We start from the raw sequence: 144,179 nt of genomic DNA, 5'->3' as shown, positions 1-144,179 counted from the left end.
GTAAATTCAGTTAACAGAGATAAATCATATTTTTGATTGAGCAGTTATGAAACACTCTTTTTGTAGAAAATGCAAGTGGAGACTCGGAGCGCTAACAGGGTACTAGTGGAAAAAGGAATGTCTTCAAATATAAACTACACAGAATCATTCGGTGAAACTTCTTTCTGATCTGTGCATTCAGCTAACAGAGTTAAACCATACTTTTGATTGAGCAGATCTGAACACTCTTTCTGTAGAAAATGCAACTGGACATTTGGAGCGCTAAGAGCGTAGTAGTGGAAAAAGGAATATATTCAAATATAAACTACACAGAAGCATTCTGTGAAACTTCTTTCTGATCTGAGCATTCAGCTAACAGAGTTAAACCATACTTTTGATTGAGCAGTTTTGAAACACTCTGTCTGTAGAAAATGCAACTGGACATTCGTAGCGCTAAGTGGGTAATAGTGGAAAAAAGAATATGTTCAAATATAAACTACACAGAAGCATTGTATGAAACTTCTTTCTGTTCTGCGCATTCAACTAACAGAGTTGAACCTTACTTTTGATTGAGCCGTTCTGAAACACTCTTTCTGTAGAAACTGCAATTGGACATTCTGAGCGCTAGGAGGCCTAGATTGGGAAAAAAAATGTCTACAAATAAAAACTACACAGAAGAATTGTGTGAAACTGCTTTCTGTTCTGTTTGTTCAACTAAAAGAGTTGACCCTTAGTTTTGATTGAGCCGTTCTGAAACACTCTTTCTATAGAAAATGCAAGTGGAGATTCGGAGCGCTAAGAGGGTAATAGTGGAAAAACGAGTGTCTCCAAATATAAACTACACAGAATCATTCTGTGAAACTTCTTTCTGATCTGTGCATTCAGCTAACAGAGTTAAACCATACTTTTGATAGAGCAGATCTGAACACTCTTTCTGTAGAAAATGCACCTGGACATTTGGAGCGCTAAGAGAGTATTAGTGGAAAAAGGAATATATTCAAATATAAACTACACAGAAGCATTCTGTGAAACTTCTTTCTGATCTGAGCATTCAGCTAACAGAGTTAAACCATACTTTTGATTGAGCAGTTTTGAAACACTCTGTCTGTAGAAAATGCAACTGGACATTCGTAGCGCTAAGTGGGTAATAGTGGAAAAAAGAATATGTTCAAATATAAACTACACAGAAGCATTGTATGAAACTTCTTTCTGTTCTGTGCATTCAACTAACAGAGTTGAACCTTACTTTTGATTGAGCCGTTCTGAAACACTCTTTCTGTAGAAACTGCAATTGGACATTCTGAGCGCTAAGAGGCCTATATTGGGAAAAAGAATGTCTACAAATAAAAACTACACAGAAGAATTGTGTGAAACTTCTTTCTGTTCTGTTTGTTCAACTAAAGGAGTTGAACCTTAGTTTTGATTGAGCCGTTCTGAAACCCTCTTTCTGTAGAAAATGCAAGTGGAGATTCGGAGCGCTAAGAGGGTAATAGTGGAAAAAGGAATATCTCCAAATATAAACTACACAGAATCATTCTGTGAAACTTCTTTCTTATCTGTGTATTCAGCTAACAGAGTTAAACCATACTTTTGATTGAGCAGATATGAACACTCTTTCTGTAGAAAATGCAACTGGACATTTGGAGCGCTAAGAGAGTAGTAGTGGAAAAAGGAATATATTCAAAGATAAACTACACAGAAGCATTCTGTGAAACTTCTTTCTGATCTGAGCATTCAGCTAACAGAGTTAAACCATACTTTTGATTGAGCAGTTTTGAAACACTCTGTCGGTAGAAAATGCAACTGGACATTCGTAGCGCTAAGTGGGTAATAGTGGAAAAAAGAATATGTTCAAATATAAACTACACAGAAGCATTGTATGACACTTCTTTATGTTCTGTGCATTCAACTAACAGAGTTGAACCTTACTTTTGATTGAGCCTTTCTGAAACACTCTTTCTGTAGAAACTGCAATTGGACATTCTGAGCGCTAAGAAGCCTCTATTGGGAAAAATAATATCTTCAAATAAAAACTACACAGAAGCATTGTGTGAAACTTATTTCTGATATGTTCATTAAGCTAACAGAGTTAAACCATACTTTTGATTGCGCAGTTCTGAACACTCTTTCTGTAGAAAATGCAAGTGGACATTCGGAGCGCTAAGAGAGTAATAGTGGAAAAAGGAATATATTCAAATATAAACTACACAGTAGCATTCTGTGAAAATTCTTTCTGTTCTGTGCATTCAACTAACAGAGTTGAACCTTACTTTTGATTGAGCCGTTCTGAAACACTCTTTCTGTAGAAACTGCAAATGGACTTGCTAAGCACTAAGAGGCCTACATTGGGAAAAAGAATATCTTCAAATAAAAACTACACAGATGCATTCTGTGAAACTTATTTCTGATCTGTAAATTCAGTTAACAGAGATAAAACATATTTTTGATTGAGCAGTTATGAAACACTCTTTTTGTAGAAAATGCAAGTGGAGTCTCGGAGCGCTAACAGGGTACTAGTGGAAAAAGGAATGTCTTCAAATATAAACTACACAGAATCATTCGGTGAAACTTCTTTCTGATCTGTGCATTCAGCTAACAGATTTAAACCATACTTTTGATTGAGCAGATCTGAACACTCTTTCTGTAGAAAATGCAACTGGACATTTGGAGCGCTAAGAGCGTAGTAGTGGAAAAAGGAATATATTCAAATATAAACTACACAGAAGCATTCTGTGAAACTTCTTTCTGATCTGAGCATTCAGCTAACAGAGTTAAACCATACTTTTGATTGAGCAGTTTTGAAACACTCTGTCTGTAGAAAATGCAACTGGACATTCGTAGCGCTAAGTGGGTAATAGTGGAAAAAAGAATATGTTCAAATATAAACTACACAGAAGCATTGTATGAAACTTCTTTCTGTTCTGCGCATTCAACTAACAGAGTTGAACCTTACTTTTGATTGAGCCGTTCTGAAACACTCTTTCTGTAGAAACTGCAATTGGACATTCTGAGCGCTAGGAGGCCTAGATTGGGAAAAAGAATGTCTACAAATAAAAACTACACAGAAGAATTGTGTGAAACTGCTTTCTGTTCTGTTTGTTCAACTAAAAGAGTTGACCCTTAGTTTTGATTGAGCCGTTCTGAAACACTCTTTCTATAGAAAATGCAAGTGGAGATTCGGAGCGCTAAGAGGGTAATAGTGGAAAAACGAGTGTCTCCAAATATAAACTACACAGAATCATTCTGTGAAACTTCTTTCTGATCTGTGCATTCAGCTAACAGAGTTAAACCATACTTTTGATAGAGCAGATCTGAACACTCTTTCTGTAGAAAATGCACCTGGACATTTGGAGCGCTAAGAGAGTATTAGTGGAAAAAGGAATATATTCAAATATAAACTACACAGAAGCATTCTGTGAAACTTCTTTCTGATCTGAGCATTCAGCTAACAGAGTTAAACCATACTTTTGATTGAGCAGTTTTGAAACACTCTGTCTGTAGAAAATGCAACTGGACATTCGTAGCGCTAAGTGGGTAATAGTGGAAAAAAGAATATGTTCAAATATAAACTACACAGAAGCATTGTATGAAACTTCTTTCTGTTCTGTGCATTCAACTAACAGAGTTGAACCTTACTTTTGATTGAGCCGTTCTGAAACACTCTTTCTGTAGAAACTGCAATTGGACATTCTGAGCGCTAAGAGGCCTATATTGGGAAAAAGAATGTCTACAAATAAAAACTACACAGAAGAATTGTGTGAAACTTCTTTCTGTTCTGTTTGTTCAACTAAAGGAGTTGAACCTTAGTTTTGATTGAGCCGTTCTGAAACCCTCTTTCTGTAGAAAATGCAAGTGGAGATTCGGAGCGCTAAGAGGGTAATAGTGGAAAAAGGAATATCTCCAAATATAAACTACACAGAATCATTCTGTGAAACTTCTTTCTTATCTGTGTATTCAGCTAACAGAGTTAAACCATACTTTTGATTGAGCAGATATGAACACTCTTTCTGTAGAAAATGCAACTGGACATTTGGAGCGCTAAGAGAGTAGTAGTGGAAAAAGGAATATATTCAAAGATAAACTACACAGAAGCATTCTGTGAAACTTCTTTCTGATCTGAGCATTCAGCTAACAGAGTTAAACCATACTTTTGATTGAGCAGTTTTGAAACACTCTGTCTGTAGAAAATGCAACTGGACATTCGTAGCGCTAAGTGGGTAATAGTGGAAAAAAGAATATGTTCAAATATAAACTACACAGAAGCATTGTATGAAACTTCTTTCTGTTCTGTGCATTCAACTAACAGAGTTGAACCTTACTTTTGATTGAGCCGTTCTGAAACACTCTTTCTGTAGAAACTGCAATTGGACATTCTGAGCGCTAAGAGGCCTATATTGGGAAAAAGAATGTCTACAAATAAAAACTACACAGAAGAATTGTGTGAAACTTCTTTCTGTTCTGTTTGTTCAACTAAAGGAGTTGAACCTTAGTTTTGATTGAGCCGTTCTGAAACCCTCTTTCTGTAGAAAATGCAAGTGGAGATTCGGAGCGCTAAGAGGGTAATAGTGGAAAAAGGAATATCTCCAAATATAAACTACACAGAATCATTCTGTGAAACTTCTTTCTTATCTGTGTATTCAGCTAACAGAGTTAAACCATACTTTTGATTGAGCAGATATGAACACTCTTTCTGTAGAAAATGCAACTGGACATTTGGAGCGCTAAGAGAGTAGTAGTGGAAAAAGGAATATATTCAAAGATAAACTACACAGAAGCATTCTGTGAAACTTCTTTCTGATCTGAGCATTCAGCTAACAGAGTTAAACCATACTTTTGATTGAGCAGTTTTGAAACACTCTGTCGGTAGAAAATGCAACTGGACATTCGTAGCGCTAAGTGGGTAATAGTGGAAAAAAGAATATGTTCAAATATAAACTACACAGAAGCATTGTATGACACTTCTTTATGTTCTGTGCATTCAACTAACAGAGTTGAACCTTACTTTTGATTGAGCCTTTCTGAAACACTCTTTCTGTAGAAACTGCAATTGGACATTCTGAGCGCTAAGAAGCCTCTATTGGGAAAAATAATATCTTCAAATAAAAACTACACAGAAGCATTGTGTGAAACTTATTTCTGATATGTTCATTAAGCTAACAGAGTTAAACCATACTTTTGATTGCGCAGTTCTGAACACTCTTTCTGTAGAAAATGCAAGTGGACATTCGGAGCGCTAAGAGAGTAATAGTGGAAAAAGGAATATATTCAAATATAAACTACACAGTAGCATTCTGTGAAAATTCTTTCTGTTCTGTGCATTCAACTAACAGAGTTGAACCTTACTTTTGATTGAGCCGTTCTGAAACACTCTTTCTGTAGAAACTGCAAATGGACTTGCTAAGCACTAAGAGGCCTACATTGGGAAAAAGAATATCTTCAAATAAAAACTACACAGATGCATTCTGTGAAACTTATTTCTGATCTGTAAATTCAGTTAACAGAGATAAAACATATTTTTGATTGAGCAGTTATGAAACACTCTTTTTGTAGAAAATGCAAGTGGAGACTCGGAGCGCTAACAGGGTACTAGTGGAAAAAGGAATGTCTTCAAATATAAACTACACAGAATCATTCGGTGAAACTTCTTTCTGATCTGTGCATTCAGCTAACAGATTTAAACCATACTTTTGATTGAGCAGATCTGAACACTCTTTCTGTAGAAAATGCAACTGGACATTTGGAGCGCTAAGAGCGTAGTAGTGGAAAAAGGAATATATTCAAATATAAACTACACAGAAGCATTCTGTGAAACTTCTTTCTGATCTGAGCATTCAGCTAACAGAGTTAAACCATACTTTTGATTGAGCAGTTTTGAAACACTCTGTCTGTAGAAAATGCAACTGGACATTCGTAGCGCTAAGTGGGTAATAGTGGAAAAAAGAATATGTTCAAATATAAACTACACAGAAGCATTGTATGAAACTTCTTTCTGTTCTGCGCATTCAACTAACAGAGTTGAACCTTACTTTTGATTGAGCCGTTCTGAAACACTCTTTCTGTAGAAACTGCAATTGGACATTCTGAGCGCTAGGAGGCCTAGATTGGGAAAAAGAATGTCTACAAATAAAAACTACACAGAAGAATTGTGTGAAACTGCTTTCTGTTCTGTTTGTTCAACTAAAAGAGTTGACCCTTAGTTTTGATTGAGCCGTTCTGAAACACTCTTTCTATAGAAAATGCAAGTGGAGATTCGGAGCGCTAAGAGGGTAATAGTGGAAAAACGAGTGTCTCCAAATATAAACTACACAGAATCATTCTGTGAAACTTCTTTCTGATCTGTGCATTCAGCTAACAGAGTTAAACCATACTTTTGATAGAGCAGATCTGAACACTCTTTCTGTAGAAAATGCACCTGGACATTTGGAGCGCTAAGAGAGTATTAGTGGAAAAAGGAATATATTCAAATATAAACTACACAGAAGCATTCTGTGAAACTTCTTTCTGATCTGAGCATTCAGCTAACAGAGTTAAACCATACTTTTGATTGAGCAGTTTTGAAACACTCTGTCTGTAGAAAATGCAACTGGACATTCGTAGCGCTAAGTGGGTAATAGTGGAAAAAAGAATATGTTCAAATATAAACTACACAGAAGCATTGTATGAAACTTCTTTCTGTTCTGTGCATTCAACTAACAGAGTTGAACCTTACTTTTGATTGAGCCGTTCTGAAACACTCTTTCTGTAGAAACTGCAATTGGACATTCTGAGCGCTAAGAGGCCTATATTGGGAAAAAGAATGTCTACAAATAAAAACTACACAGAAGAATTGTGTGAAACTTCTTTCTGTTCTGTTTGTTCAACTAAAGGAGTTGAACCTTAGTTTTGATTGAGCCGTTCTGAAACCCTCTTTCTGTAGAAAATGCAAGTGGAGATTCGGAGCGCTAAGAGGGTAATAGTGGAAAAAGGAATATCTCCAAATATAAACTACACAGAATCATTCTGTGAAACTTCTTTCTTATCTGTGTATTCAGCTAACAGAGTTAAACCATACTTTTGATTGAGCAGATATGAACACTCTTTCTGTAGAAAATGCAACTGGACATTTGGAGCGCTAAGAGAGTAGTAGTGGAAAAAGGAATATATTCAAAGATAAACTACACAGAAGCATTCTGTGAAACTTCTTTCTGATCTGAGCATTCAGCTAACAGAGTTAAACCATACTTTTGATTGAGCAGTTTTGAAACACTCTGTCGGTAGAAAATGCAACTGGACATTCGTAGCGCTAAGTGGGTAATAGTGGAAAAAAGAATATGTTCAAATAGAAACTACACAGAAGCATTGTATGAAACTTCTTTCTGTTCTGTGCATTCAACTAACAGAGTTGAACCTTACTTTTGATTGAGCCGTTCTGAAACACTCTTTCTGTAGAAACTGCAATTGGACATTCTGAGCGCTAAGAGGCCTATATTGGGAAAAAGAATGTCTACAAATAAAAACTACACAGAAGAATTCTGTGAAACTTCTTTCTGTTCTGTTTGTTCAACTAAATGAGTTGAACCTTAGTTTTGATTGAGCCGTTCTGAAACACTCTTTCTGTAGAAAATGCAAGTGGAGATTCGGAGCGCTAAGAGGGTAATAGTGGAAAAAGGAATGTCTCCAAATATAAACTACACAGAATCATTCTGTGAAACTTCTTTCTGATCTGTGCATTCAGCCAACAGATTTAAACCATACTTTTGATTGAGAAGATCTGAACACTCTTTCTGTAGAAAATGCAACTGGACATTTTGAGCGCCAAGAGTGTAGTAGTGGAAAAAGGAATATATTCAAATATAAACTACACAGAAGTATTCTGTGAAACTTCTTTCTGATCTGAGCATTCAGCTAACAGAGTTAAACCATACTTTTGATTTAGCCGTTTTGAAACACTCTGTCTGTAGAAAATGCAACTGGACATTCGTAGCGCTAAGTGGGTAATAGTGGAAAAAATAATATGTTCAAATATAAACTACACAGAAGCATTGTATGAAACTTCTTTCTGTTCTGTGCATTCAACTAACAGAGTTGAACCTTACTTTTGATTGAGCCTTTCTGAAACACTCTTTCTGTAGAAACTGTAATTGGACATTCTGAGCGCTAAGAGGCCTATATTGGGAAAATTAATATCTTCGAATAAAAACTACACAGAAGCATTGTGTGAAACTTATTTCTGATATGTTCATTAAGCTAACAGAGTTAAACCATACTTTTGATTGCGCAGTTCTGAACACTCTTTATGTAGAAAATGCAAGTGGACATTCGGAGCGCTAAGAGGGTAAGAGTGGAAAAAGGAATATATTCAAATATAAACTACACAGTAGCATTCTGTGAAAATTCTTTCTGTTCTGTGCATTCAAATAACAGAGTAGAACCTTACTTTTGATTGAGCCGTTCTGAAACACTCTTTCTGTAGAAACTGCAATTGGACTTGCTAAGCGCTAAGAGGCCTACATTGGGAAAAAGAATATCTTCAAATAAAAACTACACAGATGCATTCTGTGAAACATATTTCTGATCTGTAAATTCAGTTAACAGAGATAAATCATATTTTTGATTGAGCAGTTATGAAACACTCTTTTTGTAGAAAATGCAAGTGGAGACTCGGAGCGCTAACAGGGTACTAGTGGAAAAAGGAATGTCTTCAAATATAAACTACACAGAATCATTCGGTGAAACTTCTTTCTGATCTGTGCATTCAGCTAACAGAGTTAAACCATACTTTTGATTGAGCAGATCTGAACACTCTTTCTGTAGAAAATGCAACTGGACATTTGGAGCGCTAAGAGCGTAGTAGTGGAAAAAGGAATATATTCAAATATAAACTACACAGAAGCATTCTGTGAAACTTCTTTCTGATCTGAGCATTCAGCTAACAGAGTTAAACCATACTTTTGATTGAGCAGTTTTGAAACACTCTGTCTGTAGAAAATGCAACTGGACATTCGTAGCGCTAAGTGGGTAATAGTGGAAAAAAGAATATGTTCAAATATAAACTACACAGAAGCATTGTATGAAACTTCTTTCTGTTCTGCGCATTCAACTAACAGAGTTGAACCTTACTTTTGATTGAGCCGTTCTGAAACACTCTTTCTGTAGAAACTGCAATTGGACATTCTGAGCGCTAGGAGGCCTAGATTGGGAAAAAAAATGTCTACAAATAAAAACTACACAGAAGAATTGTGTGAAACTGCTTTCTGTTCTGTTTGTTCAACTAAAAGAGTTGACCCTTAGTTTTGATTGAGCCGTTCTGAAACACTCTTTCTATAGAAAATGCAAGTGGAGATTCGGAGCGCTAAGAGGGTAATAGTGGAAAAACGAGTGTCTCCAAATATAAACTACACAGAATCATTCTGTGAAACTTCTTTCTGATCTGTGCATTCAGCTAACAGAGTTAAACCATACTTTTGATAGAGCAGATCTGAACACTCTTTCTGTAGAAAATGCACCTGGACATTTGGAGCGCTAAGAGAGTATTAGTGGAAAAAGGAATATATTCAAATATAAACTACACAGAAGCATTCTGTGAAACTTCTTTCTGATCTGAGCATTCAGCTAACAGAGTTAAACCATACTTTTGATTGAGCAGTTTTGAAACACTCTGTCTGTAGAAAATGCAACTGGACATTCGTAGCGCTAAGTGGGTAATAGTGGAAAAAAGAATATGTTCAAATATAAACTACACAGAAGCATTGTATGAAACTTCTTTCTGTTCTGTGCATTCAACTAACAGAGTTGAACCTTACTTTTGATTGAGCCGTTCTGAAACACTCTTTCTGTAGAAACTGCAATTGGACATTCTGAGCGCTAAGAGGCCTATATTGGGAAAAAGAATGTCTACAAATAAAAACTACACAGAAGAATTGTGTGAAACTTCTTTCTGTTCTGTTTGTTCAACTAAAGGAGTTGAACCTTAGTTTTGATTGAGCCGTTCTGAAACCCTCTTTCTGTAGAAAATGCAAGTGGAGATTCGGAGCGCTAAGAGGGTAATAGTGGAAAAAGGAATATCTCCAAATATAAACTACACAGAATCATTCTGTGAAACTTCTTTCTTATCTGTGTATTCAGCTAACAGAGTTAAACCATACTTTTGATTGAGCAGATATGAACACTCTTTCTGTAGAAAATGCAACTGGACATTTGGAGCGCTAAGAGAGTAGTAGTGGAAAAAGGAATATATTCAAAGATAAACTACACAGAAGCATTCTGTGAAACTTCTTTCTGATCTGAGCATTCAGCTAACAGAGTTAAACCATACTTTTGATTGAGCAGTTTTGAAACACTCTGTCGGTAGAAAATGCAACTGGACATTCGTAGCGCTAAGTGGGTAATAGTGGAAAAAAGAATATGTTCAAATAGAAACTACACAGAAGCATTGTATGAAACTTCTTTCTGTTCTGTGCATTCAACTAACAGAGTTGAACCTTACTTTTGATTGAGCCGTTCTGAAACACTCTTTCTGTAGAAACTGCAATTGGACATTCTGAGCGCTAAGAGGCCTATATTGGGAAAAAGAATGTCTACAAATAAAAACTACACAGAAGAATTCTGTGAAACTTCTTTCTGTTCTGTTTGTTCAACTAAATGAGTTGAACCTTAGTTTTGATTGAGCCGTTCTGAAACACTCTTTCTGTAGAAAATGCAAGTGGATATTCGGAGCGCTAAGAGGGTAATAGTGGAAAAAGGAATGTCTCCAAATATAAACTACACAGAATCATTCTGTGAAACTTCTTTCTGATCTGTGCATTCAGCCAACAGATTTAAACCATACTTTTGATTGAGAAGATCTGAACACTCTTTCTGTAGAAAATGCAACTGGACATTTTGAGCGCCAAGAGTGTAGTAGTGGAAAAAGGAATATATTCAAATATAAACTACACAGAAGTATTCTGTGAAACTTCTTTCTGATCTGAGCATTCAGCTAACAGAGTTAAAACATACTTTTGATTTAGCCGTTTTGAAACACTCTGTCTGTAGAAAATGCAACTGGACATTCGTAGCGCTAAGTGGGTAATAGTGGAAAAAAGAATATGTTCAAATATAAACTACACAGAAGCATTGTATGAAACTTCTTTCTGTTCTGTGCATTCAACTAACAGAGTTGAACCTTACTTTTGATTGAGCCGTTCTGAAACACTCTTTCTGTAGAAACTGCAATTGGACATTCTGAGCGCTAAGAGGCCTCTAATGGGAAAAATAATATCTTCAAATAAAAACTACACAGAAGCATTGTGTGAAACTTATTTCTGATATGTTCATTAAGCTAACAGAGTTAAACCATACTTTTGATTGCGCAGTTCTGAACACTCTTTCTGTAGAAAATGCAAGTGGACATTCGGAGCGCTAAGAGGGTAATAGTGGAAAAAGGAATATATTCAAATATAAACTACACAGTAGCATTCTGTGAAAATTCTTTCTGTTCTGTGCATTCAACTAACAGAGTTGAACCTTACTTTTGATTGAGCCATTCTGAAACACTCTTTCTGTAGAAACTGCAATTTTACATGCTAAGCGCTAAGAGGCCTACATTGGGAAAAAGAATATCTTCAAATAAAAACTACACAGATGCATTCTGTGAAACTTATTTCTGATCTGTAAATTCAGTTAACAGAGATAAAACATATTTTTGATTGAGCAGTTATGAAACACTCTTTTTGTAGAAAATGCAAGTGGAGATTCGGAGCGCTAAGAGGGTAATAGTGGAAAAAGGAATGTCTTCAAATATAAACTACACAGAATCATTCGGTGAAACTTCTTTCTGATCTGTGCATTAAGCTAACAGAGTTAAACCATACTTTTGATTGAGCAGATCTGAATACTCTTTCTGTAGAAAATGCAACTGGACATTTGGAGCGCTAGGAGCGTAGTAGTGGAAAAAGGAATATATTCAAATATAAACTACACAGAAGCATTCTGTGAAACTTCTTTCTGATCTGAGCATTCAGCTAACAGATTTAAACCATACTTTTGATTGAGCAGTTTTGAAACACTCTGTCTGTAGAAAATGCAACTGGACATTCGTAGCGCTAAGTGGATAATAGTAGAAAAAAGAATATGTTCAAATATAAACTACACAGAAGCATTGTATGAAACATCTTCCTGTTCTGTGCATTCAACTAACAGAGTTGAACCTTACTTTTGATTGAGCCGTTCTGAAACACTCTTTCTGTAGAAACTGCAATTGGACATTCTGAGCGCTAAGAGGCCTATATTGGGAAAAAGAATGTCTACAAATAAAAACTACACGGAAGAATTGTGTGAAACTTCTTTCTGTTCTGTTTGTTCAACTAAAAGAGTTGAACCTTAGTTTTGATTGAGCCGTTCTGAAACACACTTTCTGTAGGAAATGCAAGTGGAGATTCGGAGCGCTAAGAGGGTAATAGTGGAAAAAGGAATGTCTCCAAATATAAACTACACAGAATCATTCTGTGAAACTTCTTTCTGATCTGTGCATTCAGCTAAGAGTGTTAAACCATACTTTTGATTGAGCAGATCTGAACACTCTTTCTGTAGAAAATGCAACTGGACATTTGGAGCGCTAAGAGAGTAGTAGTGGAAAAAGGAATATATACAAATATAAACTACACAGAAGCATTCTGTGAAACTTCTTTCTGATCTGAGCATTCAGCTAACAGAATTAAACCATACTTTTGATTGAGCAGATTTGAAACACTCTGTCTGTAGAAAATGCAACTGGACATTCGTAGCGCTAAGTGGGTAATAGTGGAAAAAAGAATATGTTCAAATATAAACTACACAGAAGCATTGTATGAAACTTCTTTCTGTTCTGTGCATTCAACTAACAGAGTTGAACCTTACTTTTGATTGAGCCGTTCTGAAACACTCTTTCTGTAGAAACTGCAATTGGACATTCTGAGCGCTAAGAGGCCTCTATTGGGAAAAATAATATCTTCAAATAAAAACTACACAGAAGCATTGTGTGAAACTTATTTCTGATATGTTCATTAAGCTAACAGAGTTAAACCATACTTTTGATTGCGCAGTTCTGAACACTCTTTCTGTAGAAAATGCAAGTGGACATTCGGAGCGCTAAGAGGGTAATAGTGGAAAAAGGAATATATTCAAATATAAACTACACAGTAGCATTCTGTGAAAATTCATTCTGTTCTGTGCATTCAACTAACAGAGTTGAACCTTACTTTTGATTGAGCCGTTCTGAAACACTCTTTCTGTAGAAACTGCAATTGGACATGCTAAGCGCTAAGAGGCCTACATTGGGAAAAAGAATATCTTCAAATAAAAACTACACAGATGCATTCTGTGAAACTTATTTCTGATCTGTAAATTCAGTTAACAGAGATAAAACGTATTTTTGATTGAGCAGTTATGAAACACTCTTTTTGTAGAAAATGCAAGTGGAGATTCGGAGCGCTAAGAGGGTAATAGTGGAAAAAGGAATGTCTTCAAATATAAACTACACAGAATCATTCGGTGAAACTTCTTTCTGATCTGTGCATTCAGCTAACAGAGTTAAACCATACTTTTGATTGAGCAGATCTGAACACTCTTTCTGTAGAAAATGCAACTGGACATTTGGAGCGCTAAGAGCGTAGTAGTGGAAAAAGGAATATATTCAAATATAAACTACACAGAAGCATTCTGTGAAACTTCTTTCTGATCTGAGCATTCAGCTAACAGAGTTAAACCATACTTTTGATTGAGCAGTTTTGAAACACTCTGTCTGTAGAAAATGCAACTGGACATTCGTAGCGCTAAGTGGGTAATAGTGGAAAAAAGAATATGTTCAAATATAAACTACACAGAAGCATTGTATGAAACTTCTTTCTGTTCTTTGCATTCAACTAACAGAGTTGAACCTTACTTTTGATTGAGCCGTTCTGAAACACTCTTTCTGTAGGAACTGCAATTGGACATTCTGAGCGCTAAGAGGCCTATATTGGGAAAAAGAATGTCTACAAATAAAAACTACACAGAAGAATTGTGTGAAACTTCTTTCTGTTCTGTTTGTTCAACTAAAAGAGTTGAACCTTAGTTTTGACTGAGCCGTTCTGAAACACTCTTTCTGTAGAAAATGCAAGTGGAGATTCGGAGCGCTAAGAGGGTAATAGTGGAAAAAGGAATGTCTCCAAATATAAACTACACAGAATCATTATGTGAAACTTCTTTCTGATCTGTGCATTCAGCTAACAGAGTTAAACCATACTTTTGATTGTGCAGATCTGAACACTCTTTCTGTAGAAAATGCAACTGGACATTTGGAGCGCTAAGAGAGTAGTAGTGGAAAAAGGAATATATTCAAATATAAACTACACAGAAGCATTCTGTGAAAATTCTTTCTGATCTGAGCATTCAGCTAACAGAGTTAAACCATACTTTTGATTGAGCAGTTTTGAAACACTCTGTCTGTAGAAAATGCAACTGGACATTCGTAGCGCTAAGTGGGTAATAGTGGAAAAAAGAATATGTTCAAATATAAACTACACAGAAGCATTGTATGAAACTTCTTTCTGTTCTGTGCATTCAACTAACAGAGTTGAACCTTACATTTGATTGAGCCGTTCTGAAACACTCTTTCTGTAGAAACTGCAATTGGACATTCTGAGCGCTAAGAGGCCTCTATTGGGAAAAATAATATCTTCAAATAAAAACTACACAGAAGCATTGTGTGAAACTTATTTCTGATATGTTCATTAAGCTAACAGAGTTAAACCATACTTTTGATTGCGCAGTTCTGAACACTCTTTCTGTAGAAAATGCAAGTGGACATTCGGAGCGCTAAGAGGGTAATAGTGGAAAAAGGAATATATTCAAATATAAACTACACAGTAGCATTCTGTGAAAATTCTTTCTGTTCTGTGCATTCAACTAACAGAGTTGAACCTTACTTTTGATTGAGCCGTTCTGAAACACTCTTTCTGTAGAAAATGTAATTGGACATGCTAAGCGCTAAGAGGCCTACATTGGGAAAAAGAATATCTTCAAATAAAAACTACACAGATGCATTCTGTGAAACTTATTTCTGATCTGTAAATTCAGTTAACAGAGATAAAACATATTTTTGATTGAGCAGTTATGAAACACTCTTTTTGTAGAAAATGCAAGTGGAGATTCGGAGCGCTAAGAGGGTAATAGTGGAAAAAGGAATGTCTTCAAATATAAACTACACAGAATCATTCGGTGAAACTTCTTTCTGATCTGTGCATTCAGCTAACAGAGTTAAACCATACTTTTGATTGAGCAGATCTGAACACTCTTTCTGTAGAAAATGCAACTGGACATTTGGAGCGCTAAGAGCGTAGTAGTGGAAAAAGGAATATATTCAAATATAAACTACACAGAAGCATTCTGTGAAACTTCTTTCTGATCTGAGCATTCAGCTAACAGAGTTAAACCATACTTTTGATTGAGCAGTTTTGAAACACTCTGTCTGTAGAAAATGCAACTGGACATTCGTAGCGCTAAGTGGGTAATAGTGGAAAAAATAATATGTTCAAATATAAACTACACAGAAGCATTGTATGAAACTTCTTTCTGTTCTGTGCATTCAACTAACAGAGTTGAACCTTACTTTTGATTGAGCCGTTCTGAAACACTCTTTCTGTAGAAACTGCAATTGGACATTCTGAGCGCTAGGAGGCCTATATTGGGAAAAAGAATGTCTACAAATAAAAACTACACAGAAGAATTGTGTGAAACTTCTTTCTGTTCTGTTTGTTCAACTAAAAGAGTTGAACCTTAGTTTTGATTGAGCCGTTCTGAAACACTCTTTCTGTAGAAAATGCAACTGGAGATTCGGAGCGCTAAGAGGGTAATAGTGGAAAAAGGAATGTCTCCAAATATAAACTACACAGAATCATTCTGTGAAACTTCTTTCTGATCTGTGCATTCAGCTAAGAGTGTTAAACCATACTTTTGATTGAGCAGATCTGAACACTCTTTCTGTAGAAAATGCAACTGGACATTTGGAGCGCTAAGAGAGTAGTAGTGGAAAAAGGAATATATACAAATATAAACTACACAGAAGCATTCTGTGAAACTTGTTTCTGATCTGAGCATTCAGCTAACAGAATTAAACCATACTTTTGATTGAGCAGATTTGAAACACTCTGTCTGTAGAAAATGCAACTGGACATTCGTAGCGCTAAGTGGGTAATAGTGGAAAAAAGAATATGTTCAAATATAAACTACACAGAAGCATTGTATGAAACTTCTTTCTGTTCTGTGCATTCAACTAACAGAGTTAAACCATACTTTTGATTGAGCAGATCTGAACACTCTTTCTGTAGAAAATGCAACTGGACATTTGGAGCGCTAAGAGCGTAGTAGTGGAAAAAGGAACATATTCAAATATAAACTACACAGAAGCATTCTGTGAAACTTCTTTCTGATCTGAGCATTCAGCTAACAGAGTTAAACCATACTTTTGATTGAGCAGTTTTGAAACTGTCTGTAGAAAATGCAACTGGACATTCGTAGCGCTAAGTGGGTAATAGTGGACAAAAGAATATGTTCAAATATAAACTACACAGAAGCATTGTATGAAACTTCTTTCTGTTCTGTGAATTCAACTAACAGAGTTGAACCTTACTTTTGATTGAGCCGTTCTGAAACACTCTTTCTGTAGAAACTGCAATTGGACATTCTGAGCGCTAAGAGGCCTACATTGGGAAAAAGAATGTCTACAAATAAAAACTACACAGAAGAATTGTGTGAAACTTCTTTCTGTTCTGTTTGTTCAACTAAAAGAGTTGAACCTTAGTTTTGATTGAGCCGTTCTGAAACACTCTTTCTGTAGAAAATGCAAGTGGAGATTCGGAGCGCTAAGAGGGTAATAGTGGAAAAAGGAATGTCTCCAAATATAAACTACACAGAATCATTCTGTGAAACTTCTTTCTGATCTGTGCATTCAGCTAACAGAGTTAAACCATACTTTTGATTGAGCAGATCTGAACACTCTTTCTGTAGAAAATGCAACTGGACATTTGGAGCGCTAAGAGAGTAGTAGTGGAAAAAGTTATATATTCAAATATAAACTACACAGAAGCATTCTCTGAAACTTCTTTCTGATCTGAGCATTCAGCTAACAGAGTTAAACCATACTTTTGATTGAGCAGTATTGAAACACTCTGTCTGTAGAAAATGCAACTGGACATTCGTAGCGCTAAGTGGGTAATAGTGGAAAAAAGAATATGTTCAAATATAAACTACACAGAAGCATTGTATGAAACTTCTTTCTGTTCTGTGCATTCAACTAACAGAGTTGAACCTTACTTTTGATTGAGCCTTTCTGAAACACTCTTTCTGTAGAAACTGCAATTGGACATTCTGAGCGCTAAGAGGCCTCTATTGGGAAAAATAATAACTTCAAATAAAAACTACACAGAAGCATTGTTTGAAACTTATTTCTGATATGTTCATTAAGCTAACAGAGTTAAACCATACTTTTGATTGCGCAGTTCTGAACACTCTTTCTGTAGAAAATGCAAGTGGACATTCGGAGCGCTAAGAGGGTAATAGTGGAAAAAGGAATATATTCAAATATAAACTACACAGTAGCATTCTGTGAAAATCCTTTCTCTTCTGTGCATTCAACTAACAGATTTGAACCTTACTTTTGATTGAGCCGTTCTGAAACACTCTTTCTGTAGATACTGCAATTGGACATGCTAAGCGCTAAGAGGCCTACATTGGGAAAAAGAATATCTTCAAATAAAAACTACACAGATGCATTCTGTGAAACTTATTTCTGATCTGTAAATTCAGTTAACAGAGATAAAACATATTTTTGATTGAGCCGTTATGAAACACACTTTTTGTAGAAAATGCAAGTAGAGATTCGGAGCGCTAAGAGGGTAATAGTGGAAAAAGGAATGTCTTCAAACATAAACTACACAGAATCATTCAGTGAAACTTCTTTCTGATCTGTGCATTCAGGTAACAGAGTTAAACCATACTTTTAATTGAGCAGATCTGAACACTCTTTCTGTACAAAATGCAACTGGACATTTGGAGCGCTAAGAGCGTAGTAGTGGAAAAAGGAATATATTCAAATATAAACTACACAGAAGCATTCTGTGAAACTTCTTTCTGATCTGAGCATTCAGCTAACAGAGTTAAACCATACTTTTGATTGAGCAGTTTTGAAACACTCTGTCTGTAGAAAATGCAACTGGACATTCGTAGCGCTAAGTGGGTAATAGTGGAAAAAAAAATATGTTCAAATATAAACTACACAGAAGCATTGTATGAAACTTCTTTCTGTTCTGTGCATTCAACTAACAGAGTTGAACCTTACTTTTGATTGAGCCGTTCTGAAACCCTCTTTCTGTAGAAACTGCAATTGGACATTCTGAGCGCTAAGAGGCCTATATTGGGAAAAAGAATGTCTACAAATAAAAACTACACAGAAGAATTGTGTGAAACTTCTTTCGGTTCTGTTTGTTCAACTAAAAGAGTTGAACCTTAGTTTTGATTGAGCCGTTCTGAAACACTCTTTCTGTAGAAAATGCAAGTGGAGATTCGGAGCGCTAAGAGGGTAATAGTGGAAAAAGGAATGTCTCCAAATATAAACTACAGAGAATCATTCTGTGAAACTTCTTTCTGATCTGTGCATTCAGCTAACAGAGTTAAACCATACTTTTGATTGAGCAGATCTGAACACTCTTTCTGTAGAAAATGCAACTGGACATTTGGAGCGCTAAGAGAGTAGTAGTGGAAAAAGGAATATATTCAAATATAAACTACACAGAAGCATTCTGTGAAACTTCTTTCTGATCTGAGCATTCAGCTAACAGAGTTAAACCATACTTTTGATTGAGCAGTTTTGAAACACTCTGTCTGTAGAAAATGCAACTGGACATTCGTAGCGCTAAGTGGGTAATAGTGGAAAAAAGAATATGTTCAAATATAAACTACACAGAAGCATTGTATGAAACTTCTTTCTGTTCTGTGCATTCAACTAACAGAGTTGAACCTTACTTTTGATTGAGCCTTTCTGAAACACTCTTTCTGTAGAAAATGCAATTGGACATTCTGAGCGCTAAGAGGCCTCTATTGGGAAAAATAATATCTTCAAATAAAAACTACACAGAAGCATTGTGTGAAACTTATTTCTGATATGTTCATTAAGCTAACAGAGTTAAACCATACTTTTGATTGCGCAGTTCTGAACACTCTTTCTGTAGAAAATGCAAGTGGACATTCGGAGCGCTAAGATGGTAATATTGGAAAAAGGAATATATTCAAATATAAACTACACAGTAGCATTCTGTGAAAATTCTTTCTGTTCTGTGCATTCAACCAACAGAGTTGAACCTTACTTTTGATTGAGCTGTTGTGAAACACTCTTTCTGTAGAAACTGCAATTGGACATGCTAAGCGCTAAGAGGCCTATATTGGGAAAAAGAATATCTTCAAATAAAAACTACACAGATGCATTCTGTGAAACTTATTTCTGATCTGTAAATTCAGTTAACAGAGATAAAACATATTTTTGATTGAGCAGTTATGAAACACTCTTTTGGTAGAAAATGCAAGTGGAGATTCGGAGCGCTCAGAGGGTAATAGTGGAAAAAGGAATGTCTTCAAATATAAACTACACAGAATCATTCGGTGAAACTTCTTTCTGATCTGTGCATTCAGCTAACAGAGTTAAACCATACATTTGATTGAGCAGATCTGAACACTCTTTCTGTAGAAAATGCAACTGGACATTTGGAGCGCTAAGAGCGTAGTAGTGGAAAAAGGAATATATTCAAATATAAACTACACAGAAGCATTCTGTGAAACATCTTTCTGATCTGAGCATTCAGCTAACAGAGTTAAACCATACCTTTGATTGAGCAGTTTTGAAACACACTGTCTGTAGAAAATGCAACTGTACATTCGTAGCGCTAAGTGTGTAATAGTGGAAAAAAGAATATGTTCAAATATAAACTACACAGAAGCATTGTATGAAACTACTTTCTGTTCTGTGCATTCAACTAACAGAGTTGAACCTTACTTTTGATTGAGCCGTTCTGAAACACTCTTTCTGTAGAAACTGCAATTGGACATTCTGAGCGCTAAGAGGCCTATATTGGGAAAAAGAATGTCTACAAATAAAAACTACACGGAAGAATTGTGTGAAACTTCTTTCTGTTCTGTTTGTTCAACTAAAAGAGTTGAACCTTAGTTTTGATTGAGCCGTTCTGAAACACTCTTTCTGTAGAAAATGCAAGTGGAGATTCGGAGCGCTAAGAGGGTAATAGTGGAAAAAGGAATATCTCCAAATATAAACTACACAGAATCATTCTGTGAAACTTCTTTCTGATCTGTGCATTCAGCCAAGAGAGTTAAACCATACTTTTGATTGAGCAGATCTGAACACTCTTTCTGTAGAAAATGCAACTGGACATTTGGAGCGCTAAGAGAGTAGTAGTGGAAAAATGAATATATACAAATATAAACTACACAGAAGCATTCTGTGAAACTTCTTTCTGATCTGAGCATTCAGCTAACAGAATTAAACCATACTTTTGATTGAGCAGATTTGAAACACTCTGTCTGTAGAAAATGCAACTGGACATTCGTAGCGCTAAGTGGGTAATAGTGGAAAAAAGAATATGTTCAAATATAAACTACACAGAAGCATTGTATGAAACTTCTTTCTGTTCTGTGCATTCAACTAACAGAGTTGAACCTTACTTTTGATTGAGCCGTTCTGAAACACTCTTTCTGTAGAAACTGCAATTGGACATTCTGAGCGCTAAGAGGCCTCTATTGGGAAAAATAATATCTTCAAATAAAAAATACACAGAAGCATTGTGTGAAACTTATTTCTGATATGTTCATTAAGCTAACAGAGTTAAACCATATTTTTGATTGCGCAGTTCTGAACACTCTTTCTGTAGAAAATGCAAGTGGACATTCCGAGCGCTAAGAGGGTAATAGTGGAAAAAGGAATATATTCAAATATAAACTACACAGTAGCATTCTGTGAAAATCCTTTCTGTTCTGTGCATTCAACTAACAGAGTTGAATCTTACTTTTGATTGAGCCGTTCTGAAACACTCTTTCTGTAGAAACTGCAATTGGACATGCTAAGCGCTAAGTGGCCTACATTGGGAAAAAGAATATCTTCAAATAAAAACTACACAGATGCATTCTGTGAAACTTATTTCTGATCTGTAAATTCAGTTAACAGAGATAAAACATATTTTTGATTGAGCCGTTATGAAACACTCTTTTTGTAGAAAATGCAAGTGGAGATTCGGAGCGCTAAGAGGGTAATAGTGGAAAAAGGAATGTCTTCAAATATAAACTACACAGAATCATTCGGTGAAACTTCTTTCTGATCTGTGCATTCAGCTAACAGAGTTAAACCATACTTTTAATTGAGCAGATCTGAACACTCTTTCTGTACAAAATGCAACTGGACATTTGGAGCGCTAAGAGCGTAGTAGTGGAAAAAGGAATATATTCAAATATAAACTACACAGAAGCATTCTGTGAAACTTCTTTCTGATCTGAGCATTCAGCTAACAGAGTTAAACCATACTTTTGATTGAGCAGTTTTGAAACACTCTGTCTGTAGAAAATGCAACTGGACATTCGTAGCGCTAAGTGGGTAATAGTGGAAAAAAGAATATGTTCAAATATAAACTACACAGAAGCATTGTATGAAACTTCTTTCTGTTCTGTGCATTCAACTAACAGAGTTGAACCTTACTTTTGATTGAGCCGTTCTGAAACCCTCTTTCTGTAGAAACTGAAATTGGACATTCTGAGCGCTAAGAGGCCTATATTGGGAAAAAGAATGTCTACAAATAAAAACTACACAGAAGAATTGTGTGAAACTTCTTTCGGTTCTGTTTGTTCAACTAAAAGAGTTGAACCTTAGTTTTGATTGAACCGTTCTGAAACACACTTTCTGTAGAAAATGCAAGTGGAGATTCGGAGCGCTAAGAGGGTAATAGTGGAAAAAGGAATGTCTCCAAATATAAACTACAGAGCATCATTCTGTGAAACTTCTTTCTGATCTGTGCATTCAGCTAACAGAGTTAAAACATACTTTTGATTGAGCAGATCTGAACACTCTTTCTGTAGAAAATGCAACTGGACATTTGGAGTGCTAAGAGAGTAGTAGTGGAAAAAGGAATATATTCAAATATAAACTACACAGAAGCATTCTGTGAAACTTCTTTCTGATCTGAGCATTCAGCTAACAGAGTTAAACCATACTTTTGATTGAGCAGTTTTGAGACACTCTGTCTGTAGAAAATGCAACTGGACATTCGTAGCGCTAAGTGGGTAATAGTGGAAAAAAGAATATGTTCAAATATAAACTACACAGAAGCATTGTATGAAACTTCTTTCTGTTCTGTGCATTCAACTAACAGAGTTGAACCTTACTTTTGATTGAGCCTTTCTGAAACACTCTTTCTGTAGAAACTGCAATTGGACATTCTGAGCGCTAAGAGGCCTCTATTGGGAAAAATAATATCTTCAAATAAAAACTACACAGAAGCATTGTGTGAAACTTATTTCTGATATGTTCATTAAGCTAACAGAGTTAAACCATACTTTTGATGGCGCAGTTCTGAACACTCTTTCTGTAGAAAATGCAAGTGGACATTCGGAGCGCTAAGAGGGTAATAGTGGAAAAAGGAATATATTCAAATATAAACTACACAGTAGCATTCTGTGAAAATTCTTTCTGTTCTGTGCATTCAACCAACAGAGTTGCACCTTACTTTTGATTGAGCCGTTCTGAAACACTCTTTCTGTAGAAACTGCAATTGGACATGCTAAGCGCTAAGAGGCCAACATTGGGAAAAAGAATATCTTCAAATAAAAACTACACAGATGCATTCTGTGAAACTTATTTCTGATCTCTAAATTCAGTTAACAGAGATAAAACATATTTTTGATTGAGCAGTTATGAAACACTCTTTTTGTAGAAAATGCAAGTGGAGATTCGGAGCGCTAAGAGGGTAATAGTGGAAAAAGGAATGTCTTCAAATATAAACTACACAGAATCATTCGGTGAAACTTCTTTCTGATCTGTGCATTCAGCTAACAGAGTTAAACCATACTTTTGATTGAGCAGATCTGAACACTCTTTCTGTAGAAAATGCAACTGGACATTTGGAGCGCTAAGAGGGTAGTAGTGGAAAAAAGAATATATTCAAATATAAACTACACAGAAGCATTCTGTGAAACTTCTTTCTGATCTGAGCATTCAGCTAACAGAGTTAAACCATACTTTTTATTGAGCAGTTTTGAAACACACTGTCTGTAGAAAATGCAACTGGACATTCGTAGCGCTAAGTGGGTAATAGTGGAAAAAAATACGTTCAAATATAAACTACACAGAAGCATTGTATGAAACTTCTTTCTGTTCTGTGCATTCAACTAACAGAGTTGAACCTCACTTTTGATTGAGCCGTTCTGAAACACTCTTTCTGTAGAAACTGCAATTGGACATTCTGAGCGCTAAGAGGCCTATATTGGGAAAAAGAATGTCTACAAATAAAAACTACACAGAAGAATTGTGTGAAACTTCTTTCTGTTCTGTTTGTTCAACTAAAAGAGTTGAACCTTAGTTTTGATTGAGCCGTTCTGAAACACTCTTTCTGTAGAAAATGCAAGTGGAGATTCGGAGCGCTAAGAGGGTAATAGTGGAAAAAGGAATGTCTCCAAATATAAACTACACAGAATCATTCTGTGAAACTTCTTTCTGATCTGTGCATTCAGCTAACAGGGTTAAAGCATACTTTTGATTGTGCAGATCTGAACACTCTTTCTGTTGAAAATGCAACTGGACATTTGGAGCGCAAAGAGAGTAGTAGTGGAAAAAGGAATATATTCAAATATAAACTACACAGAAGCATTCTGTGAAACTTCTTTCTGATCTGAGCATTCAGCTAACAGAGTTAAACCATACTTTTGATTGAGCAGTTTTGAAACACTCTGTCTGTAGAAAATGCAACTGGACATTCGTAGCGCTAAGTGGGTAATAGTGGAAAAAAGAATATGTTCAAATATAAACTACACAGAAGCATTGTATGAAACTTCTTTCTGTTCTGTGCATTCAACTAACAGAGTTGAACCTTACTTTTGATTGAGCCTTTCTGAAACACTCTTTCTGTAGAAACTGCAATTGGACATTCTGAGCGCTAAGAGGCCTCTATTGGGAAAAATAATATCTTCAAATAAAAACTACACAGAAGCATTGTGTGAAACTTATTTCTGATATGTTCATTAAGCTAACAGAGTTAAACCATACTTTTGATTGTGCAGTTCTGTACACTCTTTCTGTAGAAAATGCAAGTGGACATTCGGAGCGCTAAGAGGGTAATAGTGGAAAAAGGAATATATTCAAATATAAACTACACAGTAGCATTCTGTGAAAATTCTTTCTGTTCTGTGCATTCAACCAACAGAGTTGAACCTTACTTTTGATTGAGCCGTTCTGAAACACTCTTTCTGTAGAAACTGCAATTGGACATGCTAAGCGCTAAGAGGCCAACATTGGGAAAAAGAATATCTTCAAATAAAAACTACACAGATGCATTCTGTGAAACTTATTTCTGATCTGTAAATTCAGTTAACAGAGATAAAACATATTTTTGATTGAGCAGTTATGAAACACTCTTTTTGTAGAAAATGCAAGTGGAGATTCGGAGCGCTAAGAGGGTAATAGTGGAAAAAGGAATGTCTTCAAATATAAACTACACAGAATCATTCGGTGAAACTTCTTTCTGATCTGTGCATTCAGCTAACAGATTTAAACCACACTTTTGATTGAGCAGATCTGAACACTCTTTCTGTAGAAAATGCAACTGGACATTTGGAGCGCTAAGAGCGTAGTAGTGGAAAAAGGAATATATTCAAATATAAACTACACAGAATCATTCTGTGAAACTTCTTTCTGATCTGAGCATTCAGCTAACAGAGTTAAACCATACTTTTGATTGAGCAGTTTTGAAACACACTGTCTGTAGAAAATGCAACTGGACATTCGTAGCGCTAAGTGGGTAATAGTGGAAAAAAGAATATGTTCAAATATAAACTACACAGAAGCATTGTATGAAACTTCTTTCTGTTCTGTGCATTCAACTAACAGAGTTGAACCTTACTTTTGATTGAGCCTTTCTGAAACACTCTTTCTGTAGAAACTGCAATTGGACATTCTGAGCGCTAAGAGGCCTCTATTGTGAAAAATAATATCTTCAAATAAAAACTACACAGAAGCATTGTGTGAAACTTATTTCTGATATGTTCATTAAGCTAACAGAGTTAAACCATACTTTTGATTGCGCATTTCTGAACACTCTTTCTGTAGAAAATGCAAGTGGACCTTCGGAGCGCTAAGAGGGTAATAGTCAAAAAAGGAATATATTCAAATATAAACTACACAGTAGCATTCTGTGAAAATTTTTTCTGTTCTGTGCATTCAACCAACAGAGTTGAACCTTACTTTTGATTGAGCCGTTCTGAAACACTCTTTCTGTAGAAACTGCAATTGGACATGCTAAGCGCTATGAGGCCTATATTGGGAAAAAGAATATCTTCAAATAAAAACTACACAGATGCATTCTGTGAAACTTATTTCTGATCTGTAAATTCAGTTAACAGAGATAAAACATATTTTTGATTGAGCAGTTATGAAACACTCTTTTTGTAGAAAATGCAAGTGGAGATTCGGAGCGCTAAGAGGGTAATAGTGGAAAAAGGAATGTCTTCAAATATAAACTACACAGAATCATTCGGTGAAACTTCTTTCTGATCTGTGCATTCAGCTAATAGAGTTAAACCATACTTTTGATTGAGCAGATCTGAACACTCTTTCTGTAGAAAATGCAACTGGACATTTGGAGCGCTAAGAGCGTAGTAGTGGAAAAAGGAATATATTCAAATATAAACTACACAGAAGCATTCTGTGAAACATCTTTCTGATCTGAGCATTCAGCTAACAGAGTTAAACCATACTTTTGATTGAGCAGTTTTGAAACACTCTGTCTGTAGAAAATGCAACTGGACATTCGTAGCGCTAAGTGGGTAATAGTGGAAAAAAGAATATGTTCAAATATAAACTACACAGAAGCATTGTATGAAACTACTTTCTGTTCTGTGCATTCAACTAACAGAGTTGAACCTCACTTTTGATTGAGCCGTTCTGAAACACTCTTTCTGTAGAAACTGCAGTTGGACATTCTGAGCGCTAGGAGGCCTATATTGGGAAAAAGAATGTCTACAAATAAAAACTACACAGAAGAATTGTGTGAAACTTCTTTCTGTTCTGTTTGTTCAACTAAAAGAGTTGAACCTTAGTTTTGATTGAGCCGTTCTGAAACACTCTTTCTGTAGAAAATGCAAGTGGAGATTCAGAGCGCTAAGAGGGTAATAGTGGAAAAAGGAATGTCTCCAAATATAAACTACACAGAATCATTCTGTGAAACTTCTTTCTGATCTGTGCATTCAGCTAACAGAGTTAAACCATACTTTTGATTGAGCAGATCTGAACACTCTTTCTGTTGAAAATGCAACTGGACATTTGGAGCGCTAAGAGAGTAGTAGCGGAAAAAGGAATATATTCAAATATAAACTACACAGAAGCATTCTGTGAAACTTCTTTCTGATCTGAGCATTCAGCTAACAGAGTTAAACCATACTTTTGATTGAGCAGTTTTGAAACACACTGTCTGTAGAAAATGCAACTGGACATTCGTAGCGCTAAGTGGGTAATAGTGGAAAAAAGAATATGTTCAAATATAAACTACACAGAAGCATTGTATGAAACTTCTTTCTGTTCTGTGCATTCAACTAACAGAGTTGAACCTTACTTTTGATTGAGCCGTTCTGAAACACTCTTTCTGTAGAAACTGCAATTGGACATTCTGAGCGCTAAGAGGCCTATATTGGGAAAAAGAATGTCTACAAATAAAAACTACACAGAAGAATTGTGTGAAACTTCTTTCTGTTCTGTTTGTTCAACTAAAAGAGTTGAACCTTAGTTTTGATTGAGCCGTTCTGAAACACTCTTTCTGTAGAAAATGCAAGTGGAGATTCGGAGCGCTAAGAGGGTAATAGTGGAAAAAGGAGTGTCTCCAAATATCAACTACACAGAATCATTCTGTGAAACTTCTTTCTGATCTGTGCATTCAGCTAACAGAGTTAAACCATACTTTTGATTGAGCAGATCTGAACACTCTTTCTGTAGAAAATGCAACTGGACATTTGGAGCGCTAAGAGCGTAGTAGTGGAAAAAGGAATATATTCAAATATAAACTACACAGAATCATTCTGTGAAACTTCTTTCTGATCTGAGCATTCAGCTAACAGAGTTAAACCATACTTTTGATTGAGCAGTTTTGAAACACACTGTCTGTAGAAAATGCAACTGGACATTCGTAGCGCTAAGTGGGTAATAGTGGAAAAAAGAATATGTTCAAATATAAACTACACAGAAGCATTGTATGAAACTTCTTTCTGTTCTGTGCATTCAACTAACAGAGTTGAACCTTACTTTTGATTGAGCCTTTCTGAAACACTCTTTCTGTAGAAACTGCAATTGGACATTCTGAGCGCTAAGAGGCCTCTATTGTGAAAAATAATATCTTCAAATAAAAACTACACAGAAGCATTGTGTGAAACTTATTTCTGATATGTTCATTAAGCTAACAGAGTTAAACCATACTTTTGATTGCGCATTTCTGAACACTCTTTCTGTAGAAAATGCAAGTGGACCTTCGGAGCGCTAAGAGGGTAATAGTGGAAAAAGGAATATATTCAAATATAAACTACACAGTAGCATTCTGTGAAAATTTTTTCTGTTCTGTGCATTCAACCAACAGAGTTGAACCTTACTTTTGATTGAGCCGTTCTGAAACACTCTTTCTGTAGAAACTGCAATTGGACATGCTAAGCGCTATGAGGCCTATATTGGGAAAAAGAATATCTTCAAATAAAAACTACACAGATGCATTCTGTGAAACTTATTTCTGATCTGTAAATTCAGTTAACAGAGATAAAACATATTTTTGATTGAGCAGTTATGAAACACTCTTTTTGTAGAAAATGCAAGTGGAGATTCGGAGCGCTAAGAGGGTAATAGTGGAAAAAGGAATGTCTTCAAATATAAACTACACAGAATCATTCGGTGAAACTTCTTTCTGATCTGTGCATTCAGCTAACAGAGTTAAACCATACTTTTGATTGAGCAGATCTGAACACTCTTTCTGTAGAAAATGCAACTGGACATTTGGAGCGCTAAGAGCGTAGTAGTGGAAAAAGGAATATATTCAAATATAAACTACACAGAAGCATTCTGTGAAACATCTTTCTGATCTGAGCATTCAGCTAACAGAGTTAAACCATACTTTTGATTGAGCAGTTTTGAAACACTCTGTCTGTAGAAAATGCAACTGGACATTCGTAGCGCTAAGTGGGTAATAGTGGAAAAAAGAATATGTTCAAATATAAACTACACAGAAGCATTGTATGAAACTACTTTCTGTTCTGTGCATTCAACTAACAGAGTTGAACCTTACTTTTGATTGAGCCGTTCTGAAACACTCTTTCTGTAGAAACTGCAGTTGGACATTCTGAGCGCTAGGAGGCCTATATTGGGAAAAAGAATGTCTACAAATAAAAACTACACAGAAGAATTGTGTGAAACTTCTTTCTGTTCTGTTTGTTCAACTAAAAGAGTTGAACCTTAGTTTTGATTGAGCCGTTCTGAAACACTCTTTCTGTAGAAAATGCAAGTGGAGATTCAGAGCGCTAAGAGGGTAATAGTGGAAAAAGGAATGTCTCCAAATATAAACTACACAGAATCATTCTGTGAAACTTCTTTCTGATCTGTGCATTCAGCTAACAGAGTTAAACCATACTTTTGATTGAGCAGATCTGAACACTCTTTCTGTTGAAAATGCAACTGGACATTTGGAGCGCTAAGAGAGTAGTAGCGGAAAAAGGAATATATTCAAATATAAACTACACAGAAGCATTCTGTGAAACTTCTTTCTGATCTGAGCATTCAGCTAACAGAGTTAAACCATACTTTTGATTGAGCAGTTTTGAAACACACTGTCTGTAGAAAATGCAACTGGACATTCGTAGCGCTAAGTGGGTAATAGTGGAAAAAAGAATATGTTCAAATATAAACTACACAGAAGCATTGTATGAAACTTCTTTCTGTTCTGTGCATTCAACTAACAGAGTTGAACCTTACTTTTGATTGAGCCGTTCTGAAACACTCTTTCTGTAGAAACTGCAATTGGACATTCTGAGCGCTAAGAGGCCTATATTGGGAAAAAGAATGTCTACAAATAAAAACTACACAGAAGAATTGTGTGAAACTTCTTTCTGTTCTGTTTGTTCAACTAAAAGAGTTGAACCTTAGTTTTGATTGAGCCGTTCTGAAACACTCTTTCTGTAGAAAATGCAAGTGGAGATTCGGAGCGCTAAGAGGGTAATAGTGGAAAAAGGAGTGTCTCCAAATATCAACTACACAGAATCATTCTGTGAAACTTCTTTCTGATCTGTGCATTCAGCTAACAGAGTTAAACCATACTTTTGATTGAGCAGATCTGAACACTCTTTCTGTAGAAAATGCAACTGGACATTTGGAGCGCTAAGAGCGTAGTAGTGGAAAAAGGAATATATTCAAATATAAACTACACAGAAGCATTCTGTGAAACTTCTTTCTGATCTGAGCATTCAGCTAACAGAGTTAAACCATACTTTTGATTGAGCAGTTTTGAAACACTCTGTCTGTAGAAAATGCAACTTGACATTCGTAGCGCTAAGTGGGTAATAGTGGAAAAAAGAATATGTTCAAATATAAACTACACAGAAGCATTGTATGAAACTTCTTTCTGTTCTGTGCATTCAACTAACAGAGTTGAACCTTACTTTTGATTGAGCCTTTCTGAAACACTCTTTCTGTAGAAACTGCAATTGGACATTCTGAGCGCTAAGAGGCCTCTATTGGGAAAAATAATATCTTCAAATAAAAACTACACAGAAGCATTGTGTGAAACTTATTTCTGATATGTTCATTAAGCTAACAGAGTTAAACCATACTTTTGATTGCGCAGTTCTGAACACTCTTTCTGTAGGAAATGCAAGTGGACATTCGGAGCGCTAAGAGGGTAATAGTGGAAAAAGGAATATATTCAAATATAAACTACACAGTAGCATTCTGTGAAAATACTTTCTGTTCTGTGCATTCAACCAACAGAGTTGAACCTTACTTTTGATTGAGCCGTTCTGAAACACTCTTTCTGTAGAAACTGCAATTGGACATGCTAAGCGCTAAGAGGCCAACATTGGGAAAAAGAATATATTCAAATAAAAACTACACAGATGCATTCTGTGAAACTTATTTCTGATCTGTAAATTCAGTTAACAGAGATAAAACATATTTTTGATTGAGCAGTTATGAAACACTCTTTTTGTAGAAAATGCAAGTGGAGATTCGGAGCGCTAAGAGGGTAATAGTGGAAAAAGGAATGTCTTCAAATATAAACTACACAGAATCATTCGGTGAAACTTCTTTTTGATCTGTGCATTCAGCTAACAGAGTTAAACCATACTTTTGATTGAGCAGATCTGAACACTCTTTCTGTAGAAAATGCAACTGGACATTTGGAGCGCTAAGAGCATAGTAGTGGAAAAAGGAATATATTCAAATATAAACTACACAGAAGCATTCTGTGAAACTTCTTTCTGATCTGAGCATTCAGCTAACAGAGTTAAACCATACTTTTCAGTGAGCAGTTTTGAAACACACTGACTGTAGAAAATGCAACTGGACATTCGTAGCGCTAAGTGGGTAATAGTGGAAAAAAGAATATGTTCAAATATAAACTACACAGAAGCATTCTATGAAACTTATTTCTGTTCTGTGCATTCAACTAACAGAGTTGAACCTTACTTTTGATTGAGCCGTTCTGAAACACTCTTTCTGTAGAAACTGCAATTGGACATGCTAAGCGCTAAGAGGCCAACATTGGGAAAAAGAATATCTTCAAATAAAAACTACACAGATGCATTCTGTGAAACTTATTTCTGATCTGTAAATTCAGTTAACAGAGATAAAACATATTTTTGATTGAGCAGTTATGAAACACTCTTTTTGTAGAAAATGCAAGTGGAGATTCGGAGCGCTAAGAGGGTAATAGTGGAAAAAGGAATGTCTTCAAATATAAACTACACAGAATCATTCGGTGAAACTTCTTTCTGATCTGTGCATTCAGCTAACAGAGTTAAACCATACTTTTGATTGAGCAGATCTGAACACTCTTTCTGTAGAAAATGCAACTGGACATTTGGAGCGCTAAGAGGGTAGTAGTGGAAAAAAGAATATATTCAAATATAAACTACACAGAAGCATTCTGTGAAACTTCTTTCTGATCTGAGCATTCAGCTAACAGAGTTAAACCATACTTTTTATTGAGCAGTTTTGAAACACACTGTCTGTAGAAAATGCAACTGGACATTCGTAGCGCTAAGTGGGTAATAGTGGAAAAAAATACGTTCAAATATAAACTACACAGAAGCATTGTATGAAACTTCTTTCTGTTCTGTGCATTCAACTAACAGAGTTGAACCTCACTTTTGATTGAGCCGTTCTGAAACACTCTTTCTGTAGAAACTGCAATTGGACATTCTGAGCGCTAAGAGGCCTATATTGGGAAAAAGAATGTCTACAAATAAAAACTACACAGAAGAATTGTGTGAAACTTCTTTCTGTTCTGTTTGTTCAACTAAAAGAGTTGAACCTTAGTTTTGATTGAGCCGTTCTGAAACACTCTTTCTGTAGAAAATGCAAGTGGAGATTCGGAGCGCTAAGAGGGTAATAGTGGAAAAAGGAATGTCTCCAAATATAAACTACACAGAATCATTCTGTGAAACTTCTTTCTGATCTGTGCATTCAGCTAACAGAGTTAAAGCATACTTTTGATTGAGCAGATCTGAACACTCTTTCTGTTGAAAATGCAACTGGACATTTGGAGCGCAAATAGAGTAGTAGTGGAAAAAGGAATATATTCAAATATAAACTACACAGAAGCATTCTGTGAAACTTCTTTCTGATCTGAGCATTCAGCTAACAGAGTTAAACCATACTTTTGATTGAGCAGTTTTGAAACACTCTGTCTGTAGAAAATGCAACTGGACATTCGTAGCGCTAAGTGGGTAATAGTGGAAAAAAGAATATGTTCAAATATAAACTACACAGAAGCATTGTATGAAACTTCTTTCTGTTCTGTGCATTCAACTAACAGAGTTGAACCTTACTTTTGATTGAGCCTTTCTGAAACACTCTTTCTGTAGAAACTGCAATTGGACATTCTGAGCGCTAAGAGGCCTCTATTGGGAAAAATAATATCTTCAAATAAAAACTACACAGAAGCATTGTGTGAAACTTATTTCTGATATGTTCATTAAGCTAACAGAGTTAAACCATACTTTTGATTGTGCAGTTCTGTACACTCTTTCAGTAGAAAATGCAAGTGGACATTCGGAGCGCTAAGAGGGTAATAGTGGAAAAAGGAATATATTCAAATATAAACTACACAGTAGCATTCTGTGAAAATTCTTTCTGTTCTGTGCATTCAACCAACAGAGTTGAACCTTACTTTTGATTGAGCCGTTCTGAAACACTCTTTCTGTAGAAACTGCAATTGGACATGCTAAGCGCTAAGAGGCCAACATTGGGAAAAAGAATATCTTCAAATAAAAACTACACAGATGCATTCTGTGAAACTTATTTCTGATCTGTAAATTCAGTTAACAGAGATAAAACATATTTTTGATTGAGCAGCTATGAAACACTCTTTTTGTAGAAAATGCAAGTGGAGATTCGGAGCGCTAAGAGGGTAATAGTGGAAAAAGGAATGTCTTCAAATATAAACTACACAGAATCATTCGGTGAAACTTCTTTCTGATCTGTGCATTCAGCTAACAGAGTTAAACCATACTTTTGATTGAGCAGATCTGAACACTCTTTCTGTAGAAAATGCAACTGGACATTTGGAGCGCTAAGAGCGTAGTAGTGGAAAAAGGAATATATTCAAATATAAACTACACAGAATCATTCTGTGAAAATTCTTTCTGATCTGAGCATTCAGCTAACAGAGTTAAACCATACTTTTGATTGAGCAGTTTTGAAACACACTGTCTGTAGAAAATGCAACTGGACATTCGTAGCGCTAAGTGGGTAATAGTGGAAAAAAGAATATGTTCAAATATAAACTACACAGAAGCATTGTATGAAACTTCTTTCTGTTCTGTGCATTCAACTAACAGAGTTGAACCTTACTTTTGATTGAGCCTTTCTGAAACACTCTTTCTGTAGAAACTGCAATTGGACATTCTGAGCGCTAAGAGGCCTCTATTGTGAAAAATAATATCTTCAAATAAAAACTACACAGAAGCATTGTGTGAAACTTATTTCTGATATGTTCATTAAGCTAACAGAGTTAAACCATACTTTTGATTGCGCAGATCTGAACACTCTTTCTGTAGAAAATGCAAGTGGACCTTCGGAGCGCTAAGAGGGTAATAGTGGAAAAAGGAATATATTCAAATATAAACTACACAGTAGCATTCTGTGAAAATTCTTTCTGTTCTGTGCATTCAACCAACAGAGTTGAACCTTACTTTTGATTGAGCCGTTCTGAAACACTCTTTCTGTAGAAACTGCAATTGGACATGCTAAGCGCTAAGAGGCCAACATTGGGAAAAAGAATATCTTCAAATAAAAACTACACAGATGCATTCTGTGAAACTTATTTCTGATCTGTAAATTCAGTTAACAGAGATAAAACATATTTTTGATTGAGCAGCTATGAAACACTCTTTTTGTAGAAAATGCAAGTGGAGATTCGGAGCGCTAAGAGGGTAATAGTGGAAAAAGGAATGTCTTCAAATATAAACTACACAGAATCATTCGGTGAAACTTCTTTCTGATCTGTGCATTCAGCTAACAGAGTTAAACCATACTTTTGATTGAGCAGATCTGAACACTCTTTCTGTAGAAAATGCAACTGGACATTTGGAGCGCTAAGAGCGTAGTAGTGGAAAAAGGAATATATTCAAATATAAACTACACAGAAGCATTCTGTGAAACATCTTTCTGATCTGAGCATTCAGCTAACAGAGTTAAACCATACTTTTGATTGAGCAGTTTTGAAACACTCTGTCTGTAGAAAATGCAACTGGACATTCGTAGCGCTAAGTGGGTAATAGTGGAAAAAAGAATATGTTCAAATATAAACTACACAGAAGCATTGTATGAAACTTCTTTCTGTTCTGTGCATTCAACTAACAGAGTTGAACCTTACTTTTGATTGAGCCGTTCTGAAACACTCTTTCTGTAGAAACTGCAGTTGGACATTCTGAGCGCTAGGAGGCCTATATTGGGAAAAAGAATGTCTACAAATAAAAACTACACAGAAGAATTGTGTGAAACTTCTTTCTGTTCTGTTTGTTCAACTAAAAGAGTTGAACCTTAGTTTTGATTGAGCCGTTCTGAAACACTCTTTCTGTAGAAAATGCAAGTGGAGATTCAGAGCGCTAAGAGGGTAATAGTGGAAAAAGGAATGTCTCCAAATATAAACTACACAGAATCATTCTGTGAAACTTCTTTCTGATCTGTGCATTCAGCTAACAGAGTTAAACCATACTTTTGATTGAGCAGATCTGAACACTCTTTCTGTTGAAAATGCAACTGGACATTTGGAGCGCTAAGAGAGTAGTAGCGGAAAAAGGAATATATTCAAATATAAACTACACAGAAGCATTCTGTGAAACTTCTTTCTGATCTGAGCATTCAGCTAACAGAGTTAAACCATACTTTTGATTGAGCAGTTTTGAAACACACTGTCTGTAGAAAATGCAACTGGACATTCGTAGCGCTAAGTGGGTAATAGTGGAAAAAAGAATATGTTCAAATATAAACTACACAGAAGCATTGTATGAAACTTCTTTCTGTTCTGTGCATTCAACTAACAGAGTTGAACCTTACTTTTGATTGAGCCGTTCTGAAACACTCTTTCTGTAGAAACTGCAATTGGACATTCTGAGCGCTAAGAGGCCTATATTGGGAAAAAGAATGTCTACAAATAAAAACTACACAGAAGAATTGTGTGAAACTTTTTCTGTTCTGTTTGTTCAACTAAAAGAGTTGAACCTTAGTTTTGATTGAGCCGTTCTGAAACACTCTTTCTGTAGAAAATGCAAGTGGAGATTCGGAGCGCTAAGAGGGTAATAGTGGAAAAAGGAATGTCTCCAAATATAAACTACACAGAATCATTCTGTGAAACTTCTTTCTGATCTGTGCATTCAGCTAACAGAGTTAAACCATACTTTTGATTGAGCAGATCTGAACCCTCTTTCTGTAGAAAATGCAACTGGACATTTGGAGCGCTAAGAGCGTAGTAGTGGAAAAAGGAATATATTCAAATATAAACTACACAGAAGCATTCTGTGAAACTTCTTTCTGATCTGAGCATTCAGCTAACAGAGTTAAACCATACTTTTGATTGAGCAGTTTTGAAACACTCTGTCTGTAGAAAATGCAACTTGACATTCGTAGCGCTAAGTGGGTAATAGTGGAAAAAAGAATATGTTCAAATATAAACTACACAGAAGCATTGTATGAAACTTCTTTCTGTTCTGTGCATTCAACTAACAGAGTTGAAACTTACTTTTGATTGAGCCTTTCTGAAACACTCTTTCTGTAGAAACTGCAATTGGACATTCTGAGCGCTAAGAGGCCTCTATTGGGAAAAATAATATCTTCAAATAAAAACTACACAGAAGCATTGTGTGAAACTTATTTCTGATATGTTCATTAAGCTAACAGAGTTAAACCATACTTTTGATTGCGCAGTTCTGAACACTCTTTCTGTAGAAAATGCAAGTGGACATTCGGAGCGCTAAGAGGGTAATAGTGGAAAAAGGAATATATTCAAATATAAACTACACAGTAGCATTCTGTGAAAATTCTTTCTGTTCTGTGCATTCAACCAACAGAGTTGAACCTTACTTTTGATTGAGCCGTTCTGAAACACTCTTTCTGTAGAAACTGCAATTGGACATGCTAAGCGCTAAGAGGCCAACATTGGGAAAAAGAATATATTCAAATAAAAACCACACAGATGCATTCTGTGAAACTTATTTCTGATCTGTAAATTCAGTTAACAGAGATAAAACATATTTTTGATTGAGCAGTTATGAAACACTCTTTTTGTAGAAAATGCAAGTGGAGATTCGGAGCGCCAAGAGGGTAATAGTGGAAAAAGGAATGTCTTCAAATATAAACTACACAGAATCATTCGGTGAAACTTCTTTTTGATCTGTGCATTCAGCTAACAGAGTTAAACCATACTTTTGATTGAGCAGATCTGAACACTCTTTCTGTAGAAAATGCAACTGGACATTTGGAGCGCTAAGAGCCTAGTAGTGGAAAAAGGAATATATTCAAATATAAACTACACAGAAGCATTCTGTGAAACTTCTTTCTGATCTGAGCATTCAGCTAACAGAGTTAAACCATACTTTTCAGTGAGCAGTTTTGAAACACACTGACTGTAGAAAATGCAACTGGACATTCGTAGCGCTAAGTGGGTAATAGTGGAAAAAAGAATATGTTCAAATATAAACTACACAGAAGCATTGTATGAAACTTCTTTCTGTTCTGTGCATTCAACTAACAGAGTTGAACCTTACTTTTGATTGAGCCGTTCTGAAACACTCTTTCTGTAGAAACTGCAATTGGACATTCTGAGCGCTAAGAGGCCTATATTGGGAAAAAGAATATCTACAAATAAAAACTACACAGAAGAATTGTGTGAAACTTCTTTCTGTTCTGTTTGTTCAACTAAAAGAGTTGAACCTTAGTTTTGATTGAGCCGTTCTGAAACACTCTTTCTGTAGAAAATGCAAGTGGAGATTCGGAGCGCTAAGAGGGTAATAGTGGAAAAAGGAATGTCTCCAAATATAAACTACACAGAATCATTCTGTGAAACTTCTTTCTGATCTGTGCATTCAGCTAACAGAGTTAAAGCATACTTTTGATTGAGCAGATCTGAACACTCTTTCTGTTGAAAATGCAACTGGACATTTGGAGCGCTAAGAGAGTAGTAGTGGAAAAAGGAATATATTCAAATATAAACTACACAGAAGCATTCTGTGAAACTTCTTTCTGATCTGAGCATTCAGCTAACAGAGTTAAACCATACTTTTGATTGAGCAGTTTTGAAACACTCTGTCTGTAGAAAATGCAACTGGACATTCGTAGCGCTAAGTGGGTAATAGTGGAAAAAAGAATATGTTCAAATATAAACTACACAGAAGCATTGTATGAAACTTCTTTCTGTTCTGTGCATTCAACTAACAGAGTTGAACCTTACTTTTGATTGAGCCTTTCTGAAACACTCTTTCTGTAGAAACTGCAATTGTACATTCTGAGCGCTAAGAGGCATCTATTGGGAAAAATAATATCTTCAAATAAAAACTACACAGAAGCATTGTGTGAAACTTATTTCTGATATGTTCATTAAGCTAACAGAGTTAAACCATACTTTTGATTGCGCAGTTCTGAACACTCTTTCTGTAGAAAATGCAAGTGGACATTCGGAGCGCTAAGAGGGTAATAGTGGAAAAAGGAATATATTCAAATATAAACTACACAGTAGCATTCTGTGAAAATTCTTTCTGTTCTGTGCATTCAACCAACAGAGTTGAACCTTACTTTTGATTGAGCCGTTCTGAAACACTCTTTCTGTAGAAACTGCAATTGGACATGCTAAGCGCTAAGAGGCCAACATTGGGAAAAAGAATATCTTCAAATAAAAACTACGCAGATGCATTCTGTGAAACTTATTTCTGATCTGTAAATTCAGTTAACAGAGATAAAACATTTTTTTGATTGAGCAGTTATGAAACACTCTTTTTGTAGAAAATGCAAGTGGAGATTCGGAGCACTAAGAGGGTAATAGTGGAAAAAGGAATGTCTTCAAATATAAACTACACAGAATCATTCGGTGAAACTTCTTTCTGATCTGTGCATTCTGCTAACAGAGTTAAACCATACTTTTGATTGAGCAGATCTGAACACTCTTTCTGTAGAAAATGCAACTGGACATTTGGAGCGCTAAGAGCGTGGTAGTGGAAAAAGGAATATATTCAAATATAAACTACACAGAAGCATTCTGTGAAACTTCTTTCTGATCTGAGCATTCAGCTAACAGAGTTAAACCATACTTTTGATTGAGCAGTTTTGAAACACACTGACTGTAGAAAATGCAACTGGACATTCGTAGCGCTAAGTGGGTAATAGTGGAAAAAAGAATATGTTCAAATATAAACTACACAGAAGCATTGTATGAAACTTATTTCTGTTCTGTGCATTCAACTAACAGAGTTGAACCTTACTTTTGATTGAGCCGTTCTGAAACACTCTTTCTGTAGAAACTGCAATTGGACATTCTGAGCGCTAAGAGGCCAACATTGGGAAAAAGAATATCTTCAAATAAAAACTACACAGATGCATTCTGTGAAACTTATTTCTGATCTGTAAATTCAGTTAACAGAGGTAAAACATATTTTTGATTGAGCAGTTATGAAACACTCTTTTTGTAGAAAATGCAAGTGGAGATTCGGAGCGCTAAGAGGGTAATAGTGGAAAAAGGAATGTCTTCAAATATAAACTACACAGAATCATTCGGTGAAACTTCTTTCTGATCTGTGCATTCAGCTAACAGAGTTAAACCATACTTTTGATTGATCAGATCTGAACACTCTTTCTGTAGAAAATGCAACTGGACATTTGGAGCGCTAAGAGCGTAGTAGTGGAAAAAGGAATATATTCAAATATAAACTACACAGAAGCATTCTGTGAAACATCTTTCTGATCTGAGCATTCAGCTAAGAGAGTTAAACCATACTTTTGATTGAGCAGTTTTGAAACACACTGTCTGTAGAAAATGCTACTGGTCATTCGTAGCGCTAAGTGGGTAATAGTGGAAAAAAGAATATGTTCAAATATAAACTACACAGAAGCATTGTATGAAACTTCTTTCTGTTCTGTGCATTCAACTAACAGAGTTGAACCTTACTTTGATTGAGCCGTTCTGAAACACTCTTTCTGTAGAAACTGCAATTGGACATTCTGAGCGCTAAGAGGCCTATATTGGGAAAAAGAATGTCTACAAATAAAAACTACACAGAAGAATTGTGTGAAACTTCATTCTGTTCTGTTTGTTCAACTAAAAGAGTTGAACCTTAGTTTTGATTGAGCCGTTCTGAAACACTCTTTCTGTAGAAAATGCAAGTGGAGATTCGGAGCGCTAAGAGGGTAATAGTGGAAAAAGGAATGTCTCCAAATATAAACTACACAGAATCATTCTGTGAAACTTCTTTCTGATCTGTGCATTCAGCTAACAGAGTTAAACCATACTTTTGATTGAGCAGATCTGAACACTCTTTCTGTTGAAAATGCAACTGGACATTTGGAGCACTAAGAGAGTAGTAGTGGAAAAAGGAATATATTCAAATATAAACTACACAGAAGCATTATGTGAAACTTCTTTCTGATCTGAGCATTCAGCTAACAGAGTTAAACCATACTTTTGATTGAGCAGTTTTGAAACACTCTGTCTGTAGAAAATGCAACTGGACATTCGTAGCGCTAAGTGGGCAATAGTGGAAAAAAGAATATGTTCAAATATAAACTACACAGAAGCATTGTATGAAACTTCTTTCTGTTCTGTGCATTCAACTAACAGAGTTGAACCTTACATTTGATTGAGCCTTTCTGAAACTCTCTTTCTGTAGAAAATGCAATTGGACATTCTGAGCGCTAAGAGGCCTCTATTGGGAAAAATAATATCTTCAAATAAAAACTACACAGAAGCATTGTGTGAAACTTATTTCTGATATGTTCATTAAGCTAACAGAGTTAAACCATACTTTTGATTGCGCAGTTCTGAACACTCTTTCTGTAGAAAATGCAAGTGGACATTTGGAGCGCTAAGAGGGTAATAGTGGAAAAAGGAATATATTCAAATATAAACTACACAGTAGCATTCTGTGAAAATTCTTTCTGTTCTGTGCATTCAACCAACAGAGTTGAACCTTACTTTTGATTGAGCCGTTCTGAAACACTCTTTCTGTAGAAACTGCAATTGGACAGGCTAAGCGCTAAGAGGCCAACATTGGGAAAAAGAATATCTTCAAATAAAAACTACACAGATGCATTCTGTGAAACTTATTTCTGATCTGTAAATTCAGTTAACAGAGATAAAACATATTTTTGATTGAGCAGTTATGAAACACTCTTTTTGTAGAAAATGCATGTGGAGATTCGGAGCGCTAAGAGGGTAATAGTGGAAAAAGGAATGTCTTCAAATATAAACTACACAGAATCATTCGGTGAAACTTCTTTCTGATCTGTGCATTCAGCTAACAGAGTTAAACCATACTTTTGATTGAGCAGATCTGAACACTCTTTCTGTAGAAAATGCAACTGGACTTTTGGAGCGCTAAGAGCGTAGTAGTGGAAAAAGGAATATATTCAAATATAAACTACACAGAAGCATTCTGTGAAACTTCTTTCTGATCTGAGCATTCAGCTAACAGAGTTAAACCATACTTTTGATTGAGCAGTTTTGAAACACACTGTCTGTAGAAAATGCAACTGCACATTCGTAGCGCTAAGTGGGTAATAGTGGAAAAAAGAATATGTTCAAATATAAACTACACAGAAGCATTGTATGAAACTTCTTTCTGTTCTGTGCATTCAACTAACAGAGTTGAACCTTACTTTTGATTGAGCCGTTCTGAAACACTCTTTCTGTAGAAACTGCAATTGGACATTCTGAGCGCTAAGAGGCCTATATTGGGAAAAAGAATGTCTACAAATAAAAACTACACAGAAGAATTGTGTGAAACTTCTTTCTGTTCTGTTTGTTCAACTAAAAGAGTTGAACCTTTGTTTTGATTGAGCCGTTCTGAAACACTCTTTCTGTAGAAAATGCAAGTGGAGATTCGGAGCGCTAAGAGGGTAATAGTGGAAAAAGGAATGTCTCCAAATATAAACTACACAGAATCATTCTGTGAAACTTCTTTCTGATCTGTGCATTCAGCTAACAGAGTTAAACCATACTTTTGATTGAGCAGATCTGAACACTCTTTCTGTAGAAAATGCAACTGGACATTTGGAGCGCTAAGAGAGTAGTAGTGGAAAAAGGAATATATTCAAATATAAACTACACAGAAGCATTCTGTGAAACTTCTTTCTGATCTGAGCATTCAGCTAACAGAGTTAAACCATACTTTTGATTGAGCAGTTTTGAAACACTCTGTCTGTAGAAAATGCAACTGGACATTCGTAGCGCTAAGTGGGTAATAGTGGAAAAAAGAATATGTTCAAATATAAACTACACAGAAGCATTGTATGAAACTTCTTTCTGTTCTGTGCATTCAACTAACAGAGTTGAACCTTACTTTTGATTGAGCCTTTCTGAAACACTCCTTCTGTAGAAACTGCAATTGGACATTCTGAGCGCTAAGAGGCCTCTATTGGGAAAAATAATATCTTCAAATAAAAACTACACAGAAGCATTGTGTGAAACTTATTTCTGATATGTTCATTAAGCTAACAGAGTTAAACCATACTTTTGATTGCGCAGTTCTGAACACTCTTTCTGTAGAAAATGCAAGTGGACATTCGGAGCGCTAAGAGGGTAATAGTGGAAAAAGGAATATATTCAAATATAAACTACACAGTAGCATTCTGTGAAAATTCTTTCTGTTCTGTGCATTCAACCAACAGAGTTGAACCTTACTTTTGATTGAGCCGTTCTGAAACACTCTTTCTGTAGAAACTGCAATTGGACATGCTAAGCGCTAAGAGGCCAACATTGGGAAAAAGAATATCTTCAAATAAAAACTACACAGATGCATTCTGTGAAACTTATTTCTGATCTGTAAATTCAGTTAACAGAGATAAAATATATTTTTGATTGAGCAGTTATGAAACACTCTTTTTGTAGAAAATGCAAGTGGAGATTCGGAGCGCTAAGAGGGTAATAGTGGAAAAAGGAATGTCTTCAAATATAAACTACACAGAAACATTCGGTGAAACTTCTTTCTGATCTGTGCATTCAGCTAACAGAGTTAAACCATACTTTTGATTGAGCAGATCTGAACACTCTTTCTGTAGAAAATGTAACTGGACATTTGGAGCGCTAAGAGCGTAGTAGTGGAAAAAGGAATATATTCAAATATAAACTACACAGAAGCATTCTGTGAAACTTCTTTCTGATCTGAGCATTCAGCTAACAGAGTTAAACCATACTTTTGATTGAGCAGTTTTGAAACACACTGTCTGTAGGAAATGCAACTGCACATTCGTAGCGCTAAGTGTTTAATAGTGGAAAAAACAATATGTTCAAATATAAACTACACAGAAGCATTGTATGAAACTTCTTTCTGTTCTGTGCATTCAACTAACAGAGTTGAACCTTACTTTTGACTGAGCCGTTCTGAAACACTCTTTCTGTAGAAACTGCAATTGGACATTCTGAGCGCTAAGAGGCCTATATTGGGAAAAAGAATGTCTACAAATAAAAACTACACAGAAGAATTGTGTGAAACTTCATTCTGTTCTGTTTGTTCAACTAAAAGAGTTGAACCTTAGTTTTGATTGAGCCGTTCTGAAACACTCTTTCTGTAGAAAATGCAAGTGGAGATTCGGAGCGCTAAGAGGGTAATAGTGGAAAAAGGAATGTCTCCAAATATAAACTACACAGAATCATTCTGTGAAACTTCTTTCTGATCTGTGCATTCAGCTAACAGAGATAAACCATACTTTTGATTGAGCAGATCTGAACACTCTTTCTGTTGAAAATGCAACTGGACATTTGGAGCACTAAGAGAGTAGTAGTGGAAAAAGGAATATATTCAAATATAAACTACACAGAAGCATTCTGTGAAACTTCTTTCTGATCTGAGCATTCAGCTAACAGAGTTAAACCATACTTTTGATTGAGCAGTTTTGAAACACTCTGTCTGTAGAAAATGCAACTGGACATTCGTAGCGCTAAGTGGGTAATAGTGGAAAAAAGAATATGTTCAAATATAAACTACACAGAAGCATTGTATGAAACTTCTTTCTGTTCTGTGCATTCAACTAACAGAGTTGAACCTTACATTTGATTGAGCCTTTCTGAAACTCTCTTTCTGTAGAAACTGCAATTGGACATTCTGAGCGCTAAGAGGCCTCTAATGGGAAAAATAATATCTTCAAATAAAAACTACACAGAAGCATTGTGTGAAACTTATTTCTGATATGTTCATTAAGCTAACAGAGTTAAACCATACTTTTGATTGCGCAGTTCTGAACACTCTTTCTGTAGAAAATGCAAGTGGACATTTGGAGCGCTAAGAGGGTAATAGTGGAAAAAGGAATATATTCAAATATAAACTACACAGTAGCATTCTGTGAAAATTCTTTCTGTTCTGTGCATTCAACCAACAGAGTTGAACCTTACTTTTGATTGAGCCGTTCTGAAACACTCTTTCTGTAGAAACTGCAATTGGACATGCTAAGCGCTAAGAGGCCAACATTGGGAAAAAGAATATCTTCAAATAAAAACTACACAGATGCATTCTGTGAAACTTATTTCTGATCTGTAAATTCAGTTAACAGAGATAAAACATATTTTTGATTGAGCAGTTATGAAACACTCTTTTTGTAGAAAATGCATGTGGAGATTCGGAGCGCTAAGAGGGTAATAGTGGAAAAAGGAATGTCTTCAAATATAAACTACACAGAATCATTCGGTGAAACTTCTTTCTGATCTGTGCATTCAGCTAACAGAGTTAAACCATACTTTTGATTGAGCAGATCTGAACACTCTTTCTGTAGAAAATGCAACTGGACTTTTGGAGCGCTAAGAGCGTAGTAGTGGAAAAAGGAATATATTCAAATATAAACTACACAGAAGCATTCTGTGAAACTTCTTTCTGATCTGAGCATTCAGCTAACAGAGTTAAACCATACTTTTGATTGAGCAGTTTTGAAACACACTGTCTGTAGAAAATGCAACTGCACATTCGTAGCGCTAAGTGGGTAATAGTGGAAAAAGGAATATGTTCAAATATAAACTACACAGAAGCATTGTATGAAACTTCTTTCTGTTCTGTGCATTCAACTAACAGAGTTGAACCTTACTTTTGATTGAGCCGTTCTGAAACACTCTTTCTGTAGAAACTGCAATTGGACATTCTGAGCGCTAAGAGGCCTATATTGGGAAAAAGAATGTCTACAAATAAAAACTACACAGAAGAATTGTGTGAAACTTCTTTCTGTTCTGTTTGTTCAACTAAAAGAGTTGAACCTTAGTTTTGATTGAGCCGTACTGAAACACTCTTTCTGTAGAAAATGCAAGTGGAGATTCGGAGCGCTAAGAGGGTAATAGTGGAAAAAGGAATGTCTCCAAATATAAACTACACAGAATCATTCTGTGAAACTTCTTTCTGATCTGTGCATTCAGCTAACAGAGTTAAACCATACTTTTGATTGAGCAGATCTGAACACTCTTTCTGTAGAAAATGCAACTGGACATTTGGAGCGCTAAGAGAGTAGTAGTGGAAAAAGGAATATATTCAAATATAAACTACACAGAAGCATTCTGTGAAACTTCTTTCTGATCTGAGCATTCAGCTAACAGAGTTAAACCATACTTTTCATTGAGCAGTTTTGAAACACTCTGTCTGTAGAAAATGCAACTGGACATTCGTAGCGCTAAGTGGGTAATAGTGGAAAAAAGAATATGTTCAAATATAAACTACACAGAAGCATTGTATGAAACTTCTTTCTGTTCTGTGCATTCAACTAACAGAGTTGAACCTTACTTTTGATTGAGCCTTTCTGAAACACTCTTTCTGTAGAAAATGCAATTGGACATTCTGAGCGCTAAGAGGCCTCTATTGGGAAAAATAATATCTTCAAATAAAAACTACACAGAAGCATTGTGTGAAACTTATTTCTGATATGTTCATTAAGCTAACAGAGTTAAACCATACTTTTGATTGCGCAGTTCTGAACACTCTTTCTGTAGAAAATGCAAGTGGACATTCGGAGCGCTAAGAGGGTAATAGTGGAAAAAGGAATATATTCAAATATAAACTACACAGTAGCATTCTGTGAAAATTCTTTCTGTTCTGTGCATTCAACCAACAGAGTTGAACCTTACTTTTGATTGAGCCGTTCTGAAACACTCTTTCTGTAGAAACTGCAATTGGACATGCTAAGCGCTAAGAGGCCAACATTGGGAAAAAGAATATCTTCAAATAAAAACTACACAGATGCATTCTGTGAAACTTATTTCTGATCTGTAAATTCAGTTAACAGAGATAAAACATATTTTTGATTGAGCAGTTATGAAACACTCTTTTTGTAGAAAATGCAAGTGGAGATTCGGAGCGCTAAGACGGTAATAGTGGAAAAAGGAATGTCTTCAAATATAAACTACACAGAATCATTCGGTGAAACTTCTTTCTGATCTGTGCATTCAGCTAACAGAGTTAAACCATACTTTTGATTGAGCAGATCTGAACACTCTTTCTGTAGAAAATGTAACTGGACATTTGGAGCGCTAAGAGCGTAGTAGTGGAAAAAGGAATATATTCAAATATAAACTACACAGAAGCATTCTGTGAAACTTCTTTCTGATCTGAGCATTCAGCTAACAGAGTTAAACCATACTTTTGATTGAGCAGTTTTGAAACACACTGTCTGTAGGAAATGCAACTGCACATTCGTAGCGCTAAGTGGGTAATAGTGGAAAAAACAATATGTTCAAATATAAACTACACAGAAGCATTGTATGAAACTTCTTTCTGTTCTGTGCATTCAACTAACAGAGTTGAACCTTACTTTTGACTGAGCCGTTCTGAAACACTCTTTCTGTAGAAACTGCAATTGGACATTCTGAGCGCTAAGAGGCCTATATTGGGAAAAAGAATGTCTACAAATAAAAACTACACAGAAGAATTGTGTAAAACTTCTTTCTGTTCTGTTTGTTCAACTAAAAGAGTTGAACCTTAGTTTTGATTGAGCCGTTCTGAAACACTCTTTCTGTAGAAAATGCAAGTGGAGATTCGGAGCGCTAAGAGGGTAATAGTGGAAAAAGGAATGTCTCCAAATATAAACTACACAGAATCATTCTGTGAAACTTCTTTCTGATCTGTGCATTCAGCTAACAGAGTTAAACCATACTTTTGATTGAGCAGATCTGAACACTCTTTCTGTAGAAAATGCAACTGGACATTTGGAGCGCTAAGAGAGTAGTAGTGGAAAAAGGAATATATTCAAATATAAACTACACAGAAGCATTCTGTGAAACTTCTTTCTGATCTGAGCATTCAGCTAACAGAGTTAAACCATACTTTTCATTGAGCAGTTTTGAAACACTCTGTCTGTAGAAAATGCAACTGGACATTCGTAGCGCTAAGTGGGTAATAGTGGAAAAAAGAATATGTTCAAATATAAACTACACAGAAGCATTGTATGAAACTTCTTTCTGTTCTGTGCATTCAACTAACAGAGTTGAACCTTACTTTTGATTGAGCCTTTCTGAAACACTCTTTCTGTAGAAACTGCAATTGGACATTCTGAGCGCTAAGAGGCCTCTATTGGGAAAAATAATATCTTCAAATAAAAACTACACAGAAGCATTGTGTGAAACTTATTTCTGATATGTTCATTAAGCTAACAGAGTTAAACCATACTTTTGATTGCGCAGTTCTGAACACTCTTTCTGTAGAAAATGCAAGTGGACATTCGGAGCGCTAAGAGGGTAATAGTGGAAAAAGGAATATATTCAAATATAAACTACACAGTAGCATTCTGTGAAAATTCTTTCTGTTCTGTGCATTCAACCAACAGAGTTGAACCTTACTTTTGATTGAGCCGTTCTGAAACACTCTTTCTGTAGAAACTGCAATTGGACATGCTAAGCGCTAAGAGGCCAACATTGGGAAAAAGAATATCTTCAAATAAAAACTACACAGATGCATTCTGTGAAACTTATTTCTGATCTGTAAATTCAGTTAACAGAGATAAAACATATTTTTGATTGAGCAGTTATGAAACACTCTTTTTGTAGAAAATGCAAGTGGAGATTCGGAGCGCTAAGAGGGTAATAGTGGAAAAAGGAATGTCTTCAAATATAAACTACACAGAATCATTCGGTGAAACTTCTTTCTGATCTGTGCATTCAGCTAACAGAGTTAAACCATACTTTTGATTGAGCAGATCTGAACACTCTTTCTGTAGAAAATGCAACTGGACATTTGGAGCGCTAAGAGCGTAGTAGTGGAAAAAGGAATATATTCATATATAAACTACACAGAAGCATTCTGTGAAACTTCTTTCTGATCTGAGCATTCAGCTAACGGAGTTAAACCATACTTTTGATTGAGCAGTTTTGAAACACACTGTCTGTAGAAAATGCAACTGGACATTCGTAGCGCTAAGTGGGTAATAGTGGAAAAAAGAATATGTTCAAATAGAAACTACACAGAAGCATTGTATGAAACTTCTTTCTGTTCTGTGCATTCAACTAACAGAGTTGAACCTTACTTTTGATTGAGCCGTTCTGAAACACTCTTTCTGTAGAAACTGCAATTGGACATTCTGAGCGCTAAGAGGCCTATATTGGGAAAAAGAATGTCTACAAATAAAAACTACACAGAAGAATTGTGTGAAACTTCTTTCTGTTCTGTTTGTTCAACTAAAAGAGTTGAACCTTAGTTTTGATTGAGCCGTTCTGAAACACTCTTTCTGTAGAAAATGCAAGTGGAGATTCGGAGCGCTAAGAGGGTAATAGTGGAAAAAGGAATGTCTCCAAATATAAACTACACAAAATCATTCTGTGAAACTTCTTTCTGAACTGTGCATTCAGCTAACAGAGTTAAACCATACTTTTGATTGAGCAGATCTGAACACTCTTTCTGTTGAAAATGCAACTGGACATTTGGAGCGCTAAGAGAGTAGTAGTGGAAAAAGGAATATATTCAAATATAAACTACACAGAAGCATTCTGTGAAACTTCTTTCTGATCTGAGCATTCAGCTAACAGAGTTAAACCATACTTTTGATTGAGCAGTTTTGAAACACTCTGTCTGTAGAAAATGCAACTGGACATTCGTAGCGCTAAGTGGGTAATAGTGGAAAAAAGAATATGTTCAAATATAAACTACACAGAAGCATTGTATGAAACTTCTTTCTGTTCTGTGCATTCCACTAACAGAGTTGAACCTTACTTTTGATTGAGCCTTTCTGAAACACTCTTTCTGTAGAAACTGCAATTGGACATTCTGAGCGCTAAGAGGCCTCTATTGGGAAAAATAATATCTTCAAATAAAAACTACACAGAAGCATTGTGTGAAACTTATTTCTGATATGTTCATTAAGCTAACAGAGTTAAACCATACTTTTGATTGCGCAGTTCTGAACACTCTTTCTGTAGAAAATGCAAGTGGACATTCGGAGCGCTAAGAGGGTAATAGTGGAAAAAGGAATATATTCAAATATAAACGACACAGTAGCATTCTGTGAAAATTCTTTCTGTTCTGTGCATTCAACCAACAGAGTTGAAACTTACTTTTGATTGAGCCGTTCTGAAACACTCTTTCTGTAGAAACTGCAATTGGACATGCTAAGCGCTAAGAGGCCAACATTGCGAAAAAGAATATCTTCAAATAAAAACTACACAGATGCATTCTGTGAAACTTACTTCTGATCTGTAAATTCAGTTAACAGAGATAAAACATATTTTTGATTGAGCAGTTATGAAACACTCTTTTTGTAGAAAATGCAAGTGGAGATTCGGAGCGCTAAGAGGGTAATAGTGGAAAAAGGAATGTCTTCAAATATAAACTACACAGAATCATTCGGTGAAACTTCTTTCTGATCTGTGCATTCAGCTAACAGAGTTAAACCATACTTTTGATTGAGCAGATCTGAACACTCTTTCTGTAGAAAATGCAACTGGACATTTGTAGCGCTAAGAGCGTAGTAGTGGAAAAAGGAATATATTCAAATATAAACTACACAGAAGCATTCTGTGAAACTTCTTTCTGATCTGAGCATTCAGCTAACAGAGTTAAACCATACTTTTGATTGAGCAGTTTTGAAACACACTGTCTGTAGAAAATGCAACTGGACATTCGTAGCGCTAAGTGGGTAATAGTGGAAAAAAGAATATGTTCAAATAGAAACTACACAGAAGCATTGTATGAAACTTCTTTCTGTTCTGTGCATTCAACTAACAGAGTTGAACCTTACTTTTGATTGAGCCGTTCTGAAACACTCTTTCTGTAGAAACTGCAATTGGACATTCTGAGCGCTAAGAGGCCTATATTGGGAAAAAGAATGTCTACAAATAAAAACTACACAGAAGAATTGTGTGAAACTTCTTTCTGTTCTGTTTGTTCAACTAAAAGAGTTGAACCTTAGTTTTGATTGAGCCGTTCTGAAACACTCTTTCTGTAGAAAATGCAACTGGAGATTCGGAGCGCTAAGAGGGTAATAGTGGAAAAAGGAATGTCTCCAAATATAAACTACACAAAATCATTCTGTGAAACTTCTTTCTGATCTGTGCATTCAGCTAACAGAGTTAAACCATACTTTTGATTGAGCAGATCTGAACACTCTTTCTGTTGAAAATGCAACTGGACATTTGGAGCGCTAAGAGAGTAGTAGTGGAAAAAGGAATATATTCAAATATAAACTACACAGAAGCATTCTGTGAAACTTCTTTCTGATCTGAGCATTCAGCTAACAGAGTTAAACCATACTTTTGATTGAGCAGTTTTGAAACACTCTGTCTGTAGAAAATGCAACTGGACATTCGTAGCGCTAAGTGGGTAATAGTGGAAAAAAGAATATGTTCAAATATAAACTACACAGAAGCATTGTATGAAACTTCTTTCTGTTCTGTGCATTCCACTAACAGAGTTGAACCTTACTTTTGATTGAGCCTTTCTGAAACACTCTTTCTGTAGAAACTGCAATTGGACATTCTGAGCGCTAAGAGGCCTCTATTGGGAAAAATAATATCTTCAAATAAAAACTACACAGAAGCATTGTGTGAAACTTATTTCTGATATGTTCATTAAGCTAACAGAGTTAAACCATACTTTTGATTGCGCAGTTCTGAACACTCTTTCTGTAGAAAATGCAAGTGGACATTCGGAGCGCTAAGAGGGTAATAGTGGAAAAAGGAATATATTCAAATATAAACGACACAGTAGCATTCTGTGAAAATTCTTTCTGTTCTGTGCATTCAACCAACAGAGTTGAAACTTACTTTTGATTGAGCCGTTCTGAAACACTCTTTCTGTAGAAACTGCAATTGGACATGCTAAGCGCTAAGAGGCCAACATTGCGAAAAAGAATATCTTCAAATAAAAACTACACAGATGCATTCTGTGAAACTTATTTCTGATCTGTAAATTCAGTTAACAGAGATAAAACATATTTTTGATTGAGCAGTTATGAAACACTCTTTTTGTAGAAAATGCAAGTGGAGATTCGGAGCGCTAAGAGGGTAATAGTGGAAAAAGGAATGTCTTCAAATATAAACTACACAGAATCATTCGGTGAAACTTCTTTCTGATCTGTGCATTCAGCTAACAGAGTTAAACCATACTTTTGATTGAGCAGATCTGAACACTCTTTCTGTAGAAAATGCAACTGGACATTTGGAGCGCTAAGAGCGTAGTAGTGGAAAAAGGAATATATTCAAATATAAACTACACAGAAGCATTCTGTGAAACTTCTTTCTGATCTGAGCATTCAGCTAACAGAGTTAAACCATACTTTTGATTGAGCAGTTTTGAAACACACTGTCTGTAGAAAATGCAACTGGACATTCGTAGCGCTAAGTGGGTAATAGTGGAAAAAAGAATATGTTCAAATATAAACTACACAGAAGCATTGTATGAAACTTCTTTCTGTTCTGTGCATTCAACTATCAGAGTTGAACCTTACTTTTGATTGAGCCGTTCTGAAACACTCTTTCTGTAGAAACTGCAATTGGACATTCTGAGCGCTAAGAGGCCTATATTGGGAAAAAGAATGTCTACAAATAAAAACTACACAGAAGAATTGTGTGAAACTTCTTTCTGTTCTGTTTGTTCAACTAAAAGAGTTGAACCTTAGTTTTGATTGAGCTGTTCTGAAACACTCTTTCTGTAGAAAATGCAAGTGGAGATTCGGAGCGCTAAGAGGGTAATAGTGGAAAAAGGAATGTCTCCAAATATAAACTACACAGAATCATTCTGTGAAACTTCTTTCTGATCTGTGCATTCAGCTAACAGAGTTAAACCATACTTTTGATTGAGCAGATATGAACACTCTTTCTGTAGAAAATGCAACTGGACATTTGGAGCGCTAAGAGAGTAGTCGAGGAAAAAGGAATATATTCAAATATAAACTACACAGAAGCATTCTGTGAAACTTCTTTCTGATCTGAGCATTCAGCTAACAGAGTTAAACCGTACTTTTGATTGAGCAGTTTTGAAACACTCTGTCTGTAGAAAATGCAACTGGACATTCGTAGCGCTAAGTGGGTAATAGTGGAAAAAAGAATATGTTCAAATATAAACTACACAGAAGCATTGTATGAAACTTCTTTCTGTTCTGTGCATTCAACTAACACAGTTGAACCTTACTTTTGATTGAGCCTTTCTGAAACACTCTTTCTGTAGAAACTGCAATTGGACATTCTGAGCGCTAAGAGGCCTCTATTGGGAAAAATAATATCTTCAAATAAAAACTACACAGAAGCATTGTGTGAAACTTTTTTCTGATATGTTCATTAAGCTAACAGAGTTAAACCATACTTTTGATTGCGCAGTTCTGAACACTCTTTCTGTAGAAAATGCAAGTGCACATTCGGAGCGCTAAGAGGGTAATAGTGGAAAAAGGAATATATTCAAATATAAACTACACAGTAGCATTCTGTGAAAATTCTTTCTGTTCTGTGCATTCAACCAACAGAGTTGAACTTTACTTTTGATTGAGCCGTTCTGAAACACTCTTTCTGTAGAAACTGCAATTGGACATGCTAAGCGCTAAGAGGAATATATTGGGAAAAAGAATATCTTCAAATAAAAACTACACAGATGCATTCTGTGAAACTTATTTCTGATCTGTAAATTCAGTTAACAGAGATAAAACATATTTTTGATTGAGCAGTTATGAAACACTCTTTTTGTAGAAAATTCAAGTGGAGATTCGGAGCGCTAAGAGGGTAATACTGGAAAACGGAATGTCTTCAAATATAAACTACACAGAATCATTCGGTGAAACTTCTTTCTGATCTGTGCATTCAGCTAACAGAGTTAAACCATACTTTTGATTGAGCAGATCTGAACACTCTTTCTGTAGAAAATGCAACTGGACATTTGGAGCGCTAAGAGCGTAGTAGTGGAAAAAGGAATATATTCAAATATAAACTACACAGAAGCATTCTGTGAAACTTCTTTCTGATCTGAGCATTCAGCTAACAGAGTTAAACCATACTTTTGATTGAGCAGTTTTGAAACACTCTGTCTGTAGTAAATTCAACTGGACATTCGTAGCGCTAAGTGGGTAATAGTGGACAAAAGAATATGTTCAAATATAAACTACACAGAAGCATTGTATGAAACATCTTTCTGTTCTGTGCATTCAACTAACAGAGTTGAACCTTACTTTTGATTGAGCCGTTCTGAAACACTCTTTCTGTAGAAACTGCAATTGGACATTCTGAGCGCTAAGAGGCCTACATTGGGAAAAAGAATGTCTACAAATAAAAACTACACAGAAGAATTGTGTGAAACTTCTTTCTGTTCTGTTTGTTCAACTAAAAGAGTTGAAACTTAGTTTTGATTGAGCCGTTCTGAAACACTCTTTCTGTAGAAAATGCAAGTGGAGATTCGGAGCGCTAAGAGGGTAATACTGGAAAAAGGAATGTCTCCAAATATAAACTACACAGAATCATTCTGTTAAACTTCTTTCTGATCTGTGCATTCAGCTAACAGAGTTAAACCATACTTTTGATTGAGCAGATCTGAACACTCTTTCTGTTGAAAATGCAACTGGACATTTGGAGCGCTAAGAGAGTAGTAGTGGAAAAAGGAATATATTCAAATATAAACTACACAGAAGCATTCTGTGAAACTTCTTTCTGATCTGAGCATTCAGCTAAGAGAGTTAAACCATACTTTTGATTGAGCAGTTTTGAAACACTCTGTCTGTAGAAAATGCAACTGGACATTCGTAGCGCTAAGTGGGTAATAGTGGAAAAAAGAATATGTTCAAATATAAACTACACAGAAGCATTGTATGAAACTACTTTCTGTTCTGTGCATTCAACTAACAGAGTTGAACCTTACTTTTGATTGAGCCTTTCTGAAACACTCTTTCTGTAGAAACTGCAATTGGACATTCTGAGCGCTAAGAGGCCACTATTGGGAAAAATAATATCTTCAAATAAAAACTACACAGAAGCATTGTGTGAAACTTATTTCTGATATGTTCATTAAGCTAACAGAGTTAAACCATACTTTTGATTGCGCAGTTCTGAACACTCTTTCTGTAGAAAATGCAAGTGGACATTCGGAGCGCTAAGAGGGTAATAGTGGAAAAAGGAATATATTCAAATATAAACTACACAGTAGCATTCTGTGAAAATTCTTTCCGTTCTGTGCATTCAACCAACAGAGTTGAACCTTACTTTTGATTGAGCCGTTCTGAAACACTCTTTCTGTAGAAACTGCAATTGGACATGCTAATCGCTAAGAGGCCAACATTGGGAAAAAGAATATCTTCAAATAAAAACTACACAGATGCATTCTGTGAAACTTATTTCTGATCTGTAAATTCAGTTAACAGAGATAAAACATATTTTTGATTGAGCAGTTATGAAACACTCTTTTTGTAGAAAATGCAAGTGGAGATTCGGAGCGATAAGAGGGTAATAGTGGAAAAAGGAATGTCTTCAAATATAAACTACACAGAATCATTCGGTGAAACTTCTTTCTGATCTGTGCATTCAGCTAACAGACTTAAACCATACTTTTGATTGAGCAGATCTGAACACTCTTTCTGTAGAAAATGCAACTGGACATTTGGAGCGCTAAGAGCGTAGTAGTGGAAAAAGGAATATATTCAAATATAAACCACACAGAAGCATTCTGTGAAACATCTTTCTGATCTGAGCATTCAGCTAACAGAGTTAAACCATACTTTTGATTGAGCAGTTTTGAAACACTCTGTCTGTAGAAAATGCAACTGGACATTCGTAGCGCTAAGTGGGTAATAGTGGAAAAAAGAATATGTTCAAATATAAACTACACAGAAGCATTGTATGAAACTACTTTCTGTTCTGTGCATTCAACTAACAGAGTTGAACCTTACTTTTGATTGAGCCGTTCTGAAACACTCTTTCTGTAGAAACTGCAGTTGGACATTCTGAGCGCTAGGAGGCCTATATTGGGAAAAAGAATGTCTACAAATAAAAACTACACAGAAGAATTGTGTGAAACTTCTTTCTGTTCTGTTTGTTCAACTAAAAGAGTTGAACCTTAGTTTTGATTGAGCCGTTCTGAACCACTCTTTCTGTAGAAAATGCAAGTGGAGATTCGGAGCGCTAAGCGGGTAATAGTGGAAAAAAGAATGTCTCCAATTATAAACTACACAGAATCATTCTGTGAAACTTCTTTCAGATCTGTGCATTCAGCTAACAGAGTTAAACCATACTTTTGATTGAGCAGATCTGAACACTCTTTCTGTTGAAAATGCAACTGGACATTTGGAGCGCTAAGAGAGTAGTAGTGGAAAAAGGAATATATTCAAATATAAACTACACAGAAGCATTCTGTGAAACTTCTTTCTGATCTGAGCATTCAGCTAACAGAGTTAAACCATACTTTTGATTGAGCAGTTTTGAAACACTCTGTCTGTAGAAAATGCAACTGGACATTCGTAGCGCTAAGTGGGTAATAGTGGAAAAAAGAATATGTTCAAATATAAACTACACAGAAGCATTGTATGAAACTTCTTTCTGTTCTGTGCATTCAACTAACAGAGTTGAACCTTACTTTTGATTGAGCCTTTCTGAAACACTCTTTCTGTAGAAACTGCAATTGGACATTCTGAGCGCTAAGAGGCCTCTATTGGGAAAAATAATATCTTCAAATAAAAATTACACAGAAGCATTGTGTGAAACTTATTTCTGATATGTTCATTAAGCTAACAGAGTTAAACCATACTTTTGATTGCGCAGTTCTGAACACTCTTTCTGTAGAAAATGCAAGTGGACATTCGGAGCGCTAAGAGGGTAATAGTGGAAAAAGGAATATATGCAAATATAAACTACACAGTAGCATTCTGTGAAAATTCTTTCTGTTCTGTGCATTCAACCAACAGAGTTGAACCTTACTTTTGATTGAGCCGTTCTGAAACACTCTTTCTGTAGAAACTGCAGTTGGACATGCTAAGCGCTAAGAGGCCTATATTGGGAAAAAGAATATCTTCAAATAAAAACTACACAGATGCATTCTGTGAAACTTATTTCTGATCTGTAAATTCAGTTAACAGAGATAAAACATATTTTTGATTGAGCAGTTATGAAACACTCTTTTTGTAGAAAATGCAAGTGGAGATTCGGAGCGATAAGAGGGTAATAGTGGAAAAAGGAATGTCTTCAAATATAAACTACACAGAATCATTCGGTGAAACTTGTTTCTGATCTGTGCATTCAGCTAACAGAGTTAAACCATACTTTTGATTGAGCAGATCTGAACACTCTTTCTGTAGAAAATGCAACTGGACATTTGGAGCGCTAAGAGCGTAGTAGTGGAAAAAGGAATATATTCAAATATAAACCACACAGAAGCATTCTGTGAAACATCTTTCTGATCTGAGCATTCAGCTAACAGAGTTAAACCATACTTTTGATTGAGCAGTTTTGAAACACTCTGTCTGTAGAAAATGCAACTGGACATTCGTAGCGCTAAGTGGGTAATAGTGGAAAAAAGAATACGTTCAAATATAAACTACACAGAAGCATTGTATGAAACTACTTTCTGTTCTGTGCATTCAACTAACAGAGTTGAACCTTACTTTTGATTGAGCCGTTCTGAAACACTCTTTCTGTAGAAACTGCAGTTGGACATTCTGAGCGCTAGGAGGCCTATATTGGGAAAAAGAATATCTACAAATAAAAACTACACAGAAGAATTGTGTGAAACTTCTTTCTGTTCTGTTTGTTCAACTAAAAGAGTTGAACCTTAGTTTTGATTGAGCCGTTCTGAAACACTCTTTCTGTAGAAAATGCAAGTGGAGATTCGGAGCGCTAAGAGGGTAATAGTGGAAAAACGAATGTCTCCAAATATAAACTACACAGAATCATTCTGTGAAACTTCTTTCTGATCTGTGCATTCAGCTAACAGAATTAAACCATACTTTTGATTGAGCAGATCTGAACACTCTTTCTGTTGAAAATGCAACTGGACATTTGGAGCGCAAAGATAGTAGTAGTGGAAAAAGGAATATATTCAAATATAAACTACACAGAAGCATTCTGTGAAACTTCTTTCTGATCTGAGCATTCAGCTAACAGAGTTAAAGCATACTTTTGATTGAGCAGTTTTGAAACACTCTGTCTGTAGAAAATGCAACTGGACATTCGTAGCGCTAAGTGGGTAATAGTGGAAAAAAGAATACGTTCAAATATAAACTACACAGAAGCATTGTATGAAACTTCTTTCTGTTCTGTGCATTCAACTAACAGAGTTGAACCTTACTTTTGATTGAGCCTTTCTGAAACACTCTTTCTGTAGAAACTGCAATTGGACATTCTGAGCGCTAAGAGGCCTCTATTGGGAAAAATAATATCTTCAAATAAAAACTACACAGAAGCATTGTGTGAAACTTATTTCTGATATGTTCATTAAGCTAACAGAGTTAAACCATACTTTTGATTGCGCAGTTCTGAACACTCTTTCTGTAGGAAATGCAAGTGGACATTCGGAGCGCTAAGAGGGTAATAGTGGAAAAAGGAATATATTCAAATATAAACTACACAGTAGCATTCTGTGAAAATTCTTTCTGTTCTGTGCATTCAACCAACAGAGTTGAACCTTACTTTTGATTGAGCCGTTCTGAAACACTCTTTCTGTAGAAACTGCAATTGGACATGCTAAGCGCTAAGAGGCCAACATTGGGAAAAAGAATATCTTCAAATAAAAACTACGCAGATGCATTCTGTGAAACATATTTCTGATCTGTAAATTCAGTTAACAGAGATAAAACATTTTTTTGATTGAGCAGTTATGAAACACTCTTTTTGTAGAAAATGCAAGTGGAGATTCGGAGCGCTAAGAGGGTAATAGTGGAAAAAGGAATGTCTTCAAATATAAACTACACAGAATCATTCGGTGAAACTTCTTTCTGATCTGTGCATTCAGCTAACAGAGTTAAACCATACTTTTGATTGAGCAGATCCGAACACTCTTTCTGTAGAAAATGCAACTGGACATTTGGAGCGCTAAGAGCGTAGTAGTGGAAAAAGGAATATATTCAAATATAAACTACACAGAAGCATTCTGTGAAACTTCTTTCTGATCTGAGCATTCAGCTAACAGATTTAAACCATACTTTTGATTGAGCAGTTTTGAAACACACTGTCTGTAGAAAATGCAACTGGACATTCGTAGCGCTAAGTGGGTAATAGTGGAAAAAAGAATATGTTCAAATATAAACTACACAGAAGCATTGTATGAAACTTCTTTCTGTTCTGTGCATTCAACTAACAGAGTTGAACCTTACTTTTGATTGAGCCGTTCTGAAACACTCTTTCTGTAGAAACTGCAATTGGACATTCTGAGCGCTAAGAGGCCTATATTGGGAAAAAGAATGTCTACAAATAAAAACTACACAGAAGAATTGTGTGAAACTTCTTTCTGTTCTGTTTGTTCAACTAAAAGAGTTGAACCTTAGTTTTGATTGAGCCGTTTTGAAACACTCTTTCTGTAGAAAATGCAAGTGGAGATTCGGAGCGCTAAGAGGGTAATAGTGGAAAAAGGAATGTCTCCAAATATAAACTACACAGAATCATTCTGTGAAACTTCTTTCTGATCTGTGCATTCAACTAACAGAGTTGAACCTTACTTTTGATTGAGCCTTTCTGAAACACTCTTTCTGTAGAAACTGCAATTGGACATTCTGAGCGCTAAGAGGCCTCTATTGGGAAAAATAATATCTTCAAATAAAAACTACACAGAAGCATTGTGTGAAACTTATTTCTGATATGTTCATTAAGCTAACAGAGTTAAACCATACTTTTGATTGCGCAGTTCTGAACACTCTTTCTGTAGAAAATGCAAGTGGACATTCGGAGCGCTAAGAGGGTAATAGTGGAAAAAGGAATATATTCAAATATAAACTACACAGTAGCATTCTGTGAAAATTATTTCTGTTCTGTGCATTCAACCAACAGAGTTGAAACTTACTTTTGATTGAGCCGTTCTGAAACACTCTTTCTGTAGAAACTGCAATTGGACATGCTAAGCGCTAAGAGGCCTACATTGCGAAAAAGAATATCTTCAAATAAAAACTACACAGGTGCATTCTGTGAAACTTATTTCTGATCTGTAAATTCAGTTAACAGAGATAAAATATATTTTTGATTGAGCAGTTATGAAACACTATTTTTGTAGAAAATGCAAGTGGAGATTCGGAGCGCTAAGAGGGTAATAGTGGAAAAAGGAATGTCTTCAAATATAAACTACACAGAATCATTCGGTGAAACTTCTTTCTGATCTGTGCATTCAGCTAACAGAGTTAAACCATACTTTTGATTGAGCAGATCTGAACACTCTTTCTGTAGAAAATGCAACTGGACATTTGGAGCGCTAAGAGCGTAGTAGTGGAAAAAGGAATATATTCAAATATAAACTACACAGAAGCATTCTGTGAAACTTCTTTCTGATCTGAGCATTCAGCTAACAGAGTTAAACCATACTTTTGATTGAGCAGTTTTGAAACACACTGTCTGTAGAAAATGCAACTGGACATTCGTAGCGCTAAGTGGGTAATAGTGGAAAAAAGAATATGTTCAAATATAAACTACACAGAAGCATTGTATGAAACTTCTTTCTGTTCTGTGCATTCAACTAACAGAGTTGAACCTTACTTTTGATTGAGCCGTTCTGAAACACTCTTTCTGTAGAAACTGCAATTGGACATTCTGAGCGCTAAGAGGCCTATATTGGGAAAAAGAATGTCTACAAATAAAAACTACACAGAAGAATTGTGTGAAACTTCTTTCTGTTCTGTTTGTTCAACTAAAAGAGTTGAACCTTAGTTTTGATTGAGCCGTTCTGAAACACTCTTTCTGTAGAAAATGCAAGTGGAGATTCGGAGCGCTAAGAGGGTAATAGTGGAAAAAGGAATGTCTCCAAATATAAACTACACAGAATCATTCTGTGAAACTTCTTTCTGATCTGAGCATTCAGCTAACATAGTTAAACCATACTTTTGATTGAGCAGATCTGAACACTCTTTCTGTTGAAAATGCAACTGGACATTTGGAGCGCTAAGAGAGTAGTAGTGGAAAAAGGAATATATTCAAATATAAACTACACAGAAGCATTCTGTGAAACTTCTTTCTGATCTGAGCATTCAGCTAACAGAGTTAAAACATACTTTTGATTGAGCAGTTTTGAAACACTCTGTCTGTAGAAAATGCAACTGGACATTCGTAGCGCTAAGTGGGTAATAGTGGAAAAAAGAATATGTTCAAATATAAACTACACATAAGCATTGTATGAAACTTCTTTCTGTTCTGTGCATTCAACTCACAGAGTTGAACCTTACTTTTGATTGAGCCTTTCTGAAACACTCTTTCTGTAGAAACTGCAATTGGACATTCTGAGCGCTAAGAGGCCTCTATTGGGAAAAATAATATCTTCAAATAAAAACTACACAGAAGCATTGTGTGAAACTTATTTCTCATATGTTCATTAAGCTAACAGAGTTAAACCATACTTTTGATTGCGCAGTTCTGAACACTCTTTCTGTAGAAAATGCAAGTGGACATTTGGAGCGCTAGGAGGGTAATAGTGGAAAAAGGAATATATTCAAATATAAACTACACAGTAGCATTCTGTGAAAATTCTTTCTGTTCTGTGCATTCAACCAACAGAGTTGAACCTTACTTTTGATTGAGCCGTTCGGAAACACTCTTTCTGTAGAAACTGCAATTGGACATGCTAAGCGCTAAGAGGCCTACATTGGGAAAAAGAATATCTTCAAATAAAAACTACACAGATGCATTCTGTGAAACTTATTTCTGATCTGTAAATTCAGTTAACAGAGATAAAACATATTTTTGATTGAGCAGTTATGAAACACTCTTTTTGTAGAAAATGCAAGTGGAGATTCGGAGCGCTAAGAGGGTAATAGTGGAAAAAGGAATGTCTTCAAATATAAACTACACAGAATCATTCGGTGAAACTTCTTTCTGATCTGTGCATTCAGCTAACAGAGTTAAACCATACTTTTGATTGAGCAGATCTGAACACTCTTTCTGTAGAAAATGCAACTGGACATTTGGAGCGCTAGGAGCGTAGTAGTGGAAAAAGGAATATATTCAAATATAAACTACACAGAAGCATTCTGTGAAACTTCTTTCTGATCTGAGCATTCAGCTAACAGAGTTAAACCATAGTTTGATTGAGCAGTTTTGAAACACTCTGTCTGTAGAAAATGCAACTGGACATTCGTAGCGCTAAGTGGGTAATAGTGGAAAAAAGAATATGTTCAAATATAAACTACACAGAAGCATTGTATGAAACTTCTTTCTGTTCTGTGCATTCAACTAACAGAGTTGAACCTTACTTTTGATTGATCCGTTCTGAAACACTCTTTCTGTAGAAACTGCAATTGGACATTCTGAGCGCTAAGAGGCCTATATTGGGAAAAAGAATGTCTACAAATAAAAACTACACAGAAGAATTGTGTGAAACTTCTTTCTGTTCTGTTTGTTCAACTAAAAGAGTTGAACCTTAGTTTTGATTGAGCCGTTCTGAAACACTCTTTCTGTAGAAAATGCAAGTGGAGATTCGGAGCTCTAAGAGGGTAATAGTGGAAAAAGGAATGTCTCCAAATATAAACTACACAGAATCATTCTGTGAAACTTCTTTCTGATCGGTGCATTCAGCTAACAGGGTTAAAACATACTTTTGATTGAGCAGATCTGAACACTCTTTCTGTAGAAAATGCAACTGGACATTTGGAGCGCTAAGAGCGTAGTAGTGGAAAAAGGAATATATTCAAATATAAACTACACAGAAGCATTCTGTGAAACTTCTTTCTGATCTGAGCATTCAGCTAACAGAGTTAAACCATACTTTTGATTGAGCAGTTTTGAAACACTCTGTCTGTAGAAAATGCAACTGGACATTCGTAGCGCTAAGTGGGTAATAGTGGAAAAAAGAATATGTTCAAATATAAACTACACAGAAGCATTGTATGAAACTTCTTTCTGTTCTGTGCATTCAACTAACAGAGTTGAACCTTACTTTTGATTGAGCCTTTCTGAAACACTCTTTCTGTAGAAACTGCAATTGGACATTCTGAGCGCTAAGAGGCCTCTATTGGGAAAAATAATATCTTCAAATAAAAACTACACAGAAGCATTGTGTGAAACTTATTTCTGATATGTTCATTAAGCTAACAGAATTAAACCATACTTTTGATTGCGCAGTTCTGAACACTCTTTCTGTAGAAAATGCAAGTGGACATTCGGAGCGCTAAGAGGGTAATAGTGGAAAAAGGAATATATTCAAATATAAACTACACAGTAGCATTCTGTGAAAATACTTTCTGTTCTGTGCATTCAACCAACAGAGTTGAACCTTACTTTTGATTGAGCCGTTCTGAAACACTCTTTCTGTAGAAACTGCAATTGGACATGCTAAGCGCTAAGAGGCCAACATTGGGAAAAAGAATATCTTCAAATAAAAACTACACAGATGCATTCTGTGAAACTTATTTCTGATCTGTAAATTCAGTTAACAGAGATAAAACATATTTTTGATTGAGCAGTTATGAAACACTCTTTTTGTAGAAAATGCAAGTGGAGATTCGAAGCGCTAAGAGGGTAATAGTGGAAAAAGGAATGTCTTCAAATATAAACTACACAGAATCATTCGGTGAAACTTCTTTCTGATCTGTGCATTCAGCTAACAGAGTTAAACCATACTTTTGATAGAGCAGATCTGAACACTCTTTCTGTAGAAAATGCAACTGGACATTTGGAGCGCTAAGAGCGTAGTAGTGGAAAAAGGAATATATTCAAATATAAACTACACAGAAGCATTCTGTGAAACTTCTTTCTGATCTGAGCATTCAGCTAACAGAGTTAAACCATACTTTTGATTGAGCAGTTTTGAAACACACTGTCTGTAGAAAATGCAACTGGACATTCGTAGCGCTAAGTGGGTAATAGTGGAAAAAAGAATATGTTCAAATATAAACTACACAGAAGCATTGTATGAAACTTCTTTCTGTTCTGTGCATTCAACTAACAGAGTTGAACCTTACTTTTGATTGAGCCGTTCTGAAACACTCTTTCTGTAGAAACTGCAATTGGACATTCTGAGCGCTAAGAGGCCTATATTGGGAAAAAGAATGTCTACAAATAAAAACTACACAGAAGAATTGTGTGAAAATTCTTTCTGTTCTGTTTGTTCAACTAAAAGAGTTGAACCTTAGTTTTGATTGAGCCGTTCTGAAACACTCTTTCTGTAGAAAATGCAAGTGGAGATTCGGAGCGCTAAGAGGGTAATAGTGGAAAAAGGAATGTCTCCAAATATAAACTACACAGAATCATTCTGTGAAACTTCTTTCTGATCTGTGCATTCAGCTAACAGAGTTAAACCATACTTTTGATTGAGCAGATCTGAACACTCTTTCTGTAGAAAATGCAACTGGACATTTGGAGCGCTAAGAGAGTAGTAGTGGAAAAAGGAATATATTCAAATATAAACTACACAGAAGCATTCTGTGAAACTTCTTTCTGATCTGAGCATTCAGCTAACAGAGTTAAACCATACTTTTGATTGAGCAGTTTTGAAACACTCTGTCTGTAGAAAATGCAACTGGACATTCGTAGCGCTAAGTGGGTAATAGTGGAAAAAAGAATATGTTCAAATATAAACTACACAGAAGCATTGTATGAAACTTCTTTCTGTTCTGTGCATTCAACTAACAGAGTTGAACCTTACATTTGATTGAGCCTTTCTGAAACACTCTTTCTGTAGAAACTGAAATTGGACATTCTGAGCGCTAAGAGGCCTCTATTGGGAAAAATAATATCTTCAAATAAAAACTACACAGAAGCATTGTGTGAAACTTATTCCTGATATGTTCATTAAGCTAACAGAGTTAAACCATACTTTTGATTGCGCAGTTCTGAACACTCTTTCTGTAGAAAATGCAAGTGGACATTCGGAGCGCTAAGAGGGTAATAGTGGAAAAAGGAATATATTCAAATATAAACTACACAGTAGCATTCTGTGAAAATTCTTTCTGTTATGTGCATTCAACTATCAGAGTTGAACCTTACTTTTGATTGAGCCGTTCTGAAACACTCTTTCTGTAGAAACTGCAATTGGACATGCTATGCGCTAAGAGGCCTACATTGGGAAAAAGAATATCTTCAAATAAAAACTACACAGATGCATTCTGTGAAACTTATTTCTGATCTGTAAATTCAGTTAACAGAGATAAAACATATTTTTGATTGAGCAGTTATGAAACACTCTTTTTGTAGAAAATGCAAGTGGAGATTCGGAGCGCTAAGAGGTTAATAGTGGAAAAAGGAATGTCTTCAAATATAAACTACACAGAATCATTCGGTGAAACTTCTTTCTGATCTTTGCATTCAGCTAACAGAGTTAAACCATACTTTTGATTGAGCAGATCTGAACACTCTTTCTGTAGAAAATGCAACTGGACATTTGGAGCGCTAAGAGCGTAGTAGTGGAAAAAGGAATATATTCAAATATAAACTACACAGAAGCATTCTGTGAAACTTCTTTCTGATCTGAGCATTCAGCTAACAGAGTTAAACCATACTTTTGATTGAGCAGTTTTGAAACACACTGTCTGTAGGAAATGCAAATGGACATTCGTAGCGCTAAGTGGGTAATAGTGGAAAAAAGAATATGTTCAAATATAAACTACACAGAAACATTGTATGAAACTTCTTTCTGTTCTGTGCATTCAACTAACAGAGTTGAACCTTACTTTTGATTGAGCCGTTCTGAAACACTCTTTTTTAGAAACTGCAATTGGACATTCTGAGCGCTAGGAGGCCTATATTGGGAAAAAGAATGTCTACAAATAAAAACTACACAGAAGAATTGTGTGAAACTTCTTTCTGTTCTGTTTGTTCAACTAAAAGAGTTGAACCTTAGTTTTGATTGAGCCGTTCTGAAACACTCTTTCTGTAGAAAATGCAAGTGGAGATTCGGAGCGCTAAGAGGGTAATAGTGGAAAAAGGAATGTCTCCAAATATAAACTACACAGAATCATTCTGTGAAACTTCTTTCTGATCTGTGCATTCAGCTAACAGAGTTAAACCATACTTTTGATTGAGCAGATCTGAACACTCTTTCTGTAGAAAATGCAACTGGACATTTGGAGCGCTAAGAGAGTAGTAGTGGAAAAAGGAATATATTCAAATATAAACTACACAGAATCATTCTGTGTAACTTCTTTCTGATCTGAGCATTCAGCTAACAGAGTTAAACCATACTTTTGATTGAGCAGTTTTGAAACACTCTGTGTGTAGAAAATGCAACTGGACATTCGTAGCGCTAAGTGGGTAATAGTGGAAAAAAGAATATGTTCAAATATAAACTACACAGAAGCATTGTATGAAACTTCTTTCTGTTCTGTGCATTCAACTAAAAGAGTTGAACATTAGTTTTGATTGAGCCTTTCTGAAACACTCTTTCTGTAGAAACTGCAATTGGACATTCTGAGCGCTAAGAGGCCTCTATTGGGAAAAATAATATCTTCAAATAAAACCTACACAGAAGCACTGTGTGAAACTTATTCCTGATATGTTCATTAAGCTAACAGAGTTAAACCATACTTTTGATTGCGCAGTTCTGAACACTCTTTCTGTAGAAAATGCAAGTGGACATTCGGAGCGCTAAGAGGGTAATAGTGGAAAAAGGAATATATTCAAATATAAACTACACAGTAGCATTCTGTGAAAATACTTTCTGTTCTGTGCATTCAACTAACAGAGTTGAACCTTACTTTTGATTGAGCCGTTCTGAAACACTCTTTCTGTAGAAACTGCAATTGGACATGCTAAGCGCTAAGAGGCCTACATTGGGAAAAAGAATATCTTCAAATAAAATCTACACAGATGCATTCTGTGAAACTTATTTCTGATCTGTAAATTCAGTTAACAGAGATAAAACATATTTTTGATTGAGCAGTTATGAAACACTCTTTTTGTAGAAAATGCAAGTGGAGATTCGGAGCGCTAAGAGGGTAATAGTGGAAAAATTAATGTATTCAATTATAAACTACACAGAATCATTCGGTGAAACTTCTTTCTGATCTGTGCATTCAGCTAACAGAGTTAAACCATACTTTTGATTGAGCAGATCTGAACACTCTTTCTGTAGAAAATGCAACAGGACATTTGGAGCGCTAAGAGCATAGTAGTGGAAAGAGGAATATATTCAAATATAAACTACACAGAAGCATTCTGTGAAAATTCTTTCTGATCTGAGCATTCAGCTAACAGAGTTAAACCATACTTTTGATTGAGCAGTTTTGAAACACTCTGTCTGTAGAAAATGCAACTGGACATTCGTAGCACTAAGTGGGTAATAGTGGAAAAAAGAATATGTTCAAATATAAACTACACAGAAGCATTGTATGAAACGTCTTTCTGTTCTGTGCATTCAACTAACAGAGTTGAACCTTACTTTTGATTGAGCCGTTCTGAAACACTCTTTCTGTAGAAACTGCAATTGGACATTCTGAGCGCTAAGAGGCCTATATTGGGAAAAAGAATGTCTACAAATAAAAACTACACAGAAGAATTGTGTGAAACTTCTTTCTGTTCTGTTTGTTCAACTAAAAGAGTTGAACCTTAGTTTTGATTGAGCCGTTCTGAAACACTCTTTCTGTAGAAAATGCAAGTGGAGATTCGGAGCGCTAAGAGGGTAATAGTGGAAAAACGAATGTCTCCAAATATAAACTACACAGAATCATTCTGTGAAACTTCTTTCTGATCTGTGCATTCAGCTAACAGAATTAAACCATACTTTTGATTGAGCAGATCTGAACACTCTTTCTGTTGAAAATGCAACTGGACATTTGGAGCGCAAAGATAGTAGTAGTGGAAAAAGGAATATATTCAAATATAAACTACACAGAAGCATTCTGTGAAACTTCTTTCTGATCTGAGCATTCAGCTAACAGAGTTAAAGCATACTTTTGATTGAGCAGTTTTGAAACACTCTGTCTGTAGAAAATGCAACTGGACATTCGTAGCGCTAAGTGGGTAATAGTGGAAAAAAGAATACGTTCAAATATAAACTACACAGAAGCATTGTATGAAACTTCTTTCTGTTCTGTGCATTCAACTAACAGAGTTGAACCTTACTTTTGATTGAGCCTTTCTGAAACACTCTTTCTGTAGAAACTGCAATTGGACATTCTGAGCGCTAAGAGGCCTCTATTGGGAAAAATAATATCTTCAAATAAAAACTACACAGAAGCATTGTGTGAAACTTATTTCTGATATGTTCATTAAGCTAACAGAGTTAAACCATACTTTTGATTGCGCAGTTCTGAACACTCTTTCTGTAGGAAATGCAAGTGGACATTCGGAGCGCTAAGAGGGTAATAGTGGAAAAAGGAATATATTCAAATATAAACTACACAGTAGCATTCTGTGAAAATTCTTTCTGTTCTGTGCATTCAACCAACAGAGTTGAACCTTACTTTTGATTGAGCCGTTCTGAAACACTCTTTCTGTAGAAACTGCAATTGGACATGCTAAGCGCTAAGAGGCCAACATTGGGAAAAAGAATATCTTCAAATAAAAACTACGCAGATGCATTCTGTGAAACATATTTCTGATCTGTAAATTCAGTTAACAGAGATAAAACATTTTTTTGATTGAGCAGTTATGAAACACTCTTTTTGTAGAAAATGCAAGTGGAGATTCGGAGCGCTAAGAGGGTAATAGTGGAAAAAGGAATGTCTTCAAATATAAACTACACAGAATCATTCGGTGAAACTTCTTTCTGATCTGTGCATTCAGCTAACAGAGTTAAACCATACTTTTGATTGAGCAGATCCGAACACTCTTTCTGTAGAAAATGCAACTGGACATTTGGAGCGCTAAGAGCGTAGTAGTGGAAAAAGGAATATATTCAAATATAAACTACACAGAAGCATTCTGTGAAACTTCTTTCTGATCTGAGCATTCAGCTAACAGATTTAAACCATACTTTTGATTGAGCAGTTTTGAAACACACTGTCTGTAGAAAATGCAACTGGACATTCGTAGCGCTAAGTGGGTAATAGTGGAAAAAAGAATATGTTCAAATATAAACTACACAGAAGCATTGTATGAAACTTCTTTCTGTTCTGTGCATTCAACTAACAGAGTTGAACCTTACTTTTGATTGAGCCGTTCTGAAACACTCTTTCTGTAGAAACTGCAATTGGACATTCTGAGCGCTAAGAGGCCTATATTGGGAAAAAGAATGTCTACAAATAAAAACTACACAGAAGAATTGTGTGAAACTTCTTTCTGTTCTGTTTGTTCAACTAAAAGAGTTGAACCTTAGTTTTGATTGAGCCGTTCTGAAACACTCTTTCTGTAGAAAATGCAAGTGGAGATTCGGAGCGCTAAGAGGGTAATAGTGGAAAAAGGAATGTCTCCAAATATAAACTACACAGAATCATTCTGTGAAACTTCTTTCTGATCTGTGCATTCAACTAACAGAGTTGAACCTTACTTTTGATTGAGCCTTTCTGAAACACTCTTTCTGTAGAAACTGCAATTGGACATTCTGAGCGCTAAGAGGCCTCTATTGGGAAAAATAATATCTTCAAATAAAAACTACACAGAAGCATTGTGTGAAACTTATTTCTGATATGTTCATTAAGCTAACAGAGTTAAACCATACTTTTGATTGCGCAGTTCTGAACACTCTTTCTGTAGAAAATGCAAGTGGACATTCGGAGCGCTAAGAGGGTAATAGTGGAAAAAGGAATATATTCAAATATAAACTACACAGTAGCATTCTGTGAAAATTATTTCTGTTCTGTGCATTCAACCAACAGAGTTGAAACTTACTTTTGATTGAGCCGTTCTGAAACACTCTTTCTGTAGAAACTGCAATTGGACATGCTAAGCGCTAAGAGGCCTACATTGCGAAAAAGAATATCTTCAAATAAAAACTACACAGGTGCATTCTGTGAAACTTATTTCTGATCTGTAAATTCAGTTAACAGAGATAAAATATATTTTTGATTGAGCAGTTATGAAACACTATTTTTGTAGAAAATGCAAGTGGAGATTCGGAGCGCTAAGAGGGTAATAGTGGAAAAAGGAATGTCTTCAAATATAAACTACACAGAATCATTCGGTGAAACTTCTTTCTGATCTGTGCATTCAGCTAACAGAGTTAAACCATACTTTTGATTGAGCAGATCTGAACACTCTTTCTGTAGAAAATGCAACTGGACATTTGGAGCGCTAAGAGCGTAGTAGTGGAAAAAGGAATATATTCAAATATAAACTACACAGAAGCATTCTGTGAAACTTCTTTCTGATCTGAGCATTCAGCTAACAGAGTTAAACCATACTTTTGATTGAGCAGTTTTGAAACACACTGTCTGTAGAAAATGCAACTGGACATTCGTAGCGCTAAGTGGGTAATAGTGGAAAAAAGAATATGTTCAAATATAAACTACACAGAAGCATTGTATGAAACTTCTTTCTGTTCTGTGCATTCAACTAACAGAGTTGAACCTTACTTTTGATTGATCCGTTCTGAAACACTCTTTCTGTAGAAACTGCAATTGGACATTCTGAGCGCTAAGAGGCCTATATTGGGAAAAAGAATGTCTACAAATAAAAACTACACAGAAGAATTGTGTGAAACTTCTTTCTGTTCTGTTTGTTCAACTAAAAGAGTTGAACCTTAGTTTTGATTGAGCCGTTCTGAAACACTCTTTCTGTAGAAAATGCAAGTGGAGATTCGGAGCTCTAAGAGGGTAATAGTGGAAAAAGGAATGTCTCCAAATATAAACTACACAGAATCATTCTGTGAAACTTCTTTCTGATCGGTGCATTCAGCTAACAGGGTTAAAACATACTTTTGATTGAGCAGATCTGAACACTCTTTCTGTAGAAAATGCAACTGGACATTTGGAGCGCTAAGAGCGTAGTAGTGGAAAAAGGAATATATTCAAATATAAACTACACAGAAGCATTCTGTGAAACTTCTTTCTGATCTGAGCATTCAGCTAACAGAGTTAAACCATACTTTTGATTGAGCAGTTTTGAAACACTCTGTCTGTAGAAAATGCAACTGGACATTCGTAGCGCTAAGTGGGTAATAGTGGAAAAAAGAATATGTTCAAATATAAACTACACAGAAGCATTGTATGAAACTTCTTTCTGTTCTGTGCATTCAACTAACAGAGTTGAACCTTACTTTTGATTGAGCCTTTCTGAAACACTCTTTCTGTAGAAACTGCAATTGGACATTCTGAGCGCTAAGAGGCCTCTATTGGGAAAAATAATATCTTCAAATAAAAACTACACAGAAGCATTGTGTGAAACTTATTTCTGATATGTTCATTAAGCTAACAGAATTAAACCATACTTTTGATTGCGCAGTTCTGAACACTCTTTCTGTAGAAAATGCAAGTGGACATTCGGAGCGCTAAGAGGGTAATAGTGGAAAAAGGAATATATTCAAATATAAACTACACAGTAGCATTCTGTGAAAATACTTTCTGTTCTGTGCATTCAACCAACAGAGTTGAACCTTACTTTTGATTGAGCCGTTCTGAAACACTCTTTCTGTAGAAACTGCAATTGGACATGCTAAGCGCTAAGAGGCCAACATTGGGAAAAAGAATATCTTCAAATAAAAACTACACAGATGCATTCTGTGAAACTTATTTCTGATCTGTAAATTCAGTTAACAGAGATAAAACATATTTTTGATTGAGCAGTTATGAAACACTCTTTTTGTAGAAAATGCAAGTGGAGATTCGAAGCGCTAAGAGGGTAATAGTGGAAAAAGGAATGTCTTCAAATATAAACTACACAGAATCATTCGGTGAAACTTCTTTCTGATCTGTGCATTCAGCTAACAGAGTTAAACCATACTTTTGATAGAGCAGATCTGAACACTCTTTCTGTAGAAAATGCAACTGGACATTTGGAGCGCTAAGAGCGTAGTAGTGGAAAAAGGAATATATTCAAATATAAACTACACAGAAGCATTCTGTGAAACTTCTTTCTGATCTGAGCATTCAGCTAACAGAGTTAAACCATACTTTTGATTGAGCAGTTTTGAAACACACTGTCTGTAGAAAATGCAACTGGACATTCGTAGCGCTAAGTGGGTAATAGTGGAAAAAAGAATATGTTCAAATATAAACTACACAGAAGCATTGTATGAAACTTCTTTCTGTTCTGTGCATTCAACTAACAGAGTTGAACCTTACTTTTGATTGAGCCGTTCTGAAACACTCTTTCTGTAGAAACTGCAATTGGACATTCTGAGCGCTAAGAGGCCTATATTGGGAAAAAGAATGTCTACAAATAAAAACTACACAGAAGAATTGTGTGAAAATTCTTTCTGTTCTGTTTGTTCAACTAAAAGAGTTGAACCTTAGTTTTGATTGAGCCGTTCTGAAACACTCTTTCTGTAGAAAATGCAAGTGGAGATTCGGAGCGCTAAGAGGGTAATAGTGGAAAAAGGAATGTCTCCAAATATAAACTACACAGAATCATTCTGTGAAACTTCTTTCTGATCTGTGCATTCAGCTAACAGAGTTAAACCATACTTTTGATTGAGCAGATCTGAACACTCTTTCTGTAGAAAATGCAACTGGACATTTGGAGCGCTAAGAGAGTAGTAGTGGAAAAAGGAATATATTCAAATATAAACTACACAGAAGCATTCTGTGAAACTTCTTTCTGATCTGAGCATTCAGCTAACAGAGTTAAACCATACTTTTGATTGAGCAGTTTTGAAACACTCTGTCTGTAGAAAATGCAACTGGACATTCGTAGCGCTAAGTGGGTAATAGTGGAAAAAAGAATATGTTCAAATATAAACTACACAGAAGCATTGTATGAAACTTCTTTCTGTTCTGTGCATTCAACTAACAGAGTTGAACCTTACTTTTGATTGAGCCTTTCTGAAACACTCTTTCTGTAGAAACTGAAATTGGACATTCTGAGCGCTAAGAGGCCTCTATTGGGAAAAATAATATCTTCAAATAAAAACTACACAGAAGCATTGTGTGAAACTTATTCCTGATATGTTCATTAAGCTAACAGAGTTAAACCATACTTTTGATTGCGCAGTTCTGAACACTCTTTCTGTAGAAAATGCAAGTGGACATTCGGAGCGCTAAGAGGGTAATAGTGGAAAAAGGAATATATTCAAATATAAACTACACAGTAGCATTCTGTGAAAATTCTTTCTGTTATGTGCATTCAACTATCAGAGTTGAACCTTACTTTTGATTGAGCCGTTCTGAAACACTCTTTCTGTAGAAACTGCAATTGGACATTCTATGCGCTAAGAGGCCTACATTGGGAAAAAGAATATCTTCAAATAAAAACTACACAGATGCATTCTGTGAAACTTATTTCTGATCTGTAAATTCAGTTAACAGAGATAAAACATATTTTTGATTGAGCAGTTATGAAACACTCTTTTTGTAGAAAATGCAAGTGGAGATTCGGAGCGCTAAGAGGTTAATAGTGGAAAAAGGAATGTCTTCAAATATAAACTACACAGAATCATTCGGTGAAACTTCTTTCTGATCTTTGCATTCAGCTAACAGAGTTAAACCATACTTTTGATTGAGCAGATCTGAACACTCTTTCTGTAGAAAATGCAACTGGACATTTGGAGCGCTAAGAGCGTAGTAGTGGAAAAAGGAATATATTCAAATATAAACTACACAGAAGCATTCTGTGAAACTTCTTTCTGATCTGAGCATTCAGCTAACAGAGTTAAACCATACTTTTGATTGAGCAGTTTTGAAACACACTGTCTGTAGGAAATGCAAATGGACATTCGTAGCGCTAAGTGGGTAATAGTGGAAAAAAGAATATGTTCAAATATAAACTACACAGAAACATTGTATGAAACTTCTTTCTGTTCTGTGCATTCAACTAACAGAGTTGAACCTTACTTTTGATTGAGCCGTTCTGAAACACTCTTTTTTAGAAACTGCAATTGGACATTCTGAGCGCTAGGAGGCCTATATTGGGAAAAAGAATGTCTACAAATAAAAACTACACAGAAGAATTGTGTGAAACTTCTTTCTGTTCTGTTTGTTCAACTAAAAGAGTTGAACCTTAGTTTTGATTGAGCCGTTCTGAAACACTCTTTCTGTAGAAAATGCAAGTGGAGATTCGGAGCGCTAAGAGGGTAATAGTGGAAAAAGGAATGTCTCCAAATATAAACTACACAGAATCATTCTGTGAAACTTCTTTCTGATCTGTGCATTCAGCTAACAGAGTTAAACCATACTTTTGATTGAGCAGATCTGAACACTCTTTCTGTAGAAAATGCAACTGGACATTTGGAGCGCTAAGAGAGTAGTAGTGGAAAAAGGAATATATTCAAATATAAACTACACAGAATCATTCTGTGTAACTTCTTTCTGATCTGAGCATTCAGCTAACAGAGTTAAACCATACTTTTGATTGAGCAGTTTTGAAACACTCTGTGTGTAGAAAATGCAACTGGACATTCGTAGCGCTAAGTGGGTAATAGTGGAAAAAAGAATATGTTCAAATATAAACTACACAGAAGCATTGTATGAAACTTCTTTCTGTTCTGTGCATTCAACTAAAAGAGTTGAACATTAGTTTTGATTGAGCCTTTCTGAAACACTCTTTCTGTAGAAACTGCAATTGGACATTCTGAGCGCTAAGAGGCCTCTATTGGGAAAAATAATATCTTCAAATAAAACCTACACAGAAGCACTGTGTGAAACTTATTCCTGATATGTTCATTAAGCTAACAGAGTTAAACCATACTTTTGATTGCGCAGTTCTGAACACTCTTTCTGTAGAAAATGCAAGTGGACATTCGGAGCGCTAAGAGGGTAATAGTGGAAAAAGGAATATATTCAAATATAAACTACACAGTAGCATTCTGTGAAAATACTTTCTGTTCTGTGCATTCAACTAACAGAGTTGAACCTTACTTTTGATTGAGCCGTTCTGAAACACTCTTTCTGTAGAAACTGCAATTGGACATGCTAAGCGCTAAGAGGCCTACATTGGGAAAAAGAATATCTTCAAATAAAATCTACACAGATGCATTCTGTGAAACTTATTTCTGATCTGTAAATTCAGTTAACAGAGATAAAACATATTTTTGATTGAGCAGTTATGAAACACTCTTTTTGTAGAAAATGCAAGTGGAGATTCGGAGCGCTAAGAGGGTAATAGTGGAAAAATTAATGTATTCAATTATAAACTACACAGAATCATTCGGTGAAACTTCTTTCTGATCTGTGCATTCAGCTAACAGAGTTAAACCATACTTTTGATTGAGCAGATCTGAACACTCTTTCTGTAGAAAATGCAACAGGACATTTGGAGCGCTAAGAGCATAGTAGTGGAAAGAGGAATATATTCAAATATAAACTACACAGAAGCATTCTGTGAAAATTCTTTCTGATCTGAGCATTCAGCTAACAGAGTTAAACCATACTTTTGATTGAGCAGTTTTGAAACACTCTGTCTGTAGAAAATGCAACTGGACATTCGTAGCACTAAGTGGGTAATAGTGGAAAAAAGAATATGTTCAAATATAAACTACACAGAAGCATTGTATGAAACGTCTTTCTGTTCTGTGCATTCAACTAACAGAGTTGAACCTTACTTTTGATTGAGCCGTTCTGAAACACTCTTTCTGTAGAAACTGCAATTGGACATTCTGAGCGCTAAGAGGCCTATATTGGGAAAAAGAATGTCTACAAATAAAAACTACACAGAAGAAATGTGTGAAACTTCTTTCTGTTCTGCTTGTTCAACTAAAAGAGTTGAACCTTAGTTTTGATTGAGCCGTTCTGAAACACTCTTTCTGTAGAAAATGCAAGTGGAGATTCGGAGCGCTAAGAGGGTAATAGTGGAAAAAGGAATGTCTCCAAATATAAACTACACAGAATCATTCTGTGAAACTTCTTTCTGATCTGTGCATTCAGCTAACAGAGTTAAACCATACTTTTGATTGAGCAGATCTGAACACTCTTTCTGTAGAAAATGCAACTGGACATTTGGAGCGCTAAGAGCGTAGTAGTGGAAAAAGGAATATATTCAAATATAAACTACACAGAAGCATTCTGTGAAACTTCTTTCTGATCTGAGCATTCAGCTAACAGAGTTAAACCATACTTTTGATTGAGCAGTTTTGAAACACTCTGTCTGTAGAAAATGCAACTGGACATTCGTAGCGCTAAGTGGGTAATAGTGGAAAAAAGAATATGTTCAAATATAAACTACACAGATGCATTGTATGAAACTGCTTTCTGTTCTGTGCATTCAACTAACAGAGTTGAACCTTACTTTTGATTGAGTCTTTCTGAAACACTCTTTCTGTAGAAACTGCAATTGTACATTCTGAGCGCTAAGAGGCCTCTATTGGGAAAAATAATATCTTCAAATAAAAACTACACAGAAGCATTGTGTGAAACTTATTCCTGATATGTTCATTAAGCTAACAGAGTTAAACCATACTTTTGATTGCGCAGTTCTGAACACTCTTTCTGTAGAAAATGCAAGTGGACATTCGGAGCGCTAAGAGGGTAATAGTGGAAAAAGGAATATATTCAAATATAAACTACACAGTAGCATTCTGTGAAAATACTTTCTGTTCTGTGCATTCAACCAACAGAGTTGAACCTTACTTTTGATTGAGCCGTTCTGAAACACTCTTTCTGTAGAAACTGCAATTGGACATGCTAAGCGCTAAGAGGCCTACATTGGGAAAAAGAATATCTTCAAATAAAAACTACACAGATGCATTCTGTGAAACTTATTTCTGATCTGTAAATTCAGTTAACAGAGATAAAACATATTTTTGATTGAGCAGTTATGAAACACTCTTTTTGTAGAAAATGCAAGTGGAGATTCGGAGCGCTAAGAGGGTAATAGTGGAAAAAGGAATGTCTTCAAATATAAACTACACAGAATCATTCGGTGAAACTTCTTTCTGATCTGTGCATTCAGCTAACAGAGTTAAACCATACTTTTGATTGAGCAGATCTGAACACTCTTTCTGTAGAAAATGCAACTGGACATTTGGAGCGCTAAGAGCGTAGTAGTGGAAAAAGGAATATATTCAAATATAAACTACACAGAAGCATTCTGTGAAACTTCTTTCTGATCTGAGCATTCAGCTAACAGAGTTAAACCATACTTTTGATTGAGCAGTTTTGAAACACACTGTCTGTAGGAAATGCAAATGGACATTCGTAGCGCTAAGTGGGTAATAGTGGAAAAAAGAATATGTTCAAATATAAACTACACAGAAGCATTGTATGAAACTTCTTTCTGTTCTGTGCATTCAACTAACAGAGTTGAACCTTACTTTTGATTGAGCCGTTCTGAAACACTCTTTTTTAGAAACTGCAATTGGACATTCTGAGCGCTAGGAGGCCTATATTGGGAAAAAGAATGTCTACAAATAAAAACTACACAGAAGAATTGCGTGAAACTTCTTTCTGTTCTGTTTGTTCAACTAAAAGAGTTGAACCTTAGTTTTGATTGAGCCGTTCTGAAACACTCTTTCTGTAGAAAATGCAAGTGGAGATTCGGAGCGCTAAGAGGGTAATAGTGGAAAAAGGAATGTCTCCAAATATAAACTACACAGAATCATTCTGTGAAACTTCTTTCTGATCTGTGCATTCAGCTAACAGAGTTAAACCATACTTTTGATTGAGCAGATCTGAACACTCTTTCTGTAGAAAATGCAACTGGACATTTGGAGCGCTAAGAGCGTAGTAGTGGAAAAAGGAATATATTCAAATATAAACTACACAGAAGCATTCTGTGAAACTTCTTTCTGATCTGAGCATTCAGCTAACAGAGTTAAACCATACTTTTGATTGAGCAGTTTTGAAACACTCTGTGTGTAGAAAATGCAACTGGACATTCGTAGCGCTAAGTGGGTAATAGTGGAAAAAAGAATATGTTCAAATATAAACTACACAGAAGCATTGTATGAAACTTCTTTCTGTTCTGTGCATTCAACTAAAAGAGTTGAACATTAGTTTTGATTGAGCCTTTCTGAAACACTCTTTCTGTAGAAACTGCAATTGGACATTCTGAGCGCTAAGAGGCCTCTATTGGGAAAAATAATATCTTCAAATAAAACCTACACAGAAGCATTGTGTGAAACTTATTCCTGATATGTTCATTAAGCTAACAGAGTTAAACCATACTTTTGATTGCGCAGTTCTGAACACTCTTTCTGTAGAAAATGCAAGTGGACATTCGGAGCGCTAAGAGGGTAATAGTGGAAAAAGGAATATATTCAAATATAAACTACACAGTAGCATTCTGTGAAAATACTTTCTGTTCTGTGCATTCAACTAACAGAGTTGAACCTTACTTTTGATTGAGCCGTTCTGAAACACTCTTTCTGTAGAAACTGCAATTGGACATGCTAAGCGCTAAGAGGCCTACATTGGGAAAAAGAATATCTTCAAATAAAATCTACACAGATGCATTCTGTGAAACTTATTTCTGATCTGTAAATTCAGTTAACAGAGATAAAACATATTTTTGATTGAGCAGTTATGAAACACTCTTTTTGTAGAAAATGGAAGTGGAGATTCGGAGCGCTAAGAGGGTAATAGTGGAAAAATTAATGTATTCAATTATAAACTACACAGAATCATTCGGTGAAACTTCTTTCTGATCTGTGCATTCAGCTAACAGAGTTAAACCATACTTTTGATTGAGCAGATCTGAACACTCTTTCTGTAGAAAATGCAACTGGACATTTGGAGCGCTAAGAGCATAGTAGTGGAAAAAGGAATATATTCAAATATAAACTACACAGAAGCATTCTGTGAAACTTCTTTCTGATCTGAGCATTCAGCTAACAGAGTTAAACCATACTTTTGATTGAGCAGTTTTGAAACACTCTGTCTGTAGAAAATGCAACTGGACATTCGTAGCACTAAGTGGGTAATAGTGGAAAAAAGAATATGTTCAAATATAAACTACACAGAAGCATTGTATGAAACGTCTTTCTGTTCTGTGCATTCAACTAACAGAGTTGAACCTTACTTTTGATTGAGCCGTTCTGAAACACTCTTTCTGTAGAAACTGCAATTGGACATTCTGAGCGCTAAGAGGCCTATATTGGGAAAAAGAATGTCTACAAATAAAAACTACACAGAAGAAATGTGTGAAACTTCTTTCTGTTCTGCTTGTTCAACTAAAAGAGTTGAACCTTAGTTTTGATTGAGCCGTTCTGAAACACTCTTTCTGTAGAAAATGCAAGTGGAGATTCGGAGCGCTAAGAGGGTAATAGTGGAAAAAGGAATGTCTCCAAATATAAACTACACAGAATCATTCTGTGAAACTTCTTTCTGATCTGTGCATTCAGCTAACAGAGTTAAACCATACTTTTGATTGAGCAGATCTGAACACTCTTTCTGTAGAAAATGCAACTGGACATTTGGAGCGCTAAGAGCGTAGTAGTGGAAAAAGGAATATATTCAAATATAAACTACACAGAAGCATTCTGTGAAACTTCTTTCTGATCTGAGCATTCAGCTAACAGAGTTAAACCATACTTTTGATTGAGCAGTTTTGAAACACTCTGTCTGTAGAAAATGCAACTGGACATTCGTAGCGCTAAGTGGGTAATAGTGGAAAAAAGAATATGTTCAAATATAAACTACACAGATGCATTGTATGAAACTGCTTTCTGTTCTGTGCATTCAACTAACAGAGTTGAACCTTACTTTTGATTGAGTCTTTCTGAAACACTCTTTCTGTAGAAACTGCAATTGTACATTCTGAGCGCTAAGAGGCCTCTATTGGGAAAAATAATATCTTCAAATAAAAACTACACAGAAGCATTGTGTGAAACTTATTCCTGATATGTTCATTAAGCTAACAGAGTTAAACCATACTTTTGATTGCGCAGTTCTGAACACTCTTTCTGTAGAAAATGCAAGTGGACATTCGGAGCGCTAAGAGGGTAATAGTGGAAAAAGGAATATATTCAAATATAAACTACACAGTAGCATTCTGTGAAAATACTTTCTGTTCTGTGCATTCAACCAACAGAGTTGAACCTTACTTTTGATTGAGCCGTTCTGAAACACTCTTTCTGTAGAAACTGCAATTGGACATGCTAAGCGCTAAGAGGCCTACATTGGGAAAAAGAATATCTTCAAATAAAAACTACACAGATGCATTCTGTGAAACTTATTTCTGATCTGTAAATTCAGTTAACAGAGATAAAACATATTTTTGATTGAGCAGTTATGAAACACTCTTTTTGTAGAAAATGCAACTGGACATTCGTAGCGCTAAGTGGGTAATAGTGGAAAAAAGAATATGTTCAAATATAAACTACACAGAAGCATTGTATGAAACTTCTTTCTGTTCTGTGCATTCAACTAACAGAGTTGAACCTTACTTTTGATTGAGCCGTTCTGAAACACTCTTTCTTTAGAAACTGCAATTGGACATGCTAAGCGCTAAGAGGCCTACATTGGGAAAAAGAATATCTTCTAATAAAATCTACACAGATGCATTCTGTGAAACTTATTTCTGATCTGTAAATTCAGTTAACAGAGATAAAACATATTTTTGATTGAGCAGTTATGAAACACTCTTTTTGTAGAAAATGCAAGTGGAGATTCGGAGCGCTATGATGGTAATAGTGGAAAAATTAATGTATTCAATTATAAACTACACAGAATCATTCGGTGAAACTTCTTTCTGATCTGTGCATTCAGCTAACAGAGTTAAACCATACTTTTGATTGAGCAGATCTGAACACTCTTTCTGTAGAAAATGCAACTGGACATTTGGAGCGCTAAGAGCATAGTAGTGGAAAAAGGAATATATTCAAATATAAACTACACAGAAGCATTCTGTGAAACTTCTTTCTGATCTGAGCATTCAGCTAACAGAGTTAAACCATACTTTTGATTGAGCAGTTTTGAAACACTCTGTCTGTAGAAAATGCAACTGGACATTCGTAGCACTAAGTGGGTAATAGTGGAAAAAAGAATATGTTCAAATATAAACTACACAGAAGCATTGTATGAAACGTCTTTCTGTTCTGTGCATTCAACTAACAGAGTTGAACCTTACTTTTGATTGAGCCGTTCTGAAACACTCTTTCTGTAGAAACTGCAATTGGACATTCTGAGCGCTAAGAGGCCTATATTGGGAAAAAGAATGTCTACAAATAAAAACTACACAGAAGAAATGTGTGAAACTTCTTTCTGTTCTGCTTGTTCAACTAAAAGAGTTGAACCTTAGTTTTGATTGAGCCGTTCTGAAACACTCTTTCTGTAGAAAATGCAAGTGGAGATTCGGAGCGCTAAGAGGGTAATAGTGGAAAAAGGAATGTCTCCAAATATAAACTACACAGAATCATTCTGTGAAACTTCTTTCTGATCTGTGCATTCAGCTAACAGAGTTAAACCATACTTTTGATTGAGCAGATCTGAACACTCTTTCTGTAGAAAATGCAACTGGACATTTGGAGCGCTAAGAGCGTAGTAGTGGAAAAAGGAATATATTCAAATATAAACTACACAGAAGCATTCTGTGAAACTTCTTTCTGATCTGAGCATTCAGCTAACAGAGTTAAACCATACTTTTGATTGAGCAGTTTTGAAACACTCTGTCTGTAGAAAATGCAACTGGACATTCGTAGCGCTAAGTGGGTAATAGTGGAAAAAAGAATATGTTCAAATATAAACTACACAGATGCATTGTATGAAACTGCTTTCTGTTCTGTGCATTCAACTAACAGAGTTGAACCTTACTTTTGATTGAGTCTTTCTGAAACACTCTTTCTGTAGAAACTGCAATTGTACATTCTGAGCGCTAAGAGGCCTCTATTGGGAAAAATAATATCTTCAAATAAAAACTACACAGAAGCATTGTGTGAAACTTATTCCTGATATGTTCATTAAGCTAACAGAGTTAAACCATACTTTTGATTGCGCAGTTCTGAACACTCTTTCTGTAGAAAATGCAAGTGGACATTCGGAGCGCTAAGAGGGTAATAGTGGAAAAAGGAATATATTCAAATATAAACTACACAGTAGCATTCTGTGAAAATACTTTCTGTTCTGTGCATTCAACCAACAGAGTTGAACCTTACTTTTGATTGAGCCGTTCTGAAACACTCTTTCTGTAGAAACTGCAATTGGACATGCTAAGCGCTAAGAGGCCTACATTGGGAAAAAGAATATCTTCAAATAAAAACTACACAGATGCATTCTGTGAAACTTATTTCTGATCTGTAAATTCAGTTAACAGAGATAAAACATATTTTTGATTGAGCAGTTATGAAACACTCTTTTTGTAGAAAATGCAACTGGACATTCGTAGCGCTAAGTGGGTAATAGTGGAAAAAAGAATATGTTCAAATATAAACTACACAGAAGCATTGTATGAAACTTCTTTCTGTTCTGTGCATTCAACTAACAGAGTTGAACCTTACTTTTGATTGAGCCGTTCTGAAACACTCTTTCTTTAGAAACTGCAATTGGACATTCTGAGCGCTAGGAGGCCTATATTGGGAAAAAGAATGTCTACAAATAAAAACTACACAGAAGAATTGTGTGAAACTTCTTTCTGTTCTGTTTGTTCAACTAAAAGAGTTGAACCTTAGTTTTGATTGAGCCGTTCTGAAACACTCTTTCTGTAGAAAATGCAAGTGGAGATTCGGAGCGCTAAGAGGGTAATAGTGGAAAAAGGAATGTCTCCAAATATAAACTACACAGAATCATTCTGTGAAACTTCTTTCTGATCTGTGCATTCAGCTAACAGAGTTAAACCATACTTTTGATTGAGCAGATCTGAACACTCTTTCTGTAGAAAATGCAACTGGACATTTGGAGCGCTAAGAGAGTAGTAGTGGAAAAAGGAATATATTCAAATATAAACTACACAGAAGCATTCTGTGAAACTTCTTTCTGATCTGAGCATTCAGCTAACAGAGTTAAACCATACTTTTGATTGAGCAGTTTTGAAACACTCTGTGTGTAGAAAATGCAACTGGACATTCGTAGCGCTAAGTGGGTAATAGTGGAAAAAAGAATATGTTCAAATATAAACTACACAGAAGCATTGTATGAAACTTCTTTCTGTTCTGTGCATTCAACTAAAAGAGTTGAACATTAGTTTTGATTGAGCCTTTCTGAAACACTCTTTCTGTAGAAACTGCAATTGGACATTCTGAGCGCTAAGAGGCCTCTATTGGGAAAAATAATATGTTCAAATAAAACCTACACAGAAGCATTGTGTGAAACTTATTCCTGATATGTTCATTAAGCTAACAGAGTTAAACCATACTTTTGATTGCGCAGTTCTGAACACTCTTTCTGTAGAAAATGCAAGTGGACATTCGGAGCGCTAAGAGGGTAATAGTGGAAAAAGGAATATATTCAAATATAAACTACACAGTAGCATTCTGTGAAAATACTTTCTGTTCTGTGCATTCAACTAACAGAGTTGAACCTTACTTTTGATTGAGCCGTTCTGAAACACTCTTTCTGTAGAAACTGCAATTGGACATGCTAAGCGCTAAGAGGCCTACATTGGGAAAAAGAATATCTTCTAATAAAATCTACACAGATGCATTCTGTGAAACTTATTTCTGATCTGTAAATTCAGTTAACAGAGATAAAACATATTTTTGATTGAGCAGTTATGAAACACTCTTTTTGTAGAAAATGCATGTGGAGATTCGGAGCGCTAAGATGGTAATAGTGGAAAAATTAATGTATTCAATTATAAACTACACAGAATCATTCGGTGAAACTTCTTTCTGATCTGTGCATTCAGCTAACAGAGTTAAACCATACTTTTGATTGAGCAGATCTGAACACTCTTTCTGTAGAAAATGCAACTGGACATTTGGAGCGCTAAGAGCATAGTAGTGGAAAAAGGAATATATTCAAATATAAACTACACAGAAGCATTCTGTGAAACTTCTTTCTGATCTGAGCATTCAGCTAACAGAGTTAAACCATACTTTTGATTGAGCAGTTTTGAAACACTCTGTCTGTAGAAAATGCAACTGGACATTCGTAGCACTAAGTGGGTAATAGTGGAAAAAAGAATATGTTCAAATATAAACTACACAGAAGCATTGTATGAAACGTCTTTCTGTTCTGTGCATTCAACTAACAGAGTTGAACCTTACTTTTGATTGAGCCGTTCTGAAACACTCTTTCTGTAGAAACTGCAATTGGACATTCTGAGCGCTAAGAGGCCTATATTGGGAAAAAGAATGTCTACAAATAAAAACTACACAGAAGAAATGTGTGAAACTTCTTTCTGTTCTGCTTGTTCAACTAAAAGAGTTGAACCTTAGTTTTGATTGAGCCGTTCTGAAACACTCTTTCTGTAGAAAATGCAAGTGGAGATTCGGAGCGCTAAGAGGGTAATAGTGGAAAAAGGAATGTCTCCAAATATAAACTACACAGAATCATTCTGTGAAACTTCTTTCTGATCTGTGCATTCAGCTAACAGAGTTAAACCATACTTTTGATTGAGCAGATCTGAACACTCTTTCTGTAGAAAATGCAACTGGACATTTGGAGCGCTAAGAGCGTAGTAGTGGAAAAAGGAATATATTCAAATATAAACTACACAGAAGCATTCTGTGAAACTTCTTTCTGATCTGAGCATTCAGCTAACAGAGTTAAACCATACTTTTGATTGAGCAGTTTTGAAACACTCTGTCTGTAGAAAATGCAACTGGACATTCGTAGCGCTAAGTGGGTAATAGTGGAAAAAAGAATATGTTCAAATATAAACTACACAGATGCATTGTATGAAACTGCTTTCTGTTCTGTGCATTCAACTAACAGAGTTGAACCTTACTTTTGATTGAGCCTTTCTGAAACACTCTTTCTGTAGAAACTGCAATTGTACATTCTGAGCGCTAAGAGGCCTCTATTGGGAAATATAATATCTTCAAATAAAAACTACACAGAAGCATTGTGTGAAACTTATTCCTGATATGTTCATTAAGCTAACAGAGTTAAACCATACTTTTGATTGCGCAGTTCTGAACACTCTTTCTGTAGAAAATGCAAGTGGACAATCGGAGCGCTAAGAGGGTAATAGTGGAAAAAGGAATATATTCAAATATAAACTACACAGTAGCATTCTGTGCAAATACTTTCTGTTCTGTGCATTCAACCAACAGAGTTGAACCTTACTTTTGATTGAGCCGTTCTGAAACACTCTTTCTGTAGAAACTGCAATTGGACATGCTAAGCGCTAAGAGGCCTACATTGGGAAAAAGAATATCTTCAAATAAAAACTACACAGATGCATTCTGTGAAACTTATTTCTGATCTGTAAATTCAGTTAACAGAGATAAAACATATTTTTGATTGAGCAGTTATGAAACACTCTTTTTGTAGAAAATGCAAGTGGAGATTCGGAGCGCTAAGAGGGTAATAGTGGAAAAAGGAATGTCTTCAAATATAAACTACACAGAATCATTCGGTGAAACTTCTTTCTGATCTGTGCATTCAGCTAACAGAGTTAAACCATACTTTTGATTGAGCAGATCTGAACACTCTTTCTGTAGAAAATGCAACTGGACATTTGGAGCGCTAAGAGCGTAGTAGTGGAAAAAGGAATATATTCAAATATAAACTACACAGAAGCATTCTGTGAAACTTCTTTCTGATCTGAGCATTCAGCTAACAGAGTTAAACCATACTTTTGATTGAGCAGTTTTGAAACACTCTGTCTGTAGAAAATGCAACTGGACATTCGTAGCGCTAAGTGGGTAATAGTGGAAAAAAGAATATGTTCAAATATAAACTACACAGAAGCATTGTATGAAACTTCTTTCTGTTCTGTGCATTCAACTAACAGAGTTGAACCTTACTTTTGATTGAGCCGTTCTGAAACACTCTTTCTGTAGAAACTGCAATTGGACATTCTGAGCGCTAAGAGGCCTATATTGGGAAAAAGAATGTCTACAAATAAAAACTACACAGAAGAAATGTGTGAAACTACTTTCTGTTCTGTTTGTTCAACTAAAAGAGTTGAACCTTAGTTTTGATTGATCCGTTCTGAAACACTCTTTCTGTAGAAAATGCAAGTGGAGATTCGGAGCGCTAAGAGGGTAATAGTGGAAAAAGGAATGTCTCCAAATATAAACTACACAGAATCATTCTGTGAAACTTATTTCTGATCTGTGCATTCAGCTAACAGAGTTAAACCATACTTTTGATTGAGCAGATCTGAACACTCTTTCTGTAGAAAATGCAACTGGACATTTGGAGCGCTAAGAGAGTAGTAGTGGAAAAAGGAATATATTCAAATATAAACTACACAGAAGCATTCTGTGAAACTTCTGATCTGAGCATTCAGCTAACAGAGTTAAACCATACTTTTGATTGAGCAGTTTTGAAACACTCTGTCTGTAGAAAATGCAACTGGACATTCGTAGCGCTAAGTGGGTAATAGTGGAAAAAAGAATATGTTCAAATATAAACTACACAGAAGCATTGTATGAAACTTCTTTCTGTTCTGTGCATTCAACTAACAGAGTTGAACCTTACTTTTGATTGAACCTTTCTGAAACACTCTTTCTGTAGAAACTGCAATTGGACATTCTGAGCGCTAAGAGGCCTCTATTGGGAAAAATAATATCTTCAATTAAAAACTACACAGAAGCATTGTGTGAAACTTATTCCTGATATGTTCATTAAGCTAACAGAGTTAAACCATACTTTTGATTGCGCAGTTCTGAACACTCTTTCTGTAGAAAATGCAAGTGGACATTCAGAGCGCTAAGAGGGTAATAGTGGAAAAAGGAATATATACAAATATAAACTACACAGTAGCATTCTGTGAAAATTCTTTCTGTTCTGTGCATTCAACTAACAGAGTTGAACCTTACTTTTGATTGAGCCGTTCTGAAACACTCTTTCTGTAGAAACTGCAATTGGACATGCTAAGCGCTAAGAGGCCTACATTGGGAAAAAGAATATCTTCAAATAAAAACTACACAGATGCATTCTGTGAAACTTATTTCTGATCTGTAAATTCAGTTAACAGAGATAAAACATATTTTTGATTGAGCAGTTATGAAACAATCTTTTTGTAGAAAATGCAAGTGGAGATTCGGAGCGCTAAGAGGGTAATAGTGGAAAAAGGAATGTCTTCAAATATAAACTACACAGAATCATTCGGTGAAACTTCTTTCTGATCTGTGCATTCAGCTAACAGAGTTAAACCATACTTTTGATTGAGCAGATCTGAACACTCTTTCTGTAGAAAATGCAACTGGACATTTGGAGCGCTAAGAGCGTAGTAGTGGAAAAATGAATATATTCAAATATAAACTACACAGAAGCATTCCGTGAAACTTCTTTCTGTTCTGAGCATTCAGCTAACAGAGTTAAACCATACTTTTGATTGAGCAGTTTTGAAACACTCTGTCTGTAGAAAATGCAACTGGACATTCGTAGCGCTAAGTGGGTAATAGTGGAAAAAAGAATATGTTCAAATATAAACTACACAGAAGCATTCTATGAAACTTCTTTCTGTTCTGTGCATTCAACTAACAGAGTTGAACCTTACTTTTGATTGAGCCGTTCTGAAACACTCTTTCTGTAGAAACTGCAATTGGACATTCTGAGCGCTAGGAGGCCTACATTGGGAAAAAGAATGTCTACAAATAAAAACTACACAGAAGTATTGTGTGAAACTTCTTTCTGTTCTGTTTGTTCAACTAACAGAGTTGAACCTTAGTTTTGATTGAGCCATTCTGAAACACTCTTTCTGTAGAAAATGCAAGTGGAGATTCGGAGCGCTAAGAGGGTAATAGTGGAAAAAGGAATGTCTCCAAATATAAACTACACAGAATCATTCTGTGAAACTTCTTTCTGATCTGTGCATTCAGCTAACAGAGTTAAACAATACTTTTGATTGAGCAGATCTGAACACTCTTTCTGTAGAAAATGCAACTGGACATTTGGAGCGCTAAGAGCGTAGTAGTGGAAAAAGGAATATATTCAAATATAAACTACACAGAAGCATTCTGTGAAACTTCTTTCTGATCTGAGCATTCAGCTAACAGAGTTAAACCATACTTTTGATTGAGCAGTTTTGAAACACACTGTCTGTAGAAAATGCAACTGGACATTCGTAGCGCTAAGTGGGTAATAGTGGAAAAAAGAATATGTTCAAATATAAACTACACAGAAGCATTGTATGAAACTTCTTTCTGTTCTGTGCATTCAACTAACAGAGTTGAACCTTACTTTTGATTGAGCCGTTCTGAAACTCTCTTTCTGTAGAAACTGCAATTGGACATTCTGAGCGCTAAGAGGCCTATATTGGGAAAAAGAATGTCTACAAATAAAAACTACACAGAAGCATTGTGTGAAACTTCTTTCTGTTCTGTTTGTTCAACTAAAAGAGTTGAACCTTAGTTTTGATTGAGCCGTTCTGAAACACTCTTTCTGTAGAAAATGCAAGTGGAAATTCGGAGCGCTAAGAGGGTAATAGTGGAAAAAGGAATGTCTCCAAATATAAACTACACAGAATCATTCTGTGAAACTTCTTTCTGATCTGTGCATTCAGCTAACAGAGTTAAACCATACTTTTGATTGAGCAGATCTGAACACTCTTTCTGTAGAAAATGCAACTGGACATTTGGAGCGCTAAGAGAGTAGTAGTGGAAAAAGGAATATATTCAAATATAAACTACACAGAAGCAATCTGTGAAACTTCTTTCTGATCTGAGCATTCAGCTAACAGAGTTAAACCATACTTTTGATTGAGCAGTTTTGAAACACTCTGTCTGTAGAAAATGCAACTGGACATTCGTAGCGCTAAGTGGGTAATAGTGGAAAAAAGAATATGTTCAAATATAAACTACACAGAAGCATTGTATGAAACTTCTTTCTGTTCTGTGCATTCAACTAACAGAGTTGAACCTTACTTTTGATTGAGCCTTTCTGAAACACTCTTTCTGTAGAAACTGCAATTGGACATTCTGAGCGCTAAGAGGCCTCTATTGGGAAAAATAATATCTTCAAATAAAAACTACACAGAAGCATTGTGTGAAACTTATTCCTGATATGTTCATTAAGCTAACAGAGTTAAACCATACTTTTGATTGCGCAGTTCTGAACACTCTTTCTGTAGAAAATGCAAGTGGACATTCGGAGCGCTAAGAGGGTAATAGTGGAAAAAGGAATATATTCAAATATAAACTACACAGTAGCATTCTGTGAAAATTCTTTCTGTTCTGTGCATTCAACAAACAGAGTTGAACCTTACTTTGATTGAGCCGTTCTGAAACACTCTTTCTGTAGAAACTGCAATTGGACATGCTAAGCGCTAAGAGGCCTTCATTGGGAAAAAGGATATCTTCAAATAAAAACTACACAGATGCATTCTGTGAAACTTATTTCTGATCTGTAAATTCAGTTAACAGAGATAAAACATATTTTTGATTGAGCAGTTATGAAACACTCTTTTTGTAGAAAATGCAAGTGGAGATTCGGAGCGCTAAGAGGGTAATAGTGGAAAAAGGAATGTCTTCAATTATAAACTACACAGAATCATTCGGTGAAACTTCTTTCTGATCTGTGCATTCAGCTAACAGAGTTAAACCATACTTTTGATTGAGCAGATCTGAACACTCTTTCTGTAGAAAATGCAACTGGACATTTGGAGCGCTAAGAGCGTAGTAGTGGAAAAAGGAATATATTCAAATGTAAACTACACAGAAGCATTCTGTGAAACTTCTTTCTGATCTGAGCATTCAGCTAACAGAGTTAAACCATACTTTTGATTGAGCAGTTTTGAAACACTGTCTGTAGAAAATGCAACTGGACATTCGTAGCGCTAAGTGGGTAATAGTGGAAAAAAGAATATGTTCAAATATAAACTACACTGAAGCATTGTATGAAACTTCTTTCTGTTCTGTGCATTCAACTAACAGAGTTGAACCTTACTTTTGATTGAGCCGTTCTGAAACACTCTTTATGTAGAAACTGTAATTGGACATTCTGAGCGCTAGGAGGCCTATATTGGGAAAAAGAATGTCTACAAATAAAAACTACACAGAAGAATTGTGTGAAACTTCTTTCTGTTCTGTTTGTTCAACTAAAAGATTTGAACCTTAGTTTTGATTGAGCCGTTCTGAAACACTCTTTCTGTAGAAAATGCAAGTGGAGATTCGGAGCGCTAAGAGGGTAATAGTGGAAAAAGGAATGTCTCCAAATATAAACTACACAGAATCATTCTGTGAAACTTCTTTCTGATCTGTGCATTCAGCTAACAGAGTTAAACCATACTTTTGATTGAGCAGATCTGAACACTCTTTCTGTAGAAAATGCAACTGGACATTTGGAGAGCTAAGAGAGTAGTAGTGGAAAAAGGAATATATTCAAATATAAACTACACAGAAGCATTCTGTGAAACTTCTTTCTGATCTGAGCATTCAGCTAACAGAGTTAAACCATACTTTTGATTGAGCAGTTTTGAAACACTCTGTCTGTAGAAAATGCAACTGGACATTCGTAGCGCTAAGTGGGTAATAGTGGAAAAAAGAATATGTTCAAATATAAACTACACAGAAGCTTTGTATGAAACTTCTTTCTGTTCTGTGCATTCAACTAACAGAGTTGAACCTTACTTTTGATTGAGCCTTTCTGAAACACTCTTTCTGTAGAAACTGCAATAGGACATTCTGAGCGCTAAGAGGCCTCTATTGGGAAAAATAATATCTTCAAATAAAAACTACACAGAAGCATTGTGTGAAACTTATTCCTGATATGTTCATTAAGCTAACAGAGTTAAACCATACTTGTGATTGCGCAGTTCTGAACACTCTTTCTGTAGAAAATTCAAGTGGACATTCGGACCGCTAAGAGGGTAATAGTGGAAAAAGGAATATATTCAAATATAAACTACACAGTAGCATTCTGTGAAAATTCTTTCTGTTCTGTGCATTCAGCCAACAGAATTGAACCTTACTTTTGATTGAGCCGTTCTGAAACACTCTTTCTGTAGAAACTGCAATTGGACATGCTAAGCGCTAAGAGGCCTACATTGGGAAAAAGAATATCTTCAAATAAAAACTACACAGATGCATTCTGTGAAACTTATTTCTGATCTGTAAATTCAGTTAACAGATATAAAACATATTTTTGATTGAGCAGTTATGAAACACTCTTTTTGTAGAAAATGCAAGTGGAGATTCGGAGCGCTAAGAGGGTAATAGTGGAAAAAGGAATGTCTCCAAATATAAACTACACAGAATCATTCTGTGAAACTTCTTTCTGATCTGTGCACTCAGCTAACAGAGTTAAACAATACTTTTGATTGAGCAGATCTGAACACTCTTTCTGTAGAAAATGCAACTGGACATTTGGAGCGCTAAGAGCGTAGTAGTGGAAAAAGGAATATATTCAAATATAAACTACACAGAAGCATTCTGTGAAACTTCTTTCTGATCTGAGCATTCAGCTAACAGAGTTAAACCATACTTTTGATTGAGCAGTTTTGAAACACACTGTCTGTAGAAAATGCAACTGGACATTCGTAGCGCTAAGTGGGTAATAGTGGAAAAAAGAATATGTTCAAATATAAACTACACAGAAGCATTGTATGAAACTTCTTTCTGTTCTGTGCATTCAACTAACAGAGTTGAACCTTACTTTTGATTGAGCCGTTCTGAAACTCTCTTTCTGTAGAAACTGCAATTGGACATTCTGAGCGCTAAGAGGCCTATATTGGGAAAAAGAATGTCTACAAATAAAAACTACACAGAAGCATTGTGTGAAACTTCTTTCTGTTCTGTTTGTTCAACTAAAAGAGTTGAACCTTAGTTTTGATTGAGCCGTTCTGAAACACTCTTTCTGTAGAAAATGCAAGTGGAAATTCGGAGCGCTAAGAGGGTAATAGTGGAAAAAGGAATGTCTCCAAATATAAACTACACAGAATCATTCTGTGAAACTTCTTTCTGATCTGTGCATTCAGCTAACAGAGTTAAACCATACTTTTGATTGAGCAGATCTGAACACTCTTTCTGTAGAAAATGCAACTGGACATTTGGAGCGCTAAGAGAGTAGTAGTGGAAAAAGGAATATATTCAAATATAAACTACACAGAAGCAATCTGTGAAACTTCTTTCTGATCTGAGCATTCAGCTAACAGAGTTAAACCATACTTTTGATTGAGCAGTTTTGAAACACTCTGTCTGTAGAAAATGCAACTGGACATTCGTAGCGCTAAGTGGGTAATAGTGGAAAAAAGAATATGTTCAAATATAAACTACACAGAAGCATTGTATGAAACTTCTTTCTGTTCTGTGCATTCAACTAACAGAGTTGAACCTTACTTTTGATTGAGCCTTTCTGAAACACTCTTTCTGTAGAAACTGCAATTGGACATTCTGAGCGCTAAGAGGCCTCTATTGGGAAAAATAATATCTTCAAATAAAAACTACACAGAAGCATTGTGTGAAACTTATTCCTGATATGTTCATTAAGCTAACAGAGTTAAACCATACTTTTGATTGCGCAGTTCTGAACACTCTTTCTGTAGAAAATGCAAGTGGACATTCGGAGCGCTAAGAGGGTAATAGTGGAAAAAGGAATATATTCAAATATAAACTACACAGTAGCATTCTGTGAAAATTCTTTCTGTTCTGTGCATTCAACAAACAGAGTTGAACCTTACTTTGATTGAGCCGTTCTGAAACACTCTTTCTGTAGAAACTGCAATTGGACATGCTAAGCGCTAAGAGGCCTTCATTGGGAAAAAGAATATCTTCAAATAAAAACTACACAGATGCATTCTGTGAAACTTATTTCTGATCTGTAAATTCAGTTAACAGAGATAAAACATATTTTTGATTGAGCAGTTATGAAACACTCTTTTTGTAGAAAATGCAAGTGGAGATTCGGAGCGCTAAGAGGGTAATAGTGGAAAAAGGAATGTCTTCAATTATAAACTACACAGAATCATTCGGTGAAACTTCTTTCTGATCTGTGCATTCAGCTAACAGAGTTAAACCATACTTTTGATTGAGCAGATCTGAACACTCTTTCTGTAGAAAATGCAACTGGACATTTGGAGCGCTAAGAGCGTAGTAGTGGAAAAAGGAATATATTCAAATGTAAACTACACAGAAGCATTCTGTGAAACTTCTTTCTGATCTGAGCATTCAGCTAACAGAGTTAAACCATACTTTTGATTGAGCAGTTTTGAAACACTGTCTGTAGAAAATGCAACTGGACATTCGTAGCGCTAAGTGGGTAATAGTGGAAAAAAGAATATGTTCAAATATAAACTACACTGAAGCATTGTATGAAACTTCTTTCTGTTCTGTGCATTCAACTAACAGAGTTGAACCTTACTTTTGATTGAGCCGTTCTGAAACACTCTTTATGTAGAAACTGTAATTGGACATTCTGAGCGCTAGGAGGCCTATATTGGGAAAAAGAATGTCTACAAATAAAAACTACACAGAAGAATTGTGTGAAACTTCTTTCTGTTCTGTTTGTTCAACTAAAAGATTTGAACCTTAGTTTTGATTGAGCCGTTCTGAAACACTCTTTCTGTAGAAAATGCAAGTGGAGATTCGGAGCGCTAAGAGGGTAATAGTGGAAAAAGGAATGTCTCCAAATATAAACTACACAGAATCATTCTGTGAAACTTCTTTCTGATCTGTGCATTCAGCTAACAGAGTTAAACCATACTTTTGATTGAGCAGATCTGAACACTCTTTCTGTAGAAAATGCAACTGGACATTTGGAGAGCTAAGAGAGTAGTAGTGGAAAAAGGAATATATTCAAATATAAACTACACAGAAGCATTCTGTGAAACTTCTTTCTGATCTGAGCATTCAGCTAACAGAGTTAAACCATACTTTTGATTGAGCAGTTTTGAAACACTCTGTCTGTAGAAAATGCAACTGGACATTCGTAGCGCTAAGTGGGTAATAGTGGAAAAAAGAATATGTTCAAATATAAACTACACAGAAGCTTTGTATGAAACTTCTTTCTGTTCTGTGCATTCAACTAACAGAGTTGAACCTTACTTTTGATTGAGCCTTTCTGAAACACTCTTTCTGTAGAAACTGCAATAGGACATTCTGAGCGCTAAGAGGCCTCTATTGGGAAAAATAATATCTTCAAATAAAAACTACACAGAAGCATTGTGTGAAACTTATTCCTGATATGTTCATTAAGCTAACAGAGTTAAACCATACTTTTGATTGCGCAGTTCTGAACACTCTTTCTGTAGAAAATTCAAGTGGACATTCGGACCGCTAAGAGGGTAATAGTGGAAAAAGGAATATATTCAAATATAAACTACACAGTAGCATTCTGTGAAAATTCTTTCTGTTCTGTGCATTCAGCCAACAGAATTGAACCTTACTTTTGATTGAGCCGTTCTGAAACACTCTTTCTGTAGAAACTGCAATTGGACATGCTAAGCGCTAAGAGGCCTACATTGGGAAAAAGAATATCTTCAAATAAAAACTACACAGATGGATTCTGTGAAACTTATTTCTGATCTGTAAATTCAGTTAACAGATATAAAACATATTTTTGATTGAGCAGTTATGAAACACTCTTTTTGTAGAAAATGCAAGTGGAGATTCGGAGCGCTAAGAGGGTAATAGTGGAAAAAGGAATGTCTTCAAATATAAACTACACAGAATCATTCGGTGAAACTTCTTTCTGATCTGTGCATTCAGCTAACAGAGTTAAAACATACTTTTGATTGAGCAGATCTGAACACTCTTTCTCTAGAAAATGCAACTGGACATTCGTAGCGCTAAGTGGGTAATAGTGGAAAAAAGAATATGTTCAAATATAAACTACACAGAAGCATTGTATGAAACTTCTTTCTGTTCTGTGCATTCAACTAACAGAGTTGAACCTTACTTTTGATTGAGCCGTTCTGAAACACTCTTTCTGTAGAAACTGCAATTGGACATTCTGAGCGCTAAGAGGCCTATATTGGGAAAAAGAATGTCTACAAATAAAAACTACACAGAAGAAATGTGTGAAACTTCTTTCTGTTCTGTTAGTTCAACTAAAAGAGTTGAACCTTAGTTTTGATTGAGCCGTTCTGAAACACTCTTTCTGTAGAAAATGCAAGTGGAGATTCGGAGCGCTAAGAGGGTAATAGTGGAAAAAGGAATGTCTCCAAATATAAACAACACAGAATCATTCTGTGAAACTTCTTTCTGATCTGTGCATTCAGCTAACAGAGTTAAACCATACTTTTGATTGAGCAGATCTGAACACTCTTTCTGTAGAAAATGCAACTGGACATTTGGAGCGCTAAGAGAGTAGTAGTGGAAAAAGGATTATATTCAAATAAAAACTACACAGAAGCATTGTGTGAAACTTATTCCTGATATGTTCTTTAAGCTAACAGAGTTAAACCATACTTTTGATTGCACAGTTCTGAACACTCTTTCTGTAGAAAATGCAAGTGGACATTCGGAGCGCTAAGAGGGTAATAGTGGAAAAAGGAATATATTCAAATATAAACTACACAGTAGCATTCTGTGAAAATACTTTCTTTTCTGTGCATTCAACTAACAGAATTGAACCTTACTTTTGATTGAGCCGTTCTGAAACACTCTTTCTGTAGAAACTGCAATTGGACATGCTAAGCGCTAAGAGGCCTACATTGGGAAAAAGAATATCTTCAAATAAAAACTACACAGATGCATTCTGTGAAACTTATTTCTGATCTGTAAATTCAGTTAACAGAGATAAAACATATTTTTGATTGAGCAGTTATGAAACACTCTTTTTGTAGAAAATGCAAGTGGAGATTCGGAGCGCTAAGAGTTTAACAGTGGAAAAAGGAATGTCTTCAAATATAAACTACACAGAATCATTCGGTGAAACTTCTTTCTGATCTGTGCATTCAGCTAACAGAGTTAAACCATACTTTTGATTGAGCAGATCTGAACACTCTTTCTGTAGAATATGCAACTGGACATTTGGAGCGCTAAGAGCGTAGTAGTGGAAAAAGGAATATATTCAAATATAAACTACACAGAAGCATTCTGTGAAACTTCTTTCTGATCTGAGCATTCAGCTAACAGAGTTAAACCATACTTTTGATTGAGCAGTTTTGAAACACTCTGTCTGTAGGAAATGCAACTGCACATTCGTAGCGCTAAGTGGGTAATAGTGGAAAAAAGAATATGTTCAAATATAAACTACACAGAAGCATTGTATGAAACTTCTTTCTGTTCTGTGCATTCAACTAACAGAGTTGAACCTTACTTTTGATTGAGCCGTTCTGAAACACTCTTTCTGTAGAATCTGCAATTGGACATTCTGAGCGCTAGGAGGCCTATATTGGGAAAAAGAATGTCTACAAATAAAAACTACACAGAAGAATTGTGTGAAACTTCTTTCTGTTCTGTTTGTTCAACAAAAAGAGTTGAACCTTAGTTTTGATTGAGCCGTTCTGAAACACTCTTTCTGTAGAAAATGCAAGTGGAGATTCGGAGTGCTAAGAGGGTAATAGTGGAAAAAGGAATGTCTCCAAATATAAACTACACAGAATCATTCGGTGAAACTTTTTTCTGATCTGTGCATTCAGCTAACAGAGTTAAACCATACTTTTGATTGAGCAGATCTGAACACTCTTTCTGTAGAAAATGCAAGTGGACATTTGGAGCGCTAAGAGCGTAGTAGTGGAAAAAGGAATATATTCAAATATAAACTACACAGAAGCATTCCGTGAAACATCTTTCTGATCTGAGCATTCAGCTAACAGAGTTAAACCATACTTTTGATTGAGCAGTTTTGAAACACTCTGTCTGTAGAAAATGCAACTGGACATTCGTAGCGCTAAGTGGGTAATAGTGGAAAAAAGAATATGTTCAAATATAAACTACACAGAATCATTGTATGAAACTTCTTTCTGTTCTGTGCATTCAACTAACAGAGTTGAACCTTACTTTTGATTGAGCCGTTCTGAAACACTCTTTCTGTAGAAACTGCAATTGGACATTCTGAGCGCTAGGAGGCCTATATTGGGAAAAAGAATGTCTACAAATAAAAACTATACAGAAGAATTGTGTGAAACTTCTTTCTGTTCTGTTTGTTCAACTAAAAGAGTTGAACCTTAGTTTTGATTGAGCCGTTCTGAAACACTCTTTCTGTAGAAAATGCAAGTGGAGATTCGGAGCGCTAAGAGGGTAATAGTGGAAAAAGGAATGTCTGCAAATATAAACTACACAGAATCATTCTGTGAAACTTCTTTCTGATCTGTGCATTCAGCTAACAGAGTTAAACCATACTTTTGATTGAGCAGATCTGAACACTCTTTCTGTAGAAAATGCAACTGGACATTTGGAGCGCTAAGAGAGTAGTAGTGGAAAAAGGAATATATTCAAATATAAACTACACAGAAGCATTCTGTGAAACTTCTTTCTGATCTGAGCATTCAGCTAACAGAGTTAAACCATACTTTTGATTGAGCAGTTTTGAAACACTCTGTCTGTAGAAAATGCAACTGGACATTCGTAGCGCTAAGTGGGTAATAGTGGAAAAAAGAATATGTTCAAATATAAACTACACAGAAGCATTGTATGAAACTTCTTTCTGTTCTGTGCATTCAACTAACAGAGTTGAACCTTACTTTTGATTGAGCCTTTCTGAAACACTCTTTCTGTAGAAACTGCAATTGGACATTCTGAGCGCTAGGAGGCCTATATTGGGAAAAAGAATGTCTACAAATAAAAACTACACAGAAGAATTGTGTGAAACTTCTTTCTGTTCTGTTTGTTCAACTAAAAGAGTTGAACCTTAGTTTTGATTGAGCCGTTCTGAAACACTCTTTCTGTAGAAAATGCAAGTGGAGATTCGGAGCGCTAAGAGGGTAATAGTGGAAAAAGGAATGTCTCCAAATATAAACTACACAGAATCATTCTGTGAAACTTCTTTCTGATCTGTGCATTCAGCTAACAGAGTTAAACCATACTTTTGATTGAGCAGATCTGAACACTCTTTCTGTAGAAAATGCAACTGGACATTTGGAGCGCTAAGAGAGTAGTAGTGGAAAAAGTTATATATTCAAATATAAACTACACAGAAGCATTCTCTGAAACTTCTTTCTGATCTGAGCATTCAGCTAACAGAGTTAAACCATACTTTTGATTGAGCAGTTTTGAAACACTCTGTCTGTAGAAAATGCAACTGGACATTCGTAGCGCTAAGTGGGTAATAGTGGAAAAAAGAATATGTTCAAATATAAACTACACAGAAGCATTGTATGAAACTTCTTTCTGTTCTGTGCATTCAACTAACAGAGTTGAACCTTACTTTTGATTGAGCCTTTCTGAAACACTCTTTCTGTAGAAACTGCAATTGGACATTCTGAGCGCTAAGAGGCCTCTATTGGGAAAAATAATATCTTCAAATAAAAACTACACAGAAGCATTGTTTGAAACTTATTTCTGATATGTTCATTAAGCTAACAGAGTTAAACCATACTTTTGATTGCGCAGTTCTGAACACTCTTTCTGTAGAAAACGCAAGTGGACATTCGGAGCACTAAGAGGGTAATAGTGGAAAAAGGAATATATTCAAATATAAACTACACAGTAGAATTCTGTGAAAATTCTTTCTGTTCTGTGCATTCAACTAACAGAGTTGAACCTTACTTTTGATTGAGCCGTTCTGAAACACTCTTTCTGTAGAAACTGCAATTGGACATGCTAAGCGCTAAGAGGCCTACATTGGGAAAAAGAATATCTTCAAATAAAAACTACACAGATGCATTCTGTGAAACTTATTTCTGATCTGTAAATTCAGTTAACAGAGATAAAACATATTTTTGATTGAGCAGTTATGAAACACTCTTTTTGTAGAAAATGCAAGTGGAGATTCGGAGCGCTAAGAGGGTACTAGTGGAAAAAGGAATGTCTTCAAATATAAACTACACAGAATCATTCGGTGAAACTTCTTTCTGATCTGTGCATTCAGCTAACAGAGTTAAACCATACTTTTGATTGAGCAGATCTGAACACTCTTTCTGTAGAAAATGCAAGTGGACATTTGGAGCGCTAAGAGCGTAGTAGTGGAAAAAGGAATATATTCAAATATAAACTACACAGAAGCATTCCGTGAAACATCTTTCTGATCTGAGCATTCAGCTAACAGAGTTAAACCATACTTTTGATTGAGCATTTTTGAAACACTCTGTCTGTAGGAAATGCAACTGGACATTCGTAGCGCTAAGTGGGTAATAGTGGAAAAAAGAATATGTTCAAATATAAACTACACAGAATCATTGTATGAAACTTCTTTCTGTTCTGTGCATTCAACTAACAGAGTTGAACCTTACTTTTGATTGAGCCGTTCTGAAACACTCTTTCTGTAGAAACTGGAATTGGACATTCTGAGCGCTAGGAGGCCTATATTGGGAAAAAGAATGTCTACAAATAAAAACTACACAGAAGAATTGTGTGAAACTTCTTTCTGTTCTGTTTGTTCAACTAAAAGAGTTGAACCTTAGTTTTGATTGAGCCGTTCTGAAACACTCTTTCTGTAGAAAATGCAAGTGGAGATTCGGAGCGCTAAGAGGGTAATAGTGGAAAAAGGAATGTCTCCAAATATAAACTACACAGAATCATTCTGTGAAACTTCTTTCTGATCTGTGCATTCAGCTAACAGAGTTAAACCATACTTTTGATTGAGCAGATCTGAACACTCTTTCTGTAGAAAATGCAACTGGACATTTGGAGCGCTAAGAGAGTAGTAGTGGAAAAAGGAATATATTCAAATATAAACTACACAGAAGCATTCTGTGAAACTTCTTTCTGATCTGAGCATTCAGCTAACAGAGTTAAACCATACTTTTGATTGAGCAGTTTTGAAACACTCTGTCTGTAGAAAATGCAACTGGACATTCGTAGCGCTAAGTGGGTAATAGTGGAAAAAAGAATATGTTCAAATATAAACTACACAGAAGCATTGTATGAAACTTCTTTCTGTTCTGTGCATTCAACTAACAGAGTTGAACCTTACTTTTGATTGAGCCTTTCTGAAACACTCTTTCTGTAGAAACTGCAATTGGACATTCTGAGCGCTAAGAGGCCTCTATTGGGAAAAATAATATCTTCAAATAAAAACTACACAGAAGCATTGTGTGAAACTTATTCCTGATATGTTCATTAAGCTAACAGAGTTAAACCATACTTTTGATTGCGCATTTCTGAACACTCTTTCTGTAGAAAATGCAAGTGGACTTTCAGAGCGCTAAGAGGGTAATAGTGGAAAAAGGAATATATTCAAATATAAACTACACAGTAGCATTCTGTGAAAATTCTTTCTGTTCTGTGCATTCAACTAACAGAGTTGAACCTTACTTTTGATTGAGCCGTTCTGAAACACTCTTTCTGTAGAAACTGCAATTGGACATGCTAAGCGCTAAGAGGCCTACATTGGGAAAAAGAATATCTTCAAATAAAAACTACACAGATGCATTCTGTGAAACTTATTTCTGATCTGTAAATTCAGTTAACAGAGATAAAACATATTTTTGATTGAGCAGTTATGAAACACTCTTTTTGTAGAAAATGCAAGTGGAGATTCGGAGTGCTAAGAGGGTAATAGTGGAAAAAGGAATGTCTTCAAATATAAACTACACAGAATCATTCGGTGAAACTTCTTTCTGATCTGTGCATTCAGCTAACAGAGTTAAACCATACTTTTGATTGAGCAGATCTGAACACTCTTTCTGTAGAAAATGCAACTGGACATTTGGAGCGCTAAGAGCTTAGTAGTGGAAAAAGGAATATATTCAAATATAAACTACACAGAAGCATTCTGTGAAACTTCTTTCTGATCTGAGCATTCAGCTAACAGAGTTAAACCATACTTTTGATTGAGCAGTTATGAAACACTCTGTCTGTAGAAAATGCAACTGGACATTCGTAGCGCTAAGTGGGTAATAGTGGAAAAAAGAATATGTTCAAATATAAAGTACACAGAACCATTGTATGAAAATTCTTTCTGTTCTGTGCATTCAACTAACAGAGTTGAACCTTACTTTTGATTGAGCCGTTCTGAAACACTCTTTCTGTAGAAACTGCAATTGGACATTCTGAGCGCTAGGAGGCCTATATTGGAAAAAAGAATGTCTACAAATAAAAACTACACAGAAGAATTGTGTGAAACTTCTTTCTGTTCTGTTTGTTCAACTAAAAGAGTTGAACCTTAGTTTTGATTGAGCCGTTCTGAAACACTCTTTCTGTAGAAAATGCAAGTGGAGATTCGGAGCGCTAAGAGGGTAATAGTGGAAAAAGGAATGTCTCCAAATATAAACTACACAGAATCATTCTGTGAAACTTCTTTCTGATCTGTGCATTCAGATAACAGAGTTAATCATACTTTTGATTGAGCAGATCTGAACACTCTTTCTGTAGAAAATGCAACTGGACATTTGGAGCGCTAAGAGAGTAGTAGTGGAAAAAGGTATATATTCAAATATAAACTACACAGAAGCATTCTCTGAAACTTCTTTCTGATCTGAGCATTCAGCTAACAGAGTTAAACCATACATTTTATTGAGCAGTTTTGAAACACTCTGTCTGTAGAAAATGCAACTGGACATTCGTAGCGCTAAGTGGGTAATAGTGGAAAAAAGAATATGTTCAAATATAAACTACACAGAAGCATTGTATGAAACTTCTTTCTGTTCTGTGCATTCAACTAACAGAGTTGAACCTTACTTTTGATTGAGCCTTTCTGAAACACTCTTTCTGTAGAAACTGCAATTGGACATTCTGAGCGCTAAGAGGCCTCTATTGGGAAAAATAATATCTTCAAATAAAAACTACACAGAAGCATTGTTTGAAACTTATTTCTGATATGTTCATTAAGCTAACAGAGTTAAACCATACTTTTGATTGCGCAGTTCTGAACACTCTTTCTGTAGAAAACGCAAGTGGACATTCGGAGCACTAAGAGGGTAATAGTGGAAAAAGGAATATATTCAAATATAAACTACACAGTAGCATTCTGTGAAAATTCTTTCTGTTCTGTGCATTCAACTAACAGAGTTGAACCTTACTTTTGATTGAGCCGTTCTGAAACACTCTTTCTGTAGAAACTGCAATTGGACATGCTAAGCGCTAAGAGGCCTACATTGGGAAAAAGAATATCTTCAAATAAAAACTACACAGATGCATTCTGTGAAACTTATTTCTGATCTGTAAATTCAGTTAACAGAGATAAAACATATTTTTGATTGAGCAGTTATGAAACACTCTTTTTGTAGAAAATGCAAGTGGAGATTCGGAGCGCTAAGAGGGTAATAGTGGAAAAGGGAATGTCTCCAAATATAAACTACACAGAATCATTCTGTGAAACTTCTTTCTGATCTGTGCATTCAGCTAACAGAGTTAAACCATACTTTTGATTGAGCAGATCTGAACACTCTTTCTGTAGAAAATGCAACTGGACATTTTGAGCGCTAAGAGAGTAGTAGTGGAAAAAGGAATATATTCAAATATAAACTACACAGACGCATTCTGTGAAACTTCTTTCTGATCTGAGCATTCAGCTAACAGAGTTAAACCATACTTTTGATTGAACAGTTTTGAAACACTCTGTCTGTAGAAAATGCAACTGGACATTCGTAGCGCTAAGTGGGTAATAGTGGAAAAAAGAATATGTTCAAATATAAACTACACAGAAGCATTGTATGAAACTTCTTTCTGTTCTGTGCATTCAACTAACAGAGTTGAACCTTACTTTTGATTGAGCCTTTCTGAAACACTCTTTCTGTAGAAACTGCAATTGGACATTCTGAGTGCTAAGAGGCCTCTATTGGGAAAAATAATATCTTCAAATAAAAACTACACAGAAGCATTGTGTGAAACTTATTCCTGATATGTTCATTAAGCTAACAGAGTTAAACCATACTTTTGATTGCGCAGTTCTGAACACTCTTTCTGTAGAAAATGCAAGTGGACATTCGGAGCACTAAGAGGGTAATAGTGGAAAAAGGAATATATTCAAATATAAACTACACAGTAGCATTCTGTGAAAATTCTTTCTGTTCTGTGCATTCAACTAACAGAGTTGAACCTTACTTTTGATTGAGCTGTTCTGAAACACTCTTTCTGTAGAAACTGCAATTGGACATGCTAAGCGCTAAGAGGCCTACATTGGGAAAAAGAATATCTTCAAATAAAAACTACACAGATGCATTCTGTGAAACATATTTCTGATCTGTAAATTCAGTTAACAGAGATAAAACATATTTTTGATTGAGCAGTTATGAAACACTCTTTTTGTAGAAAATGCAAGTGGAGATTCGGAGCGCTAAGAGGGTAATAGTGGAAAAAGGAATGTCTTCAAATATAAACTACACAGAATCATTCGGTGAAACTTCTTTCTGATCTGTGCATTCAGCTAACAGAGTTAAACCATACTTTTGATTGAGCAGATCTGAACACTCTTTCTGTAGAAAATGCAAGTGGACATTTGGAGCGCTAAGAGCGTAGTAGTGGAAAAAGGAATATATTCAAATATAAACTACACAGAAGCATTCCGTGAAACATCTTTCTGATCTGAGCATTCAGCTAACAGAGTTAAACCATACTTTTGATTGAGCAGTTTTGAAACACTCTGTCTGTAGAAAATGCAACTGGACATTCGTAGCGCTAAGTGGGTAATAGTGGAAAAAAGAATATGTTCAAATATAAAGTACACAGAATCATTGTATGAAACTTCTTTCTGTTCTGTGCACTCAACTAACAGAGTTGAACCTTACTTTTGATTGAGCCGTTCTGAAACACTCTTTCTGTAGAAACTGCAATTGGACATTCTGAGCGCTAGGAGGCCTATATTGGGAAAAAGAATGTCTACAAATAAAAACTACACAGAAGAATTGTGTGAAACTTCTTTCTGTTCTGTTTGTTCAACTAAAAGAGTTGAACCTTAGTTTTGATTGAGCCGTTCTGAAACACTCTTTCTGTAGAAAATGCAAGTGGAGATTCGGAGCGCTAAGAGGGTAATAGTGGAAAAAGGAATGTCTCCAAATATAAACTACACAGAATCATTCTGTGAAACTTCTTTCTGATCTGTGCATTCAGCTAACAGAGTTAAACCATACTTTTGATTGAGCAGATCTGAACACTCTTTCTGTAGAAAATGCAACTGGACATTTGGAGCGCTAAGAGAGTAGTAGTGGAAAAAGGTATATATTCAAATATAAACTACACAGAAGCATTCTCTGAAACTTCTTTCTGATCTGAGCATTCAGCTAACAGAGTTAAACCATACTTTTGATTGAGCAGTTTTGAAACACTCTGTCTGTAGAAAATGCAACTGGACATTCGTAGCGCTAAGTGGGTAATAGTGGAAAAAACAATATGTTCAAATATAAACTACACAGAAGCATTGTATGAAACTTCTTTCTGTTCTGTGCATTCAACTAACAGAGTTGAACCTTACTTTTGATTGAGCCTTTCTGAAACACTCTTTCTGTAGAAACTGCAATTGGACATTCTGAGCGCTAAGAGGCCTCTATTGGGAAAAATAATATCTTCAAATAAAAACTACACAGAAGCATTGTTTGAAACTTATTTCTGATATGTTCATTAAGCTAACAGAGTTAAACCATACTTTTGATTGCGCAGTTCTGAACACTCTTTCTGTATAAAACGCAAGTGGACATTCGGAGCACTAAGAGGGTAATAGTGGAAAAAGGAATATATTCAAATATAAACTACACAGTAGCATTCTGTGAAAATTCTTTCTGTTCTGTGCATTCAACTAACAGAGTTGAACCTTACTTTTGATTGAGCCGTTCTGAAACACTCTTTCTGTAGAAACTGCAATTGGACATGCTAAGCGCTAAGAGGCCTACATTGGGAAAAATAATATCTTCAAATAAAAACTACACAGATGCATTCTGTGAAACATATTTCTGATCTGTAAATTCAGTTAACAGAGATAAAACATATTTTTGATTGAGCAGTTATGAAACACTCTTTTTGTAGAAAATGCAAGAGGAGATTCGGAGCGCTAAGAGGGTAATAGTGGAAAAGGGAATGTCTCCAAATATAAACTACACAGAATCATTCTGTGAAACTTCTTTCTGATCTGTGCATTCAGCTAACAGAGTTAAATCATACTTTTGATTGAGCAGATCTGAACTCTCTTTCTTTAGAAAATGCAACTGGACATTTGGAGCGCTAAGAGAGTAGTAGTGGAAAAAGGAATATATTCAAATATAAACTACACAGAAGCATTCTGTGAAACTTCTTTCTGATCTGAGCATTCAGCTAACAGAGTTAAACCATACTTTTGATTGAGCAGTTTTGAAACACTCTGTCTGTAGAAAATGCAACTGGACATTCGTAGCGCTAAGTGGGTAATAGTGGAAAAAAGAATATCTTCAAATATAAACTACACAGAAGCATTGTATGAAACTTCTTTCTGTTCTGTGCATTCAACTAACACAGTTGAACCTTACTTTTGATTGAGCCTTTCTGAAACACTCTTTCTGTAGAAACTGCAATTGGACATTCTGAGCGCTAAGAGGCCTCTATTGGGAAAAATAATATCTTCAAATAAAAACTACACAGAAGCATTGTGTGAAACTTATTCCTGATATGTTCATTAAGCTAACAGAGTTAAACCACACTTTTGATTGCGCAGTTCTGAACACTCTTTCTGTAGAAAATGCAAGTGGACATTCGGAGCACTAAGAGGGTAATAGTGGAAAAAGGAATATATTCAAATATAAACTACACAGTAGCATTCTGTGAAAATTCTTTCTGTTCTGTGCATTCAACTAACAGAGTTGAACCTTACTTTTGATTGAGCTGTTCTGAAACACTCTTTCTGTAGAAACTGCAATTGGACATGCTAAGCGCTAAGAGGCCTACATTGGGAAAAAGAATATCTTCAAATAAAAACTACACAGATGCATTCTGTGAAACTTATTTCTGATCTGTAAATTCAGTTAACAGAGATAAAATATATTTTTGATTGAGCAGTTATGAAACACTCTTTTTGTAGAAAATGCAAGTGGAGATTCGGAGCGCTAAGGGGGTAGTAGTGGAAAACGGAATGTCTTCAAATATAAACTACACAGAATCATTCGGTGTAACTTCTTTCTGATCTGTGCATTCAGCTAACAGAGTTAAACCATACTTTTGATTGAGCAGATCTGAACACTCTTTCTGTAGAAAATGCAACTGGACATTTGGAGCTCTAAGAGCGTAGTAGTGGAAAAAGGAATATATTCAAATATAAACTACACAGAAACATTCTGTGAAACTTCTTTCTGATCTGAGCATTCAGCTAACAGAGTTAAACCATACTTTTGATTGAGCAGTTTTGAAACACTCTGTCTGTAGAAAATGCAACTGGACAATCGTAGCGCTAAGTGGGTAATAGTGGAAAAAAGAATATGTTCAAATATAAACTACACAGAAGCATTGTATGAAACTTCTTTCTGTTCTGTGCATTCAACTAACAGAGTTGAACCTTACTTTTGATTGAGCCGTTCTGAAACACTCTTTCTGTAGAAACTGCAATTGGACATTCTGAACGCTAGGAGGCCTATATTGGGAAAAAGAATGTCTACAAATAAAAACTACACAGAAGAATTGTGTGAAACTTCTTTCTGTTCTGTTTGTTCAACTAAAAGAGTTGAACCTTAGTTTTGAATGAGCCGTTCTGAAACACTCTTTCTGTAGAAAATGCAAGTGGAGATTCAGAGCACTAAGAGGGTAATAGTGGAAAAAGGAATATATTCAAATATAAACTACACAGTAGCATTCTGTGAAAATTCTTTCTGTTCTGTGCATTCAACTAACAGAGTTGAACCTTACTTTTGATTGAGCCGTTCTGAAACATTCTTTCTGTAGAAACTGCAATTGGACATGCTAAGCGCTAAGAGGCCTACACTGTGAAAAAGAATATCTTCTAATAAAAACTACACAGATGCATTCTGTGAAACTTATTTCTGATCTGTAAATTCAGTTAACAGAGATAAAACATATTTTTGATTGAGCAGTTATGAAACACTCTTTTTGTAGAAAATGCAAGTGGAGATTCGGAGCGCTAAGTGGGTAATAGTGGAAAAAGGAATGTCTTCAAATATAAACTACACAGAATCATTCGGTGAAACTTCTTTCTGATCTGTGCATTCAGCTAACAGAGTTAAATCATACTTTTAATTGAGCAGATCTGAACACTCTTTCTGTAGAAAATGCAACTAGACATTTGGAGCGCTAAGAGCGTAGTAGTGGAAAAATAATATATACAGATATAAACTACACAGAAGCATTCGGTGAAACTTCTTTCTGATCTGAGCATTCAGCTAACAGAGTTAAACCATACTTTTGATTGAGCAGATCTGAACACTCTTTCTGTAGAAAATGCAACTGGACATTTGGAGCGCTAAGAGAGTAGTAGTGGAAAAAGGAATATATTCAAATATAAACTACACAGAAGCATTCCGTGAAACTTCTTTCTGTTCTGTGCATTCAACTAACAGAGTTGAACCTTACTTTTGATTGAGCCGTTCTGAAACACTCTTTCTGTAGAAACTGCAATTGGACATTCTGAGCGCTAGGAGGCCTATATTGGGAAAAAGAATGTCTACAAATAAAAACTACACAGAAGAATTGTGTGAAACTTCTTTCTGTTCTGTTTGTTCAACTAAAAGAGTTGAACCTTAGTTTTGATTGAGCCGTTCTGAAACACTCTTTCTGTAGAAAATGCAAGTGGAGATTCGGAGCGCTAAGAGGGTAATAGTGGAAAAAGGAATGTCTGCAAATATAAACTACACAGAATCATTCTGTGAAACTTCTTTCTGATCTGTGCATTCAGCTAACAGAGTTAAACCATACTTTTGATTGAGCAGATCTGAACACTCTTTCTGTAGAAAATGCAACTGGACATTTGGAACGCTAAGAGAGTAGTAGTGGAAAAAGGAATATATTCAAATATAAACTACACAGAAGCATTCTGTGAAACTTCTTTCTGATCTGAGCATTCAGCTAACAGAGTTAAACCATACTTTTGATTGAGCAGTTTTGAAACACTCTGTCTGTAGAAAATGCAACTGGACATTCGTAGCGCTAAGTGGGTAATAGTGGAAAAAAGAATATGTTCAAATATAAACTACACAGAAGCATTGTATGAAACTTCTTTCTGTTCTGTGCATTCAACTAACAGAGTTGAACGTTACTTTTGATTGAGCCGTTCTGAAACCCTCTTTCTGTAGAAACTGCAATTGGACATTCTGAGCGCTAAGAGGCCTATATTGGGAAAAAGAATGTCTACAAATAAAAACTACACAGAAGAATTGTGTGAAACTTCCTTCGGTTCTGTTTGTTCAACTAAAAGAGTTGAACCTTAGTTTTGATTGAGCCGTTCTGAAACACTCTTTCTGTAGAAAATGCAAGTGGAGATTCGGAGCGCTAAGAGGGTAATAGTGGAAAAAGGAATGTCTCCAAATATAAACTACACAGAATCATTCTGTGAAACTTCTTTCTGATCTGTGCATTCAGCTAACAGAGTTAAACCATACTTTGATTGAGCAGATCTGAACACTCTTTCTGTAGAAAATGCAACTGGACATTTGGAGTGCTAAGAGAGTAGTAGTGGAAAAAGGAATATAGTCAAATATAAACTACACAGAAGCATTCTGTGAAACTTCTTTCTGATCTGAGCATTCAGCTAACAGAGTTAAACCATACTTTTGATTGAGCAGTTTTGAAACACTCTGTCTGTAGAAAATGCAACTGGACCTTCGTAGCGCTAAGTGGGTAATAGTGGAAAAAAGAATATGTTCAAATATAAACTACACAGAAGCATTGTATGAAACTTCTTTCTGTTCTGTGCATTCAACTAACAGAGTTGAACCTTACTTTTGATTGAGCCTTTCTGAAACACTCTTTCTGTAGAAACTGCAATTTTACATTCTGAGCGCTAAGAGGCCTCTATTGGGAAAAATAATATCTTGAAATAAAAACTGCACAAATGCATTCTGTGAAACTTATTTCTGATCTGTAAATTCAGTTAACAGAGATAAAACTTATTTTTGATTGAGCAGTTATGAAACACTCTTTTTGTAGAAAATGCAAGTGGAGATTCGGAGCGCTAAGAGGGTAATAGTGGAAAAAGGAATGTCTTCAAATATAAACTACACAGAATCATTCGGTGAAACGTCTTTCTGATCTGTGCATTCAGCTAACAGAGTTAAACCATACTTTTGATTGAGCAGATCTGAACACTCTTTCTGTAGAAAATGCAACTGGACATTTGGAGCGCTAAGAGCGTAGTAGTGGAAAAAGGAATATATTCAAATATAAACTACACAGAAGCATTCTGTGAAACTTCTTTCTGATCTGAGCATTCAGCTAACAGAGTTAAACCATACTTTTGATTGAGCAGTTTTGAAACACTCTGTCTGTAGAAAATGCAACTGGACATTCGTAGCGCTAAGTGGGTAATAGTGGAAAAAAGGATATGTTCAAATATAAACTACACAGAAGCATTGTATGAAACTTCTTTCTGTTCTGTGCATTCAACTAACAGAGTTGAACCTTACTTTTGATTGAGCCGTTCTGAAACACTCTTTCTGTAGAAACTGCAATTGGACATTCTGAGCGCTAGGAGGCCTATATTGCGAAAAAGAATGTCTACAAATAAAAACTACACAGAAGAATTGTGTGAAACTTCTTTCTGTTCTGTTTGTTCAACTAAAAGAGTTGAACCTTAGTTTTGATTGAGCCGTTCTGAAACACTCTTTCTGTAGAAAATGCAAGTGGAGATTCGGAGCGCTAAGAGGGTAATAGTGGAAAAAGGAATGTCTCCAAATATAAACTACACAGAATCATTCTGTGAAACTTCTTTCTGATCTGTGCATTCAGCTAACAGAGTTAAACCATACTTTTGATTGAGCAGATCTGAACACTCTTTCTGTAGAAAATGCAACTGGACATTTGGAGCGCTAAGAGAGTAGTAGTGGAAAAAGGAATATATTCAAATATAAACTACACAGAAGCATTCTGTGAAACTTCTTTCTGATCTGAGCATTCAGCTAACAGAGTTAAACCATACTTTTGATTGAGCAGTTTTGAAACACTCTGTCTGTAGAAAATGCAACTGGACATTCGTAGCGCTAAGTGGGTAATAGTGGAAAAAAGAATATGTTCAAATATAAACTACACAGAAGCATTGTATGAAACTTCTTTCTGTTCTGTGCATTCAACTAACAGAGTTGAACCTTACTTTTGATTGAGCCTTTCTGAAACACTCTTTCTGTAGAAACTGCAATTGGACATTCTGAGCGCTAAGAGGTCTCTATTGGGAAAAATAATATCTTCAAATAAAAACTACACAGAAGCATTGTGTGAAACTTATTCCTGATATGTTCATTAAGCTAACAGAGTTAAACCATACTTTTGATTGCGCAGTTCTGAACACTCTTTCTGTAGAAAAAGCAAGTGGACATTCAGAGCACTAAGAGGGTAATAGTGGAAAAAGGAATATATTCAAATATAAACTACACAGTAGCATTCTGTGAAAATTCTTTCTGTTCTGTGCATTCAACTAACAGAGTTGAACCTTACTTTTGATTGAGCCGTTCTGAAACACTCTTTCTGTAGAAACTGCAATTGGACATGCTAAGCGCTAAGAGGCCTACACTGGGAAAAAGAATATCTTCTAATAAAAACTACACAGATGCATTCTGTGAAACTTATTTCTGATCTGTAAATTCAGTTAACAGAGATAAAACATATTTTTGATTGAGCAGTTATGAAACACTCTTTTTGTAGAAAATGCAAGTGGAGATTCGGAGCGCTAAGAGGGTAATAGTGGAAAAAGGAATGTCTTCAAATATAAACTACACAGAATCATTCGGTGAAACTTCTTTCTGATCTGTGCATTCAGCTAACAGAGTTAAACCATACTTTTAATTGAGCAGATCTGAACACTCTTTCTGTAGAAAATGCAACTAGACATTTGGAGCGCTAAGAGCGTAGTAGTGGAAAAAGGAATATATACAGATATAAACTACACAGAAGCATTCTGTGAAACTTCTTTCTGATCTGAGCATTCAGCTAACAGAGTTAAACCATACTTTTGATTGAGCAGATCTGAACACTCTTTCTGTAGAAAATGCAACTGGACATTTGGAGTGCTAAGAGAGTAGTAGTGGAAAAAGGAATATATTCAAATATAAACTACACAGAAGCATTCCGTGAAACTTCTTTCTGTTCTGTGCATTCAACTAACAGAGTTGAACATTACTTTTGATTGAGCCGTTCTGAAACACTCTTTCTGTAGAAACTGCAATTGGACATTCTGAGCGCTAGGAGGCCTATATTGGGAAAAAGAATGTCTACAAATAAAAACTACACAGAAGAATTGTGTGAAACTTCTTTCTGTTCGGTTTGTTCAACTAAAAGAGTTGAACCTTAGTTTTGATTGAGCCGTTCTGAAACACTCTTTCTGTAGAAAATGCAAGTGGAGATTCGGAGCGCTAAGAGGGTAATAGTGGAAAAAGGAATGTCTGCAAATATAAACTACACAGAATCATTCTGTGAAACTTCTTTCTGATCTGTGCATTCAGCTAACAGATTTAAACCATACTTTTGATTGAGCAGATCTGAACACTCTTTCTGTAGAAAATGCAACTGGACATTTGGAGCGCTAAGAGAGTAGTAGTGGAAAAAGGAATATATTCAAATATAAACTACACAGAATCATTCTGTGAAACTTCTTTCTGATCTGAGCATTCAGCTAACAGAGTTAAACCATACTTTTGATTGAGCAGTTTTGAAACACTCTGTCTGTAGAAAATGCAACTGGACATTCGTAGCGCTAAGTGGGTAATAGTGGAAAAAAGAATATGTTCAAATATAAACTACACAGAAGCATTGTATGAAACTTCTTTCTGTTCTGTGCATTCAACTAACAGAGTTGAACGTTACTTTTGATTGAGCCGTTCTGAAACCCTCTTTCTGTAGAAACTGCAATTGGACATTCTGAGCGCTAAGAGGCCTATATTGGGAAAAAGAATGTCTACAAATAAAAACTACACAGACGAATTGTGTGAAACTTCCTTCGGTTCTGTTTGTTCAACTAAAAGAGTTGAACCTTAGTTTTGATTGAGCCGTTCTGAAACACTCTTTCTGTAGAAAATGCAAGTGGAGATTCGGAGCGCTAAGAGGGTAATAGTGGAAAAAGGAATGTCTCCAAATATAAACTACACAGAATCATTCTGTGAAACTTCTTTCTGATCTGTGCATTCAGCTAACAGAGTTAAACCATACTTTTGATTGAGCAGATCTGAACACTCTTTCTGTAGAAAATGCAACTGGACATTTGGAGTGCTAAGAGAGTAGTAGTGGAAAAAGGAATATATTCAAATATAAACTACACAGAAGCATTCTGTGAAACTTCTTTCTGATCTGAGCATTCAGCTAACAGAGTTAAACCATATTTTTGATTGAGCAGTTTTGAAACACTCTGTCTGTAGAAAATGCAACTGGACATTCGTAGCGCTAAGTGGGTAATAGTGGAAAAAAGAATATGTTCAAATATAAACTACACAGAAGCATTGTATGAAACTTCTTTCTGTTCTGTGCATTCAACTAACAGAGTTGAACCTTACTTTTGATTGAGCCTTTCTGAAACACTCTTTCTGTAGAAACTGCAATTGGACATTCTGAGCGCTAAGAGGCCTCTATTGGGAAAAATAATATCTTGAAATAAAAACTACACAAATGCATTCTGTGAAACTTATTTCTGATCTGTAAATTCAGTTAACAGAGATAAAACTTATTTTTGATTGAGCAGTTATGAAACACTCTTTTTGTAGAAAATGCAAGTGGAGATTCGGAGCGCTAAGAGGGTAATAGTGGAAAAAGGAATGTCTTCAAATATAAACTACACAGAATCATTCGGTGAAACGTCTTTCTGATCTGTGCATTCAGCTAACAGAGTTAAACCATACTTTTGATTGAGCAGATCTGAACACTCTTTCTGTAGAAAATGCAACTGGACATTTGGAGCGCTAAGAGCGTAGTAGTGGAAAAAGGAATATATTCAAATATAAACTACACAGAAGCATTCTGTGAAACTTCTTTCTGATCTGAGCATTCAGCTAACAGAGTTAAACCATACTTTTGATTGAGCAGTTTTGAAACACTCTGTCTGTAGAAAATGCAACTGGACATTCGTAGCGCTAAGTGGGTAATAGTGGAAAAAAGGATATGTTCAAATATAAACTACACAGAAGCATTGTATGAAACTTCTTTCTGTTCTGTGCATTCAACTAACAGAGTTGAACCTTACTTTTGATTGAGCCGTTCTGAAACACTCTTTCTGTAGAAACTGCAATTGGACATTCTGAGCGCTAGGAGGCCTATATTGCGAAAAAGAATGTCTACAAATAAAAACTACACAGAAGAATTGTGTGAAACTTCTTTCTGTTCTGTTTGTTCAACTAAAAGAGTTGAACCTTAGTTTTGATTGAGCCGTTCTGAAACACTCTTTCTGTAGAAAATGCAAGTGGAGATTCGGAGCGCTAAGAGGGTAATAGTGGAAAAAGGAATGTCTCCAAATATAAACTACACAGAATCATTCTGTGAAACTTCTTTCTGATCTGTGCATTCAGCTAACAGAGTTAAACCATACTTTTGATTGAGCAGATCTGAACACTCTTTCTGTAGAAAATGCAACTGGACATTTGGAGCGCTAAGAGAGTAGTAGTGGAAAAAGGAATATATTCAAATATAAACTACACAGAAGCATTCTGTGAAACTTCTTTCTGATCTGAGCATTCAGCTAACAGAGTTAAACCATACTTTTGATTGAGCAGTTTTGAAACACTCTGTCTGTAGAAAATGCAACTGGACATTCGTAGCGCTAAGTGGGTAATAGTGGAAAAAAGAATATGTTCAAATATAAACTACACAGAAGCATTGTATGAAACTTCTTTCTGTTCTGTGCATTCAACTAACAGAGTTGAACCTTACTTTTGATTGAGCCTTTCTGAAACACTCTTTCTGTAGAAACTGCAATTGGACATTCTGAGCGCTAAGAGGTCTCTATTGGGAAAAATAATATCTTCAAATAAAAACTACACAAAAGCATTGTGTGAAACTTATTCCTGATATGTTCATTAAGCTAACAGAGTTAAACCATACTTTTGATTGCGCAGTTCTGAACACTCTTTCTGTAGAAAAAGCAAGTGGACATTCAGAGCACTAAGAGGGTAATAGTGGAAAAAGGAATATATTCAAATATAAACTACACAGTAGCATTCTGTGAAAATTCTTTCTGTTCTGTGCATTCAACTAACAGAGTTGAACCTTACTTTTGATTGAGCCGTTCTGAAACACTCTTTCTGTAGAAACTGCAATTGGACATGCTAAGCGCTAAGAGGCCTACACTGGGAAAAAGAATATCTTCTAATAAAAACTACACAGATGCATTCTGTGAAACTTATTTCTGATCTGTAAATTCAGTTAACAGAGATAAAACATATTTTTGATTGAGCAGTTATGAAACACTCTTTTTGTAGAAAATGCAAGTGGAGATTCGGAGCGCTAAGAGGGTAATAGTGGAAAAAGGAATGTCTTCAAATATAAACTACACAGAATCATTCGGTGAAACTTCTTTCTGATCTGTGCATTCAGCTAACAGAGTTAAACCATACTTTTAATTGAGCAGATCTGAACACTCTTTCTGTAGAAAATGCAACTAGACATTTGGAGCGCTAAGAGCGTAGTAGTGGAAAAAGGAATATATACAGATATAAACTACACAGAAGCATTCTGTGAAACTTCTTTCTGATCTGAGCATTCAGCTAACAGAGTTAAACCATACTTTTGATTGAGCAGATCTGAACACTCTTTCTGTAGAAAATGCAACTGGACATTTGGAGTGCTAAGAGAGTAGTAGTGGAAAAAGGAATATATTCAAATATAAACTACACAGAAGCATTCCGTGAAACTTCTTTCTGTTCTGTGCATTCAACTAACAGAGTTGAACATTACTTTTGATTGAGCCGTTCTGAAACACTCTTTCTGTAGAAACTGCAATTGGACATTCTGAGCGCTAGGAGGCCTATATTGGGAAAAAGAATGTCTACAAATAAAAACTACACAGAAGAATTGTGTGAAACTTCTTTCTGTTCGGTTTGTTCAACTAAAAGAGTTGAACCTTAGTTTTGATTGAGCCGTTCTGAAACACTCTTTCTGTAGAAAATGCAAGTGGAGATTCGGAGCGCTAAGAGGGTAATAGTGGAAAAAGGAATGTCTGCAAATATAAACTACACAGAATCATTCTGTGAAACTTCTTTCTGATCTGTGCATTCAGCTAACAGATTTAAACCATACTTTTGATTGAGCAGATCTGAACACTCTTTCTGTAGAAAATGCAACTGGACATTTGGAGCGCTAAGAGAGTAGTAGTGGAAAAAGGAATATATTCAAATATAAACTACACAGAATCATTCTGTGAAACTTCTTTCTGATCTGAGCATTCAGCTAACAGAGTTAAACCATACTTTTGATTGAGCAGTTTTGAAACACTCTGTCTGTAGAAAATGCAACTGGACATTCGTAGCGCTAAGTGGGTAATAGTGGAAAAAAGAATATGTTCAAATATAAACTACACAGAAGCATTGTATGAAACTTCTTTCTGTTCTGTGCATTCAACTAACAGAGTTGAACGTTACTTTTGATTGAGCCGTTCTGAAACCCTCTTTCTGTAGAAACTGCAATTGGACATTCTGAGCGCTAAGAGGCCTATATTGGGAAAAAGAATGTCTACAAATAAAAACTACACAGACGAATTGTGTGAAACTTCCTTCGGTTCTGTTTGTTCAACTAAAAGAGTTGAACCTTAGTTTTGATTGAGCCGTTCTGAAACACTCTTTCTGTAGAAAATGCAAGTGGAGATTCGGAGCGCTAAGAGGGTAATAGTGGAAAAAGGAATGTCTCCAAATATAAACTACACAGAATCATTCTGTGAAACTTCTTTCTGATCTGTGCATTCAGCTAACAGAGTTAAACCATACTTTTGATTGAGCAGATCTGAACACTCTTTCTGTAGAAAATGCAACTGGACATTTGGAGTGCTAAGAGAGTAGTAGTGGAAAAAGGAATATATTCAAATATAAACTACACAGAAGCATTCTGTGAAACTTCTTTCTGATCTGAGCATTCAGCTAACAGAGTTAAACCATATTTTTGATTGAGCAGTTTTGAAACACTCTGTCTGTAGAAAATGCAACTGGACATTCGTAGCGCTAAGTGGGTAATAGTGGAAAAAAGAATATGTTCAAATATAAACTACACAGAAGCATTGTATGAAACTTCTTTCTGTTCTGTGCATTCAACTAACAGAGTTGAACCTTACTTTTGATTGAGCCTTTCTGAAACACTCTTTCTGTAGAAACTGCAATTGGACATTCTGAGCGCTAAGAGGCCTCTATTGGGAAAAATAATATCTTCAAATAAAAACTACACAAATGCATTCTGTGAAACTTATTTCTGATCTGTAAATTCAGTTAACAGAGATAAAACTTATTTTTGATTGAGCAGTTATGAAACACTCTTTTTGTAGAAAATGCAAGTGGAGATTCGGAGCGCTAAGAGGGTAATAGTGGAAAAAGGAATGTCTTCAAATATAAACTACACAGAATCATTCGGTGAAACGTCTTTCTGATCTGTGCATTCAGCTAACAGAGTTAAACCATACTTTTGATTGAGCAGATCTGAACACTCTTTCTGTAGAAAATGCAACTAGACATTTGGAGCGCTAAGAGCGTAGTAGTGGAAAAAGGAATATATTCAAATATAAACTACACAGAAGCATTCTGTGAAACTTCTTTCTGATCTGAGCATTCAGCTAACAGAGTTAAACCATACTTTTGATTGAGCAGTTTTGAAACACTCTGTCTGTAGAAAATGCAACTGGACATTCGTAGCGCTAAGTGGGTAATAGTGGAAAAAAGGATATGTTCAAATATAAACTACACAGAAGCATTGTATGAAACTTCTTTCTGTTCTGTGCATTCAACTAACAGAGTTGAACCTTACTTTTGATTGAGCCGTTCTGAAACACTCTTTCTGTAGAAACTGCAATTGGACATTCTGAGCGCTAGGAGGCCTATATTGCGAAAAAGAATGTCTACAAATAAAAACTACACAGAAGAATTGTGTGAAACTTCTTTCTGTTCTGTTTGTTCAACTAAAAGAGTTGAACCTTAGTTTTGATTGAGCCGTTCTGAAACACTCTTTCTGTAGAAAATGCAAGTGGAGATTCGGAGCGCTAAGAGGGTAATAGTGGAAAAAGGAATGTCTCCAAATATAAACTACACAGAATCATTCTGTGAAACTTCTTTCTGATCTGTGCATTCAGCTAACAGAGTTAAACCATACTTTTGATTGAGCAGATCTGAACACTCTTTCTGTAGAAAATGCAACTGGACATTTGGAGCGCTAACAGAGTAGTAGTGGAAAAAGGAATATATTCAAATATAAACTACACAGAAGCATTCTGTGAAACTTCTTTCTGATCTGAGCATTCAGCTAACAGAGTTAAACCATACTTTTGATTGAGCAGTTTTGAAACACTCTGTCTGTAGAAAATGCAACTGGACATTCGTAGCGCTAAGTGGGTAATAGTGGAAAAAAGAATATGTTCAAATATAAACTACACAGAAGCATTGTATGAAACTTCTTTCTGTTCTGTGCATTCAACTAACAGAGTTGAACCTTACTTTTGATTGAGCCTTTCTGAAACACTCTTTCTGTAGAAACTGCAATTGGACATTCTGAGCGCTAAGAGGCCTCTATTGGGAAAAATAATATCTTCAAATAAAAACTACACAGAAGCATTTTGTGAAACTTATTCCTGATATGTTCATTAAGCTAACAGATTTAAACCATACTTTTGATTGCGCAGTTCTGAACACTCTTTCTGTAGAAAATGCAAGTGGACATTCGGAGCGCTAAGAGGGTAATAGTGGAAAAAGGAATATATTCAAATATAAACTACACAGTAGCATTCTGTGAAAATTCTTTCTGTTCTGTGCATTCAACTAACAGAGTTGAACCTTACTTTTGATTGAGCCGTTCTGAAACACTCTTTCTGTAGAAACTGCAATTGGACATGCTAAGCGCTAAGAGGCCTACATTGGGAAAAAGAATATCTTCAAATAAAAACTACACAGATGCATTCTGTGAAACTTATTTCTGATCTGTAAATTCAGTTAACAGAGATAAAACATATTTTTGATTGAGCAGTTATGAAACACTCTTTTTGTAGAAAATGCAAGTGGAGATTCGGAGCGCTAAGAGGGTAATAGTGGAAAAAGGAATGTCTCCAAATATAAACTACACAGAATCATTCTGTGAAACTTCTTTCTGATCTGTGCATTCAGCTAACAGAGTTAAACCATACTTTTGATTGAGCAGATCTGAACACTCTTTCTGTAGAAAATGCAACTGGACATTTGGAGCGCTAAGAGAGTAGTAGTGGAAAAAGGAATATATTCAACTATAAACTACACAGAAGCATTCTGTGAAACTACTTTCTGATCTGAGCATTCAGCTAACAGAGTTAAACCATACTTTTGATTGAGCAGTTTTGAAACACTCTGTCTGTAGAAAATGCAACTGGACATTCGTAGCGCTAAGTGGGTAATAGTGGAAAAAAGAATATGTTCAAATATAAACTACACAGAAGCATTGTATGAAACTACTTTCTGTTCTGTGCATTCAACTAACAGAGTTGAACCTTACTTTTGATTGAGCCTTTCTGAAACACTCTTTCTGTAGAAACTGCAATTGGACATTCTGAGCGCTAAGAGGTCTCTATTGGGAAAAATAATATCTTCAAATAAAAACTACACAGAAGCATTGTGTGAAACTTATTCCTGATATGTTCATTAAGCTAACAGAGTTAAACCATACTTTTGATTGCGCAGTTCTGAACACTCTTTCTGTAGAAAAAGCAAGTGGACATTCAGAGCACTAAGAGGGTAATAGTGGAAAAAGGAATATATTCAAATATAAACTACACAGTAGCATTCTGTGAAAATTCTTTCTGTTCTGTGCATTCAACTAACAGAGTTGAACCTTACTTTTGATTGAGCCGTTCTGAAACACTCTTTCTGTAGAAACTGCAATTGGACATGCTAAGCGCTAAGAGGCCTACACTGGGAAAAAGAATATCTTCTAATAAAAACTACACAGATGCATTCTGTGAAACTTATTTCTGATCTGTAAATTCAGTTAACAGAGATAAAACATATTTTTGATTGAGCAGTTATGAAACACTCTTTTTGTAGAAAATGCAAGTGGAGATTCGGAGCGCTAAGAGGGTAATAGTGGAAAAAGGAATGTCTTCAAATATAAACTACACAGAATCATTCGGTGAAACTTCTTTCTGATCTGTGCATTCAGCTAACAGAGTTAAACCATACTTTTAATTGAGCAGATCTGAACACTCTTTCTGTAGAAAATGCAACTAGACATTTGGAGCGCTAAGAGCGTAGTAGTGGAAAAAGGAATATATACAGATATAAACTACACAGAAGCATTCTGTGAAACTTCTTTCTGATCTGAGCATTCAGCTAACAGAGTTAAACCATACTTTTGATTGAGCAGATCTGAACACTCTTTCTGTAGAAAATGCAACTGGACATTTGGAGCGCTAAGAGAGTAGTAGTGGAAAAAGGAATATATTCAAATATAAACTACACAGAAGCATTCCGTGAAACTTCTTTCTGTTCTGTGCATTCAACTAACAGATTTGAACCTTACTTTTGATTGAGCCGTTCTGAAACACTCTTTCTGTAGAAACTGCAATTGGACATTCTGAGCGCTAGGAGGCCTATATTGGGAAAAAGAATGTCTACAAATAAAAACTACACAGAAGAATTGTGTGAAACTTCTTTCTGTTCTGTTTGTTCAACTAAAAGAGTTGAACCTTAGTTTTGATTGAGCCGTTCTGAAACACTCTTTCTGTAGAAAATGCAAGTGGAGATTCGGAGCGCTAAGAGGGTAATAGTGGAAAAAGGTATGTCTGCAAATATAAACTACACAGAATCATTCTGTGAAACTTCTTTCTGATCTGTGCATTCAGCTAACAGAGTTAAACCATACTTTTGATTGAGCAGATCTGAACACTCTTTCTGTAGAAAATGCAACTGGACATTTGGAGCGCTAAGAGAGTAGTAGTGGAAAAAGGAATATATTCAAATATAAACTACACAGAAGCATTCTGTGAAACTTCTTTCTGATCTGAGCATTCAGCTAACAGAGTTAAACCATACTTTTGATTGAGCAGTTTTGAAACACTCTGTCTGTAGAAAATGCAACTGGACATTCGTAGCGCTAAGTGGGTAATAGTGGAAAAAAGAATATGTTCAAATATAAACTACACAGAAGCATTGTATGAAACTTCTTTCTGTTCTGTGCATTCAACTAACAGAGTTGAACGTTACTTTTGATTGAGCCGTTCTGAAACCCTCTTTCTGTAGAAACTGCAATTGGACATTCTGAGCGCTAAGAGGCCTATATTGGGAAAAAGAATGTCTACAAATAAAAACTACACAGAAGAATTGTGTGAAACTTCTTTCTGTTCTGTTTGTTCAACTAAAAGAGTTGAACCTTAGTTTCCATTGAGCCGTTCTGAAACACTCTTTCTGTAGAAAATGCAAGTGGAGATTCGGAGCGCTAAGAGGGTAATAGTGGAAAAAGGAATGTCTCCAAATATAAACTACACAGAATCATTCTGTGAAACTTCTTTCTGATCTGTGCATTCAGCTAACAGAGTTAAACCATACTTTTGATTGAGCAGATCTGAACACTCTTTCTGTAGAAAATGCAACTGGACATTTGGAGCGCTAAGAGAGTAGTAGTGGAAAAAGGAATATATTCAAATGTAAACTACACAGAAGCATTCTGTGAAACTTCTTTCTGATCTGAGCATTCAGCTAACAGAGTTAAACCATACTTTTGATTGAGCAGTTTTGAAACACTCTGTCTGTAGAAAATGCAACTGGACATTCGTAGCGCTAAGTGGGTAATAGTGGAAAAAAGAATATGTTCAAATATAAACTACACAGAAGCATTGTATGAAACTTCTTTCTGTTCTGTGCATTCAACTAACAGAGTTGAACCTTACTTTTGATTGAGCCGTTCTGAAACACTCTTTCTGTAGAAACTGCAATTGGACATTCTGAGCGCTAAGTGGCCTATATTGGGAAAATGAATGTCTACAAATAAAAACTACAAAGAAGAATTGTGTGAAACTTATTTCTGATATGTTCATTAAGCTAACAGAGTTAAACCATACTTTTGATTGAGCAGTTTTGAAACACTCTGTCTGTAGAAAATGCAACTGGACATTCGTAGCGCTAAGTGGGTAATAGTGGAAAAAAGAATATGTTCAAATATAAACTACACAGAATCATTGTATGAAACTTCTTTCTGTTCTGTGCATTCAACTAACAGAGTTGAACCTTACATTTGATTGAGCCGTTCTGAAACACTCTTTCTGTAGAAACTGCAATTGGACATTCTGAGCGCTAAGAGGCCTATATTGGGAAAAAGAATGTCTACAAATAAAAACTACACAGAAGTATTGTGTGAAACTTCTTTCTGTTCTGTTTGTTCAACTAAAAGAGTTGAACCTTCGTTTTGATTGAGCCGTTCTGAAACACTCTTTCTGTAGAAAATGCAAGTGGAGATTCGGAGCGCTAAGAGGGTAATAGTGGAAAAAGGAATGTCTCCAAATATAAACTACACAGAATCATTCGGTGAAACTTCTTTCTGATCTGTGCATTCAGCTAACAGAGTTAAACCATACTTTTGATTGAGCAGATCTGAACTCTCTTTCTGTAGAAAATGCAACTGGACATTTGGAGCGCTAAGAGAGTAGTAGTGGAAAAAGAATATATTAAAATATAAACTACACAGAAGCATTCTGTGAAACTTCTTTCTGATCTGAGCATTCAGCTAAAAGAGTTAAACCATACATTTGATTGAGCAGTTTTGAAACACTCTGTCTGTAGAAAATGCAACTGGACATTCGTAGCGCTAAGTGGGTAATAGTGGAAAAAAGAATATGTTCAAATATAAACTACACAGAAGCATTGTATGAAACTTCTTTCTGTTCTGTGCATTCAACTAACAGAGTTGAACCTTACATTTGATTGAGCCTTTCCGAAAAACTCTTTCTGTAGAAACTGCAATTGGACATTCTGAGCGCTAAGAGGCCTATATTGGGAAAAATAATATCTTCAAATAAAAACTACACAGAAGCATTGTGTGAAATTTCTTTCTGTTCTGTTTGTTCAACTAAAAGAGTTGAACCTTAGTTTTGATTGAGCCGTTCTGAAACACTCTTTCTGTAGAAAATGCAAGTGGAGATTCGGAGCGCTAAGAGGGTAATAGTGGAAAAAGGAATGTCTCCAAATATAAACTACACAGAATCATTCGGTGAAACTTCTTTCTGATCTGTGCATTCAGCTAACAGAGTTAAACCATACATTTGATTGAGCAGATCTGAACTCTCTTTCTGTAGAAAATGCAACTGGACATTTGGAGCGCTAAGAGATTAGTAGTGGAAAAAGGAATATATTCAAATATAAACTACACAGAAGCATTCTGTGAAACTTCTTTCTGATCTGAGCATTCAGCTAACAGAGTTAAACCATACTTTTGATTGAGCAGTTTTGAAACACTCTGTCTGTAGAAAATGCAACTGGACATTCGTAGCGCTAAGTGGGTAATAGTGGAAAAAAGAATATGTTCAAATATAAACTACACAGAAGCATTGTATGAAACTTCTTTCTGTTCTGTGCATTCAACTAACAGAGTTGAACCTTACTTTTGATTGAGCCTTTCTGAAACACTCTTTCTGTAGAAACTGCAATTGGACATTCTGAGCGCTAAGAGGCCTATATTGGGGAAAATAATATCTTCAAATAAAAACTACACAGAAGCATTGTGTGAAACTTCTTTCTGATATGTTCATTTAGCTAACAGAGTTAAACCATACTTTTGATTGCGCAGTTCTGAACACTCTTTCTGTAGAAAATGCAAGTGGACATACGGAGCGCTAAGAGGGTAATAGTGGAAAAAGGAATATATTCAAATATAAACTACACAGTAGCATTCTGTGAAAATTCTTCCTGTTCTGTGCATTCAACTAACAGAGTTGAACCTTACTTTTGATTGAGCCGTTCTGAAACACTCTTTCTGTAGAAACTGCAATTGGACATGCTAAGCGCTAAGAGGCCTACATTTTGAAAAAGAATATCTTCAAATAAAAACTACACAGATGCATTCTGTGAAACTTATTTCTGATCTGTAAATTCAGTTAACAGAGGTAAAACATATTTTTGATTGAGCAGTTATGAAACACTCTTTTTGTAGAAAATGCAAGTGGAGATTCGGAGCGCTAAGAGGGTAATAGTGGAAAAAGGAATGTCTTCAAATATAAACTACACAGAATCATTCGGTGAAACTTTTTTCTGATCTGTGCATTCAGCTAACAGAGTTAAACCATACTTTTGGTTGAGCAGATCTGAACACTCTTTCTGTAGAAAATGCAACTGGACATTTGGAGCGCTAAGAGCGTAGTAGTGGAAAAAGGAATATATTCAAATATAAACCACACAGAAGCATTCTGTGAAACTTCTTTCTGATCTGAGCATTCAGCTAACAGAGTTAAACCATACTTTTGATTGAGCAGTTTTGAAACACTCTGTCTGTAGAAAATGCAACTGGACATTCGTAGCGCTAAGTGGGTAATAGTGGAAAAAAGAATATGTTCAAATATAAACTACACAGAAGCATTGTATGAAACTTCTTTCTGTTCTGTGCATTCAACTAACAGAGTTGAACCTTACTTTTGATTGAGCCGTTCTGAAACACTCTTTCTGTAGAAACTGCAATTGGACATTCTGAGCGCTAAGAGGCCTATATTGGGAAAAAGAATGTCTACAAATAAAAACTACACAGAAGAATTGTGTGAAACTTCTTTCTGTTCTGTTTGTTCAACTAAAAGAGTTGAACCTTGGTTTTGATTGAGCCGTTCTGAAACACTCTTTCTGTAGAAAATGCAAGTGGAGATTCGGAGCGCTAAGAGGGTAATAGTGGAAAAAGGAATGTCTCCAAATATAAACTACACAGAATCATTCGGTGAAACTTCTTTCTGATCTGTGCATTCAGCTAACAGAGTTAAACCATACTTTTGATTGAGCAGTTTTGAAACACTCTGTCTGTAGAAAATGCAACTGGTCATTCGTAGCGCTAAGTGGGAAATAGTGGAAAAAAGAATATGTTCAAATATAAACTACACAGAAGTATTGTATGAAACTTCTTTCGGTTCTGTGCATTCAACTAACAGAGTTGAACCTTACTTTTGATTGAGCCTTTCTGAAGCACTCTTTCTGTAGAAACTGCAATTGGACATTCTGTGCGCTAAGAGGCCTATATTGGGAAAAATAATATCTTCAAATAAAAACTACACAGAAGCATTGTGTGAAACTTATTTCTGATATGTTCATTAAGCTAACAGAGTTAAACCATACTTTTGATTGCGCAGTTCTGAACACTCTTTCTGTAGAAAATGCAAGTGGACATTCGGAGCGCTAAGAGGGTAATAGTGGAAAAAGGAATATATTCAAATATAAACTACACAGTAGCATTCTGTGAAAATTCTTCCTGTTCTGTGCATTCAACTAACAGAGTTGAACCTTACTTTTGATTGAGCCGTTCTGAAACACTCTTTCTGTAGAAACTGCAATTGGACATGCTAAGCGCTAAGAGGCCTACATTTTGAAAAAGAATATCTTCAAGTAAAAACTACACAGATGCATTCTGTGAAACTTATTTCTGATCTGTAAATTCAGTTAACAGAGATAAAACATATTTTTGATTGAGCAGTTATGAAACACTCTTTTTGTAGAAAATGCAAGTGGAGATTCGGAGCGCTAAGAGGGTAATAGTGGAAAAAGGAATGTCTTCAAATATAAACTACACAGAATCATTCGGTGAAACTTCTTTCTGATCTGTGCATTCAGCTAACAGATTTAAACCATACTTTTGATTGAGCAGATCTGAACACTCTTTCTGTAGAAAATGCAACTGGACATTTGGAGCGCTAAGAGCGTAGTAGTGGAAAAAGGAATATATTCAAATATAAACTACACAGAAGCATTCTGTGAAACTTCTTTCTGATCTGAGCATTCAGCTAACAGAGTTAAACCATACTTTTGATTGAGCAGTTTTGAAACACTCTGTCTGTAGAAAATGCAACTGGACATTCGTAGCGCTAAGTGGGTAATAGTGGAAAAAAGAATATGTTCAAATATAAACTACACAGAAGCATTGTATGAAACTTCTTTCTGTTCTGTGCATTCAACTAACAGAGTTGAACCTTACTATTGATTGAGCCGTTCTGAAACACTCTTTCTGTAGAAACTGCAATTGGACATTCTGAGCGCTAAGAGGCCTATATTGGGAAAAAGAATGTCTACAAATAAAAACTACACAGAAGAATTGTGTGAAACTTCTTTCTGTTCTGTTTGTTCAACTAAAAGAGTTGAACCTTAGTTTTGATTGAGCCGTTCTGAAACACTCTTTCTGTAGAAAATGCAAGTGGAGATTCGCAGCGCTAAGAGGGTAATAGTGGAAAAAGGAATGTCTCCAAATATAAACTACACAGAATCATTCGGTGAAACTTCTTTCTGATCTGTGCATTCAGCTAACAGAGTTAAACCATACTTTTGATTGAGCAGATCTGAACTCTCTTTCTGTAGAAAATGCAACTGGACATTTGGAGCGCTAAGAGATTAGTAGTGGAAAAATGAATATATTCAAATATAAACTACACAGAAGCATTCTGTGAAACTTCTTTCTGATCTGAGCATTCAGCTAACAGAGTTAAACCATACTTTTGATTGAGCAGTTTTGAAACACTCTGTCTGTAGAAAATGCAACTGGACATTCGTAGCGCTAAGTGGGTAATAGTGGAAAAAAGAATATGTTCAAATATAAACTACACAGAAGCATTGTATGAAACTTCTTTCTGTTCTGTGCATTCAACTAACAGAGTTGAACCTTACTTTTGATTGAGCTGTTCTGAAACACTCTTTCTGTAGAAACTGCAATTGGACATTCTGAGCGCTAAGTGGCCTATATTGGGAAAATGAATGTCTACAAATAAAAACTACAAAGAAGAATTGTGTGAAACTTCTTTCTGTTCTGTTTGTTCAACTAAAAGAGTTGAACCTTAGTTTTGATTGAGCCGTTCTGAAACACTCTTTCTGTAGAAAATGCAAGTGGAGATTCGGAGCGCTAAGAAGGTAATAGTGGAAAAAGGAATGTCTCCAAATATAAACTACACAGAATCATTCGGTGAAACTTCTTTCTGATCTGTGCATTCAGCTAACAGAGTTAAACCATACTTTTGATTGAGCAGATCTGAACTCTCTTTCTGTAGAAAATGCAACTGGACATTTGGAGCGCTAAGAGAGTAGTAGTGGAAAAAGGAATATATTCAAATATAAACTACACAGAAGCATTCTGTGAAACTTCTTTCTGATCTGAGCATTCAGCTAACAGAGTTAAACCATACTTTTGATTGAGCAGTTTTGAAACACTCTGTCTGTAGAAAATGCAACTGGACATTCGTAGCGCTAAGTGGGTAATAGTGGAAAAAAGAATATGTTCAAATATAAACTACACAGAAGCATTGTATGAAACTTCTTTCTGTTCTGTGCATTCAACTAACAGAGTTGAACCTTACTTTTGATTGAGCCTTTCTGAAACACTCTTTCTGTAGAAACTGCAATTGGACATTCTGAGCGCTAAGAGGCCTATATTGGGAAATATAATATCTTCAAATAAAAACTACACAGAGGCATTGTGTGAAACTTCTTTCTGATATGTTCATTAAGCTAACAGAGTTAAACCATACTTTTGATTGCGCAGTTCTGAACACTCTTTCTGTAGAAAATGCAAGTGGACATTCGGAGCGCTAAGAGGGTAATAGTGGAAAAAGGAATATATTCAAATATAAACTACACAGTAGCATTCTGTGAAAATTCTTCCTGTTCTGTGCATTCAACTAACAGAGTTGAACCTTACTTTTGATTGAGCCGTTCTGAAACACTCTTTCTGTAGAAACTGCAATTGGACATGCTAAGCGCTAAGAGGCCTACATTTTGAAAAAGAATATATTCAAATAAAAACTACACAGATGCATTCTGTGAAACTTATTTCTGATCTGTAAATTCAGTTAACAGAGATAAAACATATTTTTGATTGAGCAGTTATGAAACACTCTTTTGTAGAAAATGCAAGTGGAGATTCGGAGCGCTAAGAGGGTAATAGTGGAAAAAGGTATGTCTTCAAATATAAACTACACAGAATCATTCGGTGAAACTTCTTTCTGATCTGTGCATTCAGCTAACAGAGTTAAACCATACTTTTGATTGAGCAGATCTGAACACTCTTTCTGTAGAAAATGCAACTGGACATTTGGAGCGCTAAGAGCGTAGTAGTGGAAAAAGGAATATATTCAAATATAAACTACACAGAAGCATTCTGTGAAACTTCTTTCTGATCTGAGCATTCAGCTAACAGAGTTAAACCATACTTTTGATTGAGCAGTTTTGAAACACTCTGTCTGTAGAAAATGCAACTGGACATTCGTAGCGCTAAGTGGGTAATAGTGGAAAAAAGAATATGTTCAAATATAAACTACACAGAAGCATTGTATGAAACTTCTTTCTGTTCTGTGCATTCAACTAACAGAGTTGAACCTTACTTTTGATTGAGCCGTTCTGAAACACTCTTTCTGTAGAAACTGCAATTGGACATTCTGAGCGCTAAGTGGCCTATATTGGGAAAATGAATGTCTACAAATAAAAACTACAAAGAAGAATTGTGTGAAACTTCTTTCTGTTCTGTTTGTTCAACTAAAAGAGTTGAACCTTAGTTTTGATTGAGCCGTTCTGAAACACGCTTTCTGTAGAAAATGCAAGTGGAGATTCGGAGCGCTAAGAGGGTAATAGTGGAAAAAGGAATGTCTCCAAATATAAACTACACAGAATTATTCGGTGAAACTTCTTTCTGATCTGTGCATTCAGCTAACAGAGTTAAACCATACTTTTGATTGAGCAGATCTGAACTATCTTTCTGTAGAAAATGCAACTGGACATTTGGAGCGATAAGAGAGTAGTAGTGGAAAAAGGAATATATTCAAATATAAACTACACAGAAGCATTCTGTGAAACTTCTTTCTGATCTGAGCATTCAGCTAACAGAGTTAAACCATACTTTTGATTGAGCAGTTTTGAAACACTCTGTCTGTAGAAAATGCAACTGGACATTCGTAGCGCTAAGTGGGTAATAGTGGAAAAAAGAATATGTTCAAATATAAACTACACAGAAGCATTGTATGAAACTTCTTTCTGTTCTGTGCATTCAACTAACAGAGTTGAACCTTACTTTTGATTGAGCCTTTCTGAAACACTCTTTCTGTAGAAACTGCAATTGGACATTCTGAGCGCTAAGAGGCCTATATTGGGAAAAATAATATCTTCAAATAAAAACTACACAGAAGCATTGTGTGAAACTTCTTTCTGATATGTTCATTAAGCTAACAGAGTTAAACCATACTTTTGATTGCGCAGTTCTGAACACTCTTTCTGTAGAAAATGCAAGTGGACATTCGGAGCGCTAAGAGGGTAATAGTGGAAAAAGGAATATATTCAAATATAAACTACACAGTAGCATTCTGTGAAAATTCTTCCTGTTCTGTGCATTCAACTAACAGAGTTGAACCTTACTTTTGATTGAGCCGTTCTGAAACACTCTTTCTGTAGAAACTGCAATTGGACATGCTAAGCGCTAAGAGGCCTACATTTGGAAAAAGAATATCTTCAAATAAAAACTACACAGATGCATTCTGTGAAACTTATTTCTGATCTGTAAATTCAGTTAACAGAGATAAAACATATTTTTGATTGAGCAGTTATGAAACACTCTTTTTGTAGAAAATGCAAGTGGAGATTCGGAGCGCTAAGAGGGTAATAGTGGAAAAAGGAATGTCTTCAAATATAAACTACACAGAATCATTCGGTGAAACTTCTTTCTGATCTGTGCATTCAGCTAACAGAGTTAAACCATACTTTTGATTCAGCAGATCTGAACACTCTTTCTGTAGAAAATGCAACTGGACATTTGGAGCGCTAAGAGCGTAGTAGTGGAAAAAGGAATATATTCAAATATAAACTACACAGAAGCATTCTGTGAAACTTCTTTCTGATCTGAGCATTCAGCTAACAGAGTTAAACCATACTTTTGATTGAGCAGTTTTGAAACACTCTGTCTGTAGAAAATGCAACTGGACATTCGTAGCGCTAAGTGGGTAATAGTGGAAAAAAGAATATGTTCAAATATAAACTACACAGAAGCATCGTATGAAACTTCTTTCTGTTCTGTGCATTAAACTAACAGAGTTGAACCTTACTTTTGATTGAGCCGTTCTGAAACACTCTTTCTGTAGAAACTGCAATTGGACATTCTGAGCGCTAAGAGGCCTATATTGGGAAAAAGAATGTCTACAAATAAAAACTACAAAGAAGAATTGTGTGAAACTTCTTTCTGTTCTGTTTGTTCAACTAAAAGAGTTGAACCTTAGTTTTGATTGAGCCGTTCTGAAACACTCTTTCTGTAGAAAATGCAAGTGGATATTCGGAGCGCTAATAGGGTAATAGTGGAAAAAGGAATATCTCCAAATATAAACTACACAGAATCACTCGGTGAAACTTCTTTCTGATCTGTGCATTCAGCTAACAGAGTTAAACCATACTTTTGATTGAGCAGATCTGAACTCTCTTTCTGTAGAAAATGCAACTGGACATTTGGAGCGCTAAGAGAGTAGTAGTGGAAAAAGGAATATATTCAAATATAAACTACACAGAAGCATTCTGTGAAACTTCTTTCTGATCTGAGCATTCAGCTAACAGAGTTAAACCATACTTTTGATTGAGCAGTTTTGAAACACTCTGTCTGTAGAAAATGCAACTGGACATTCGTAGCGCTAAGTGGGTAATAGTGGAAAAAAGAATATGTTCAAATATAAACTACACAGAAGCATTGTATGAAACTACTTTCTGTTCTGTGCATTCAACTAACAGAGTTGCACCTTACTTTTTATTGAGCCTTTCTGAAACACTCTTTCTGTAGAAACTGCAATTGGACATTCTGAGCGCTAAGAGGCCTATATTGGGAAAAATAATATCTTCAAATAAAAACTACACAGAAGCATTGTGTGAAACTTATTTCTGATATGTTCATTAAGCTAACAGAGTTAAACCATACTTTTGATTGCGCAGTTCTGAACACTCTTTCTGTAGAAAATGCAAGTGGACATTCGGAGCGCTAAGAGGGTAATAGTGGAAAAAGGAATATATTCAAATATAAACTACACAGTAGCATTCTGTGAAAACTCTTTCTGTTCTGTGCATTCAACTAACAGAGTTGAACCATACTTTTGATTCAGCCGTTCTGAAACACTCTTTCTGTAGAAACTGCAATTGGACATGCTAAGCGCTAAGAGGCCAACATTGCGAAAAAGAATATCTTCAAATAAAAACTACACAGATGCATTCTGTGAAACTTATTTCTGATCTGTAAATTCAGTTAACAGAGATAAAACATATTTTTGATTGAGCAGTTATGAAACACTCTTTTTGTAGAAAATGCAAGTGGAGATTCGGAGCGCTAAGAGGGTAATAGTGGAAAAAGGAATGTCTTCAAATATAAACTACACAGAATCATTCGGTGAAACTTCTTTCTGATCTGTGCATTCAGCTAACAGAGTTAAACCATACTTTTGATTGAGCAGATCTGAACACTCTTTCTGTAGAAAATGCAACTGGACATTTGGAGCGCTAAGAGCGTAGTAGTTGAAAAAGGAATATATTCAAATATAAACTACACAGAAGCATTCTGTGAAACTTCTTTCTGATCTGAGCATTCAGCTAACAGAGTTAAACCATACTTTTGATTGAGCAGTTTTGAAACACTCTGTCTGTAGTAAATGGAACTGGACATTCGTAGCGCTAAGTGGGTAATAGTGGAAAAAAGTATATGTTCAAATATAAACTACACAGAAGCATCGTATGAAACTTCTTTCTGTTCTGTGCATTCAACTAACAGAGTTGAACCTTACTTTTGATTGAGCCGTTCTGAAACACTCTTTCTGTAGAAACTGCAATTGGACATTCTGAGCGCTAAGAGGCCAACATTGGGAAAAAGAATGTCTACAAATAAAAACTACACAGAAGAATTGTGTGAAACTTCTTTCTGTTCTGTTTGTTCAACTAAAAGAGTTGAACCTTAGTTTTGATTGAGCCGTTCTGAAACACTCTTTCTGTAGAAAATGCAAGTGGAGATTCGCAGCGCTAAGAGGGTAATAGTGGAAAAAGGAATGTCTCCAAATATAAACTACACAGAATCATTCGGTGAAACTTCTTTCTGATCTGTGCATTCAGCTAACAGAGTTAAACCATACTTTTGATTGAGCAGATCTGAACTCTCTTTCTGTAGAAAATGCAACTGGACATTTGGAGCGCTAAGAGATTAGTAGTGGAAAAATGAATATATTCAAATATAAACTACACAGAAGCATTCTGTGAAACTTCTTTCTGATCTGAGCATTCAGCTAACAGAGTTAAACCATACTTTTGATTGAGCAGTTTTGAAACACTCTGTCTGTAGAAAATGCAACTGGACATTCGTAGCGCTAAGTGGGTAATAGTGGAAAAAAGAATATGTTCAAATATAAACTACACAGAAGCATTGTATGAAACTTCTTTCTGTTCTGTGCATTCAACTAACAGAGTTGAACCTTACTTTTGATTGAGCCGTTCTGAAACACTCTTTCTGTAGAAACTGCAATTGGACATTCTGAGCGCTAAGTGGCCTATATTGGGAAAATGAATGGCTACAAATAAAAACTACAAAGAAGAATTGTGTGAAACTTCTTTCTGTTCTGTTTGTTCAACTAAAAGAGTTGAACCTTAGTTTTGATTGAGCCGTTCTGAAACACTCTTTCTGTAGAAAATGCAAGTGGAGATTCGGAGCGCTAAGAAGGTAATAGTGGAAAAAGGAATGTCTCCAAATATAAACTACACAGAATCATTCGGTGAAACTTCTTTCTGATATGTTCATTAAGCTAACAGAGTTAAACCATACTTTTGATTGCGCAGTTCTGAACACTCTTTCTGTAGAAAATGCAAGTGGACATTCGGAGCGCTAAGAGGGTAATAGTGGAAAAAGGAATATATTCAAATATAAACTACACAGTAGCATTCTGTGAAAATTCTTCCTGTTCTGTGCATTCAACTAACAGAGTTGAACCTTACTTTTGATTGAGCCGTTCTGAAACACTCTTTCTGTAGAAACTGCAATTGGACATGCTAAGCGCTAAGAGGCCTACATTTTGAAAAAGAATATATTCAAATAAAAACTACACAGATGCATTCTGTGAAACTTATTTCTGATCTGTAAATTCAGTTAACAGAGATAAAACATATTTTTGATTGAGCAGTTATGAAACACTCTTTTTGTAGAAAATGCAAGTGGAGATTCGGAGCGCTAAGAGGGTAATAGTGGAAAAAGGAATGTCTTCAAATATAAACTACACAGAATCATTCGGTGAAACTTCTTTCTGATCTGTGCATTCAGCTAACAGAGTTAAACCATACTTTTGATTGAGCAGATCTGAACACTCTTTCTGTAGAAAATGCAACTGGACATTTGGAGCGCTAAGAGCGTAGTAGTTGAAAAAGGAATATATTCAAATATAAACTACACAGAAGCATTCTGTGAAACTTCTTTCTGATCTGAGCATTCAGCTAACAGAGTTAAACCATACTTTTGATTGAGCAGTTTTGAAACACTCTGTCTGTAGTAAATGGAACTGGACATTCGTAGCGCTAAGTGGGTAATAGTGGAAAAAAGTATATGTTCAAATATAAACTACACAGAAGCATCGTATGAAACTTCTTTCTGTTCTGTGCATTCAACTAACAGAGTTGAACCTTACTTTTGATTGAGCCGTTCTGAAACACTCTTTCTGTAGAAACTGCAATTGGACATTCTGAGCGCTAAGAGGCCAACATTGGGAAAAAGAATGTCTACAAATAAAAACTACACAGAAGAATTGTGTGAAACTTCTTTCTGTTCTGTTTGTTCAACTAAAAGAGTTGAACCTTAGTTTTGATTGAGCCGTTCTGAAACACTCTTTCTGTAGAAAATGCAAGTGGAGATTCGCAGCGCTAAGAGGGTAATAGTGGAAAAAGGAATGTCTCCAAATATAAACTACACAGAATCATTCGGTGAAACTTCTTTCTGATCTGTGCATTCAGCTAACAGAGTTAAACCATACTTTTGATTGAGCAGATCTGAACTCTCTTTCTGTAGAAAATGCAACTGGACATTTGGAGCGCTAAGAGATTAGTAGTGGAAAAATGAATATATTCAAATATAAACTACACAGAAGCATTCTGTGAAACTTCTTTCTGATCTGAGCATTCAGCTAACAGAGTTAAACCATACTTTTGATTGAGCAGTTTTGAAACACTCTGTCTGTAGAAAATGCAACTGGACATTCGTAGCGCTAAGTGGGTAATAGTGGAAAAAAGAATATGTTCAAATATAAACTACACAGAAGCATTGTATGAAACTTCTTTCTGTTCTGTGCATTCAACTAACAGAGTTGAACCTTACTTTTGATTGAGCCGTTCTGAAACACTCTTTCTGTAGAAACTGCAATTGGACATTCTGAGCGCTAAGTGGCCTATATTGGGAAAATGAATGGCTACAAATAAAAACTACAAAGAAGAATTGTGTGAAACTTCTTTCTGTTCTGTTTGTTCAACTAAAAGTGTTGAACCTTAGTTTTGATTGAGCCGTTCTGAAACACTCTTTCTGTAGAAAATGCAAGTGGAGATTCGGAGCGCTAAGAAGGTAATAGTGGAAAAAGGAATGTCTCCAAATATAAACTACACAGAATCATTCGGTGAAACTTCTTTCTGATATGTTCATTAAGCTAACAGAGTTAAACCATACTTTTGATTGCGCAGTTCTGAACACTCTTTCTGTAGAAAATGCAAGTGGACATTCGGAGCGCTAAGAGGGTAATAGTGGAAAAAGGAATATATTCAAATATAAACTACACAGTAGCATTCTGTGAAAATTCTTCCTGTTCTGTGCATTCAACTAACAGAGTTGAACCTTACTTTTGATTGAGCCGTTCTGAAACACTCTTTCTGTAGAAACTGCAATTGGACATGCTAAGCGCTAAGAGGCCTACATTTTGAAAAAGAATATATTCAAATAAAAACTACACAGATGCATTCTGTGAAACTTATTTCTGATCTGTAAATTCAGTTAACAGAGATAAAACATATTTTTGATTGAGCAGTTATGAAACACTCTTTTGTAGAAAATGCAAGTGGAGATTCGGAGCGCTAAGAGGGTAATAGTGGAAAAAGGTATGTCTTCAAATATAAACTACACAGAATCATTCGGTGAAACTTCTTTCTGATCTGTGCATTCAGCTAACAGAGTTAAACCATACTTTTGATTGAGCAGATCTGAACACTCTTTCTGTAGAAAATGCAACTGGACATTTGGAGCGCTAAGAGCGTAGTAGTGGAAAAAGGAATATATTCAAATATAAACTACACAGAAGCATTCTGTGAAACTTCTTTCTGATCTGAGCATTCAGCTAACAGAGTTAAACCATACTTTTGATTGAGCAGTTTTGAAACACTCTGTCTGTAGAAAATGCAACTGGACATTCGTAGCGCTAAGTGGGTAATAGTGGAAAAAAGAATATGTTCAAATATAAACTACACAGAAGCATTGTATGAAACTTCTTTCTGTTCTGTGCATTCAACTAACAGAGTTGAACCTTACTTTTGATTGAGCCGTTCTGAAACACTCTTTCTGTAGAAACTGCAATTGGACATTCTGAGCGCTAAGTGGCCTATATTGGGAAAATGAATGTCTACAAATAAAAACTACAAAGAAGAATTGTGTGAAACTTCTTTCTGTTCTGTTTGTTCAACTAAAAGAGTTGAACCTTAGTTTTGATTGAGCCGTTCTGAAACACTCTTTCTGTAGAAAATGCAAGTGGAGATTCGGAGCGCTAAGAGGGTAATAGTGGAAAAAGGAATGTCTCCAAATATAAACTACACAGAATCATTCGGTGAAACTTCTTTCTGATCTGTGCATTCAGCTAACAGAGTTAAACCATACTTTTGATTGAGCAGATCTGAACTATCTTTCTGTAGAAAATGCAACTGGATATTTGGAGCGATAAGAGAGTAGTAGTGGAAAAAGGAATATATTCAAATATAAACTACACAGAAGCATTCTGTGAAACTTCTTTCTGATCTGAGCATTCAGCTAACAGAGTTAAACCATACTTTTGATTGAGCAGTTTTGAAACACTCTGTCTGTAGAAAATGCAACTGGACATTCGTAGCGCTAAGTGGGTAATAGTGGAAAAAAGAATATGTTCAAATATAAACTACACAGAAGCATTGTATGAAACTTCTTTCTGTTCTGTGCATTCAACTAACAGAGTTGAACCTTACTTTTGATTGAGCCTTTCTGAAACACTCTTTCTGTAGAAACTGCAATTGGACATTCTGAGCGCTAAGAGGCCTATATTGGGAAAAATAATATCTTCAAATAAAAACTACACAGAAGCATTGTGTGAAACTTCTTTCTGATATGTTCATTAAGCTAACAGAGTTAAACCATACTTTTGATTGCGCAGTTCTGAACACTCTTTCTGTAGAAAATGCAAGTGGACATTCGGAGCGCTAAGAGGGTAATAGTGGAAAAAGGAATATATTCAAATATAAACTACACAGTAGCATTCTGTGAAAATTCTTCCTGTTCTGTGCATTCAACTAACAGAGTTGAACCTTACTTTTGATTGAGCCGTTCTGAAACACTCTTTCTGTAGAAACTGCAATTGGACATGCTAAGCGCTAAGAGGCCTACATTTGGAAAAAGAATATCTTCAAATAAAAACTACACAGATGCATTCTGTGAAACTTATTTCTGATCTGTAAATTCAGTTAACAGAGATAAAACATATTTTTGATTGAGCAGTTATGAAACACTCTTTTTGTAGAAAATGCAAGTGGAGATTCGGAGCGCTAAGAGGGTAATAGTGGAAAAAGGAATGTCTTCAAATATAAACTACACAGAATCATTCGGTGAAACTTCTTTCTGATCTGTGCATTCAGCTAACAGAGTTAAACCATACTTTTGATTCAGCAGATCTGAACACTCTTTCTGTAGAAAATGCAACTGGACATTTGGAGCGCTAAGAGCGTAGTAGTGGAAAAAGGAATATATTCAAATATAAACTACACAGAAGCATTCTGTGAAACTTCTTTCTGATCTGAGCATTCAGCTAACAGAGTTAAACCATACTTTTGATTGAGCAGTTTTGAAACACTCTGTCTGTAGAAAATGCAACTGGACATTCGTAGCGCTAAGTGGGTAATAGTGGAAAAAAGAATATGTTCAAATATAAACTACACAGAAGCATCGTATGAAACTTCTTTCTGTTCTGTGCATTAAACTAACAGAGTTGAACCTTACTTTTGATTGAGCCGTTCTGAAACACTCTTTCTGTAGAAACTGCAATTGGACATTCTGAGCGCTAAGAGGCCTATATTGGGAAAAAGAATGTCTACAAATAAAAACTACAAAGAAGAATTGTGTGAAACTTCTTTCTGTTCTGTTTGTTCAACTAAAAGAGTTGAACCTTAGTTTTGATTGAGCCGTTCTGAAACACTCTTTCTGTAGAAAATGCAAGTGGATATTCGGAGCGCTAAGAGGGTAATAGTGGAAAAAGGAATGTCTCCAAATATAAACTACACAGAATCACTCGGTGAAACTTCTTTCTGATCTGTGCATTCAGCTAACAGAGTTAAACCATACTTTTGATTGAGCAGACCTGAACTCTCTTTCTGTAGAAAATGCAACTGGACATTTGGAGCGCTAAGAGAGTAGTAGTGGAAAAAGGAATATATTCAAATATAAACTACACAGAAGCATTCTGTGAAACTTCTTTCTGATCTGAGCATTCAGCTAACAGAGTTAAACCATACTTTTGATTGAGCAGTTTTGAAACACTCTGTCTGTAGAAAATGCAACTGGACATTCGTAGCGCTAAGTGGGTAATAGTGGAAAAAAGAATATGTTCAAATATAAACTACACAGAAGCATTGTATGAAACTTCTTTCTGTTCTGTGCATTCAACTAACAGAGTTGAACCTTACTTTTGATTGAGCCGTTCTGAAACACTCTTTCTGTAGAAACTGCAATTGGACATTCTGAGCGCTAAGTGGCCTATATTGGGAAAATGAATGGCTACAAATAAAAACTACAAAGAAGAATTGTGTGAAACTTCTTTCTGTTCTGTTTGTTCAACTAAAAGAGTTGAACCTTAGTTTTGATTGAGCCGTTCTGAAACACTCTTTCTGTAGAAAATGCAAGTGGAGATTCGGAGCGCTAAGAAGGTAATAGTGGAAAAAGGAATGTCTCCAAATATAAACTACACAGAATCATTCGGTGAAACTTCTTTCTGATATGTTCATTAAGCTAACAGAGTTAAACCATACTTTTGATTGCGCAGTTCTGAACACTCTTTCTGTAGAAAATGCAAGTGGACATTCGGAGCGCTAAGAGGGTAATAGTGGAAAAAGGAATATATTCAAATATAAACTACACAGTAGCATTCTGTGAAAATTCTTCCTGTTCTGTGCATTCAACTAACAGAGTTGAACCTTACTTTTGATTGAGCCGTTCTGAAACACTCTTTCTGTAGAAACTGCAATTGGACATGCTAAGCGCTAAGAGGCCTACATTTTGAAAAAGAATATATTCAAATAAAAACTACACAGATGCATTCTGTGAAACTTATTTCTGATCTGTAAATTCAGTTAACAGAGATAAAACATATTTTTGATTGAGCAGTTATGAAACACTCTTTTGTAGAAAATGCAAGTGGAGATTCGGAGCGCTAAGAGGGTAATAGTGGAAAAAGGTATGTCTTCAAATATAAACTACACAGAATCATTCGGTGAAACTTCTTTCTGATCTGTGCATTCAGCTAACAGAGTTAAACCATACTTTTGATTGAGCAGATCTGAACACTCTTTCTGTAGAAAATGCAACTGGACATTTGGAGCGCTAAGAGCGTAGTAGTGGAAAAAGGAATATATTCAAATATAAACTACACAGAAGCATTCTGTGAAACTTCTTTCTGATCTGAGCATTCAGCTAACAGAGTTAAACCATACTTTTGATTGAGCAGTTTTGAAACACTCTGTCTGTAGAAAATGCAACTGGACATTCGTAGCGCTAAGTGGGTAATAGTGGAAAAAAGAATATGTTCAAATATAAACTACACAGAAGCATTGTATGAAACTACTTTCTGTTCTGTGCATTCAACTAACAGAGTTGAACCTTACTTTTTATTGAGCCTTTCTGAAACACTCTTTCTGTAGAAACTGCAATTGGACATTCTGAGCGCTAAGAGGCCTATATTGGGAAAAATAATATCTTCAAATAAAAACTACACAGAAGCATTGTGTGAAACTTATTTCTGATATGTTCATTAAGCTAACAGAGTTAAACCATACTTTTGATTGCGCAGTTCTGAACACTCTTTCTGTAGAAAATGCAAGTGGACATTCGGAGCGCTAAGAGGGTAATAGTGGAAAAAGGAATATATTCAAATATAAACTACACAGTAGCATTCTGTGAAAACTCTTTCTGTTCTGTGCATTCAACTAACAGAGTTGAACCATACTTTTGATTCAGCCGTTCTGAAACACTCTTTCTGTAGAAACTGCAATTGGACATGCTAAGCGCTAAGAGGCCAACATTGCGAAAAAGAATATCTTCAAATAAAAACTACACAGATGCATTCTGTGAAACTTATTTCTGATCTGTAAATTCAGTTAACAGAGATAAAACATATTTTTGATTGAGCAGTTATGAAACACTCTTTTTGTAGAAAATGCAAGTGGAGATTCGGAGCGCTAAGAGGGTAATAGTGGAAAAAGGAATGTCTTCAAATATAAACTACACAGAATCATTCGGTGAAACTTCTTTCTGATCTGTGCATTCAGCTAACAGAGTTAAACCATACTTTTGATTGAGCAGATCTGAACACTCTTTCTGTAGAAAATGCAACTGGACATTTGGAGCGCTAAGAGCGTAGTAGTTGAAAAAGGAATATATTCAAATATAAACTACACAGAAGCATTCTGTGAAACTTCTTTCTGATCTGAGCATTCAGCTAACAGAGTTAAACCATACTTTTGATTGAGCAGTTTTGAAACACTCTGTCTGTAGTAAATGGAACTGGACATTCGTAGCGCTAAGTGGGTAATAGTGGAAAAAAGTATATGTTCAAATATAAACTACACAGAAGCATCGTATGAAACTTCTTTCTGTTCTGTGCATTCAACTAACAGAGTTGAACCTTACTTTTGATTGAGCCGTTCTGAAACACTCTTTCTGTAGAAACTGCAATTGGACATTCTGAGCGCTAAGAGGCCAACATTGGGAAAAAGAATGTCTACAAATAAAAACTACACAGAAGAATTGTGTGAAACTTCTTTCTGTTCTGTTTGTTCAACTAAAAGAGTTGAACCTTAGTTTTGATTGAGCCGTTCTGAAACACTCTTTCTGTAGAAAATGCAAGTGGAGATTCGCAGCGCTAAGAGGGTAATAGTGGAAAAAGGAATGTCTCCAAATATAAACTACACAGAATCATTCGGTGAAACTTCTTTCTGATCTGTGCATTCAGCTAACAGAGTTAAACCATACTTTTGATTGAGCAGATCTGAACTCTCTTTCTGTAGAAAATGCAACTGGACATTTGGAGCGCTAAGAGATTAGTAGTGGAAAAATGAATATATTCAAATATAAACTACACAGAAGCATTCTGTGAAACTTCTTTCTGATCTGAGCATTCAGCTAACAGAGTTAAACCATACTTTTGATTGAGCAGTTTTGAAACACTCTGTCTGTAGAAAATGCAACTGGACATTCGTAGCGCTAAGTGGGTAATAGTGGAAAAAAGAATATGTTCAAATATAAACTACACAGAAGCATTGTATGAAACTTCTTTCTGTTCTGTGCATTCAACTAACAGAGTTGAACCTTACTTTTGATTGAGCCGTTCTGAAACACTCTTTCTGTAGAAACTGCAATTGGACATTCTGAGCGCTAAGTGGCCTATATTGGGAAAATGAATGGCTACAAATAAAAACTACAAAGAAGAATTGTGTGAAACTTCTTTCTGTTCTGTTTGTTCAACTAAAAGAGTTGAACCTTAGTTTTGATTGAGCCGTTCTGAAACACTCTTTCTGTAGAAAATGCAAGTGGAGATTCGGAGCGCTAGGAAGGTAATAGTGGAAAAAGGAATGTCTCCAAATATAAACTACACAGAATAATTCGGTGAAACTTCTTTCTGATATGTTCATTAAGCTAACAGAGTTAAACCATACTTTTGATTGCGCAGTTCTGAACACTCTTTCTGTAGAAAATGCAAGTGGACATTCGGAGCGCTAAGAGGGTAATAGTGGAAAAAGGAATATATTCAAATATAAACTACACAGTAGCATTCTGTGAAAATTCTTCCTGTTCTGTGCATTCAACTAACAGAGTTGAACCTTACTTTTGATTGAGCCGTTCTGAAACACTCTTTCTGTAGAAACTGCAATTGGACATGCTAAGCGCTAAGAGGCCTACATTTTGAAAAAGAATATATTCAAATAAAAACTACACAGATGCATTCTGTGAAACTTATTTCTGATCTGTAAATTCAGTTAACAGAGATAAAACATATTTTTGATTGAGCAGTTATGAAACACTCTTTTGTAGAAAATGCAAGTGGAGATTCGGAGCGCTAAGAGGGTAATAGTGGAAAAAGGTATGTCTTCAAATATAAACTACACAGAATCATTCGGTGAAACTTCTTTCTGATCTGTGCATTCAGCTAACAGAGTTAAACCATACTTTTGATTGAGCAGATCTGAACACTCTTTCTGTAGAAAATGCAACTGGACATTTGGAGCGCTAAGAGCGTAGTAGTGGAAAAAGGAATATATTCAAATATAAACTACACAGAAGCATTCTGTGAAACTTCTTTCTGATCTGAGCATTCAGCTAACAGAGTTAAACCATACTTTTGATTGAGCAGTTTTGAAACACTCTGTCTGTAGAAAATGCAACTGGACATTCGTAGCGCTAAGTGGGTAATAGTGGAAAAAAGAATATGTTCAAATATAAACTACACAGAAGCATTGTATGAAACTTCTTTCTGTTCTGTGCATTCAACTAACAGAGTTGAACCTTACTTTTGATTGAGCCGTTCTGAAACACTCTTTCTGTAGAAACTGCAATTGGACATTCTGAGCGCTAAGTGGCCTATATTGGGAAAATGAATGTCTACAAATAAAAACTACAAAGAAGAATTGTGTGAAACTTCTTTCTGTTCTGTTTGTTCAACTAAAAGAGTTGAACCTTAGTTTTGATTGAGCCGTTCTGAAACACTCTTTCTGTAGAAAATGCAAGTGGAGATTCGGAGCGCTAAGAGGGTAATAGTGGAAAAAGGAATGTCTCCAAATATAAACTACACAGAATCATTCGGTGAAACTTCTTTCTGATCTGTGCATTCAGCTAACAGAGTTAAACCATACTTTTGATTGAGCAGATCTGAACTATCTTTCTGTAGAAAATGCAACTGGATATTTGGAGCGATAAGAGAGTAGTAGTGGAAAAAGGAATATATTCAAATATAAACTACACAGAAGCATTCTGTGAAACTTCTTTCTGATCTGAGCATTCAGCTAACAGAGTTAAACCATACTTTTGATTGAGCAGTTTTGAAACACTCTGTCTGTAGAAAATGCAACTGGACATTCGTAGCGCTAAGTGGGTAATAGTGGAAAAAAGAATATGTTCAAATATAAACTACACAGAAGCATTGTATGAAACTTCTTTCTGTTCTGTGCATTCAACTAACAGAGTTGAACCTTACTTTTGATTGAGCCTTTCTGAAACACTCTTTCTGTAGAAACTGCAATTGGACATTCTGAGCGCTAAGAGGCCTATATTGGGAAAAATAATATCTTCAAATAAAAACTACACAGAAGCATTGTGTGAAACTTCTTTCTGATATGTTCATTAAGCTAACAGAGTTAAACCATACTTTTGATTGCGCAGTTCTGAACACTCTTTCTGTAGAAAATGCAAGTGGACATTCGGAGCGCTAAGAGGGTAATAGTGGAAAAAGGAATATATTCAAATATAAACTACACAGTAGCATTCTGTGAAAATTCTTCCTGTTCTGTGCATTCAACTAACAGAGTTGAACCTTACTTTTGATTGAGCCGTTCTGAAACACTCTTTCTGTAGAAACTGCAATTGGACATGCTAAGCGCTAAGAGGCCTACATTTTGAAAAAGAATATCTTCAAATAAAAACTACACAGATGCATTCTGTGAAACTTATTTCTGATCTGTAAATTCAGTTAACAGAGATAAAACATATTTTTGATTGAGCAGTTATGAAACACTCTTTTTGTAGAAAATGCAAGTGGAGATTCGGAGCGCTAAGAGGGTAATAGTGGAAAAAGGAATGTCTTCAAATATAAACTACACAGAATCATTCGGTGAAACTTCTTTCTGATCTGTGCATTCAGCTAACAGAGTTAAACCATACTTTTGATTCAGCAGATCTGAACACTCTTTCTGTAGAAAATGCAACTGGACATTTGGAGCGCTAAGAGCGTAGTAGTGGAAAAAGGAATATATTCAAATATAAACTACACAGAAGCATTCTGTGAAACTTCTTTCTGATCTGAGCATTCAGCTAACAGAGTTAAACCATACTTTTGATTGAGCAGTTTTGAAACACTCTGTCTGTAGAAAATGCAACTGGACATTCGTAGCGCTAAGTGGGTAATAGTGGAAAAAAGAATATGTTCAAATATAAACTACACAGAAGCATCGTATGAAACTTCTTTCTGTTCTGTGCATTAAACTAACAGAGTTGAACCTTACTTTTGATTGAGCCGTTCTGAAACACTCTTTCTGTAGAAACTGCAATTGGACATTCTGAGCGCTAAGAGGCCTATATTGGGAAAAAGAATGTCTACAAATAAAAACTACAAAGAAGAATTGTGTGAAACTTCTTTCTGTTCTGTTTGTTCAACTAAAAGAGTTGAACCTTAGTTTTGATTGAGCCGTTCTGAAACACTCTTTCTGTAGAAAATGCAAGTGGATATTCGGAGCGCTAAGAGGGTAATAGTGGAAAAAGGAATGTCTCCAAATATAAACTACACAGAATCACTCGGTGAAACTTCTTTCTGATCTGTGCATTCAGCTAACAGAGTTAAACCATACTTTTGATTGAGCAGATCTGAACTCTCTTTCTGTAGAAAATGCAACTGGACATTTGGAGCGCTAAGAGAGTAGTAGTAGAAAAAGGAATATATTCAAATATAAACTACACAGAAGCATTCTGTGAAACTTCTTTCTGATCTGAGCATTCAGCTAACAGAGTTAAACCATACTTTTGATTGAGCAGTTTTGAAACACTCTGTCTGTAGAAAATGAAACTGGACATTCGTAGCGCTAAGTGGGTAATAGTGGAAAAAAGAATATGTTCAAATATAAACTACACAGAATCATTGTATGAAACTACTTTCTGTTCTGTGCATTCAACTGACAGAGTTGAACCTTACTTTTGATTGAGCCTTTCTGAAACACTCTTTCTGTAGAAACTGCAATTGGACATTCTGAGCGCTAAGAAGCCTATATTGGGAAAAATAATATCTTCAAATAAAAACTACACAGAAGCATTGTGTGAAACTTATTTCTGATATGTTCATTAAGCTAACAGAGTTAAACCATACTTTTGATTGCGCAGTTCTGAACACTCTTTCTGTAGAAATTGCAAGTGGACATTCGGAGCGCTAAGAGGGTAATAGTGGAAAAAGGAATATATTCAAATATAAACTACACAGTAGCATTCTGTGAAAATTCTTTCTGTTCTGTGCATTCAACTAACAGAGTTGAACCATACTTTTGATTCAGCCGTTCTGAAACACTCTTTCTGTAGAAACTGCAATTGGACATGCTAAGCGCTAAGAGGCCTACATTTGGAAAAAGAATATCTTCAAATAAAAACTACACAGATGCATTCTGTGAAACTTATTTCTGATCTGTAAATTCAGTTAACAGAGATAAAACATATTTTTGATTGAGCAGTTATGAAACACTCTTTTTGTAGAAAATGCAAGTGGAGATTCGGAGCGCTAAGAGGGTAATAGTGGAAAAAGGAATGTCTTCAAATATAAACTACACAGAATCATTCGGTGAAACTTCTTTCTGATCTGTGCATTCAGCTAACAGAGTTAAACCATACTTTTGATTGAGCAGATCTGAACACTCTTTCTGTAGAAAATGCAACTGGACATTTGGAGCGCTAAGAGCGTAGTAGTGGAAAAAGGAATATATTCAAATATAAACTACACAGAAGCATTCTGTGAAACTTCTTTCTGATCTGAGCATTCAGCTAACAGAGTTAAACCATACTTTTGATTGAGCAGTTTTGAAACACTCTGTCTGTAGAAAATGCAACTGGACATTCGTAGCGCTAAGTGGGTAATAGTGGAAAAAAGAATATGTTCAAATATAAACTACACAGAAGCATTGTATGAAACTTCTTTCTGTTCTGTGCATTCAACTAACAGAGTTGAACCTTACCTTTGATTGAGCCGTTCTGAAACACTCTTTCTGTAGAAACTGCAATTGGACATTCTGAGCGCTAAGAGGCCTATATTGGGAAAAAGAATGTCTACAAATAAAAACTACAAAGAAGAATTGTGTGAAACTTCTTTCTGTTCTGTTTGTTCAACTAAAAGAGTTGAACCTTAGTTTTGATTGAGCCGTTCTGAAACACTCTTTCTGTAGAAAATGCAAGTGGAGATTCGGAGCGCTAAGAGGGTAATAGTGGAAAAAGGAATATCTCCAAATATAAACTACACAGAATCACTCGGTGAAACTTCTTTCTGATCTGTGCATTCAGCTAACAGAGTTAAACCATACTTTTGATTGAGCAGATCTGAACTCTCTTTCTGTAGAAAATGCAACTGGACATTTGGAGCGCTAAGAGAGTAGTAGTGGAAAAAGGAATATATTCAAATATAAACTACACAGAAGCATTCTGTGAAACTTCTTTCTGATCTGAGCATTCAGCTAACAGAGTTAAACCATACTTTTGATTGAGCAGTTTTGAAACACTCTGTCTGTAGAAAATGCAACTGGACATTCGTAGCGCTAAGTGGGTAATAGTGGAAAAAAGAATATGTTCAAATATAAACT

Source organism: Symphalangus syndactylus, chromosome 16, assembly GCF_028878055.3.
Source record: "Symphalangus syndactylus isolate Jambi chromosome 16, NHGRI_mSymSyn1-v2.1_pri, whole genome shotgun sequence".
In the NCBI taxonomy this organism is placed as follows: domain Eukaryota; kingdom Metazoa; phylum Chordata; class Mammalia; order Primates; family Hylobatidae; genus Symphalangus; species Symphalangus syndactylus.
The sequence above is the reverse complement of the archived record's forward strand: the minus strand, read 5'-3'. Positions refer to the sequence as shown.